Genomic DNA, 144,179 nt, shown 5'->3' with positions numbered 1-144,179 from the left:
AGAGTTAAAAAAAATTCTAAAATTCATATGGAACCAAAAAGGCCCGCATAGCCAAAGAAAGACTAAGCAAAATGAACAAATGTGGAGGCATCACACTACCTGATTGCAAACTATACCATAAGGGCATAGTCACCAAAACAGTATGGTACTGGTATAAAAATAGGCACATAGACCAATGTAACATAAGAGAGAACCCAGAAATAAACCCAAATACTTACAGCCAATTGATTTTCAACAAAGCAAACAAAAACAAAAGTGGGGAAAGGACACCCTTTTCAACAAATGGTGCTGGGATAATTGGCTAGCCACATGTAGGAGAATGACATTGGATCCTCATCTCTCACCTTATACAGAAATCAACTCAAGATGGATTAAAGAATTAAACCTAAGTCCTGAAACTATAAAAATTCTAGAAGATAACATTGGAAAAACCCTTCTAGACATTGGCTTAGGCAAGGATTTCATGACAAAGAACCCAAAAGCAAATGCAATAAAAACAAAGATAAATAGCTGGGACCTAATTAAACCAAAGAGCTTTTGCATGGCAAAAGGAATAGTCAGCAGAGTAAACAGACAACCCACAGAGTGGGAGAAAATCTTCACAATCTATACATCTGACAAAGGACTAATATCCAGAATCTACAACAAACTCAAACAAATTAGTAAGAAAAAAAACAAACAATCCCATCAAAAAGTGGCTTAAGGATATGAATAGACAATTCTCAAAAGAAGATGTACAAATGGCCAATAAACTTATGAAAAAGTTCTCAACATCACTAATGATCAGGGAAATGCAAATCAAAAAACCACAATGTAATCTACCTTACTCCTGCAACATTGGCCATTATCAAAAAGTCAAAACAAACAAACAAACAACAAAAAAAAAAAACAGTAGATGTTGGCCAGGATACAGTGAACAGGGAACACTTCTACACTGCTGGTGGGAATGTAAACTAGTACAGCCACTAATGGAAAACAGTGTGGAGATTCCTTAAAGAACTAAAAGTGCTACCATTTGATCCAGCAATCCCATTACTGGGTATCTACCCAGAGGAAAAGAAATCATTATTTGAAAAAGATACTTGCACACGCATGTTTATAGCAGCTCAATTCACAATTGCAAAATCATGGAACCAACCCAAATGCCTATCAATCAACTAGTGAATAAAGAAACTGTGATATATACATATATACACACACACACACACACACACACACACACACAATGGAATACTAAGCAGCCATAAAAAGGAATGAATTAACAGCATCTGCAGTGATGTGGATGAGACTGGACACTATTATTCTAAGTGAAGTAACTCAGGAATGGGAAACCAAACATCGTTTGTTCTTAGTGATATGTGGGAATTAAGCTATGAGGATGCAAAGGCATAAGAATGATACAACGGACTTTGGGGACTTGGGGGGAAGAGTGGAAAGAGGACAAGGGATAAAAGACTACAAATATGGTGCACTGTATACTGCTGAAGTGATGGGTTCTTTTGATGTTAAACTTCCATATTTAGCCTTTGGAAGCAATTTCATATTGTTCCTAAGTTAATTTTACATGGTCCCAAGGGCCTTTGATAGCTTCCTTGCTTTCTGATGCAATGAGATGTTCTAGTGAGATGCAATGAGACACATAACTCATCTTATGTGTTTTTTGTCCCACACTTATAATCAACCATTTCTCAAAGAAGCCCAAGCTCCTTAGTAAGAAATGATATTTGGAGACCACAATTTGGATGTCAAGGGTCCTCCTTGTTACTGGGTTGATCATTCTATCTAGACTTTTTCAGTGGACACAACTAATTTGTTTTTTTCTTACTGGAAGAAAATATATCAGGGTTTATTTTACTTATATCTTTCCTCTCTAATGAGTAAAAGCCTCAGTTCCTAATGATATTGGAATTATTTCTTATACTACATACACATATAAGTGGGTGTGTGTGCATATATCTATATCTGTATGACAAAGAAGGGACATAAGCATAGATTGTGTTTTTATGTCAGAGGGAAGTAGGACATCAGTAGGAGGGATACTTAAAGAGGAGCTTCTGAAGGAAGACAAGGAAATATGGAGGACAGAAAGTAAATTAAGGAGTGAGAGAGCCTTTACATGGAATACTTTCTGAATGCAAAATTGTAGTCTTGTGCACAAGATAAATATGTTTATATACCAGTAAAAAACTTGCTGAGAGTAAGAAACTCTAATACCATATACCTTGACCATCACCCAGAGTAATAGCAAACCTTTATATAGCATACCATATGCCAGGCATTGTCTAAGTAATTACTATATAAACTCATTCAATCATACAACACTAAGAGACATTATCATTATTATCTCCATTTTATGAAAGAAAAAATTGAAGTACAGAGACATTAAGCCACTTTCCCAAGGTGAAATCACTAGTGAATAGCAGTGCTAAGATCCAACCTGGACATTTTGACCTTAGAGTGCCTTCATTATGCAATATAACTCTCAAGATAGTGTATTAAAGACCATCACATGAACACATGCAAATATTCACACATACAAGCAAACACAAATGATTTGAGAAAGTGAAGTACTGGTAATCTCAAGTTATAAACGTCTCACTGTAAAATAGGATTTTGAAAACCCATGAGATTTCCACACAAATCAGCACAACTTGTAGAGCCAAAAGAGCATGTAGAAATTAGAATTAAAACTCAGAGACAGAGAGAGAGAGAGAGAGAGAGAGAGAGAGAGAGAGAGAAACAGATGAATGATTAGATAGATAGATAGATAGATAGATAGATAGATAGACATAGATGATAGACACATAGACAGATACTAGATAGATACATACATACACGTATGTATCTATCCATTTATTCATTCATTCTTCATTTCACAAATGAAGACGCTGAGAGAGTAAGGAAAGTTAAATAAGTAAGTCTGAAAAGTCAATGAATCCAGAATCCTGTGGTCCAAAGACTTTGCAATGCCTTTAGCGTTGAGGAACCCAGTGTGACAGAGGTGATGAGTGGCCAGTCTTGAACATGGGATCCAGGCTGTCTCAAGATGCAGCACTAGTGGTATCCATGAGGCTTTCCTTCTCAGCAGAGAATTCAATCCAACTACATCACTAAAATCAGCTAGAAATAGTCCATTTGTAAAAAGTCATCTCAGCATAATGGGTGAGAGGGGGAAATCCCTAATACAAGCCAGAGCAGGTGCAGGAAGCCATCCACCTCCTTCCTTCATCCCAAAGGGGCAATCATCACAGCTTCACTGCCAGGATGTGTGAGAAGCAGGGCTTACAGCTGGGCAGCCCTCATGCCAAAAGTGCATAAACCCAAAATGGAAGCTGGAGGGAAAAGAAAGGCAGGCTTAGCACATCAATCCTCCCACTTGCTCCCCATTGGAGTTGGAGCTGGGGAGAGCAGACGTAAAAACATCACCAGCTGGTGTGTTTCCTGGCAGGGACACCAGCCGTAGCCTTGCCCGCCCCCAGACATAATACTGCAGCAAACAACTTCCATCTGTAGCTCCATTTCCTTTATTTACTAGCACTACTAGGCAGGAGAGGAGAACAAACCAATGTTTTGGAGTCCCATCAGGACCTGGGCGTTGCCTCCAGCAGAACAGTGTTGATGGATGGTAGACAGTCAACAGACAAAGCCTCATTATACTTGTAAACCCAGATACAAAATAAATGATTCTTCTTTTGCATTACTGCTGCAGCGCCTGCTCTCAGCACCTGCCCTCATGCCTACCCTGTTCACACTTCTCTCTCTCAACAGCCCTAACAGTTCAGCTGAGCTGAAAGGATGAGGAGGAAGCCCTTGGCGATGGAACTTCTAGACAAGCCAAGGCCTGCCTGGCAGAGCTGGGAGCAGATTGAGGAAGACACCACTGCCCTTCCACCCACCCCGCCGCCGCCTTCATGTTGCCTTGATCTTCTATCCTCAGCTGACATTTTTGTCACTCATCTCTGATTGAAGAAACCTCAGTTTCTTATTTGATCTTTCCTGGACAACCGTTTAATAGGCAGCAAGAAAAAGAGATGAGAGAAAGTGATTTTTCATCCCTGACTTGACATGATATTTTCCTTTTAACAATTTATCCATACCTCTCCTCTCAGTTTCTCTCCTTTCATATACTCACATACTATCTGCCTCTCTGCATAGCAAAGCAACCTTTTGAACAGTTCTCTAAGAAGATTCTAAAAAGCAAGGAAAAAGCAGAATCACAATAGCTCCTTCCCCAGTTCAATTCAGCAAGCTTTTCCGAGCACCAGTCCAGATGCAAGGCACAATGAGAGGCAAGATGAAGAATGGGGGTTACTCCATCCTCATCGGACCAATTTAGAATCCAGTACGTGCACATACAGGAAAAATCCAATGTGTTCATCATCTGTGTGTTCCATAATCATTTACTGAGCACCTTTCATCAAAAAGAGAAACCATTTTTAAAGTAAACTGGATTCTCTATTATAACAACAGTGAAGTTTGGCAAAATGTTTTCCTCATGTGAAGGCTTGAATTTAAAGAATTTTAATTTATGTTCATTATGATTCAATCCAACATTTGTCTTTTTGTATGTATTAGATCTTGCGAGGGACACAAAGATAATCAAGTTGTGGATCTAGGTCTTAAGACGTATAAAATTGAGTGGGTCTATGTCTTCCAATACACAAAGTCAAGTGGAGAGACATAAATAACACTAACTTCAGTGCAATGTATACTAAAGGATATGGAATGACTTATTGAGCAGCTACTATGTGCCTGGTGCTTTACCCATATGATTAATAAAGCATCTTTTGGTGATATTTACTGTTCATGCAATCTATGGTCTAAGCCTGGTGACATGGTCTTGAGAGGGATACAAACATGTAATTACAATGTAACAGGAAGTAGTGACAGGGAAAGTATGAGAGAATAGCCAGGACATCTAATCTGATTTGGCAAATCAAAGAAGGCTTCCAGGAAGAAGTGACTTCTGAGCTGAGTCCTGAAGAATGAGTCAGCCAAATAAATCAGAGGAGGAGATTGTTTTTGGCAGCGAAAATAACATGTACAAAATCCCAAAGGCAGGGGGGAGACTTATGTTCCTCATCCAATAAGAGAGGAAGCTGAGGTTCAAATGAGTTATTTAACTTACCAAAGATCACACAGCTGGTGATTGACCGAAGTTGGATTTGGATCTGGCGTGAGTATCTTCCACCTATAAATGTTAATAACAGAGGAAGAGAGATAGATTTTGATTGATGACAATAGGGAAGCCTTTGTTAAATTGGGTTTTGAAGAACAAAGTAAAAATGGAAAGGGAAGAATTGACAGGAACCAAGAGAGTGTTGAGGGGCAGCAAATCCCAGTTTACTGGAATATAGAATGATGTCAGGGTTGGAAGGAGGTGCTTTGAAAAATTAAGTTGGAAAGATGGAAATGTTTTAGATGGAAAGACCCATCAATCAAGTAAAAGATACTTCATTCCCACCAGCAGGATTAAGTCAATAAGGCACTGGACACTTTAAGTGTCAGAGGAAAAGAGAAGACAAAATACTGAACACTGCAGTATAGCGACAGAGGAGCCCTGTAATGACAGGCACTCCTCTGACCTGAGGTGAATGAACACAGAATCTTCAATGTGTCCAAAGGAAGGGGACCCAGAGCTACTGGTAGACTATCACTCCCAGAATGCCTTTCAGTGATCCACTTTCTTAGCCCACACTTCCTTCTATTCTTCTTCCTTTTTTTCCTTTGTTCCTTCTTTCCTCCCTTACTATCAAAATCATATTTGAATCTATTGTTTCTTGGGATAGATATGTCTGCTTGAATAACAAAGAGGCTTTATAACAAAGTCACCAAGAGAACAAATTGCTTCAAAACCAGGTTTGATGGACTATCTTAATGTATGTTGGACTTCTCATGATTGTGTCTGGCTACCAAGCAAATAATAGTAAAAAAATTAAAACTCATTCCTCCCAATTCATGTTTTAAGAGCAAATTAATAATGAAAGATCTCTTTACATCACAAAAAAGAAAGGATTTTTTATTTACTGTTGTTTGTTGTCTAAGTCCAGCAAAACTGAAGTTCATGTGAAAGAATAGGTGCAAATGGCCCAAAATCTCCTAAAGGAAGGCAAGGGCCTGAGAGGTCAATGGCTGAACAGCACTTGCTAGCAATTACCAATCAACCCTCTTCAGGGCAGGATAATGGAAACCTACATGGTATAGCCTTTACAACCAGCAGACCTGTGGGCCCCACCAAGCTCTCTAAGCTTGGCAAATCACTTCTTTCTTGATCTCATTTGGAAGATGGGGACACTCCTTCACATCTTCTTACAAGATGGTTTTAAGTATTAAATAAGATGATGCATACCAATTCATAGCTCAGGGCTTGGAACATGAAGGTATTCAATAATAGATGCCTCCTCCATAGTCCCCCCACCCCCCACCAGCCATACTCATTTCCACTTCTCTCATAGGATTTTGTACATATTTCTATTTTACAGCACTTATAACAGTGCATTTTGGTTTTTAGATTACTGGTCTGTCTCTACTACTAGATATGAGCTATTCAAGAATATCAGCCATGGCTCATACATTTATCTTTGATAACCAATAAAGTGAATAGTAGTTGTTCAATTAACCATTTCTCACATGGTTGAGTTTAAAAGCTCTCAACTCTGTTAAGGATCTAAAACTGACATTTCAAAAAATGACCACAAGCCAGTGTATAACTTGGTGCTAAACCCTGTGGTACAACAGGCTTGTCAGAGGTGTTGAAGTTGAAGGCAGAAGGAAAAGATGGGACAGCATCAAGGGGCTTTCGTGGGGGAAGCAGAACCTCAGAGAGGCTAGAAGATTGGGCAGCCCTGAATGAAATGAGGACAGCCACTTGAGAAAGGGTGAAAATGGGCAAGAGTATGGAGGCAGAAATGAGCATGTCACATTCATGGCACAGGAAGAAGACTGTTATGATGTGCTCAGGACCAAGCACATCAGGACCAAGCAAGGGTGCTTGGAGTTAATGTCATAGAAATAGGGAACCACAGGGGTGTCAAAGGAGGGAGTAACTTGAGTTGCTGATGTTTAATCAAGGCCGATGGGCACAAAGTATGAAGTTTCTAAACATCTGGAGGAGGGATGTAACTTTGCCTGAAGTTGCTGGAGAAGGAAGTTCATGGAAAGGGAGTGGGAGCCTCAGAGCTTCCTACTCGAAGAGTTCATTGGTACTAGGGGGTCAGTTCTCATCATGCTGCAATTGTGTTCAAAACAGGAGGCCTGCCTCAAGATCAGCAAGTGCCAGCAGCTCAGCTCAGCATCCTAGTGGACCAAGCAGCCCAGGGACTCTGATGAGAGAGCATCGCTCCTCAACTCAAAGGCAACTTCAGAAGGATGCTGTCCTAAAACCAGCCCAGGCCTTGCAAGAAAAATGACAAAGAGCAAGTTGAAATGAGTTTTAGGAAGGAGCACTTTGTTGGAAATGAAGAATCCATTTAAAAAAAAAAAGCCATAAATGTGAAAAAGACACAATAATTAAGACAGTAGTGATCTATTTTGGGAGCGAAGTGCTTTCATATAGAGCATCACATTTCACTTCCTCAACAACCTGGTGAGACAGACCTTATTTCCATTTCACAGATGAAGTGAGGCTGGTGATGGTATGTGAATCTCCCAAGAGTGCCCAAGTATATAATGGAGCTGTCATCAGACTTCCAGTGTTGCATTTCCTAAATCCACTGTGTACTTCTTTGAACCAAGCTGCCTGCCTCCAGAGGAAAGGAAGTGTGCTGAGACCAAAACATAACTCAGAGAAGGAAAGGGGACAGAAAAGTAACCCCCACCACTGAAACCCATAGAAGCAATAGTGTGTAATTATTGGCTAATGACCAACTCACAGGTAAACTGTTCCTTAGCTCCCTTGGGTAAGAAAAGGAAGATGTGCCTTCCAGCACCTTCGCTGGCTGCAATTTTATGTGGGAGATGTTGATTGGAAGGCCTACAAAGATCCTCCTGTGTGGGGAGCTTTTTTCAAACAATGTTAAAGTATCATAATTGCTTGGATCTCCTGAGAATTGCCTGTCTCACAGTCTCATTTATTACAATTTCCAAATAACTGAAAAATGTTCCTTCCTTTGTGATAGTCTGAAAATTGAACGAACTAAAAGGACCCTCTTCTCCACCCATGACTGCAACCCACAACTAGGTTTTCTTACAAAGCACAAAGAAAGAAAGAAGAAAGAGCATCTTTCCTTTCCAACAGGGAAAAAAAATTGTGAGATGATATGAAATTACATTGTTACTATTTTAAGCCTCACTATAAATCCATGTATCTGCTGCATTAACTTAGAGTTGGTATACACGTGGTTCAGCTAATCTGAGAGTGTCTCATTATTCTACATACAAGCAAAAAGAACAGACTTAAGTCAGGCCTTTAACCAGCAGGGAGAGCTTGAGTGAGTAATGCAACCCTTGCTGGTCCCTGTCATGCCTGCTTCCCAGGCATGTTGACACATAAACAAGTGCTTTGAAATCTATAAACCATCACGTCAGTGTAAATTATTATTATCACTGTGGTTAAAAACAACAACAGCACTTATTTTAACTCCAATTTGTAATTTTATGCCATATTCAGTCTGGGGTCTATTCTGGTCTGCAGCTTTTGGAATCTTTGTGGTCGGTTACAGCAAAGCTAGAGGAAGTCTGACTCTAGGCAGGCAGGATCTGGAGGCTTCCCAATTATCATGGAGCCTTTACTTACATAATCGCACTGGTTAGGATTTTTACATCCAATTGCAATAGTAATTCCTGCAACCATAAAAACATACAGAAATAGAACAAGGTGATTATAGATTTTAGAGTCATACAGCCATGATTTAAATTATTTCTCTGCTACATAATAGCTAAATGATATAGGCTAGTTATGTATCCTTTCTGGATATCAGTTTTTTCACCTTAAAAAAAAACCAAGCAATTAAAAAGGATCCTCTTAACAGATGTATTTAAAGTACCCATACAATGGATGTCACATAGTAAATGCTAAAGACATGTTAATTCCCTACCATTTATGTATGTATATTTTTATATATGCTCTTTCCTCCATAATGTACCAAAATAGAAATTACATTATTCAGTCTACACATTCTCAAATTACCAGGGACTATTTCTTTCAGATGTTTATTGTATACCTTGTATGTGCTAGAAGTTGTGCTGGATCCTAGGCATACAAATGTGAATAAAATAATTTTCAAAGTATATAATATTAGATGAATGCAATCAAGCTGAGTCTACAATATTTAGTGAAGTATCAAAGCATACTCTATTGTGCAATGAAGGTTCCTATCGGGCTGCCTCAGAGAAAACAAGGTGATAACGTCCATGAAGTTAGAGCTGAGTCTGTCTTGGTGATTATCATATTTTTTAGCACCTAGCAGACAGGATAATGTTTGTCAAGCAAATCTGTTAGTAAATAGGAAAAACAGTAAGTAATTAACATAATACATGAGTGGCTACCTCTAATGTGTTGGATAACATCTTCCTCCTGCCAACTGAATCCCCTTTCACTCTATATCTTCAAGATGCAAGAATTCCTTAGGGAAGATCTTGTATTGCAGGTGATTGGAGAATTAAATGGAAATTACCAAATGCTGAGTCCAAACCTCTCCTTCTCCAGATCTTAACTAAAATCACACAGCTAGATGGTAAAGGAATCAATATCAACCCCAGAGAGTTGGCTCTCCCTATCCAGAGGTCTTTTTGTGATAGCTTTAAACATACATTTAACTAAATATCTACATAATTTCAGAAACTGAAATTTTCCCTCCCATAACTTCAGACAGCACACCCTAAAAGAAGAAATCACTTGAACACCAAACAAATTTTACACAAAACAAGACGTACTACCATGTTTCAAGAAGGTGACCTACCAAACAGGCAGCCAGCTTCAGAGAACCCACCATACTTTTTGATGGCCAGTTCCAAGAATCTGAGATATTCTGTTCAGCCTCACTTATTTGTAGTAACCAGCAAAAGGACAGTCTAAACCAGTGCCCTTCATTCTAATTTTAAGCCAATTTTGCCTTCTATGCAATGCCAGAAGAAGAAGGGAATTGTGAGTTTTTGGTTCCTTCTCCCATTATTCAGAATAGCTCTTGCACAGTAAGTATCTTCATTACCATCCCAGTACCACCATCCCCTCACAGAACCACCAGAAAATTGAGGGACTCAATGTGTACACTCTTGACTTCCTACCTACTCATACAAACCTATATGTTCTATGCAACATGACCTCATGCTCACTGAGCTCTGTGCTGAGTGTTTTATATGTATCATCTAGTTCTCGCAACAGTTCTACATGTGAGTAATGATATCATCTTACCAATGAAGAAACTACAGTTTAGTGGGTTCCATCACTTGTGGTGCTGTGAGGTATAGTTTTGTTTAGTGTGCCACCTCCTGGCTTGGGGCCAACCAACGTAAGCCATTACAGCAATTTATATAAAACAATAACCCACTTCAACAAAGGAGAAAACAATAGCTAATTCCATGGCCTATAACATCCTGGCTAACCAGAGATCCTGGGTCTGTCCACATGACAACTTCACTGCTAGCACAACCAGCATCCAAGAAAACCAGTGCACTAAACAAAACTACAACCAAGGACACTTACAGAGTCCACTTCATGCCCCTGATACTTCCGCCAGAGTACGTGCTGGTAGCCACGGCTGAGAAACCTGAAGACACATCACATCACAAGACTCTTTGCAGATACTCCCAAGCACCAGCCTAGAGCTGGGTAGCTCCACTGAGTGATTAGACCCAAAAGAGCAATAGCAGTCGCTGCAGTCTGGCTCTCAGGAAGCCCCATCTCTAGGGGAAAGGGAAAAGCACCACATTAAGAGAACACCCTGTGGGACAAATGAATCTGAACAGCAGTACTTGAGCCCTAGATCTTTCCTCTGACATAGTCTACCCAAATGAGAAGGCACCAAAAAACAATTCTGGTAATATGACAAAGGAAAGTTCTCTCGCCCCTAAAAGATCACACTAGCTCACCAGCAATGGATACAAACCAACAAGAAATCTCTGAATTTCCAGGAAAAGAATTCAGAAGGTTGATTATTAAACTACTGAAAGAGGCACCAGAGAAAGATGAAAACCAACTTAAAGAAATTTTTTAAATAAGGCAGGATATGGATGAAAAATCTCCAGAGTAATAGATAGCCTAAATAAAGAAAAATTACCATGTCTGGAAATGAAAGACACATTTAGAGAAATGTAAACTACACTGGAAAGTTTCAACAATAGCATTGAACAAGTAGAAAAAATAACCTCAGAGCTTGAGGACAAGGCTTTGGAATTAACCCAGTCTGACAAAGACAAAGAGAAAAGAATAGAAAACAAAATAAACGAAGCCTCCAAGAAGTTTGGGACTATGCTAAATGACCAAACCTAAAAATAATTGGCTTTTCCAAGGAAGAAGAGAAATCTAAAAGTTTGGAAAACTTATTTGAGGGAATAATCAAAGAACTCTTCCCTGGCCTTGCATACAAATGCAAGAAGCTCAAAGACTGCCTGAGAAATTTATTGCAAGAAAGATCATCGCCAAGGCACATAGTCATCAGGTTATCTAAGGTCAAGATGAATGAAAGAATCTTAAGAGCTGCGAGACAAAAGCATCAGGTTACTTATAAAGGAATACCTATCAGATTAACAGCAGATTTCTCAGCAGAAACCCTACAAGCCAGAGGGGATTGGGATCCTATCTTTCGCGTCTTTAAACAAAACTATTATCAGCCAAGAGTTTTGTATCCATCAAAACTAAGCTTTATAAATGAAGGAAAGATACAGTCATTTCCAGACCAACAAATGCTGAGAGAATTTGCCACTACCAAGCCAGCACTATAAGAACTGCTAAAAGGAGTTAATTATCTTGAAACAAAACCACAAAGTACACTAAAATATAACCTCCTTAAAGCATAAATCTCAGAGGGCCTGTAAAACAATAACACAATGGAAAAAAAAAAGGCATTCAGGCAACAACTAGCACAATGAATAGTAAAGGACCTCACATCTCAATACTAATGCTGAACGTAAATGGTCTAAATGCTCCAATTAAAATATACAGAATGGCAGAATGGATAAGAATTCACCAACCAAGTATTTGCTGTCTTTAAGAGACTCGCCTAACACATAAGGACTCACATAAACTGCAGGTAAAGGGGTGGAAAAAGATATTTCATGTAAATGGACACCAAAAGTGAGAGGAGATTCTTATATCAAACAAAAAAGACTTTAAAGAAACAACAGTAAAAAAAAGACAAAAAGGGACATTATGTAATGATAAAAGGACTAGCCTAATAGGAAAATATCACAGTTCTAAATACATATGCACCTAACACTGGAGCTCCCAAATTTATAAAACAATTACTACTAGACCTAAGAAATGAGAGAGACTGCAACACAATAATAGTGGGAGACTTCAATACTCCACTGAGAGCACGAGACAGGTAATCAAGACAGAAAGTGAATAAAGAAACAGTAGACTTAATGTCAATAAATGTGATATACCACCTAAAGAGAATTAAAAACAAAAATTACATGATAATCTCAGTAAACACAAAAAAAGCATTTGACAAAATCCAGCATCACTTTATGATTAAAACCTTCAGCAAAATGGGAATAAAAGAGACATACCCCAAGGTAATATAAGCCATCTGTGACAAACCTACAGCCAACATTATACTGAGTGGGGAAAAGCTGAAAGCATTCCCCTTAAGAACTGAAACAAGACAAGGAGGCCCACTTTCATCACTTCTATTCAACATGGTACTGGGTGTCCTAGCCAGAACAGTCAGACAAGAAAAAAATAAACGGCATCCAAATCAGTAAAGAGGAAATCAAGCTGTTGGTGTTTGCTAATGATATGATCATATACCTGGAAATCCCTAAAGACACATCTAAAAAGCTCCTAGATCTGATAAATGAATTCAGTAAAGTTTTAGGGTACAAAATTAATGTACACAAATTAGTAATACTGCTATATACCAACAGTGACCAAGCTGAGAATCAAATCAAGAACTCAAACCGTTTTACAATAGCTGCAAAAAAAAACAAAAACAAAAACAAAAACAAAAAACCTTAGGAACACCTACCCAAGAACGTGAAAGACCTCTCCAAGGAAAACTACAAAACTGCTGAAATAAATCATAAATGACACAAACAAATGGAAACACATCCCATGCTCATGGACAGGTAGAATCAATATTGTGAAAATGACCATACTGCCAAAAGTAATCTACAAATTCAACGCAACTCCCATTAAAATGCCATTATATTCTTCGCAGACCTACAAAAAAAATCCTGAAATTCATATGGAACCAAAAAAGAGCTCACATAGCCAAAGCAAGACTAAGCAGAAGAGCAAATCCAGAGGAATCACATTACCCGACTTGAAACTCTGCTATAGGGCATAGTCACCAAAACAGCATGGTACTGGTGTGAAAATATGTACCTAGACCAATGGAACAGAATAGAGAACCCAGAAATAAACCCAAACACTTAATAGCCAACTAATCTTTGACAAAGCAAACAAAAACATAAAGTGGCGAATAGATACCCTTTTCCAAAAATGTTGCTGGGATAATTGCAAAGCCACATGTAGAAGAATGAAATCGTCATCTCTCACCTTATACAAAAGTTAACTCAAGATGGAGCAAAGGCTTAAATCTAAGACCTGAAACCATAAAAAATTCTAGAAGATAACATTGGAAAAGCTGTTCTAGACATTAGCTTAGACAAAGACTTCATGACCAAGAACCCAAAAGCAAATGCAACAAAAATGAAGATAAATAGATGGGACTTAAACTAAAAATCTTCTGCAAAACAAAAGAAATAATCAGTAGATTAAATAGACAACCCACGGAACGGGAGAAAATCTTTGCAAACTCTGCATCTGCGTAAAGACTAATATTCAGAATCTACAAAGAACTCAAACAAATCAGCAAGAAAAAAACAAATAATTCCATCAAAAAGTGAGCAAAGAACATGAAGAGACAATTCTCAAAAGAAGATATATAAATGGCCAATAAACATATGAAAAAATGCTCAACATCACTAATATCAGGGAAATGCAAATCAAAACCACAATGTAATCCCACCTCACTTCTGCAACAATGGCCATAATCAAAACATCAAAAAACAGCAGATGTTGGCATGGATGCAGTGAACAGGGAACACTTCTAAACTGCAGGTGGGAATGTAAACTAGTACAGCCACTGTGAAAAACAGTGTGGAGATTCCTTAAAGAACTAAAAGTAGAACTACCATTTGATCCAGCAATCCCACTACTGGGTATCTACCCAGAGGAAAAAAAGTCATGATTCAAAAAAGATACTTGCACATGCATGTTTATAGCAGCACCATTCACAATTGCAAATTTGTGGAACCAATCCAAATGCCCATCAATCAATGAGTGGATAAAGAAACTGTGGTATAGATATATGATGGAATACTATGCAGCCATAAAAAGAAATGAATTAACAGCATTTGCAGTGACCTGGATGAGATTGGAGACTATTATTCTAAGTAAAGTAACTCAAGAATGGAAAACCAAGTATTGCATGCTCTCACTGATATGTGGGAGCTAAGCTATGAAGACATAAAGACATAAGAATAATACAATGGACTTTGGGAACCTGGGGGGAAGGATGGGAGGAGGGTAAGAGATAAAAGACTACACATTGCGTACAGTCTACACTGCTTGGGTGATGGGTGCACCAAAATCTCAGAAATCACCACTAAAGAACTTATTCATGTAACCAACCACCTGTTCCCTAAAAACCTATTGAAATTAAAATAATAATAGTAATAATGCACTTCTAAGAAATGTCATATATGTCAGAGTTAATATTGTAGATCACATGGGAAAATATGGATCATTTAATAAATGCTGCTGAAAGAACCATTATCTATCTTGGCAAATATAACATAGTACATGCCTATATCACAGTACACACATATGTTAATTCTAAATAGCTTTCATATTCAAATATAGAAGGCAAAACTTTAAAACTATTTAAAAATATTTAAAAGAGCATACTTTGCTGATGAAGGTTGAAGACTATTTCTCAAACATGAGGCATATTAAATACTATAAAAGGAATATATGAGCCATTGATATAGATCTATATAGTACATGTCGATTTTATATATCTTTATGCCTATGTGTAATATACATATGTGTGTTTTTATATACAAATGAGAATATATGAGAATAAGTATGTAAGAGAATATATTTGAAAAAAAAACCTACAAAGGATTAGTATTCAGAATATATGAACATTTGTATAAGTCAATTAGAAAAACACAAACAACCGAAACAGAAAAATAGGCCTACATCATGAACAGGTATGGCACACAAAATATAAATTGTCAAAAACATATAAGAAGATACTGAACCTCATTAGAAATTAAGGAAGTATGAATTAAGACCAAAATAAGATATCTTTTTATACCCACTCATTTGGCAAAAATTAAGAAGATAATACCAAGTGTTGGTAACGGATATAACTGTTTAAGAAGACACTTTGGCTTAAGTGGAACATGTTAATAATTCCAGGTGCTTAGATATGCTATGGACTCTGCTTAGAATGTGTATCCTCAAATTGTCTATCTAGAAAAGCTATTGCTTATGCTTCAAAAGCCTACTTTGACAGCATCTACTTACTGAGACCTCCTCAAATTGTCAGAAGCAAAATCAATAATTTCTTTCTCTGTGCTGCCTATACAAAGTTGTATTATCCCCATATTACACTGTACTATAATTTTGTATTTATGTCTCTCCCCAAGTTAGACTAGCGACTTTTATAATAGAAAGCAACGACGGTTTCATTTTGCTGCCCCAGGTCTCAATATATGGCAATAAAGGCACTGAAATGATGAGGACCCCCCAAGTCTTCTACATCTCTTTCCATAACTACCATGTCCCCGTTAATTCTGTGACAGCTGGAGGTTGTGGTCTGAGACTGCTTTCCGTGGAAGCACTGGGCTCCTGCATACTTTTCTGCTTCTCTCTCAGCTTCACATATTGCAGCACTCACGTTTCTGATGCATTTTCATAAGACTCAACCCACAAACCAAATCAATCAAGGAAACTTCTCCACATTTTGAATGGGATATCAATTTAAAATATCTCACTCGAGTTGACTTCAAACTCCAAAGCTAGTTTTTATTTTAAAAGGACATTAACTTCCTAATTGTATGAACGCCTGTGGGAGACATTTTACCATCCAGAACTTGGATGAAGGTGACTGCCTGCAACCAATTAAGATGTATATTTGGTGTTTGGCAGCTTCCTGACCCACACCTTCTGTATCTTCATCACCAGGGACCATGTATTGAGTGGCAGATGCGGACAAAGCAGCAGTGACTTGGTGGTGCTGCAGCCTGTGTCATTTGGCTCTGTTTACAGCCAGCCCAGCTGCAGCCAGTCAACAGCTATGACACTTGGGGAACAACAGTTGCTTTTCCAAATCAATATATGAGACTTCATGGCATAAATAGAAAGAACATTGTAGAAGAAGTTCTGAGGTGGATTTCCAGCTCCACTACTCTGAAGTTCTGTGACTCCTTCAAAAAATCTCCCTGGACCTCACTGTCCCTAACTGGAAAGCAATAACTATTCTGCCTACTTCCCTGAGGCAGAGAGAGATTTTAAGGACTAAATGTAACAATGAATTTAAGCTGTCAGGTGCCATTCAGATACTAATTTAGTCAACATTTTTAATGCTTTCTATGTGCTAGATGTGACTCTACGGGCTTTATATTTGTTGATTAATTTCAGCCTACTGGTAATCATATGAGCTAAATACTATTAGTCCCATTTCAAATATGAAAAAAACAAGACGCAAAACATTTGAGGAATTTGCTAAGATGACAGAGCCAGTAATGCAAGATCCAGGATCTGAGACCATGATGCCACATTGAACATCCTAGGAGTTGTTTTTCTGTTGCTTTAGATTTCCTTGTAATACTACCCATTACACCAAGAAATCAGTACCTTGCCCATGCCTCTACAAAACCATTTGCCATTTGGTAATAACTTAGTTTTTATATACCTCTCTTCTCCATTAGACTGTGAGCTCCTTACAGGTTGGAACTATATTGTAGTCTTTTGTAATAGTCCCAGCACTGCATCCTGGGTCTAATATACTGTAGGTAGGCACATTGCCCTCTAGAGATTTGTTGGCTGTATAGATGGAAGGAGGGAAGGAGTAAAGGTCAGGCGGGCAAAGTAGATGGATGGTTGGATGGATGGATGGATGGATGGATGGATGGATGGAAGGATGGATGAATGGATGGATGGATGGAAGCATAGGTGGGTGGGTAGGTGGATGAAAGGATGGTGAGCGGGTGTATGGATGGATGGATTTTTGCAAGGATTGGTGGGTGGATGGATATCTGAGTAGATGATTAGATTAATCATAAATTGCCAATTTTAGAGAGTAATAGCTCATCATTTTGAAACAGAATTGTGTGTTTTCTCCGTCCTCGCTGGGTTTGCCCATAATTTTAAATCATTTTCTATCTGAAGTCATACAGAACCCATTTACTATTGTCATAGCCTAAAACAAACCCATAATATTTGAAAAGGACAAAAACTGTGTCTGATTCAGCAAAGAAGAAAATACTGCTGCTACTTCTGGGAGCAGGGCTGATTCTAGAATTTTGCCTCATATTTTTTTTTTATGAAAAATGAATTTATTTTTATTTTTACTGAACTATAATTTGCATACAGTGAAATGCACTGATCTTAAGTGTAAAGTTTGATGAGTTTCTAAAAGTGTTCACAACTGTGTTACCCATACACTAGTCAAGATATAGACATTTTTGTACTTCAGTCCCCTTCATCTGCAGGGGAAATGCTCCAAGACCCCCAGCGAATGCCTGAACTTGTGAACAATACAAACCCTATATACACTATGTGCTTTCCTACACATGTATACCTATCATGAGGGTTAATTTATGACTTAGGTACAGTAAGAGTTTAACAACCATAACTAATGATAAAATAGAACAAATAACAATCAGCTGCAATAAGTGTTGTGTGAATATGACCTCTCTCTTCTCTCTCTCTCTGCCCCCTACTCTTTCTAAATATCATATTGTACTCTACTTACCCTTCTCCTTCTTTGTGATCTGTTGATCCAATAACTGAGATAGCTACTGAGGTGACTAAACGATAAATGTCATATATGCCACATGGATATGCTGGACAAAGGAATAATTTACATCTTGGGCAGGACAGAGCAATAAGATGCAAAATTTCATCACTTTACTCAAAACAACATGCAATTTGAAACTTATAAGTTGATTATTTCTGAAATTTTTCATTAAATGTTTTCAAACTGTGGTTGGCCATGGGTAACTGAAGCCCAGGAAAGTGAAATCATGGATAAGGGGAGACTACTGTTCTAGCCTTCTTTGAGCACTTGGAGAATGAGAAAGTGTCTTCACTTCTTAGAACACTCAGCACACCTGCTGCAAGGCAGAAGTAAACAAGCAATAAATTTGAGGTCAAACTAATGAGTCACCCAAGGCCCTGCCTCCCCTCTGTTTGTCCTCTTTTCTAGTTACAACCAGCAGGTATCTCCTTTGTCTCCTCTTTCCCTCCTTTTTAGGAAGGTTGTGTGCATTTATTCTGTTCCTTTCTGTTCCACACCAGGTAAAGCTCTTTACCTGGACAGTCGCAATTTTCAGTTGTCCCCTTACGCCCCAGCCTGCCATAACCCCCACACTTTCAACATTAGCCTTATTATGTTCTCTCAGAGACACTAGTACCAGCTGGACAGTGCCCTCTCCCAAGAAACCTGGGTCCTTAGCTTTTCCCCCAAGCTTCTAGGTTCTGATCTCACCCTCCTTCATTTTCCCAGTTAATATCCCTGTGTTACCTCAATGTTTCACTCTGCCTGTTGAGTCCTCCAACCCCTATTTAACCCATTCTCTACATTAAGTTGCCCCTATTAAAATATCAGTTAGAGCTTCTGCTTTCCTGAATGAAGAATCCTTACTGACTCAACTTACTATGTATCAGACACTATGCTAAGCCTTTAAACATATCATTATATTTGCTCTTTATGGAAACTCTATGGGTATATTGTCTTCTTTTTACAAGCAGGTAAACTGAGACACAGAGATAGTAAGGTTTTGACCAAGATCACACAAGCCTAAATTGCAGTAAGAGAAGCTTCTAAACTCAATGCAGTCCTGCCTAAAAGTAGCTATTTGCGTGAGACATATGGTTCCTACAGTGAATTCATGTCCTTGTTGCCAGGGTCCTTCTTAGAACCAAAAGTATATGCAAAGTTCCCTGAATAAAGGAGTGTGGTGTCCTTGCCATCCACCCACAGGTATCGATCGCACACAGATTTACCACCAACAGGTGGTTACAATATAGGACTCAGACAGGAGTGTTCCTGGGACTCTTAAGACTAACACAGCCATCCAAGGTTATTTCCCACCTACACAGCTAAAAACAAATCAAATTCCAATAAAAAATGATTATGTCTTTCCCTAGAGTTTCTGATGAAAAGAGCAAATAAACTTCATTGCATTGGCTGGGAGCCATCCCAGACCACAATGTTTTCTTGTCCTTCATGATAGGTAGCACCTACTCTCTACCCTAGGGTTAATATTTCTTCTCCTTTTGTGCTTCTCTCTAGCTCATAGTCTCCTTCAGCAGTTTTCATTCCTTCTATTTATTATTTTGTCTTCCCATCTCTCTGTGATATAAGTAAAATAAATTCTTGAAAGACAGCTTAAGCCTTTGAGGGAATGATTTGGGTGACTTTTTGAACTTTATACAAAAAAAATTCCCAATACTGACTTGTCTCATCAAAAAGTTACTCATAACTCAAAACCTCTGAAACACTAGTAATTCATGTGTGTGTGTGTGTGTGTGTGTGTGTGTGTGTGTGTGTGTGTGTGTCTGGGGGGGAGTTGGCAATTGAAAGATGTGTGCTGGGTGTGTAATGACAAAGTTACTCCTACTCAGGGCCACCTACCTTCAGAGATCTGTTGTGTTTTTCCTTTATACCAGAAACCATGATCAGCTATACTTTTATCTTTACATTCTATGCCATCTCCGACTATAAATAAATAAATAATGTGTCTCACATGTCTATCTCCATTCACTTACTCTTACATTGCTTTTTTTGGTTTTGATAATCATTTCTAATCAAGCTGGGACTCTTGACTTTGGCATTAAATAGCCATTTTTAATGGGGCCCACTGACATCTCAAAAAAAAGGAAATGGTATAATTTCTTGTTAGAAAGTGTATCACCAGACGTTGAAATTTGTCTTGGAAGGAGCCTAGAATAAGCTAGGCATTCTGTCATTCCTTAACAGTCACCTTCTTTTGGTTGACAGCTGTTTTCTGGGAGGATATTGGGGATGGCACCAGCAGCCACCTCAAATAGCACCCCATCATTGCAGATGCCATGAAAGGCCGCAGTTGAGGAGGCAGAGAGTGTAATGTAATGGGAGTAAGATCAGTCTGGATAGGAATTACAGATCTGTGCTTTGCTTAACCTCTCAGAGCCTCAGCTATTTCATATTATAAAATGTAAATAATTCCCACTCTCTGTAGTTAGCAAAAGGGAGTTAATAATAATATACATAATTATGTCACACACCATATTAGATACACATATGAGCACATTATTATTCATACAGAAATTCAAGTCAGGTATTAATCAGCATCTTTTATTTTACTTATTAAGAAACTGAGTCTCCAGTAGCTAATTAAGTTTATCAAGTCTCCAGAACCTGTAGGTGGTCAACCCAAGTTTAAAACAAATTATCTAAGCCCAGAGTTATAGCTTTCTTGCACACCATGCTGCCACCCATCAAAGAACAAACAGGTGTATAGGAGACAGGCAGAATGGTGACACATAGTAAGTTTTCTCCAGGGGTCTTTAAGTTACAAGATATACCCCCTTCAAGAACATGACATTCGTGGCAGGAAAAAGGATGTGGAAGAGAAGCAGAGAGAGAGAACAATGTCAACATCAGGGAGAAACTCTTAGACAGTAGGGAAGTTGGAGGATTTGGGTGGAAAAACCTGTGTTCACTTGCATCCATGAAGTGTGCCACCAGACTGCATCTTGGTCTAGTGCTATATATTTTGGGGGTTTGACTATGTCAAAATACCAAGTGATAGCTGATACTTTAACACAAGATTCTAGTTCCCAAATGAATCCAAATCTTTAGAGGAGAATATGTGGAGTAAATATCCTCCTCTAAAGATTTGGATTCATTTCGGAACTAGACCAAGCAACAAGACAGAGGGTAAAATCCAGTGCCTGCTTTTTTTACTGATAAAGCTGGATCGTAGATGTTTTTTGGACCCACAGCCAAAATGGGCTCTGGAACAACTGTCCTTTATTTTCTCCCACATTCTATTTCCAGAGGGAACTAAGTGATTAGGCTGTATACAAGAATCACTTTCAATTCTTTGACATGGACCCTTCTTTAAGAGGGGAGAAATACTGCTGGAATTGTCTAATTTTTGAGTCAAAATAGCTCCAAGGAAAAGGAGACACTTCTCTCTTTCCAATTATATTAACATAGTATTATAATAAACATACAGTCGTATTTATTAAGAAGAAATAATACTCTTTATCTTGGGTACATTATGATTAAGTAGCTTGTCTAGGAACCTAGCTTCCATATTGAACATTGTTTGTATGCAAAAATACATTCTACAACCTACACAACCCACTCACCAAAGATTGGAAACACAATCCATTTATCAGTATAAACATAGCAATACGTTCTCAAAGTACTCAATATTTCTTATGAGAGTATCAGCTCCAAACATCTCACTTTTAATTGAAAAAAAAAAAAACACTATGTTAAACTCTAGGGACCATGATAATGAAGAAAATCCAAATTCAACTGACTCTTTTCCCATTCATCTTCTCTGCACATAATACCTTCTGCTTATTTTCATCTTCTTTCCAAACATCCAATTATAGAGGAAACAAATATTTTTAAAGAGAAAAATGCTTGTAGATGTGATGTGAATTTATTCTGTTAGGGCTCTGGAAAGCTAAATGCTCTCAGGATACAGGGAGAGAGAATTTACCAAGAAATTCCCCCAAAGAACTAATTTGCTACTCTATTTTTAGAGATTACTACCCTCACTTTTGCTCACTTCAGAATAAGATTAATCTACTTCTGCCTTACCTGTGCACATAAGAAAGTAGTGTCAGATTGCAATTTGATTTTTATTGTGGAGCAACTCTTCATTGAACAAATATTCCCTGGGAATCTACAGTATTCCTGAAAGTATCCTAGTAAGTGGCAATACAGATAGTTTAAATTGATGATTTCAATATCCATATAGATGATCTATCCAAGACCCAGACTGCTTGATTCTTTGACTTCCTCCCCTATAGAAATTGTGTCCTCCATCCCACGTCAGCCACCCACTTTATTGGTATTTCCCAGACTACCACACTCTACTACTATTCCTCTAAATTATTAAGAATACCATACTTACTACCAGCTCCATATACAGCTTCTCCTGCTGTGTCCACATTGCAACAGTTCCTCCCACATAGATTAAAACTTATTTTTTTTGCACTGTCTTTCCTCACCTCTTCCTCCTACTCAACTTGAAATTTGTAGTCCATCAATACCCTACATACTCTCAGCATCTCTCCCTCTTCTTGCCCGGGAAGGGAGGGAGACCTAAACCATGTTCAAGGCCAATTTGCCACCCATTCTGTGCCTGCAAACATGGTTTAGGAAAACACACAACCACATGGATTGGTTCTGCTTTGAATTCATGAGCACTAACTTTCAGAAGGTCCTCACTGCTGGCCAGGAAACATACCACAGTGCCTTAGTCAAATGTCTCTCCTGCTCTCCTGGTTGTCTATTTCTCACCTTCTTGTCTCTCCTCAAAGTTCTCTCATCTGTCCCCATCTCCTGATTCTTAGCTGGCCTTGCATCTTGTTTAACTGAGACATCAGAGTAATCAGAAGATAATTTTCACATGTTCCAATACCACATCTACCATACTATCTACATCTGGACCATACGTACTGCATTCTTTTCTGTACAATGGTGACAGGATATGCTCTATCTAAAGCCACCCACTTCATGTGTCTGCTAGATCCTATCCCATTTCACTAAATCCCATTTCACCAACTCAAGAAAATTGCTGCAGCAAAGTCTCCCTCTATCTTCTCCATTACTGTTTCCTCTCTTCCAAATCGTCACCAGCAGCATACCAACAGGATATAATAACCCACATCAATCCCTTCCAGCTACGGTCTTGATATGGTTTGGCTGTGTCCCCACCCAAATCTCATCTTGAATTCCTACGTGTTGTGGGAGGGACCCGGTGGGAGGTAATTGAATCATGGGGGCAGGTCTTTCCCATGCTGTTCTCATGATAGTGAATAAGTCTCACGAGATCTGATGGTTTTAAAAGAGGAGTTCTAAGATTTTTAAAAATATATATTTTAGGTTCCGGCAAGATGGCCAAATAGGAACAGCTCTAGTCTGCAGCTCCCAGCAAGAACAACACAGAAGGTGGGTGATTTCTGCATTTCCAACTGAGGTACGCTGTTCATCTCATTAGGACTGGTTAGGCAGTGGGTGCCACAGAGGGTGAGCAGAAGCAGGGTGGGGCAACACCTCACCCGGGAAGTGCAAGGAGCAGGGGAGCCTCCCTTTCCCAGCCAAGCGAAGCCATGAGGGATTGTGCTATCCAGCCCAGTAGCTTTTCCCATGGTTTTTGCAATCAGCAGACCAGGAGATTCCCTCGTATACCTATACCACCAGGGCCCTGGGTTTCAAGCACAAAACTGGCCAGGTGTTTGGGCAGACGCTGAGCTAGCTGCAGGAGTGTCTTTTTTTTTTTTTTCGTACTCCAGTGGCACCTAGAACCCCAGTGAGACAGAACCATTCACTCCTCTGGAAAGGGGCTGAAGCCAGGGAGCCAAGTGGTCTTGATCAGAGGACCCCACTCCCACAGAACCCAGCAAACTAAGAACCACTGGCTTGAAATTCTCGCTGCCAGCACAGCAGTCTGAAGTCAACCTGGAACAATGGAGCTTGGTGTGGGGAGGGGCGTCCACCATTACTGAGCCTTGAGTAGGCGGTTTTCCTCTCACAGTGCTAAGAACTGGGCGGAACCCTACACAGTACAGCAAAGAGGCTGTAGCCAGACTGCCTCTCTAGATTCCTCTTCACTGGGCAGGGCATCTCTGAAAGAAAGGCAACAGCCCCAATCAGAAGCTTATAGATAAATCTCCCATCTCACTGGGATAGAGCACCTGGTTGTAGGGGCGGCTGTGAGCATAGCTTCAGCAGACTTAAACATTCCTACATGCCAGCTCTGAAGAAAGCAGTGAATCCTGACAAGGAGGGTTCTACCAGCACAGTGCATGAGCTCTGCTAAGGGACAGACTGGCTCCTCAAGTGGGTCCCTGACCCCCATCCTTCCTGACTAGGAGAGACCTCCCAACGGGGGTTGACAGACACCTCATACAGGAGAGCTCCGGCCGGCATTAGGTCAGTGCCTCTCTGGGGAGGAGCTTCCAGAGGAAGGAGTAGGAAGCAAACCTTGCTGTTCTGAAGCCTCTGAAGTGATATCCAGGTAAATAGGTTCTGGAGTGGACCTCTAGCAAACTGCAGCAGACCCGCAGAAGACAGGCCTGACTGTTAGAAGAAAAACTAACAAGCAGAAAGCAGTTAACACCAACATCCACATAAAGAACCCCCACACAGAAACCCCATCCGAAGATCATCAACCTCAAAGATCAAAGGTAGATAGATCCACAAAGATAAGGAATACCAGCATAAAAACACTGAAAACTCCAAAAACCAGAATGCCTCTTCTCCTGCAAATGATCACAACTCCTCTCCAGAAAGGGCACAAAACTGGACAGAGAATGAATTTAAGGAATTGACAGAAGTAGGCTTCAGAAGGTGGGTAATAACAAACTCCTCTGAGCTAAAGGAGCATGTTCTAACCCAATGCAAGGAAGCTGAGAAGATTGACAAAAGGTTACAGTAACTGCTAACTAGAATAACCAGTTTAGAGAAGAACGTAAATGAACTGATGGAGCCAAAAACACAGCACGAGAACTTCGTGAAGCATGCACAAGTATCAACAGCCAAATTGATCAAGCAAAAGAAAGGATATCAGAGATTGAAGATCAACTTACTGAAATGAGGCATGAAGACGAGATAAGAGAAAAAAGATTGAAAAGAAATGAACAAAGCCTCCAAGAAATATGGGACTATGTGAAAAGACTAAATCTACGATTGATTGGGGTCCCTGAAAGTGACAGGGAGAATGGAACCAAGTTGGAAAACACACTTCAGGATATTATCCAGGAGAACTTCCCCAACCTAGTAAAGCAGGCCAACATTCAAATTCAGGACACCACTAAGATACTCCTCAAGAAGAGAAACCCCAAGACACATAATGGTCAGATTCTCCAAGGTTGAAATGAAGGAAAAAATGTTAAGGGCAGCCAGAGAGAAAGGTCAGGTTACCTACAAAGGAAAGCCCATCAGACTAACACTGGATCTGTCTGCAGAAATCCTACAAGCCAGAAGAGAATGGGGGCCAATATTCAACATTATTAAAATAATTTTCAACCCAGAATTTCATATCCAGCCAATTTAAGTTACATAAGTGAAGAAGAAATAAAATCCTTTACAGGCAAGCAAATGCTGAGGGATTTTGTTACCACCAGTCCTGCCTCACAAGAACTCCTGAAGGAAGCACTAAATATGGAAAGGAAAGACCAGTACCAGCCACTGCAAAAACACACCAAAATATGAAGACCAATAACACTATAAAGAAACTGCATCAACTAATGTGGAAAATAACCAGCTAGCATCATGATGACAGGATCAAATTCACACATAACAATATAAACCTTAAGTGTAAATGGGCTAAATGCCCCAGTTAAAAGACAAAAACTGACAAATTGGATAAAGAGTCAAGACCCATCAGTGTGCTGTATTCAGGAGACCCATCTTACATGCAAAGACACACATAGACTCAAAATAAAGGGATAGAGGAATATTTACCAAGCAAGTGGAAAGCAAAAAAAGCAGGGGCTGTAATCCTAGTCTCTGATGAAACAGACTTTAAACCAACAAAGATCAAAAACGACAAAGAAGGGCATTACATAATGGTAAAGGGATCAATGCAACAAGAAAAGCTAACTATCATAAATATATATGCACCCAATACAGGAGCACCCAGATTCATAAAACAAGTTCTTAGAGATCTACGAAGAGACTTAGACTCCCACACAATAATAATGGGAGACTTTAACACCCCATTGTCAATATTAGATCAACAAGACAGAAAATTAACCAGGATATTCAGGACTTGAACCCAGCTCTGGACCAAGCAGACCTAATAGATATTACAGAACTCTTCATTCCTTCATTCCAAATTAACAGAATATACATTCTTCTCAGCACCACATAGCACTTATTCTAAAATCGACCACATAATTGGAAGTAAAACACTCCTCAGCAATTGCAAAAGAATGGAAATAATAAGAAACAGCCTCTCATACAATAGTGCAATCAAATTAGGCCTCAGGATTAAAAAACTCAAAACCACACAACTACATGGAAACTGAACAACCTGCTTCTGAATGACTACTGGGTAAATAACAAAATTAAGGCAGAAATAATGAAGTTCTTTGAAACCAATGACAACAAAGGGACAATGTAGCAGAATCTCTGGGACGCAGCTAAAGCAGTGTTTAGAGGGAAATTTATGGCACTAAATGCCTACATCAGAAAGTGGGAAAGATCTAAAATTAACAGCCTAACATCACAATTAAAAGAACTAGAGAAACAAGATCAAACAAATTCAAAAGCTAGCAGAAAACAAGAAATAACAGATCAGAGCAGAACTGAAAGAGATAGAGACACTAAAAGCCCTTCAAAAAAATCAATGAATCCAGGAGCTGCCTTTTTGAAAAGATTAACAAAATAGATACGCTGCTAGCCAGACTAATAAAAAAAGAGAGAAGAATCAAACAGACACAATATAAGATGATAAGGGGGATATCACCACTAAACCCACAGAAACACAAACTACCATCAGAAAATACTATAAATGCTTCTACGCAAATAAACTAGAAAATCTAGCAGAAATGGGTAAATTCCTGGGCACATACACCCTTCCAAGACTAAACCAGGAAGAAGTCGAATCCCTGAATAGAACAATAACAAGTTCTGAAATTGAGGCAGTAATTAATGGCCTACCAACCAAAAAAAAGCCCGGGACCAGATGGATTCACAGCCGAGTTCTACCAGAGGTACAAAGAGGATCTTATACCATTCCTTCTGAAACTATTCCAAACAATAGAAAAAGAGAGACTCCTCCCTAACTCATTTTATAAAGCCAGCATCATCCTGATTTTAAAACCCAACAAAGACATAATGAAAAAGGAAAATTTCAGGCCAGTATCACTGATGAACATTGATGTGAAAAGCCTCCATAAAATACTGGCTAACCAAATCCAGCAGCACATCAAAAAGCTTATCTACCACGATCAAGTTGGCTTCATCCCTGGGATGCAAGGCTAGTTAAACATACACAAATCAATTAACATAATCCATCACATAAACAGAACCAATGAAAAAAACATAAGATTATCTCAATAAATGCAGAAAAGGCCTTTGATAAAATTCGACATCTCTTCACGCTAAAAACTCTCAATAAACTAGGTATTGAAGGAACATATCTCAAAATAATAAGAGCTATTTATGACAAACCCACAGCCAATATTATACTGAATGGGCAAATGCTGGAAGCATTCCCTTTAAAAACTGGCACAAGACAGGGATGCCCACTCCTATTCAACATAGTATTGGAAGTAACAGCCAGAGCAATCAGGCAAGAGAAAGAAATAAAGGGTATTCAAATAGGAAGAGAGGAAGTTAAATTGTCTCTGTTTGCAGACCACATGATTGTATATTTAGAAAACCCCATTGCCTCAGCCCAAAATCTCCTTAAGCTGATAAACAACTTCAACAAAGTCTCAGGATACAAAATCAACGTGCAAAAATCACAAACATTCCTACACACCAATAATAGACAAGTGGAGACCCAAATCATAAGTGTACTCCCATTTGTAATTGCTACAAAGAAAATAAAATATCTAGGAATACAACTTCCAAGAGACGTGAAGGAACTGTTCAAGGAGAACTATAAACCACTGCTCAAGGGAATAAGAAAGGACACTAACAAACTGAAAAACATTCCAGCTCATGGATAGGAAGAATCAATATCATAAAAATGTCCATACTGCCCAAAGTAATTTACAGACTCAATGCTATTCTCATCAAGCTACCACTGACTTTCTTCACAGAACTGGAAAAAACTACTTTAAATTTCATATGGAACCAAAAAAGAGCCAGTATAGCCAAGAAAATCCTAAGCAAAAAGAACAAAGCAGGAGGCATCATGCTACGTCAAACTATACTACAAGGCTACAGTAACCAAAACAGCATGGTACTGGTATCAAAACAGATATATAGACCAATATAACAGAACAGAGGCCTCAGAAATAACACCATGGGGGTAGGAGCCAAGATGGCCGAATAGGAACAGCTCCGGTATACAGCTCCCAGCGTGAGCGACGCAGAAGATGGGTGATTTCTGCATTTCCATCTGAGGTACTGGGTTCATCTCACTAGGGAGTGCGAGACAGTGGGCACAGGCCAGTGGGTGCGCGCACCGTGCGCGAGCCAAAGCAGGGCAAGGCATTGCCTCACCTGGGAAGCGCAAGGGGTCAGGGAGTTCCCTTTCCGAGTCAAAGAAAGGGGTGACGGACGCACCTGGAAAATCGGGTCACTCCCACCAGAATACTGCGCTTTTCAGACCGGCTTAAAAAACGGCACACCACGAGATTATATCCCACACGTGGTTCTGAGGGTCCTACACCCACGGAATCTCGCTGATTGCTAGCACAGCAGTCTGAGATCAAACTGCAAGGTGGCAGCGAGGCTGGGGGAGGGGTGCCCGCCATTGCCCAGGCTTGCTTAGGTAAACAAAGCAGCCTGGAAGCTCGAACTGGGTGGAGCCCACCACAGCTCAAGGAGGCCTGCCTGTCTCTGTAGGCTCCACCTCTGGGGGCAGGGCACAGACAAACAAAAAGACAGCAGTAACCTCTGCAGACTTAAATGTCCCTGTCTGACAGCTTTGAAGAGAGCAGTGGTTCTCCCAGCACGCAGCTGGAGATCTGAGAATGGGCAGACTGCCTCCTCAAGTGGGTCCCTAACCCCTGACCCCCGAGCAGCCTAACTGGGAGGCACCCCCAGCAGGGGCACACTGACACCTCACACGGCAGGGTATTCCAACAGACCTGCAGCTGAGGGTCCTGTCTGTTAGAAGGAAAACTAACAAACAGAAAGGACATCCACACCAAAAACCCATCTGTACATCACCATCATCAAAGACCAAAAGTAGATAAAACCACAAAGATGGGGAAAAAACAGAACAGAAAAACTGGAAACTCTAAAATGCAGAGCGCCTCTCCTCCTCCAAAGGAACGCAGTTCCTCACCAGCAACGGAACAAAGCTGGATGGAGAATGATTTTGACGAGCTGAGAGAAGAAGGCTTCAGACGATCAAATTACTCCGAGCTACGGGAGGACATTCAAACCAAAGGCAAAGAAGTTGAAAACTTTGAAAAAAATTTAGAAGAATGTATAACTAGAATAACCAATACAGAGAAGTGCTTAAAGGAGCTGATGGAGCTGAAAACCAAGGCTCGAGAACTACGTGAAGAATGCAGAAGCCTCAGGAGCCGATGCAATCAACTGGAAGAAAGGGTATCAGCGATGGAAGATGAAATGAATAAAATGAAGTGAGAAGAAAAGTTTAGAGAAAAAAGAATAAAAAGAAATGAGCAAAGCCTCCAAGAAATATGGGACTATGTGAAAAGACCAAATCTACGTCTGATTGGTGTACCTGAAAGTGATGGGGAGAATGGAACCAAGTTGGAAAACACTCTGCAGGATATTATCCAGGACAACTTCCCCAATCTAGCAAGGGAGGCCAACGTTCAGATTCAGGAAATACAGAGAACGCCACAAAGATACTCCTCAAGAAGAGCAACTCCAAGACACATAATTGTCAGATTCACCAAAGTTGAAATGAAGGAAAAAATGTTAAGGGCAGCCAGAGAGAAAGGTCGGGTTACCCTCGAAGGGAAGCCCATCAGACTAACAGCAGATCTCTCGGCAGAAACCCTACAAGCCAGAAGAGAGTGGGGGCCAATATTCAACATTCTTAAAGAAAAGAATTGTCAACCCAGAATTTCATATCCAGCCAAACTAAGCTTCATAAGTGAAGGAGAAATAAAATACTTTACAGACAAGCAAATGCTGAGAGATTTTGTCACCACCAGGCCTGCCCTAAAAGAGCTCCTGAAGGAAGCACTAAACATGGAAAGGAACAACCAGTACCAGCCGCTGCAAAATCATGCCAAAATGTAAAGACCATCGAGACTAGGAAGAAACTGCATCGACTAACGAGCAAAATCACCAGCTAACATCATAATGACAGGATCAAATTCACACATAACAATATTAACTTTAAATGTAAATGGACTAAATTCTCCAATTAAAAGACACAGACTGGCAAGTTGGATAAAGAGTCAAGACCCATCAGTGTGCTGTATTCAGGAAACCCATCTCACGTGCAGAGACACACATAGGCTCAAAATAAAAGGATGGAGGAAGATCTACCAAGCAAATGGAAAACAAAAAAAGGCAGGGGTTGCAATCCTAGTCTCTGATAAAACAGACTTTAAACCAACAAAGATCAAAAGAGACAAAGAAGGCCATTACATAATGGTAAAGGGATCAATTCAACAAGAGGAGCTAACTATCCTAAATATATATGCACCCAATACAGGAGCACCCAGATTCATAAAGCAAGTCCTGAGTGACCTACAAAGAGACTTAGACTCCCACACATTAATAATGGGAGACTTTAACACCCCACTGTCAACATTAGACAGATCAACGAGACAGAAGGTCAACAAGGATACCCAGAAATTGAACTCAGCTCTGCACCAAGCGGACCTAATAGACATCTACAGAACTCTCCACCCCAAATCAACAGAATATACATTTTTTTCAGCACCACACCACACCTATTCCAAAACTGACCACATAGTTGGAAGTAAAGCTCTCCTCAGCAAATGTAAAAGAACAGAAATTATAACAAACTATCTCTCAGACCACAGTGCAATCAAACTAGAACTCAGGATTAAGAATCTCACTCAAAGCCACTCAACTACAAGGAAACTGAACAACCTGCTCCTGAATGACTACTGGGTACATAATGAAATGAAAGCAGAAATAAAGATGTTCTTTGAAACCAACGAGAACAAAGACACAACATACCAGAATCTCTGGAACGCATTCAAAGCAGTGTGTAGAGGGAAATTTATAGCACTAAATGCCCACGAGAGAAAGCAGGAAAGATCCAAAATTGACACCCTAACATCACAATTAAAAGAACTAGAAAAGCAAGAGCAAACACATTCAAAAGCTAGCAGAAGGCAAGAAATAACTAAAATCAGAGCAGAACTGAAAGAAATAGAGACACAAAAACCCTTCAAAAAATCAATGAATCCAGGAGCTGGTTTTTTGAAAGGATCAACAAAATTGATAGACAGCTAGCAAGACTAATAAAGAAAAAAAGAGAGAAGAATCAAATAGACACAATAAAAAATGATACAGGGGATATCACCACCAAGCCCACAGAAATACAAACTACCATCAGAGAATACTACAAACACCTCTACGCAAATAAACTAGAAAATCTAGAAGAAATGGATACATTCCTCGACACATACACTCTCCCAAGACTAAACCAGGAAGAAGTTGAATCTCTGAATAGACCAATAACAGGAGCTGAAATTGTGGCAAAAATCAATAGTTTACCAACCAAAAAGAGTCCAGGACCAGATGGATTCACAGCCGAATTCTACCAGAGGTACAAGGAGGAACTGGTACCACTCCTTCTGAAACTATTCCAATCAATAGAAAAAGAGGGAATCCTCCCTAACTCATTTTATGAGGCCAGCATCATTCTGATACCAAAGCCGGGCAGAGACACAACCAAAAAACAGAATTTTAGACCAATATCCTTGATGAACATTGATGCAAAAATCCTCAATAAAATACCGGCAAACCGAATCCAGCAGCACATCAAAAAGCTTATCCACCATGATCAAGTGGGCTTCATCCCTGGGATGCAAGGCTGGTTCAATATACGCAAATCAATAAATGTAATCCAGCATATAAACAGAGCCAAAGACAAAAACCACATGATTATCTCAATAGATGCAGAAAAAGCCTTTGACAAAATTCAACAACCCTTCATGCTAAAAACTCTCAATAAATTAGGTATTGATGGGACGTATCTCAAAATAATAAGAGCTATCTATGACAAACCCACAGCCAATATCATACTGAATGGGCAAAAACTGGAAGCATTCCCTTTGAAAACTGGCACAAGACAGGGATGCCCTCTCTCACCGCTCCTATTCAACATAGTGTTAGAGGTTCTGGCCAGGGCAATCAGGCAGGAGAAGGAAATAAAGGGTATTCAATTAGGAAAAGAGGAAGTCAAATTGTCCCTGTTTGCAGACGACATGATTGTGTATCTAGAAAACCCCATTGTCTCCGCCCAAAATCTCCTTAAGCTGATAAGCAACTTCAGCAAAGTCTCAGGATACAAAATCAATGTACAAAAATCATAAGCATTCTTATACACCAACAACAGACAAATAGAGAGCCAAATCATGAGTGAACTCCCATTCACAATTGCTTCAAAGAGAATAAAATACCTAGGAATCCAACTTACAAGGGATGTGAAGGACCTCTTCAAGGAGAACTACAAACCACTGCTCAAGGAAATAAAAGAGGATACAAACAAATGGAAGAACATTCCATGCTCATGGGTAGGAAGAATCAATATCGTGAAAATGACCATACTGCCCAAGGTAATTTACAGATTCAATGCCATCCCCATCAAGCTACCAATGACTTTCTTCACAGAATTGGAAAAAACTACTTTAAAGTTCATGTGGAACCACAAAAGAGCCCGCATCACCAAGTCAATCCTAAGCCAAAAGAACAAAGCTGGAGGCATCACACTACCTGACTTCAAACTATACTACAAGGCTACAGTAACCAAAACAGCATGGCACTGGTACCAAAACAGAGATATAGATCAATGGAACAGAACAGAGCCCTCAGAAATAACGCCGCATACCTACAACTATCTGATCTTTGACAAACCTGAGAAAAACAAGCAATGGGGAAAGGATTCCCTATTTAATAAATGGTGCTGGGAAAACTGGCTAGCCATACGTAGAAAGCTGAAACTGGATCCCTTCCTTACACCTTATACAAAAATCAATTCAAGATGGATTAAAGATTTAAACGTTAGACCTAAAACCATAAAAACCCTAGAAGAAAACCTAGGCATTACCATTCAGGACATAGGCATGGGCAAGGACTTCATGACTAAAACACCAAAAGCAATGGCAACAAAAGCCAAAATTGACAAATGGGATCTAATTAAACTAAAGAGCTTCTGCACAGCAAAAGAAACTACCATCAGAGTGAACAGGCAACCTACAAAATGGGAGAAAATTTTCGCAACCTACTCATCTGACAAAGGGCTAATGTCCAGAATCTACAATGAACTCAAACAAATTTACAAGAAAAAAACAAACAACCCCATCAAAAAGTGGGCGAAGGACATGAACAGACACTTCTCAAAAGAAGACATTTATGCAGCCAAAAAACACATGAAAAAATGCTCATCATCACTGGCCATCAGAGAAATGCAAATCAAAACCACTATGAGATATCATCTCACACCAGTTAGAATGGCAATCATTAAAAAGTCAGGAAACAACAGGTGCTGGAGAGGATGTGGAGAAATAGGAACACTTTTACACTGTTGGTGGGACTGTAAACTAGTTCAACCATTGTGGAAGTCAGTGTGATGATTCCTCAGGGATCTAGAACTAGAAATACCATTTGACCCAGCCATCCCATTACTGGGTATATACCCAAATGACTATAAATCATGCTGCTATAAAGACACATGCACACGTATGTTTATTGCGGCATTATTCACAATGGCAAAGACTTGGAACCAACCCAAATGTCCAACAATGATAGACTGGATTAAGAAAATGTGGCACATATACACCATGGAATACTATGCAGCCATAAAAAAGGATGAGTTCATGTCCTTTGTAGGGACATGGATGAAATTGGAAACCGTCATTCTCAGTAAACTATCGCAAGAACAAAAAACCAAACACCGCATATTCTCACTCATAGGTGGGAATTGAACAATGAGATCACATGGACACAGGAAGGGGAATATCACACTCTGGGGACTGTGGTGGGGTGGGGGGAGGAGGGAGGGATAGCATTGGGAGATATACCTAATGCTAGATGATGAGTTAGTGGGTGCAGCGCACCAGCATGGCACATGTATACATATGTAACTAACCTGCACAATGTGCACATGTACCCTAAAACTTAAAGTATAATAAAAAAAAAAAAGAGATGGGGCCTTTAGGAGGTGATTAGGATATGAGGGCAGAGCCCCTGTGAACGGGGTTAGTGCCCTTATAAAAGGGGCCTAAGGGAGCTTGTTTGTGCTATCCATCATGTGAGGACACAACAAGAAAGCACCATCTATGAACCAGAAGAGCAAACCCTCACTAGGGCACCAAACTAGACACCAAATCTGTTAGCCTCTTGATATGGAACTTCCTAAATGTGAACTGTGAGAAATAAATTTCTATTGTTTATAAGCCAAAAAAAAAAAAAAAGAAAAAAGAAATAACACCACACATCTACAACTATCTGAACTTTGACAAACTTGACAAACATAAGCAATGGGGAAAGGATTCCCTATTTAATAAACGAGGCTGGGAAAACTGACTAGCCATATGCAGAAAACAGTAACTGGACCCCTTCCTTACATCTTATACAAAAATTAACTCAAGGTGGATTAAAGACTTAAATGTAAGACCTAAAACTATAAAAAAAGAACCCTAGAAAAAAAAACATGGGCAATACCATTCAGGAAATAGGCATGGGCAAAGACTTCATGATAAAACACCAAAAGCAGTTGCAACAAATGCCAAAATTCACAAATGGAATCTAATTAAACTAAAGAGCTTCTGCTCAGCAAAAGAAACTATCATCAGAGTGAACAGGCAACCTACAGAATGGGAGAAAATTTTTGCAGTCTATCCATCTGACAAAGGGCTAATATCCAGAATCTACAAAGAACTTAAACAAATTTACAAGAAAAAATCAAATGATCCCATCAAAAAGTGGGTGAAGGATATGAACCGACACTTCTCAAAAGAAGACATTTATGTGGCCAACAAACAAAGCTCGTCATCACTGGTCATTAGAGAAATGCAAATCAAAACCACAATGAAATACTATCTCACCCCAGTTAAAATGGTGATCAATAAAATGTCTGGAAACAACAGATGCTGGCAAGGATGTGGAGAAATAGGAACACTTTTATACTGTTAGTGGGAGTGTAAATTTGTTCAACCATTGTGGAAGACAGTGTGGTGATTCCTCAAGGATCTAGAACCAGAAATACCACTTGACCCAGCAATCCCATTACTGGGTATATACCCAAAGGATTATAAATCATTCTACTATAAAGGCACATGCACACATATGTTTATTGCAGCACTATTTACAATAACAAAGACTTGGAACCAATACAAATGCCTATTGATGATAGACTGGCTAGGCCAGGCACGGTGGCTCACACCTGTAATCCCAGCACTTTGGGAGGCCAAGGCAGGTGGATCACAAGATCAGGAGATCGAGACCATCCTGGCTAACATGGTGAAACCCCATCTGTACTAAAAATACAAAAAGTTAGCCAGGCATGGTGGTGGATGCCTGTAGTCCCAGCTACTCCAGAGGCTGAGGCAGGAGAATGGCATGAACCCAGGAGGCGGAGCTTGCAGTGAGCCAAGATCACACCACTGCACTCTAACCTGGGTGACAGAGGAAGACTTTGTCTCAAAAAAAAAAAAAAAAGATAGACTGGATAAAGAAAATGTGGCTCATATACACCATGGAATACTATGTGAGTTCACGTCCTTTGCAGGAACACAAATGACACTGGAAACCATCATCCTCAGCAAACTAACACAGGAACAGAAAACCAAACACCACATGTTCTCATTCATAAGTGAGAGCTGAACAATGAGAACATATGGACAGAGGGAGGGGAACATCACACACCGGGGCCTGTCAGGGGTTAGGGGGAAAGGGGAGGGAGAGCATTAGAACAAATACCTAATGCATGGGGAGCTTAAAACCTAGATGACAGGTTGATAGGTGCAGCAAACCACCATGGCACATGTATACATACCTATGTAACAAACCTGCACATTCAGCACATGTATCTCAGAACTTAAAGAAAGAAAGACAGAGAGAAAGAGGAAAGAAAGAAAGAAAGAAAGAAAGAAAGAAAGAAAGAAAGAAAGAAAGAAAGAAAGAAAGAAAAAGTTCCACTGCACAAACTCTCTGTCTTCGCCTGCTGCCATCCATGTAAGATGTAACTTGCTCCTCCTTGCCTTCTGCCAAGGTCGTGAGGCCTCCTCAGCCATGTGGAACTGTAAGTCCATTAAACCTATTTTTCTTCCCAGTCTTGGGTATGTCTTTATCAGCAGCATGAACACTAACTAATACAGATCCCATTTCTTTTTTTTTCTCTCTCTCTCTCTCTCTCTGTCACCCAGGGGTGCAGTGGCACAATCTCAGCTCACTGCAACCTACACTTCCCACACGGCCCCATTTCTTTTAAAGAGCTCAAGCCAGTCCCTTTCTTCTATTCAGAAAACATATTTCCCTGTGCTCTAGGTAGCTGCTACAAAAACATGGACCATGGATAAGACCACAAGTTTGGTAGTCAGAGATGGGTTTGCTTCCCAACTCAGCCCCTTATTGACTGTGTGATCATGGTTAGTTACTTCACCTTTTTGAAATTCAGTTCTTTTATCTGTAAAGTAGGGATAACAATCATACCTACCTCATAAGGATGCTGAAAGGTTTACTTAAAGTAACATGTAAGAGCCTAATACCATGCCAGGCATGTAGGAAGGATTTAATAGATCAATTTTTTTATTTTTACTTTTCAGGGCTCTTCTCACTATGATATGTTGTCTCCACATAAATAACAATGATTTCTCATTCCACGTGCCCATTTGCAATATGACTTTGACAATCACTCCCCCTATCAAGAAGCAGAATCTATTTCTCACCCACCTCCTCGCTTGAATATTCTGGACTGGCCCTGTGACTTGCTTTCATCAATAAAATGCAGCAGAAGTGATGCTTTGTGACTTCAAGGCCTAGAACTTAAAAGCCTTGGAGCACCTGTTTTACTCTCTTAGAAGACAGCTGGCCTGGAAAAAAGCTGGGGCTAAGCCATTGAAGAGTGAAATATCACATGCAGAGAAAAGCCACTTAGAGAAAGACTGAGGCACTGCCGCCAGCAGCCACCAAGGCCCAGAGGTGTCCAGGAGCCATCTCAGATAGAAGAGTTGGATTATCATTGTCTGTCTAGTGTAGCCACATCTGAACATTTCCATACTAAAATATTACAGATATTACTTTCTCTTAAATTACTTTCCTTTTGTTATGTTAGGGAATTTTGTGGATTTGGTTTTGAAACTATATTATAGGTGGGTTGTATTACCTTTTCAGTAAAGTGAAGAAAGTGTTATGTAATATTTGTTATAAAAAGAGGGCATAAGATAGCAGATCACTGCCTTTAGACAACTTAAACTGGCTCACCCAGACCCAGAAGCCCCCTGACTAATGTTTGATTACCCATTTATAATCTGAATAAAAACTACGTATAATTTCTCACAAACTCGCTGATTCATTTCTTCTCTCACAGATCTCTTTGTCCAGGCCAGGGTTTCTCAACATTCGCTAATCCAGGACTTTTTGAGTAACATAAAAACAATTTCTCTCTCCCTCTCTCTCTTTCTCTCTCTGTGTGTGTGTGTGTGTGTGTATGTGTGTCTTTCTCTCACATGCACACACACACAGCAGATTTGCTGAGACAATCTCCTTCCTGTGTCTCCAGCGGAAGGCCCACCCCTTCCAATCACAGCACTAGATGATGAGAAGCTCCTCCAGGAACTGAACAGTCAGGTGCATCCCCAGGTACCATCTCTTTTCCCAAAGCACCTAGAACAGAACCCAGTACTTAATAAATATTTAGTTTATTTATTCTGTGTTGACTTCATAAAGTAAAAGAAAACGTTGCCTGAAATTAGTATCAACTCATTCAAAGTTCTGGCTCACTCCAATCTCCGAGGAAATATTTACCTCCAGGCTTCCCTCCACACATATGTGGAAATCAAAAGCCTGAAGAATTCTCCTACAATACCAATATCTTCACATTAAATGCAATTTTGCACAAAACGAAGTTAATTGCCTAGAAATATTCAGAGGGGTTGTATTAATTATTTTGTATAATAGAGTTTTATAAAGTATCTTCATTTGTGGAGAGAACTAACATTTATTGTATCAGGTACTTTATAATAATATAAATTGTATACTTTACCTCAATGCTCACAACATAGCTAGTGCAATTCCCATTTCACAGATGAGGAAATCAATGGACAATGAGTATGAAGTATCTTGAAGGTCAAGGTCATACACTGCCAACTGGCAGAGCCCAGGTCTCTGAAGGCTAAGTCTCATGTGCTTTTTGCTCCATCTCAACTGTTAACAGCTATAGAAAGGTCACATGGCCTGGAGCAATTACTTAATCTCTTTGGTCTTCACTTTTCTATCTGTAAAATGGGGAAGATAATATCACCAACATAACAGAGCTTTGCAGATCACATGAGTTGCTACAAGTAAACTGCTTAGGCCAGCATCTGGCATATAGTAAGAACAAAAACACAATTTGGTAATCATTATTTCTTGGCCTCTGGTGTTTTCCACAGAAGGAATTTCTGTGTGTTCAGGACGCTAAGGAGAGACCTCATGGGTTCATGGGAGATTGAGCTCTGATAAGGATGGGAAAACAGGAAGTAAACAGGCTGTACCAGGTGTCTCCTATTACAGCCTGTTTTGTTTTTCCCATGAAAAGGGCTTTCAACACTTGGTATATCATCAATGCCTATTTCCATGATTCATTTATTTTTTCTGACTTCTCAATGTGTGTTCCCAGCACCTGGAGGTATAAAAACCCACATAGTGAAACCCCAACATTGAGACATCACAGAAACAATACTTTTCAATCAGGACTCACAACCTGGATTTTTTGGGAAATGCAGAATGGAAGAGATCTTAGTGATGGTATTGCAATACCACCCCCTATTTTACTGAAGAGGAAACTGAGGCATGGAGAGGAAAAGCGGCTGTTTTCTCAAGCTCTTCCTCAATAGTTTGGTGAAGTGATCACCCTCCTTATTTTACATGTCTCACTGCTCCCCAGTGCACAGCTTATACTCCAGCCATTGCAAACTGTGCAAGCCCCCAGATAGACCATGTCCTCAACCCCAGGCCCATCTGCCTTGCACATGCGGTTCTTCAGCCCCCCAGAATCTCTGTCTGTATTGTTCACCTAGCTATTTGCAGCTTGTCCATCCAGCTCAGCTCAAACCCCCATGACACTCAACTGGCTTCTGTCAACAGACTCTTCCTCCTGCCAGGACTGCCTTCCGACTTTCCTAGTTTTATTTGCTTAATATAGTTCAGATCACAACACCGTCCTGCTTAAAAGTCTGTGGCATATAGTAAGAACAAAATGGGCCAGGCGCGGTGGCTCACACCTGTAATCCCAGCACTTTGGGAGGCCGAGGCAGGCGGATTAGGAGGTCAGGAGAGCGAGACCATCCTGGCTAACACGGTGAAACCCTGTCTCTACTAAAAATACAAAATAAATAGCCGGGCGTGGTGGCGGATGCCTGTAGTCCCAGCTACTCGGGACGCTAAGGCAGGAGAATGGCGTTGAACCCGGGAGGCGGAGCTTGCAGTGAGCCGAGATCGGGCCACTGCACTCCAGCCTGGGCGACAGAACGAGACTCTGTCTCAAAAAAAAAAAAAAAAGAACAAAATGGCTTCTAGACACGATTAAGGTCTAATCCAAACAAGATCCCCTAGGGGCATGTCCTGCCAACCTCTCTGACCTTACGTCTACCATCTCCCTGACACTGTGCTCCTTCCATAAGGTCTTTTCTTCTGCTCCCCAAACACCAAGAGTCTTGCGAGGGGCCTCAGGGCTTGTGCACCTGCTTTCTCTTCTCCCTGAAACCCTTGACCTCAGACTCACCTCACAGAAGTAACCCCTTGTCATTCTGATCTCAAGCCAAATGTCCCTGTCTCAGATTCCTCCCATCACCACATGGTTATTCTAACTTCCCACCCCTCTGGGTATTTTTCTGTAAAACATTTGCAACTCTGCAAATTTATTGTGTGTGTGCATTTACTGCCTGTCTCTCCCACTAGATTTTCTACTCTGTAAGAGAAGGAATATGGTCTTGTTTGCTGATCATCTTCAGAGCCTAGCACAGTGTCTGGTACAGAGCTGGTGCTCAAAAAGTCTGACCAGATGGATGGATGAATTCATACCTAACCCTGCCAGACTACCCCTAAAGGCTGGTGTTTTCAAAAAACTACAAATGACAGCTAATAAATTATCTGGTATCTACTGTCAATCAGCTAGGGTTTCCCAGAATAGTCTCAAAATATTGGTCTCATCATTGAAATGTTATGCATTGTTTTTCTTGAAACAATTCATTGTTCTCTCCACTCATCCTTATCTGAGAATTCTATTTTGATCTTCTCACCACATTTGGGTTTAAATTCCAAAAAATGGACAGATGAAGCATCTTCCTTTTGGTAAAAGATGCTAGAGATTCAGCGTCAATGTGCCTACTGCATTGACACAGAAGAGCCGCTGACCCAGGGATGCCCTGGGTCGGAGGGAAACAGACCCCCATGGAAGGGAGTCAAGGATCACAGGTTCTTTCTCCCTCCGAGGTGTGACTAATAATTATTCAATGTCTCATTCTCTTTATATTCTAAAGTACATTGGATGTTCTCTGAGGCCTCTTCCCAGGCTAAAGTTAATTAACATTCATTCACTCAACAAAGACAGACACATATATATATGCCATGTGTTTGTGCCAAGCACTGTCAAGATGCAGTAAATACAGCTGTGGAAGAACAGCCAAGAATATATCTACCTTCAAGGAGTTTATGGGATTCTCTGGAGCAAAATCTGCTATTGAATTCTCAAAAGGTTTTATCTTACTTATGGAATATTTTAATTCCAAGAGAGTGAGTTTCTTACACACTGCCACCCTGGAATGAGACGTTTAATCTTTGCCTTCCAGCCTCATCCTCTGCTTCCTACCATGAGTGACAGAAACCCCACCCCCTGCCTCTTCTCTTATCTCTGCTGGGTGTTTTGTCCAGCCAGTGCTTAGGCTTTCCCACTGTATTAGTAGGGGTTCTCTAAAGGGACAGAACTAATAGGATAGATGTATATACGAAGGGGAGTTTATTAGAAGACTTGACTCACACAATCACAGGTGAAGTCCCACAATAGGCCATCTACAAGCTGAGGAGCAAGGAAGCCAGTCTAAGTCCCAAAATCTCAAAAGTAGGGAAGCTGACAGTGCAACCTCCAGTCTGTGACCAAAGGCCTGAAAGTCCCCAGCAAGCCACTGGTGTAAGTCTAAAAATCCAAAAGCTGAAGAACTTGGAGTCTGATGTTTGAGGGCAGGAAGTATCCAGCAAGGGAGAAAGATGTAGGCTGGAGGACTCAGCAGTCTAGTCCTTCCACATTCTTCTGCCTGCTTTATTCTAGCCACACTGCCAGATGATCAGATGGGGCCCACCTAGATTGAGGGTGGGTCTGCCTCTCCTAGTCCACTGACTCAAATGTTAATCTCCCTTGGCAACACCCTCACAGACACACCCGGGAATAATACTTTGCATCCTGCAATCCAATCAAGTTGACACTCAATATTAACCATCACACCCACCAAACACCACAGATCAGATGGGGAGGGGGACTTAGCTGCACAAGGGAAGCTGCAGTGTATGCAAAGAGAGAATATGGGTTAGGATCCAGGAGTTGGGCATTAATCCCCACTCTGCCACTCACTTGGAGTCTCTTGAGAATGTCTCTTATCCTCTCTGGCTCTCAGTTTCCTTACCTATAAATAGGGTGTGGTGGCCATGAGAATGCACCTCTGAGAACTCCCACTACATGAAGCAGAATTGACCAAGAGTCCCAGCCTTACTGTGTGAGATCAGTTACCACATAGGCACCACCAGCAGCTCCCAGCTAAAGTCCGTGTGTGGCAGGGACACTTCTGAAAGAGGTAGGTGCATTTCTAGGAAACAGAGAACTCCTCTGATCAGCAACTCTGACCCAACTCTCCACCAGCTTTGCTAAAACTTTCTTCACACTGCATGGCAATCTAGTACTTTCCCCACTCAAACTTCTTGCCTCTCTGCTCCCCATGAATAAGACCTATATCATGGTCTGATGGCTCCCCCAGTCTCCGTGTTCCTTCACTGTTTCCCCTCGAGAGTGGTTTTTCTAATCAATCCCTTGCATACTTAATACCATCCTAACTCCTGCTTCTTGAACCAACACACTGGGAAAACAACACCATATTTTCCCTCACATGTTGTTATGAAGATGGTGTCAGTGAAAATGTCTTATAAAGTATATAAGGTTTACAAAATACAAAGCATCCTGTGAAAGAGACAGTATCATTCATTCATTTATTCCACAGTTTGGTACTGATCAGCCCACCATGAGCTGGGCCCTGGGCAAAGGATCTTGAAGTAAGGAATAATGTCCTTTCTTGACCAGATCAAAGGCTAGAGGAGACCCCCAGATTCAGCACGGCCTTGTTTTAGAAACTAATATCTTAGGCCAGGTACAGTAGCTCATGCCTGTAATCCCAGCGCTTTGGGAGGCCAGGGCTGGGGGATTGCTTGAGCCCAGGAATTTGAGACCTGGACAACATAGTGGAAGCTTGTCTCTAAAAAAAAAAAAAAAAAAAAAAAAAAAAAAAAAAAAAAAATTCAAAAAATTAGCCAGGTGTGGTGGCACATGCCTGTGGTCCAGCTTCTCAGGAGGCTGAGGTCAGAGGGAGGATCACTTGAGCCCAGGAGGCAGAGACTGCAGTGAACCATGATCACACCACTGCACTCCAGCCTGGGTGACAGAGCAAGACCCTGCCTCAAAAAAAAAAAAATTAAAACAAAAATAAAGAAAAGAGAAGGACAGGAAAATTCTTGTTTTATAATTTCAATTTTTATCTTAGATTCAGGGGTACATGTGCACATTTATTACATGGGTATATTGTGTGATGCTGAGATTCGGGGTATGATTGATCCCATCACCCAGGTGGTAAGCATAGTACCCAATAGTTAGTCCTCCAAACCTTTCTCCTTCCTGCCCTCCCTTCTACCTCTAGTAGTCTTCAGTGTCTATTGTTGCCATCTTTATGTGCATAAGTACTCAATGTTTAGCTCCCACTTATAAGTAGGAATATGTGGTATTTGGTTTCCTGTTTCTGCATTAATTCACTTAGGATAATGGCCTCCAGCTGCATCCATGTTGCTGAAAAGGACATGATTTCATTCCTTTGGATGGCCGCATAGTATTCCATGGTTTATATGTACCACATTTTCCTTATCTAATCCACCACTGATGGGCATGAAGGTTGATTCCATGTCTTTGCTATTATGAATACTGCTGGGATGAACATATGAGTGCACGTATCTTTTTGGAAAAATGATTTATCTTCTTCTAGATATACACCCAGCGATGCAGTTGCTGGGTCAAAAATAATATCTTAGATAATAATTTTTGGTAGGGAAATGGGGAAAATAAAACAGTAAGAGAAAAGATGAAGGAAAGAGGGAAGAAAGAGGTAGCCATTACACCAAGGAACTGTGAGTGTTAGTGGCTACCTAAGTGAGAGTTTTTAAAATTGCACTCAAATGCAATTCGATGCTCTACTCCTGCCAGAGTCTTGCAGCACCAGCGTGACTTGTTGGGATGCAATGGTTGTAACACTTCTGCGGGGAAACTTCCACTGTTGTTACCATTTCATGGTCCAGAATATTCAGCTAGACAAAAGACCTCCAGGAGAATATGTTCTGTGTTGTAATTTTCCAAAGGCGATATGATTATAAAACCCAAGCAGATGGAAAGACGATTGCAGTGGATGGGGAAAGCTGTTAGCAGTTTCCATTTGTAGACAAAACCATTATTTTTGAACAGATCGCTGCCAGAATTTAATGAATCTTGTACTCTTTGCACCCTCTGCTTTGCAGAAAGCCCTGTAGCTCTGTCAGACTTTGCAAACAGTTGTGGGATGCTATTTTTTGTACATTTGTTTATGTCAAAGGCATTGACTCATAGAGTTTCACATTTAGCTTGCTGTTAATCTCCAATCTGCCATTAATGTATAGTTCCCAACTCTGAAAATTGGACTTCAAAATAAATGGCGACCTGATCATACTTTATTTAAAATATTACTGCACCCCATCATTCTATGTCAAGGCTTAGCTTGTTTATGGGAGAGCTTGATTACATAATTACATATTAGAAATCATTTGTAAGGAAAATTGATTAGTGTATTTTACAGCAAGGATTTCACCAGAAATAACCCTGTCTCTCGCTGCAGGAGCAGAGGACCAGGTTGAAAATGGCACAACTTCAGGAGCTTGTCACTATCCTGTTTATTTCTTGTCACAGGAAGGAGTAATTGCCCATAGAGCAATGAGAAACAAAACTGTCGGCTTCGAACACTGTGATCCACAAATCAAGTTTTAGGCAATATGATGGGGTTATGGAAAGAGTGCTCAGCAGGAACTCATATGTCCCTAGTTCTCGTTGCAAGCCTGGGGGTAAATTGCAGGCAAATTGCTCACCCTCTCGAAACCTTCACTCCTTCATCAATAAATGGGAATGCAACAGTGGATTGCCAAGGGTAAGAGGTAGACAGTGTCCACACACAGATGCATGGGAGTTGAGCAGAAGCTCAAGGCAGAGATGAGCATCACTTCAGACTGGAAGATTAATGGAGGATGGGTGGATGACCATCATTTGGTGGTCCTTCCTCTTCAGTGTCAGGAGCACTAAGACAGTGCCCACTCAGCTTCCACACAGCCCCAGGATTCCCAGGTCAAGTCTCTCCATTTCTGTCTATCATGCTTTCCTGTCTGCATGTTCTCACTCCTGTCTGTGGCCTCGTTTTTGTTTTTCATGATCTCTGGGAACAGAAAAATTTGTTTTGAAAAAAAGAAGTCTGAATCTTTCTGTTCTCATGTTTGCAGCCTTTGTTTCTAGTTCTGCAGAAGATGATTTGCGTCTTTTTTTATGAGGTGAGAGTAAAGAAAGCACACTAATTAAAACCTCAAAATAATACCAGTCCATAGAAATATAATAATAACAACAACAAAGCTAGTAATAAGATCTGACCTTCCAATAGCATGGACTTTTATGAGGAACAATGGAATAAATGGTGAATTGTCACAAATATGAAAGTGCTTATTTAGATTAAAGAATTTTTAAATTAACTTTTACTTTGTTTTTTTCTCGTTTGTGAAGTCAGATTCATCATAAAAAAGGAAATGCGCATGAACAAATTAAAAGAAGAAGAGAAAAAAGAGGAGTGAAAAACGGAAGAAAGACAGGACAGAAATTATCATTCATAATCTCTCTTTCTAATTCCTTCATCCAAAGGAAAAAATTGTTAACATTTTAGGGCATCTTCTTACACTGTTTTCTGTGAATGTACAATATAAATTTACCAGAATAGAGTCACACCATACGTACTTGTACTATTACCTGCATCTTTAACTCAACTATATATCATAAGTAATTTTCCATGTTATAGTATATTTATTTGATCGCGCCATTTGAAACAGCTGTATTTTATCTCATTGCACATATTCACCATAATCCAGAAAAAAACACCCTGGAAACTTCTTTGTTACCATATCTTTGCACTTGTCATTATTTATCTCCAGTTCCCTAGCATTGTTTTGAAAATGTTTCTGCCATTATGAGAGCAAAATATAACAACTAGGACCAGCCCAAAGATTGTCTTAGAAACCAGGCATGTTGAATGGGTTGCAAACGAGACCTTTTCTTAGAAACTTGCTCATCTCTTCTATAAGGCTATGGCTTAAGCCCTTTCAGGCTGCTGCTTCCACTTGATGTGATACTTTTGCGCTTCCTGAGGGTAGCAATGTTTTATTCATCTCCTTAACACCAATGTCCATCTCAGGGTCCAGCCCATAGTAGGTCTCAACAAATAATTGTCCAACTGAACCAAACTAAACCCTTTTCTACTTGTGAGTAAATGCCTACTCATGCTGCAGGAAGTCCTAACTCAAAAATCACCTCCTTTTTTCTGTGAGCACGTAGTTTTTGTCTCCATCCACAATAATTTCAGATAATTTTATCCATATTCTTTATGGATAAAGATTTTCCAATAGATTTTCTGTGTCTGTGTATCTTCCTCACATATCAGACATGTTTATTCCCAGCACTTAGCAGAGTCTGGCATGAAATAAACTGAATGAACATTCAGAAGTTGGGGATTTTTTGAAGCTAGCACAGTCATACACAATGTTGGTACTTAATAAATGCTTGTTGAATTGAACTGAACTGAACTGAATTGGTGCTAGGATTTCCAGCAGTGAAATTGGATAAATTGCTACTTCTTTACCTCTCGTTTTACCCTTAATGATCTTACTGATGTCCAGTGATGGATGAGCACAACACAAACTGTTTCCCCTTTATCACCTCCCAAAACTGAAAATGCTGACACTTTTCATGCCCTGTTGATTCTTTTCCTTCTTACAAACGATAAGGTCGGACACGGTTTACTTGCAGTCATTGTATCGATCTTCATTCTGGAGATGCAATTGGATCTTTCCCTCACAGGCAAGTTGTCACTGACTTTTACTTGGAGAGACAGATACTGACCATGGGATGCACTGGGAGAAGCCAAGACTCAGTATTCAATTGTGACTGGCCCAGTGAGCTGGAATTTTTAACCAGACAGAGCTAACTTTTATTATCTTGTTGGATGGTCTCTTCCATGTTGCTTCCAGAAGAGCCTTATACAAACACAGATTTGTACTGTGAGAAAAGGGACATTAAATTATTTAAACTTTTAAATTAAATAAAATTTGCATCCTTTTTAAACTCACTGTTGTTTTAAGTCATATATCGGGTACACCAAAGAATAGTGAAGACAAAATCTATCTGAGTGAGCAGATTCAGATGAAGTAAGAGTATAGCTCTTTACCTTGGATAGGTCTGCCCAGTTTAAAAAACACATTCATAAGCATTGACTCAGTTGTCCTTGAGAAAACCCTTGCAAGAACAAAATACTTATTCTCAGAAGGAGAAACCAAGGCTCATAGAGAATAAGGAATAAATTGAATGTAGCACAGCTGCTAAGAGGTCAAATAGTCAAAGTCTTTGTTCTACTATATCTTGCCATTATTGGCTTTTGTGAAGTAAAACTGTTCCTAAACACTTTCCTATGCAATATCTCATTGGGTACTGACAATAACCCAGTGAAAATATTTTGTGATCCCGCTGCAGGGTAAAAATTTGTGTATCAGTAAGTGATTATTTTTAATGTAAAATTGAGCTAGATCTAACAACCATGCATAGGATTTGCATGTTAAAAACTACCAATGCTGATTGTTTAAAAATCAAATAAGGTCTAAATGAATGGAGAGACATACTGTGTTCAGGGATTGGAAGGCTTGACATAGTAAAAATGTCAGTTCTCCCCAAATTAATATGCAGATTTAATCACAATGCTCATCAGTATCTCAGCAAGAGTTTTTGTAGATACAGACAAGAGTATTCTAAAGTGTATGTGGAAACGCAAAGAAACTGTAATGGCTAAACAATATTGAAAATGAATTAAGTGAAAAAATTAGCCTACCCACTTTCAAGACTTATTTTACAGCTACATTATCAAGATTGTGTAGGAATGGCAAAAGAATAGACACATGAATCAACGGACCCAAATACAGAACCCAGAAATAGACCCACACTAATATGGCCAACTGATTTTTGACAAAGCTGCAAAAGTAATTCAATGGAGAAAAAATAGCCTTCTCAAGAAATGGTCTTGGGCCAATGGAACATCCATAGACAAGAAAAAAAAAAAGAATCTAAACCCAAATCTCATACCTTACTTGCCTTATTCAAAAATTAACTCAAAAACGATCATGGATTTTAGGTAAACAAAAAATTACATAATAAAAAAATCTTTAGATCTAGACCTAAGCAAAGGGTTCTCAGGCTTGACACCAAAAGCACAACCCTTAAAAGAAAAAAAAGGATAAATTTAACTTCATCCAAATAAAAACATTGCTCTGTAATAGACTGTTAAGAAATGAAAAGATGAGATTGGGTGCATTCAGGGTGGTACGGCCATAGACAGCATGGACAGAACTGGAGATCATTATGTTAAGTGAAATAAGCCAGGCACAGAAAGACAAACATCACATATTCTCACTTATTTCTGGGATCTAAAAGTCAAAATAACTGAACTCGTGGACATAGAGAGTAGACGTTACCAGAGGCTGGGAAGGGTAGTGGGAGGGTGCGGGGTTGGTAGTGGGGATGGTTACTGGGTACAAAAAAATATTTAGAAAGAATGAATAAGACCTACAATTTGAAAGCATAACAGAGTAACTATAGTCACTTAATCGTACATTTTAAAGTAACTTAAAGAGTATAACTGGATTGTCTGTTACTCAAAGGATAAATGCTTGAGGGGATGGTTAACTCATTCTTCATGATATGCTTTTTTCACATTGCACACCTGTATCAAAACATCTCATGTACCCCATAAAAATATATACCTATTATGTACCCACAAAAATTAAAAATTAAAAATGTTTTTAAAAACAAACAAGAAACGAAAGGAGAAGTTACAGAATGGAGGAAAATATTTGCAAACCACACGTCCAACAAAGAACTAGTACCTAAAATGTGTAAAAAAAAAAAAAAAACTCTCAAAATTCAACAGTAAGAAACTGTATAAAATGGATATAAGACATAAAGAGATATTTCTTCAAAGAGAATACAGAGTTAGAAAATAAGCACAAGAAAATATGTTCAACATCATTAGGCATTAGGAAAATGAAAATTAAAACTACAATGCGATAATACTACACACATATTAGAATGGCCAAAGTAAAAATAGCAACACCGCCATTGCTAGCAAGGATGCAGGGAAACTGCATTTTCATACATTGCTGATAGTGATATAAAATGGTAGAGTCACTCTGAAAAACAGTTCGACTGTTTTTTAAAATACTAAATATACAGCCACCATACGGTATGGAAGTAGCACTCCTGGGCATTTATTCCAGAGAAATAAAGACTTATGTTCACACAAAAATCTGTAAACAAATGTTTACAGCAGCTGTGTTCATAATAACCAAAAACTGGAAACAACCCAAATGTCCTTCAGTGGTTAAACAAACTGGTACATTCATACCATGGAATACAAAGCAATGAAAAGGAATTAATAATTAGCAATAAAAGGGAATGAATTATTGTTATACACAACAGCCTAGATGAATCTCCAGAGCATTATGCTAAGTAGAAAAGTCAATCCCAAAAGGTTTCATACTATATTATTCCATTTATATAACATTCTTGAACGAAAAATTTATCTAAATGGAGAAGAGACTAGTGGTTCCCAGGGTTTATGGAAGGGACAAGGGTAGGGGAAACTGGCCGTGGCTACTAAAGGGTAACACAAGGAATCCTTATGGTGATGGAATATTCTGCATCTTGACTCTGTCAATGATAATCTTAGTTGTGGTATTGTACTATTGTTTTGTAGGATATTATTACTGGGGGAAGGTGAATAAATGGAACACAGGAATTTCTTACAACTCCATGTGAATCTACAATTATCTCAAAATAAGATGCTTAATTTAAAAAATAGAAGTGGGGAAAAACGCCTAAAAAATAAAACAATATTCAGGAGGATGTCAGAGTTTGGGTTTCTACTAATAGTATAGACCACTTCTTGTGACCTCTTTTGCATTGGTTTTTCTCTAAATAAGATATCTGGATGAGACAATCACCCTTTTGACCACTTAACCACACCCAGAAAGTCATGGATTTATACTTACTGATTCTTCTGCCCAGATTGTACCTTCACTCACATTCTTCCATCAAGCTTCGCCTTGTGATTAAAGACACAGCTTATGTAACTGATGTATTACACACAGCAAGCACAGTAAATCATTAGCTCCTTTGTGCTACTACTCTATCTTTTATATACTTCTAGCTGCCACACTGTCTTTTGATGGTGTCTTGAAATTATCTCTATGTTCTTCTACCTTAGTAATTCCTTACTTATCCTATAAGAAAGTTTTGAGCATCAACTAATACAATGACTTTAAAGAGGCCGTGGGTGCGATCTGCACACTGCTCAGATCCTCCTGATCAACAGAAGCACTCATTTTTCCTCCCCTGCCCAGCTTCTGTGAGTAGTGGCTGCTGATGTCTCATAGCTGAATCCTTCTCCATACCCCTTGGCAGAGCTGAGCAGCCTTACCCCATGTTATACTTCTTTCTTAGGGACATCAGGTGATGTGAGGGTGCTGTTTTAGTTCTTCTGTTGCTATAATAGAATAACGCAGACTGGGTAATTTATTAAGAAAATTAATTTATTTCTCATAGTTCTGGAAGCTGGGAAGTCCAAGAGTATGGCACCAGTAGCTAGCAAAGGTCTTTCCATGGTAGAAGGGCAAAAGGCAAAAGCAAGAAGGCAAGACAGAGAGACGAAAGTGGGCCAAACTCACTTTTATAACAGGTCTCACAGTAACTAACCCACACCAGTGATAACAGCATTAATCCATTCATGACAGTAGAGCCCTCATAACCTCACTTCTTAGAGGCCCCACCTCTTAATACTGTTACAATGGCAGTTAAATTCAACATGAGTTTTAGAGGAAGCATTCAAACCACGGCAAGTACAAAGATCAACCCCACCTAGATTTGGCACAATTCTGAAGGGCCATCCCAGCTCCAAACTCCATGGAATCATCTAAAACCTCTATTGCAAGTGCACTAACTTCTCCGTCTGACCAATTATGTTTTCCTTATTCCCTATTAAGTGTTGTTGCAAAAACTACTCCTCAGTAAACTCCCTACACATACATCTTGATCTCAGAGCATTTCCCAAGGAACCCAGAGATAGTTAGTGCTAGAAGTAGTCTAAAGAATAGATTTTTTTTTTTAATTTTTGTTTTAAGTTCCGGAGTACATGTACAGGATGTATAGGTTTGTTATACAGGTAAATGTGTGCCATGGTGGTTTGCTGCACCTATCAACCCATCACCTAGGTATTAGGTATGCATTAGCCAGCATGCATTAGCTATTTTTTCCTAATACTATCCCTCCCCACACCCCACCCCTCAGACAGGCCCCAGTGTGTGTTGTTCCCCTCCCTGTGTCCATGTGTTCTCATTGTAAAGAACAGATTTTTAAATGGGATTTTGGAGCTATATCACCTGCCAGCTGGTTGACACTATGGACTTCATCACAAGTGATAGATGAAGTGCTAATAGCCCTCAGTATACTATAGCTGCAATTGTTACAGTTTTCACTAGTGTAAAACTGAGATGGAATATTGGTGGATGAAAAAAAGCAAATAGGGGCAATATCTCAAGTGTTGCAGATGTTCAGAAAACGCAATAATTTCAAGGATTATAAAAGTAAGTGGATTTTGCAGGTTGGGGGTGGGGGATATTGATGCACTAAAGAAATACAATGAAAGGCTAAGATGATCAATCACAAATGTAAGACAGAGTACCAAAGACAAAAGGCCCCCCTGGCAGCATGTAAGGAGACTCTCCTACTTCTATAGATAGACGACAGAAAAAAACTAGGGCTCAGACCCAGCATTTAAGCACAGTGGTAACGGAGTTCCCGAGAAGACTGAATTCTCAACCCCGGCAAGTCTGCTCCTCTTAGGTGAGAGCTCTGATTAGAAAGGAGATGTGGGATAAAAAGACTCGTGTCAATACACTCAGAAATCTTGAACTTCCAGATTCTCCTGACTACTCCAGGCCTGGAGAAGCATCTTATTCCTCCATATTCCCAGTTCTCCTCCCCTTGATTAAAAATGATGCAGAAGCCTCTGTCTTGCATCATTTCCAACATATCTAAGTCTGTGCTAATGAGGGGACTCTTGCTGAGCCCCTAGAGAGCTTCAAGATCAGGTCTGGTTGCCAGAGGAGCCAACCATGTGATTAAAATGTTAGAACTTTCAGTCCCACTCCCCAACTTCCAGTGAGGAGAGAGGGGCTGAAGATTAAGTTAATTACCAATGGCCACTGATTTTACCAATCATGCTTATAGAAATGGAACCTCCATTAAAAGTCTAAAAATTAAAGTTTAGAGAGCTTCCCAATTGGTGAAGACGTGGAGGTGCTAGAAGGGTGGTGTGCCCAGAGAGGGCATGGAAGCTCTGCACTTCTTCCCCTATGCCTTACCCTATGCATCTCTTCCATTTGATGATTCCTGAGTTGTACCCTTTGTAATAAACTGAGAGGAACAAGTAAAGTCCTTTCCCGAGTTCTGTGAGCCATTTTAGTAAACTATCAAACATGGGAACCACCAACTTTGTTTTTTTGCATAAATGCACACACAAAAAGTTTCTGGTAGGCCGGGCGCGGTGGCTCACGCTTGTAATCCCAGCACTTTGGGAGGCCGAGGCGGGCGGATCACGAGGTCAGGAGATCGAGACCATCCTGGCTAACACGGTGAAACCCCGTCTCTACTAAAAATACAAAAAAATTAGCCGGGCGTGAGGGCGGGCGCCTGTAGTCCCAGCTACTTGGGAGGCTGAGGCAGGAGAATGGCATGAACCCGGGAGGCGGAGCTTGCAGTGAGCCGAGATTGCGCCACTGCACTCCCGCCTGGGCCACAGAGCGAGACTCCGTCTCAAAAAAAAAAAAAAAAAAAAAAAAAAAAAGTTTCTGGTAGAATACAAAATAAACTTCTAATATTTAGCTCTTCTCTGGGGGCCACGGGTAGGGGGGAAATGCACTTCTCAAATATAAAGAAGATTCATATTTTAGCTTTCAGAATTTTGTACCATTTGGGGCCGGGCACAGTGGCTCATGCCTGTAATCCCAGCACTCTCAGAGGCTGAGGCGGATGGCTCACTTGAGCTCAGGAGTTCAAGACCAGCCTGGGCAACATAGGGAAACCCAGTCTCTACTAAAAATACAAAAATTAGCCAGACATGGTGGCACATGCCTGTAGTCCCAGCTACCAGGGAGGTTGACACCAGCCTAGGCAAAGTGGCGAAACCTGGTCTCTACTAAAAACACAAAAATTAGCCAGGAGTGGTGGCATGCACCTGTAGTCTCAGCTACCTGGAAGGCTGAGGTGGAAGGATCACTTGAGCCTAGGAGGTGGAGGTTGCAGTGAGCCGAGATCGCACCACTGCACTCCAGCCTGGGTGACAGAGCAAGACTCTGTCTCAAAAAGAAGAAAAGAAAAAGAAATTTGGACTATTTAAATGTTTCACCCTATTCATTTATTTGATTATTTTTAAATAATAGAAAAGATTATGTTTTGTAAAGAAAAAAGCCAAGAAATCTGAACTAATTTTAAATAAGAAAATAAAATATTGACTAGCATAGGGAAGTAATACCCATGGCTGAGCAAATTGGCCCTGAAATTCAAACTCATCACAAGGAACCAACTAAGCAGTAGTCACTAGCCTTGACAGATGGACATTGCCCATAGAGAGCATTGGTCCTCAGCCTGATCACTGGGAAAGAGAATGAAACAAGAGATCATTTTGGCCATATCCCCATGACACTCAAGTGTCTGATGAAAACCAAAGCATTCAGGTAAAAAGATCTAGTTACTCTGCCCACCTGACATATTGTCTCAATCTCGAGACACTGTGGACTATTAACTGGTTTTTAAGTTTCCACGTGGACACCTAGAATAGGGAAACATAGTCTTTATTTGCAAAAAGAGAGATGACATTGGCGATTGTTAAAATTCTCAAGTGGGGTCAATGCTTAGGGGTGAATGCCATTTTCTTTCACATTCTTGATTGCAATAAAAATGGAATTTGAAGAGGTTTACTATTCCCCAGAACCAACAGGATTCACCTGTACCATGTGTACTGCTTAATTCTCCAAACAGGATCAGCATAATGTAGTAGAAATGCCAACAAATGTGGGATCAGGAGAGCTAGGTTCAAACCTCAGGTGTGCTAAATAACATTTGGTTAAGTCACTTAAATAGTAGGCCTTGATTTTTTCATTTACTGAAAAGAGAACTACAACATTTCACAAGTAACTTATGTATTGTTTAGAAAGAAAAGGAATCCAATATTCACACATTGTCAACAATTGAAACAGGAAAACCTTAGCCTACCTAAGGAATATTAAACAATGAGTGCTCTTTCAACACTTTGATACTTCACTTAAATAGCTGTGTTAGGGGATATTTAGCACTCTATCCATTTTTTAATGAAATATCCCTATCAGCCACAGGATAATTACTAAGCAATACAATGCTTTTTATTTTCTCTTACATTGCTTTCAGATGAAATTAAGCTTCACAGAATAACATCTATCACATTCAGATCACGTTTTTGCACGTCTAACTTGATTTTTTCTCCTGAGTTTTACTAAGTGATATTGATATTAATCAGTTTCAATTTTGAAACAAAAATAAATTCACATTGCCTCTTAATTCTTAACTTAATATGGTGCCATACTTTTCTTCATGCCATGCTGTCTGCTCCCAATGCCCTGCCTTCACCTGACCCTACATACACTCTGCTACCTGCCAAATTTTTAACCAGTTAAATTAAGCCAGAACGCAAAACCTCATAAGGACACCTCTTTTTCGGAGTCCCCTGCCTATAGTAAAAATAACTCCCCTCCTTTTTCCATTGAGTTGGGAAAGTAATTTTGATCAATCATGAATGATGCTCATGGGCAGGGGGAGATCAAGAGTTTTGTTTCCAACATGCCAAAGGCAACTATAGAGTTGGAGCTCTCATCAGCCATCCCAGGGTACTGGTCTAACCCTGGGATGTCAAGGGTGAAACAGCCTGCTCTTTGCTCACAGAGGGCCATGCAGCTCTGGCATATCCATCCTCGCCTTTCTCTCCAAAAAGGAGGGACAAAAGATGCTCCACATACCCCATCTCAATTTATCAAGGGTAAGAGAGTAAGATCAAGGAGAGAGATTAAGGGGAGGCTTCCATGTAAGCAACACTCACACAATGTAGCTTACAGAGACACATAGCTCTCTCTCATCTGCCCTTCCATCAGGAGAAAAGCTTTTGCTGCATGAATCCTCTTTCTCCCCAGTTTTCTCCTGTATATGAGAAAGGGACAAGGCACCTGAAGTGCCAGTGGACTAACCAGAACACTGCATCCAAAAGTAACCAAAAGATGACATTCACCTGTGGCTGATTGTCTCTCCCCCTGACAAAGTTGCATGGGGCCAGATATGGTCCATGAAGCCCCAACTCTTACACACCATGCATCCTCACCATTGTGCCAAACTTCTAGCCCATTTCTTAGTTCTTAGTTCAAGCATCCACTTCCCAAACGTATTTCCTCAGACATCCCTTTCCTCCAGTTGGGTTTGGTGCTCTTTTCCTGGGCTTGCCCTTTGGGCTCCCTTTGCTTCTTATTCATGCCATGATTACAATTCTTTTCACATTATATTGCAATTTTGTCCATTTCCCCTAAGGACTGTGAGCTTGGTTCTGATTCCCAGTTAAGAAAATAGATAAATTTAGCTGAATACTCACACTGTGCCAGGCATCATGCTAAGTTCTGCACATACTGCTCATTGACTTCTCCCACTATGCACACAACTCAGTACTACCTCCCATTTCTCAGATTGGGAAAAGTCAAAGCATTTGCACAAAGTTATGCAACTAATCAAGATTTGAACTTAAGCATCCTGATGCCCAGCCCATATGTTTAACCACTATATTATATCTCAGTCCTTCAAGATACAGAATTCTGAAGGATGAAGAATAGCCCACGGGGTGGACAATGGCGAATGGGCATTCTTTGTCTAATAACCTACAGATGTAAAGACTCCAAAGTACAAAATAAAATGATGCATAAGAGATGGAGGAGGGAAGAGTGGCTGGTGAGTCAGAGAACTAGGTGAAAACAAAACCTCCAAAGAATTGTTTTGCCAAAATAAAGGATTTAGAACTTGGACTTTATCCTTGAGCTAGTTGGGATCAGAAAGAGTTTTAAGTAGAAATAGAACAAGATTATATGTTTATTTTAGAAATATATTTCTGTTGGCAGTATAGAAAGTGGCTTAAAGGAGTAAGGTTGAAAGTTAAACTGGGCAATATAATTGAATGACTATAAGGTGTCAAGCATTGCACCAGGTTTTAAAGTGGGAGGTGTGAGGTAGGGAGAGTACAGTAATAAAGACTGAGAGTCCCTACCTAACTTCAAGACTTCTACAATGTGGCAATGGTCTACCAATATCCTACAAGAAAGTAAAAGGTGGAATGAAGAAATAGGCACTGTGATAGAAATCTGGAGAATCAATAAGATGAATGGTAGATTGTTATGGGAACCATGTGGCACCACGCCTCAATCCAAACCCACAGCAGACATCATACATTGATCATGGCCTTTTTGCTGTGGATTCCAGATGTAACCTCAGACATCTTCTCAACAAAGCATCACAGGTCCCACTACCACTTGATCAGTTTGGCTTCCAAGTTAAGAACTATTTGCCCTCTCAAGAGGGCTAGATCTTGAATGCAATTGTGTTGAAGGACGGCTACATTGGGAGGAGTAAGAAGGTAGATTTTCCCTCTTCTCTTTATCTTGGCATTACTATAGGTGGCCACACATTAGAAAGTAATTGAGAAATACCTGTTAGTCGGGAATTAGAAAAATGAATATTCCTTCTCTATCCCAGGCAGGATGGCCAAGCAGATGTTCATATGTAACTGTATGGTGGCAAAAAGTGACCTCGTCATGATGAATTAAACCCAAGACCTAACAGCTCATACATCTGTATGATTATCTGAGAGCAAGTGTGTACAAGAATAAAACAGAAAAATAATCTTAGGATTGAAGAGCATTCAAACAAAGCCACTTTCAAAGTCCTTTTTGCCCTGTTGCACCTTCTAGGAGTATAATACACAGGGTGCATTGACGATGGGCTCTCCCTAGCTAATGCCTCTTCTAAAAATCTGCAGGAACATTCTCCCAGAGCAATGGAATGAACTTCATTTATTAGGACATCCAGGAGCTTGCATGTTCCATCTTCCCACCAGCTCTATAAAGTTAGCAGGAACATCTCCATTTAACAGATGAGAGGAACCAAGGGAAAGATTTGTTCAGTAACTTTCCCAGGGATGTCCAGCTCTGCGGCAAGACCAGGATGTGAACCCAGTTTTGTCCACTCCAATGTGCAATCCAGCCACTGACCTCACACACCTTTGGTGGTCTCTGTTAGGAAGGCCTGTCTAGAATGCTGGGCAAGAAAAATAAGATAAGCAGGAGAATTTCCCACAGGTGGTTACTTTGTGAGAGAAAAAAAGGGAAAATCCAAGACTTCGCCCTTGGGAATGAGCGTTTGGCAGCCTCCTGGGACTGGAGAAGACCAGGTCTCCCTTTCTCAACAATCCCATCCACTTTCTTTCCCAGAAGACCCACATTCTGCTTTGCTGTGTTTCTAACCAGCTGAGTCTAACATTGGCTTTCTTTTACATTACTGCCCCAGACAACACTCTGTGGCAGAAATGAAGCTGCAGCAAGAATAAATCCTGTTTGGTTAATAGGATTTATTAACTGGGTTAGCAAGGTCTGCCTGAAACAGCTGATGACTGTCCAGCCAAATGCAACCCAGTGCCATAACATCCATTCATTTATAATTGTTTAACTAAAATAAAATGAAATAAACAGAGAAATTTCCTCATTTACCTTATCATCCATCCCCCTGTCCAAAACAGCCTTTAGTCCTATTAGATAAAGGATGGCCTCAGCTGGAAAAGCAAGAGAAATAACAGTTTATGTGGCAGCTTTTATTTATAGAGGGCCCAGGTAATCTAAGTATAATTTAAGGAATGGTTTCCCCATGTTTTTCTCCCAAGGGTAATTTTAACTATAAATGATTTTCACTTTATAAGCGAATTCTAGAATCTTTAACTCTTTTCTACGCATACGTTCATTCCTGTGTAGGATTAGACTCTACTCTTACCTAGGCAAAAGGACAAAGAGAAGTTGGGTGGATTTGAGAGCTCTCCAGATGCAGATTTTAGGACTTGGTAATGGATGAGATGCCACAAGGAAGAGGAAAAAATTCCAGGATGACTCCCAGGTTCCACTTTTGGCAACTGGGCATGTCCATGAACTTCCTCATCTTCCCAATGCTTAGCACGTCAGGAACAAGCAATCGCTCTAAATCTGCAGAGGAAACCAGCCTCAAAAAGGTTCCATTTGTCCTTGATGATCCAGAGGATAAAATAGTACACACCTACATATAATTAACTAAAAGAAGAGTAATATAAATATGAACATAGGATTGTAGCAGAAAAGTTACAGACACCTAACTTGAACCAGATGAACCTACACAAGAAAACCCACTGTAATTTCAGGCTATTTAAATACCATGCATTTCTTAGTTAGAAAGCCTTGTCTAGATAAAGGTAAAGTTTTCATATTTGCACTGGGTTTAATTTCTTCTTGCCTTGATATGCCCGAAGTGTCTGCAAGTTTGAGAATCATCAAGCACTTCTTACTATGCACACCCCCCTAGCACTCCTGAAAACACCCTCCCTATATAAGTTTTCTTTGTTTATAAACACACGGGCCAAGGTGCAGACCCAAAGAAATGCATCACTTTTTTTGGACTTTCACTCTCACAAAAGAACTACCAAATGTCTAATGAGTGCCTAAATATGCAGGCTTAGGGCAAGGGACATATCTTAGAAATGATGGGAATATTGTCCAGTTCTTTACAAGCCTTTTCCTTCAGTGATTCTCCAACTTTCCAGCAGTGGAGACGGCCATGAGAGCACATGAAAGTGGCTGTGTACTGCTGGGAAATGCTAAAAGCCTGAAGTGAATGCCACAAAAGAAAAACTTTCATAATCTCATGTTTTAGATTAGCATTCAGGAAAGTTGTATATTATACTTCGAAACATGTGTTTGTTTTTGTATTATGATGATAGAAGAAGATGCCCCACCCTTGTGCTATAGGTTCATATAACTCCTGTCAATCACCATGTGTCCAGATGTAGCCATATCTTAGTGTAAGGAACAATAACTTCAAGTTTATGTAAAGATGTCACTCTGCCACACAGCTGGCACAACACAGACACGGGGCTTCACCCATCCCATACTGATATCAGCCATATTCCCAGTCTCTTCATCCGGACCCATCTTACTCTCTGCTTGCCAGTCTATCCACAATTTAATCCATTTCTAATCCACCATTTCTCTTCCTTTCATGACTTCACTTTAAACCAGTTCTGGGCACTGTTTTCTAACTTTGACCTTTAGCTTGCCCCTTCATCCTCATTTTGGAGACTCCATCTGGCTATATTGTTTTTGATATGCCTTGGTTTCTCTTAGACTCTGTTTCTGCCTTTGCCAAGACCTTCATGTCTCCCTGGATCCACATTCTCCCTAGAACCACAAGTGAATCCCAGAAAACCAAAGAAGTTAATATTTGTTTCCTAAAGAATTAAGAAAGCAAAACCTGGCTTAAGTAAATATTCAATATATCCATACCCTTGGGCTGTCATAACAAATTTCCACAAACTGGGTGGCTTGAAATAATACAAATTTATTCTCTCACAGTTCTGGAGGCTAGAAGTCCCAATTCAAGATGTCAGCAGGTCCAAGCTCCCTCCAAAAGCTCTAGAGAAGAATCCTTCCTTGCCTCTTCCAGCTTCTGGTGGTTGCCAATAATCTGCTTATAGCTGCATGACTCCAATCCCTGCCTGCATCTTCACATATGTTCTCTTGTATGTCTTCTCGGTTTTCTCTTCGTAAAAGGACACCATCATAGGATTAGAGCCCATCCTAATCAAATATGACTTTGTATTAAATTATTACATCTCCAAGGACCTTATTTCCAAGTAAGGTCATTTTTGAGGTTCCAGGTAGACATGAATTTTAGGGGGACAATATTTGACCCAATATTCCAAGAAGTGTTGATTCCTTTCTTTATAATGGCAGGAAAGGGAGAGATGATGGGCTACATGATGTGTATTAGAATCTAATTTGTCAAATACTGTTTTATAGGTCTGATGAAGTTCTTCAGCTCCAGCGTCCTCTCTGAGACACCTTCTTGTCACCAGACACCGCATATGCTTTAAGGTACCTGAGTTAATCACCCCAATTTGTAATGTCTCATTAATAATTCTGGTAGCATTTCACCTTGCATTTGTTGTGGAAATGTGGACTATGCCAGGCACACACCACAGTTCTAAGATGAATCAAATCCCAAATATTCTTGGTTACTTCGTTTGCCTTAACAAGACTTTAACTACCTCAATGGAAGATACACTAGCTAATCAATGACTGATGTTTATATCCTTCATAGCAAGTGTTCACTAAGTGCTTTTGAATTAAATAATACCAATAACAACATGCTAACAGTCACTGAGAGTTTGCTATGTTCTAGGTCAACATTGCCCAGTAGAAATAAAATGCGAGCCACATCTGTTATTTTCAAATATTTTGGTAGCCTCATTTGTAAAACAGTAAAAAGAAACCAATAAAGCTAATGTTAACAATATATTTTATTTAACCTAATATTCCTAAAATATTATTTCAATACAATATAGTCAAATTATAATTTTAATATTTTAAAATTATTAATAAGACATTTTGCATTTTTATCCTAAGATTTAAAAATTCAGTGTGGATTTTATATTTATAGCACATCCCAATTCAGACTAGCCACATTTTAAGTGCCCAGCAGCCACACACAACTAGCGACTACTGTATTAGACAGTGCAGTTCTAGATGCTATGTTAAATACTTTACAAGCATAATTTATTTAAACATCATAATAACCTGCAAGGGGATATTATGTGTGTTCCCAAATTTCAGATGATGAAACTGAGGTTGAAAGAGGTTACATAATTTGCCCAACATGACAGAACCATTCTATGCTTTTAACGGCTGTGGCTGTGCCACATTGCCACCAACCTGGATAGATGGATGAGTGGATGAATATAAAGTTCTTTTTTAGGTTATTCCTTGGATTCTGAGGTTTTTTATTCCCTTTCTCCATGATTCTTTCTCTCCATCGAGAGAGTACACACACACACACACACACTCATACACTGGACCAATATTTTTCCATCTTCCTCAAATTAATCACCACCTGTGTCAAAATCGCCTGAATTCCCCGGTTTCCCAGGCCCTACTCCTAGATTATTCTCATCCAACAGGTCAAAGAGAGCTTAGAAATCTGTGCTACTAATTTCCAGGATTAGGATTCTGATGCCTGTTAATGCAATGTTCACAATTTTGGCTCATCTTAGGTCACCTGGAGCTCATGCCTGAGCTCCGTCCACAAAAATTTTCATATAAATAGTCTGGGATGAGACGTGAGCATCAGTTTCTTTTAAACGGACAGCTGGGGTTGAAAATCCTACACTGACATTGGAGTTCCACTCTCAGCCATGCTTCTCTGCTCCTTGCCAGTCTGGATAATTATGCATGATAATGTTTAGAAGAACCCAGAGGGATGAATTTAAAAATTGTCTAGTTGCCAGGTGTCCAGGTGGTCAATTAGGACAATGAGCCAAACTGAAAGTAACAACTAAGCATTTATTCACTTACTACAACAATGCAAGCAAGATGCAAAAAGAGGTGCTGGCTCCCCTGTGGTCCGTTTTTCCCTACAGAACGGCACTGGGCAACAGTCGAGTGGATGCAGCACAGATGGGTGAGGTTGTCTCACAACTGAGGAGCGCTGAACAAAAGCCTCCTTCCTCTTATGAACATGTCAGCTAGGAGAAGAAGGGCTAGGAGTAGAAAGACACTGAATCAACGTGGAGAAAAGTGCCTTAGTCAAGGCTTTCAGCAAAGAGGCTTCTGAATGGATGTACCTGTCTAGAAATGCAGATATTCAGGTGAGCGTGGCTGGCCCAAGGGGGGCTAAGTTCTTTACTATTTATTTATTTATTTATTTATTTATTTATTTTGAGACCGAGTTTCACTCTTTCACCTGGGCTAGAGTGCAGTGGCGCGATCTTGGCTCACTGCAACCTCCGCCTCCAGGGTGCAAATGATTCTCCTGCCTCAGCCTCGCGAGTAGCTGGGACTACATGTGCGTGCCACTACACCCGGCTAATATTTTGTATTTTTAGTAGAGATGGTGTTTCACCGTGTTATACAGGATGGTCTCAATCTCCTGTCCTTGTGATCTGCCCGCCTCGGCCTCCCAAAATGCTGGGATTACAGGCGAGAGCCACCGCGCCCGGCCTGAGTTCTTGACTGCATCTCCCTCCAGAGAACTGCAATGCACTGTCTGTGCACCAAGTCTGGTGTGGGGAGGGTAGCTTTCCCGCCATGAGGCCTGCCGGACAAAGCCTTGTAACGGCCTCGAGTTGGGCCTGAAAGATCACACATAAGATTTTGGCCTGGAACCAGTCTCCCCAAAAAGTCCACAGTCCAGCTGTGTTGGATGAGCATCAAGAATCAATCTGTATGCCCTGAATTCTCTCTGCAAGTCTGTTTTGAAAAGAAAGCCAGATCCTGACCATGGAGATCTGGCAGAGCTGATCATCAGGGACCCACTTTAACACCTCGCCGGCTTTCTATACAGACCCCTTAGACTATATGCTTCCTAACAAGCCCAGAACAACTGACTCCTCCACCCACTCCAAGTACCCACTAGGCTTGCACCATAACTAGCTTGCACCATAACGGAAGTTCTTATCCTAAGGAAGTAATCAGTCAGACCAAAGAGCTGAATTTAAGAATGGTCAGATAGATACAGAGGTTGAAATATGTCAAGAAAAATCTCTCTTTCTAATGTTTCTTTCCATTTTCCAACATGGGGGTTTCATCCTCAAGAGGCTCTTTCAGCATGGCATCAAAGACAGCCACCAGCAGCCCAGGCTCAACCTTACCCACAGGCAGCAATCTCAGAGAATAGTGTTGCTCTTTACCCACCAGTGACCAAAGCAAACTCAAAGACTGTGATTGGCTCCTCTAGAATCACATGTCCATCCTTCAGCCAATCGCTTGGCAAGAAAGGCAGAGCCACATCATTTTCAACCCCACCAGAAATACACCGAGAGGGAAGAGAGTTCCCAGAAGGAAGGAATGTTGAGTATACAAAAAAAATGGAACAACTGATAGAGCTTGATGTGAGGACATAACTTGGAAAACTTGTTTTAAAAAATCTATTATGTTTGCTAATCCTGTCTTCTTTTTTTTTTTTTTTTTTTTTTTTTTAGGCCTGTTAAATAAGAACATATATTACTTTTTTAAAAAAATGGGTTTTGACCTTTGACCAGGTGTGGTGACTCATGCCTGAAATCCCAGCACTTTGGGAGGCCAAGGTGGATGGATCACTTGAGGTCAGGGGTTCAAGACCAGCCCGGCCAACGTGAAATTAAAAATACAAAAATTAGGCAGGTGTGGTGGCACACCCCTGTAATCCCAGCTACCTGGGAAGCTGAGGCATGAGAATTAGTTGAACCCGGGAATTCGGGGCTGCAGTGAGCTGAGATCTTGCCAGAGCACTCCAGCCTGGGTGACAGAGTGAGACTCTGTCTCAAAAAACAAAACAAAAGAAATCGTTTTATCCCAGAATATTTTAACAGGAATCAAGTCACTAACTCAAAAGAGAGGTGAGAAGAAAGAGGAATTTCTCATCTGAGACTAGAAAAGACCCAGGTATTAGGTCTGGGATTTTACTGAGATCATTTCATTGAAGACTTAGAAGGCAAGATGGGAAAACTGAAGCTCAATAAGATAAGGCACTTGCTCAAGAACCCAAAACTAGCAAGTAGCAGAACAGCTTTTGCACCCCAAGTCTATTCTCTCATGAAACACAATGTTGGTTTCTTACTATGACTGGTTGACTGTGTTTCCACAATATAATCACATACGTTTTCTCATTTGTCCTCACAACAGAAAATGAGGAATTTAAGGCAGCACTATTATAGCTATTTGAAAATACTTCCTACAGGTTAGTCTCTAGAGCTATCACTGTGGGCCCAGCCACCAGGGAAAAAGACTTAAGAGTATCCACAAGGAATTCTTGGCATCTCTGAACATCACACCATCCATTCGAGAGAGAAGGCAATGTCATTCCTGGCTCCTCCAATTTTCTAGTGGTGTCTTTTACAAAGAAACAATGTATTTCCTACACAGCTTTCTTCATTCCCCACTCACTTCCCATGGAAGTTCCCTGGAAGGCACTAGGAGAATGATCCCAGCCCGATGCTATTCACATCCTAAGATCATAGTTTAGGGAAGTTCTGTTATGTGTACACATCAAAATTGAGTGTGTTCCCATATGTTCTCACTCATAGGTGGGAATTGAACAAAGATCACTTGGACACAGCGTGGGGAACATCACACACCAGGGCTGGGGCCTGTCGGGGGGTGGAGGACTGGGGGAGGGATAGCATTAGGAGAACTACCTAATGTAAATGATGAGTTGATGGGTGCAGCAAACCAACATGGCACATGTATACCTATGTATCAAACCTGCACGTTGTGCAAATGTACCCTAGAACTTAAAGTATAATAAAAAAGAATTGAGTGCGTTCAAGTTGCCTATAAAACCAAACTAATTTAATCTATTTTATGTAATGGCCCTTGGTATTCACCATTTGCTTCCAGTCATTAAGGAAGAAATATCGGGCAATGTAAAGAATTTCATCCTCAGAAGCAAATACATTGTGGTTTGAATCCTGACTAGTATATCCAGCACATAGTAGGTATACATGTTACATTATTTTCTTTCTCCATCTGGACAGTTTGATTCAAATGTAATATAGTAAAAGAAAACTTAAACTAGAAGCCAGAATATTTGTATCCATTCCTTCCTCTGCCACTAATTTACTCTGTGACCTTGTTAAGGTGATGTAGCCTCAATGTTCCTTGGCTTCCTCATCCTTCAAATGAGAATAATAATGCCAGTCTAGCTTATCTCCAGACTATCAGGGGGAATTCAATAAATGAATGTTCATGAATTCATTGTGAAAACTATAAAGAGCTACAGAAATACTAGGAATCACAATGGGCCATACTCCTCATCAATAATCTCTGGGGCAGCCTTTGGAGAGCATGCACACTGGCAGAAAGAAATACAAAGTGGCTATTTCACTTTGCAAGGTCACTGCTGTGCTATAAACATTGACAAGCCTGAAGAACATGGAGGTCAAATACCAGGGAAATCCTTCATGGAACAGAAGATTTTGTCAGCAAAACTGAGCAGAATACCAAGTCACAGACGGTTCCCTAAAAGCACACTTAACTCCCTGGTCAACATTTCGAAGCAATTTAGAAAAGTCTTCACAAACCATAGACTCCTAGATATTTAAACTTGGAAGAGAACCTCAGAAGTCATAAGTCCAAATGCTTCATTTTCCACTTGAGGAAACTGAGGCCTAGATTCACACAGCTAATTTAGTTTTTTTTTACTTATTTATTTATATTGTTTGAAATGGAGTCTCGCTCTGTCGCCCAGGCTGGAGTGCAGTGGCGCAATCTCAGCCCACTGCAAGCTCTGCCTCCTGGGTTCACACCATTCTCCTGCCTCAGCCTCCCAAGTAGCTGGGACTACAGGCGCCCGCCACATGCCCAGCTAATTTTTTGTATTTTTAGTAGCGACATTGTTTCACTGTGCTAGCCAGGATGGTCTCAATCTTCTGACCTCATGATCCCCCCATCTTGGCCTCCCAAAGTGCTAGGATTACAGGTGTGGGCCACCGCGACCGGCCTCACACAGCTAATTTTAAATCCACAGTTCTTTCTATGATGCCAAGTATCTCCTTGAAACACAAATAAGGAATGGAAAATTCTCAAAATCCCAATACACCTTGTTTAAGTAGAATTGCTACCACACCGAGCCTCAACCTGTACTCCAGAGGTGGTTGTGCCTCTGTAGGATTTGGAAATTGGGAAGAACAGTGGGCAGGATGCAGAAGCCCCACAGACAGCATAATTTATCAAATTAGTGTGGCATTTGAGGTACTTCAGATGAAAGTCACCACAGAAATGCTCATCTTTTCATGAAATAACTAAAAGAAATACTGTTTCACATTATAGTACACCTCACAAGATTTCTATTAAATTTCAAAGCTGCTCTGTTTAGTTAAAAGAGTTCAGCCTTTTCTGAAATGACTGATGCCAGGGTTTTAACTTTCCTGTGGTACTTTTAATATGACTGTAATTTTTTTCCCTCCAGGCTGGAAACAAGAGTTTTGTCATGGATGAGGTGTTACAGGAATGAAGGAACCATAGAATACAAGCCTTGACTCAGCAAGGAGAAAGAAGTCTTCTTTTTCTTTATTTGTTGGAACACTATAATCTCATAAAAATAAGAAAAGAGTTTTGTTCACCCAAACGATTGTAGCTCACAGACGACATGTTCAAAAAACACGTGTGCACACCACTAGCTTGAGTTCAGAGCTCAGCCACCCTCTTCCTACCTACAAAGGAAACAAAACAGCTCCCAACCAGTCTCAGACCTGAAAAATAATTAGGAATAATGCCCCAGCTTTCATAAATAAGGTATGCTTGGATATGTTTTGTTATCATTTGAATCATGTCCCCCTAAAAGAGGTGAAAATCCTCAGCCCCCAGTACCTTGTAATGTGACCTTATTTGGAAATAGGCTCATTGCAGATGGAATTAGTTAAGATTAGGTCAAAGTGGGGTAGAGTGGGCCCTTAATCCAGTATGACTGATGTTTTTATAAGGAGAAGACACACAGAGACAGACACCTGGGAGAATGACATGTCTCAATGCCATGTGATGACAGAGGCAGAGAATGAAGCAAAGCAGCTGCAAGCCAAGGCATGCTGAGAATTGCTGGCAACACCAGAAGCTAAAAAAGGAAAAAAAAAAAAAAAAAGCATGGAACAGATTCTCCTCTAGACCCTTCAAAGAGAGCAGAGCCCTGCCAACACCATGATTTCAGACCTCTAGCTTCCAGACTATGAAAGAAGGCATTTCTATTGTGTTAAGCCACCCCCTTTGTGGTACTTTGTTACAGCAGCCTTCAGAAAATAATACACTTTCCGGGGACAAAATACCAGGACCAGGACAAGGACATGCAAAGGGAAAAGGGTGCAAAGCAACTCAGCCTGAATATTCAGTGCCTTCCTCTCCTGGCAGGCTGGGCACTCAAACTCAGGTTTGAAAAATAGTCTCTTCCATCACGTGGCTCTGGAGAAAGAGCGAAGCAGGAAGGCCACCTTTACTGCTGACCTGGCATCATAAAAATAATTAGCGAATTGCCACAAGGTGCTTCCGGAAGGTGATTCAGACACTGCTGCTGTTCAGCCTGAAAGAACAGCAGGAATCGGCCAGCCAAGCTGCTAATGCATTACTTTCTGAGGAAACGACTGCGTTTATGAGCAAATATTACTCCAAATTGTTCTCACAGCAAAGAACATCTATTCTGTGCCAGGTACATCCATATTTGGCTCACAGAGAACAGCCTCAAGTGTGGAACAAAGGTCATGTGGGTCCCAGTAAGTGGATGTGACAGCTCCAATCCGGTTCCAAAGCCAGAGGGCAGCCAGTCTGCCTGCCTGGAACCAGGAAGCTCAATCATGCAGCTTCGCAGAAACAGACCATTATCCAGGAAGTTCAGTGCATGGAACCCAGACCCTTAAAGTTGGTCACTGTAGAATTTCACAAGGCTATAAGCATTGAGAAAGTGAAAAATTAAGTACCTTGCTTTAAATAAGTCTATTAAGATGCTCTTAAACTTGATCTCCAACTTCTCAACAAGTTCTAAACATCAAAAGCTCTCATTTTTTAATTTAAAACTCTCATTTTTAATTTAAACGAAGTATGTTTATTTTACACAAACATACAAACACGTGTGTGTGTGTGTGTGTGTGTGTATATGTAAGGGATCATTCTTTGGCTATCACTTCAATTTTCATTTTCTATTATTCACTGAAAAGATAAAACATTGACCTTGAATGTAAGAACACCAGGGCAAGACAAATAGGATAAATGATGTTCCTTGCTACCATTTGTTTACTACTTTGACATTCCAGACACCATGCTGAACTCTTCAGGTAGACTATGTCTTTCAATCCTTGCCCAGGCCTATGAGTTAGGGCCCTTTATTATTCCCAAATACAGATGAAGAATGAGGCTCAGATGATTTACATGAATGGTCTAACCAAAGTCCCACAGCAAGTTCAGACAAAGCTGAGATTCAAGCACAGGTCTGCTTGTCATCAAAGTCTGCCCTCTTATCCACTGCACTAGCTATACTGCCTCATCTTCAAAATGGAAAAGAATTCCAAACACTGGGTGTAATTTGTAATTCCAACACCTCAGAGACATCTCTATCTACCTTTCCCAGAGCAGGTAAGGATTTGCAAACCGTGAAATACTATGCTCCAACAATAAACACGTTTCTCTTGAGCCTTCTCTGTCTACGCTTGGCATGTGCCCAGCAGGAACTTTCTCTGCTGCAAGAGGATGTTGATAAAGGATGGTCACTCTAGTTCATAATAATCTATTACACACTTGAAAATTGCTGAGAGAGTAGATCATAAATGTTCTTACCACTAAAAAAAAATAATAACAATGCTAGGTGATGGATGTGTTCATTAGGTTGTTTGCATAAACATTTCACAATATATACAGACATCAAAATATCATATTGTACGCCATAAATATACAGAATTTTTATTTGTCAATTATATCGCAGGAAAGCTGAGAAAAGAGAGAGAGAGAAGAAAGGGAAGAAAAAAATGAAAGGAGGGAAGGAGGGAAGGAAAAGAGAAAGGAGGGGGAAAGAAGGAGTTAACAAAACTAAAAACAAAAAAGGAGAAGTATTTTGAGCAAAGCCAGTGGGGTGGGTGATCCACATAAGGCAGGCAGCATGAGCAGCCACTGGTTCTTAAGATGAAGACTGGTTGCAAGAGGAGGAAGCACAGAATGAAGTGGACTCTGTACCCAATCAATGTGGGAACATAAGAGCAACGGAAGTCACTAGACAATGATGGTAATGAAAGCAGCACATTTAGAGTGCAAAAGCATCCTTTTTCTCCCTTGTGAGGGTCTATAAACCATGGGAAGGAAAAACAATGGGAAGAAAAATTGAAAGCTATGAAGGAAAAGCAACTCATTCAGAATTGTTGGAGTTCTCTCCCCTCTCCTTTGGGACGTATGAAGTGTCTCGCTCATCTGCTTTTAAATCAAAAACAGAGAACATTATTCAATAAGTGCCACAAGTAGTTAAACAGATCATGCAGCAGCCATAGATTGAAATAGTATGCCTCCATCAAAAGTCATATTTTTAAGAATATTCACTGCCATGATGAAGCAGCTATGTTGTCTGGGGTATATACCCTGGGGTACATTGTCATGTGCCAGGAAAATTTTGGACACGGACATACACGAGCAGTTTAGGAGTGGAGGTTTAATAGGCACAAGAGAAGAGAAAAAGAAAAAAAAAAAAAGACAACAACAACAAAAAAACAGCTATCTCTATAGAGAGAGGGGTCTCCGAGTGGAAAAGACTGGCCAGGGCCAGGCGCGGTGGCTCATGCCTGTAATTCCAGCACTTTGGAAGGCCGAGGTGGGCGGATCACGAGGTCAGGAGATCAAGACCATCCTGGCTAGCACAGTGAAACCATGTCTGTACTAAAAATACAAAAAATTAGCCGGATGTGGTGGTGGGCGCCAGCAGTCCCAGCTGCTCGGGAGGCTCAAAAGAACTCCGTCTCAAAAGAAAAAAGAAAAAAAGAAAATGTGGCACATATACACCATGGAATACTATGCAGCCATAAAAAATGATGAGTTCATATCCTTTGTAGGGACATGGATGAAATTGGAAACCATCATTCTCAGTAAACTATCGCAAGAACAAAAAAACAAACACCACATATTCTCACTCACAGGTGGGAATTGAACAATGAGATCACATGGACACAGGAAGGGGAATATCACACTCTGGGGACTGTGGTGGGGAGGGGGGAGGGGGGAGGGATAGCATTGGCAGATACACCTAATGCTAGATGACGAGTTAGTGGGTGCAGCGCACCAGCATGGCACATGTATACATATGTAACTAACCTGCACAATGTGCACATGTACCCTAAAACTTAAAGTATAATTAAAAAAAAAGAAAGAAAGAAAATAAATAAATAAATAAATAATAAATAAATAAATAAATAAATAAAAAGAAAAAAACAGACTGACTGGCCGGACGTGCTGGATTTTATAGTCGGGTTTGAGGAGGCAGTGTCTGATTTACGTAGGGCTTACAGATTGGTTGGATCACGTATGACATTTACACAGTGTGTGGGGAAGGCTGGTGGCCCCATCCTAATCTTATTATGCAAATGAATTATCCTTGGCCGGCCCATCTTGTCTGCTCCTTACTGTTCATGTGGCTGGCGGACAAAGATGGAGCTGCCGTCTTAAACATGTCCAGTCCCTAGTTCCTGCTGGCATTCACCTGTGCAAGCTCCCAGCTTGCTTGTTTATGTCTGCAGCTCAATTTTACAGGCTGCTCTTTGTTAGAAAATAATTTGGGGCTGCTTTTCCTTAAAAAGAAAAGCCTTACCGAGAACTTCCATACCCTCACATCTGCCCAATGATTTCTTTTTAACTCCTGTATCAATGAGACAATGCTAAAAAGAAAAAAGTAAGCATAAAAAAACAGGATCAAATGTGCCCTTACAGTAGAATCCTATTTCTTTAAAATAAATGTAATATCTGCTCATATGAATGGAAAAGAGACTGAAAGGAAATATACCCAAATTGTTAATAGTGGTTATCTCTGGGTGAAGACATAGTAAGTGATTTTTATTTTTTCTTTACAGTCTCTGTATTTTTGAACATCTTTTACGATGGCCATGAAATATTTTATAATATGACAAAAAAATAATATTTTTAAATACTTTTGGTAAATGCTAAATAAAAATATTCGGTTGGTGAATCCAAAGAGCCAAGTTTCCATTCTGACTGCTTCAAACCCCTTTTCCAACCTGTGCCTCAGTTTCCTCATCTGCAAAACCCAGGGTTTGCTCTTAATATCTAGGGTTTGGTGCTTCCATTATTCACTGTGACCAATTAGAGAATGCAAGTGAGAGGAAGAAATGTGGGAAAAAAATTGAAGGGAGAGGGGATGGGAAGGATTCCAACAGAGAAAAGAAAGGGAATGCTAAGAAAAGAGGTGTGAACTCAGAAGTTTTTGAGGTGAATGCTGATTGTAAGAGACTGCATGCTGTTCATCAGGGCTCTGTGTTTAAAACTCCTGGTACTTTGAACCTTCGATTAGTTACAGATCTTCATCCGCTTTAATTATTAAACCTTCAGACATCTTGTGGAATAGTTTTTTCATACAAGTCCACCAGGATAAAAATTAATCTCTAGGCTAAAGCAGAAGTGACTGTAAGAATGTGATGAAATCAAACTGAAATCTGGATCAAGTGCCCCAGGTCAGAAATGACTCACCTTTGAAATAAAGCAATTATTTGTGTTATCTGCCCAATTCACCTTTAGCCCTTGGTTTATGTGGAAAACAACTCAGTTAAAGATGGTACTGATTAACTCTAGTTTACCAAACACTCAGAGGTCTCTTCTTTCCACATCCCTAGGCACTACATAGTGACTTGTGGACAAAACTTTCCTCTTGTCTAAACTGATGACTACCAAGGCCTCAATATTCCCAGAGGCACAATGTGGGAAACCGTAATTTTCACTCTACTGATAAAATTAGGATCTCCATATTCTGTCTCTCTTATGACCCTTACAGCATTCAACTGTTTGAAACATAGAATACATTCAGTAAATATCTTAACTCTAGGATAATTATGATATTTCAAGCCTAGAGAACCTCATGGAAAATAAGAACGCCATCAAAATTAGGGAACATGGTATGGCAGATCTTTAGTTAGAAGCCATGAAATGACTGGACCATTGTAGTATCTGAAAAAAAGTATTTTCAATTTCGTATTTGTACAGACTGCTTTAGAGTTTACAATTATATATAACTTTGGAGTAGGCAGTAATGCATTAATTTCCCAAATTTACAGGGGCCATGCAAATTTCAATATAGATTCAGGGAGGTTTAAGGCTGAATTCCCTCCTTGTAAGATTTTGCTTATTTCTGTGATAGGCACTGAGTGAAGTGTTGAGAAAGCAGGTTCTGGGGCCAGATTAAAATTATGACTCTGGGTTAAAATTCTGATTCTGTCATGTACCAATTATTTAACTTCTATGTGCCTCAATTTTCTCATGTGTTAAATAGGGGGTGATGGTGGTACTACATAGGGTCATCATGAAAATAAAATAAACATAGATAAGGCACTAGCGAGACTAATAAAGAAGAAAAGAGAGAAGATCCAAATAAACACAGTTAGAACTGGCAAAGGTGATGTTACCACTGACACCCCGGAAATAAAAATAACCATCAGACACCATTATATACACAAACACGTACACAAACTGGAAAACCTAGAAGAGATAGATGAATTCCTGGACACATACGCCCTCCCAAGACTGAACCAGGAAGAAAATGATTCCCTGAACAGACCAATAATGAGCTCCAAAATTGAATCAGTACTAAATAACCTACCAACCAAAAAAAAGCCCAGGGCCGGATAGAATCCTAGCCAAATTCTACCATATGTACAAAGAAGAGCTGGTACCATTCCTGCTGAAACTATTCCAAAAAACTGAGGAGGAAGGACTCTTCCCTAACTCATTATATGAGACCATCATCATCTTGATTCAAAACCTGGCAGAGACACAAACAAAATAAAACTTCAAGCCAATATCCTTGATGAACACTGATGAAAGAATCCTCAACAAAATACTTGCAAACTGAATTCAGCAGCACATCAAAAAGCTAATTCGCCGTGATCAAGTAGGCATCATTCCTGGGAGGGAAGGCTGCTTCAACATATGCAAACCAATAAATGTGATTCATCACATAAACAGAACTAAAGACAAAAACCACATGATAATCTCAATAGATGCAGAAAAGCCCTTAATAAAATTTAACATCTCTTCATAGTGAAAACCCTCAATAAACTAGGTATTGAAGGAACATACTTTAAAATAATAAGCACCAGCTATGACAAACCCACAGCCAACGCCATGCTAAATGGGCAAAAGCTGGAAGCATTCCCCTTGAAAACCAGCACATGACAAGGATGCACTCTCTTATCACTCCTATTCAACATAGTATTGGAAGTCCTGGCAAGGCAATCAGGCGAGAGAAAGAAATAAAGTGCATCCAAATAGGAAGAGACAAGTCAAACTGTCCCTGTTTGCCAACAACATGACTCTATGTCTAGAAAACTCCATAGTCTCGACCCAAAAGCTCCTTCAGGCAATAAACAACTTCAGCAAAGTTTCAAAATACAAAATCAACGTACAAAGGTCACTAGCATTACTATACATCAACAACAGCCAAGCTGAGAGCCAAATCAGGAATGCAATCCCATTTACAATTGCCACAAATAGAATAAAATACCTAGCAATACAGCTAACCAGGGAGGTGAAAGATCTCTATAATGAGAACTATAAAACACTGCTCAAAGAAATCAGAGATGACACAAATAAATGGAAAAACATTCCATGCTCATGAATAGGAAAAATCAATATCCTTAAAATGGCCATACTGCCCAAAACAATTTACAGATTTAATGATATTTCTATCAAACTACCAGTGACATACTTCACAGAACTAGAAGAAAAAAAACTATTCTGATATTCAAGTGGAACCAAAGCAGAGGCCAAATAGCCAAGGCAATCTTAAGCAAAAAGAACAAAGCTGGAGACATCATGTCACCCAAGTTCAAACTATAGTACAGGGATATAGTAACCAAAACAGCATGATACTAGTACAAAAACAGACACATAGACCAATGGAATAGAATAGACAGCCCAGAAATAAGGCCACACACCTACAGCCATCTATCTTCAACAAAGCTGACAAAATAAGCAATGGGGAAAGGACTCCCTGTTCCATAAGCAGTGCTGAGACAACAGGCTAGCCATATGCAGAAAATTGAAACTGGACCTTTTTCTTATACCATAAGCAAAAATTAACTCAAGATGAATAAAGATTTAAATGTAAAACCCAAAACTATAAAAACCCTGCAGGACAACCTAGGCAATGCCGTTCCAGATGTAGAAATAGAAAAATATATCATGTTGAATATGACAAAAGCAATCATGACAAAAGCAAAAAATGATAAATGGGATTTAATTAAACGAGAACTTCTGTGCAGTAAAAGAAACTATCAATAGAGTAAATAGACAACCTATAGAACAGGAGAAAAATTTTGTAAACTAGGCATCTGACAAAGGTCTAATATCCAGCATCTATAAAGAACTTAAGCAAATTTACAAACAGAAAATAACCCCATTAAAAAGTGGACAAAAAACATCAACAGACACTTTTCAAAAGAAGACATACATGTGGCCAGCAAGCATATGAAGAAAAGCTCAATATCACTGATATTAGAAAGGCAAATAAAAACCACAATGATATACCATCTCACACTAGTCAGAATGGCTATTATACAAAAGTCAAAAAATAACATACTGGCGAGGTTGCAGAAAAAAAGGAACACTTATACACTGTGGATGGGAGTGTAAATTAATTCAACCATTGTAGAAAGCAGTGTGGCAATTCCTCAAAGAGCTGAAAACAGAACTACCATTCAACTCAGCAATCTCATTACTGGCTATATAACCCAAAGGAAGATAAGTCATTCTACCATGAAGATACATGCACGCAAAAGTTCATTGCAGCACTATTCACAATAGCAAAGACATGGAATCAACCTAAATGCCCAACAAAGACAGATTGGATAAAGAAAATGTGTTAAATATACACTATGGAATACTATGCAGCTATAAGAAAAAGAATGATATCCTGTCCTTTGCAGGAACATGAATGGAGCTTGAGGACGTTATCCTTAGCCAACCAGCACAGAAACAGAAAACCAAATACCGCATGTTCTCACTTGTAAGTGAGAGCTAAATGATGAGTACTCATGGGAACAAAGAGGGGAACAACTGACACTGGGACCTATCTGAGGGTGGAGAGTAGGAGGAGGGAGAGGATCAGAAAAAATAACTATTGGCTTAGTACCTGGATGATGAAATAATCTGTACAACAAACCCTTACAACATAAGTTTACCTATCTAACAAACCTGTACATGTACCCCTGAACCTAAAATAAAAGTTAAAAAGAAGAAAATCAAACAATTAAGTTCTTTTTCTAGTCCCTGGCATAGTCCCTGAAATTGTTTTATGGAAATGGAGTAATCACCAACACCTATTTGATTACAGACACGTGCTATAGTCTGAATGTTTGTCTCCCCTCAAAATTCATGTATTGAAATCCTAACTGCCAACCTGATAGTATTAGGAGTTGTGGCCTTTAGGGAGGTGATTAGGTCATGAAAGCAGAACCATCAATAATGAGATTAGTGCCCTCATAAAACAAGCCCAAGGAAGAACATTCATCCCTTTTACCATGTGAGGACACAGCAAGAAGTTGGCAGTCTGCAATCCAGAAGAGGGTTTTCACCAGAATCCGAACATACTGGCACCCTGATCTTGGACTTCTTAGCTTCCAGAACTGTAAGTAATAAATTTTCATTGTTTATAATCTACCCAGTTTATGTTATGGCAGCTTAAATGGGCTAAGACAACATGCTTGTAATTTATCCCTCCACCTAGATCCTAAAAATTTGAGAAGACTAACAATAAACGCAGGTATACTTAGCAGGCAGGTCAGTGTGATTATTATTCATATCAAAAGGTAGCTGAACCAAAATGCCTTTCAACAGGACAATAGACAAATTAAAGTATATTCATACAGTGGAATATTATTCAACAATTGAAAAGAATACTGCTGCTATATATAACAGTAGGGCTGAACACACAGAAATACAGTGTTACATAACAGAAGCCAGATGCAAAAGAGTACATAAAGTCTGACTCCGTTAAATGAAGTTCAAAACCAGGCAAGATTAACCAATGATGATTAAGGTCAGAATTGTGAGGACTGGGATGTCCCAGTGTTTTGCCCAGAACTTTCCCAGTTTTAGCACTGAAAGTCCCACATTCCAGGAAACCCCTCAATCCTAGGCAACTCATGTCTCAGGCAAACTGTGATAACTGTTCCCCCTAGTATTTCCCCAGAAGTGGAGGTTAGAGACTGAGAAGGATCACAGGGGAAACTTCTGGTGGAGAGTGGTGTGGTTAGAAATGTAGAATTTGATTTAGGAAGTGGTTTGCATGCTGTATACATGTGTCAAATTCATCGTGGATAAAAGTGCTCATCAAAGATTAGAGCACTTTACTCACTTTACAGTATGTATGATACTGCTCATTTGAAAATAAGAAAGGACCTGAGCCTTAAAAGGGTGAGCAGTTGCAGGAATGAGAGGGCCAACAGTGGATGAAATGGGCACCACAAAGGGGCATTTTCTCAGGCTGTCAGTGGATCCTTTCATCTCTACCTTCTTTGACTTTCTCTCACATCTGACCACTGAACTCCAGCATCTGGCACCAGACCTGTTCCCAAGGAAGGAAGACTAGTTAAAGGATCTGGAATTCAAAAATCCATGGCCTTGGATTCGTGATCCAATCCAGTTGTGCACCCTGACAGCAGCACCCCACCCACAAAGCCTCTGGAGCTAAACCCCATCCAGTCAGGGAATCCAGGGCCACCTCGTATACTAGCCAACACTCACTTCCTCTGCCCCCATTTTCTCTGGCTTCAGTCATCTTTTCACAGGCCTGGCTTCCACCTCTGCCAAGCCCCTTCAGACTGATGCTTCAGTCAAGCTGTTTGGTTCTTTTAAGCTGGCTTCACTCCTGGAAGCTTCTGGAAGAAAAGGAATATGATCTCCAAATCCAGTATACCTAAACATGACCAGCACCACCATAGTCACTAAATAAATTTCCTTGTGGTCTTGAGCATCCAGCCCCCATCCTCCTCCTTCCTTCAAAAAACTGGGCCAGGAGTGCTTAGTAAATACTTGGCGTACATGTCTCCAATCCACCTGCCACCCCTAACAGACATCACTAATCAATGCTGACTCTTCCATTTGAGCATGGGTTGAGGTCTTTATCCTCATGTACGCAAGGCTTCCTGTGTGATTCATGAATGAGAGAAGATGAGACCTATTTGTTATCACCACACTGGGTTGCAAATTTACAGTGACTTTCTTGGTTTTATGCCAAAGGCATAGATGATATCTCTACTCTAGCCAGTCTATCTGCTACTCAGAGATGACCTGGACACCCCCCACCCAGCTGCACTAAATGAATTTGGCCATTCCTCCAAGCAGTAGGTCTGGTCCTGACAACTCCAGATCTGATCTGCTCTACTACCTAGTGGATGTTAATTTGTCATTGAAATAGTGGCAAAGAGAAGAATAATCTTCCTCTTCTTCTTTGCTTTTTTACTATTAATATTATTTTTATTGAGGTACTGATATCAACAATATGCACTGATCTTAGGTGTTCAGTTGGATGAGTTTTGACAATTGTATACTGTCATGTACCTACCACCCAAAACAAGACAGAACATTTTTCATCGCCTCAGAATTTCCATTGCTGGTGGAACATTTCTTATCACAGTGAAAAGCCAACGAAAAGTTATCCTTCCATTTCCTTTATGTGGATGGGTTCAGATTCCTAGATGCTTGTTAAATTTCACTCCTGCAAGGGACTACTCCAACTCCAGCTATAATCTCAAACAGCACCTTGTAATTTTCTGTCTAAAACAAAGAAAACTCCATTCCACTTCTGTTCCTGAACTATTGTGTTTTATCTCCCCAGGCTTTGTTGACCTTCTAAAAGTTTTTATATGTTTTCTTATATCCTGGCTCCTCCACTCATCTTATTTATTGAAGTACCAGTTTTTCAGAATAGACTGTGTAAGACCTTTTATAGCACTGCACAGCAATCTTGTATATTAGGTATCTTGTGGGAGGGCTGTAAACTCAGGAGATTGTGTTAGATATAGTCTTGTGGCTGCTGTAATATTTTTCTTGTGTCTTCTTCTCCATAATATTATACATTATTAGAGTCTATGACTTAAAATCCATTCTTGTCAACTTAAAAGATGTGTGATACACTCCACATAACCGTTTTTTACTACTCCAAATTTGTATCAACTTCATCAGCCCAGAGAAAGGAGAAGTGTTTATTATGAATTTTTAAAATTAAGGTAAAATTAACATATAATAAAGTACAAGGATTTTAAATGTATGGTTCAATGAACTTTGGTAAATGTATATACATACCTATGTCGCCACCATTCCAATAAGGGCATAGATCATCGTACCATTCCAGAAAACTCCACCTCTCCCATTCCAGTCAGTCGTACCCTAAAGAAGCAACCATTGTCCTAATCTCTATTACCACAGCTTTTTAGCCCATTCTAGAACTATGCATAAATGGAATCATATAGTATGTCCTTTTTTCTGTCTAGTATCTTTCCATGAACTTCATGTTTTTGAGATTCACCTATGTTGTTTTGTTTATCAGTATTTTGTTCCTTTATATTGCTGAATAGGATTCAGTGATACAGAATCTACAGCAATGTGTTTATTCTTCTGTGGAAGGATATTTAGGCTGTTTTCCAGTTTGGGCTATTATTAATAAAGCTGTTATAACAATTTTGTAAAAATGTGCATTATAATATTATTTATAATAGCTAAAAACCAGAAATGACTTGAATATTCAGCAATAAGGGGTTAGTTAAAACAGTATACAGTAATACAAAAAACTGAAATCATTAAAAATTACATTACTAAAAATTCTTTGTGGAATGAAAAATATAATAGAAGGTTTAAGGGGAAAAATAGAATGCAAAATAGTTTTTGCAGTATATTCTCAACTCTGTTAAATATATATGTATATATCCATAAATATATATATATATATTATGACAATATAGCAAAATATTAATGAAAAAATTAAATGTGGCAAAGAATTATGAACTGCCTCCCATTTATTAATAGTGGGAGGCAGTTCATAATTCTTTGCCACATTTCACCAGATGATGTAGAATGTGCCAGGTTCTGTTCGTCAATCTCTGTGCCAAAGCACGTTAAAAATAAATCATTTCCAGGTATTCTCATGTGCTTGCCAGCAGTGACCTTGACAGCATAAATGTGAAAGATATCTAACTTGACTTATCCAGAAGGAGACACACATAGGCAAGAGTGTGAAGGAAATAGTTATGAAAACCTGTCCCTGCCATTTCTCCAGTCTCAATGCAGTGGCTTTGTTTGGACCCTCATTACTTCTCACCTGGATTATTTCAATTGACTTCTACCTACTCCCCTGCCACTGATCTCCCCCTACCTCTATCCTTCATACCGCTGACAATGTGATCTTTCTAAATTATTCTCTGATCAAAGAACTTCCTTTGTAATTCTGCAATGGCTTCCCCATGTCTGCAGAATGATGGCCACACTCCACATGCTGTTAAAGGCTCTCCATGGAGCAGCACCTACCTCTTTGTCACTTCTAATTCTATACCCAAGTGTTTCCTCTTGTCATTCTTCAGACCATGCCCAAGACCAGCAGGTCCAGATTACATGGGGTCAGTTAGAAACCAAAAACAGAGGTGGGGTTCAAAAGACCAGAATGCAGACCTAAGTAGTTGCTTTGCATTCTGGCCAACAAAGGCACCATACCGAGATACTAACCGACACCATAACGCTGCAAGAAACATGGTCCACAAGTCTTCCAGGTTTGTCCTAGCCAGCTTCCCCACAAAGCCTGGGGTGCTCTTTTTAACTTTTCCCCTGTCAAGAGGCAACCGCTGGTCAGCAACTACCCACAGAAGAAGCATCTGTCCCTTCCCAATCCTAGCAGTGGAGAGGTGATCCAATTAACTCCTGGTGTTTGCATTAAGTCTTCCTCATTAAGGGAGGTCTATCTACATCTGGAAGAAAAATGATAAAACCTATCATAACAAAAACAAAGGAAAATATAAAACACGCTAGTAGGTCGGACACACAATTTAGAAAGAGAAAGAAGCCAAATGTTAGTACTACAGAAAACCACCAAACTGCAATGAAACCTAATAAGAGAGAAATAAAGGAACAAAGCGTATTCAAAACAACAAGAAAGTCACCAAACTGTGGTGGTAGATTATAACAGAGAAAGAAAGGAACAAATGATAATCAAAACAACCAGAAAACAATTCACAAAATGACAGAAACAAGTCATCACCTACCAATAATAACCTTGAATGTAAATGAATTACAATCCCATTTAAGAGATGTAAACTACCACAGTCCCCAGAGTGTGATATTCCCCTTCCTGTGTCCATGTGATCTCATTGTTCAATTCCCACCTAAAACTTAAAGTATAATAAAATAAATAAATTAATAAATTAATTAAAAAAGAAAATATAAAAAAAGAGATGTAAACTAAATGAATTTTAAAAATTATCCAAGTATATGCTGACTACAAGAAACTTACTTCACCTGTAAAGACAGATACAGACTGATAATAAAGGAATGGAAAAAGATATCACACAAGTAGAAGCCAAAAGCTAGCAGAAGTAGCTATACTTATATCAGGTAAAATTGAATTAAGTCAAAAGCAGTTAAAAAAAAAAAAAGACAAGGAAGGTCATATTATAATGATAAAGGGTTCAATTAAGCAATACAATACAACAATTCTCAATATATATGCACCCAACACTTAAGCACCCAGATATATATAGCAAACATTATTAGATCTAAAGGGAGAGATACACTCCAATGCAATAATATTTGGGAACCTTAACACCCCACTGTCAGCATTAGACAGATTATCTAGACAGAAGATCAACAAAGAAACACTAGATTTAAAGTGCGATTTAGACCAAATGGACCTAACAGACATTTACAGAATGTTTTAAACAACAGCTGCAGAATACACATTCTTCTCATCAACACATAGAACATTCTCCAAGATAGACCGTATGTTAGGCCACAAAACGAGTCTCAACAAATTTAAAAATTTGAAATTATATCAAATATCTTCTCAGACGACAGTGAAATAAAACTAAAAATCAATAACAAGAAGAACCTAGAAATTATATAAACACATGGAAATTAAACAATTTGCTCCTAAATGACTACTGGGTCAGTGAAGAAATTAAAAAGTAGAATTTTAAATTTCTTGAAAAAAATATTAAAAGACAACATACCAAAACCTATGGGAAAGGGCAAAAGCCATGCTTAGATGGAAGTTTAAAGCAATAAACACCCACATCAAAAAAGCAGAAAGATTTCAAACAAACTAATGGTGCACCTCAATGAACTAGAAAAGAAAGAACAAGTCAAACTCAAAATTTAAAAGAAAACAATAATAAAGGTCACAGTAGAACAAAACAAAATAGACACTAAAAAAATACAAAGGATCAACAAAATAAAAGTTGGTTTTTTTGTAAAGATAAACAAAATCAATAAACTGCTAGCTAGACTAACCAAGAAAAGAGAGAAGACCAAAATAAAATCAGAAATGGAAAAAAAGATGCATTGCAACTGATACCACAGAAATACAGAGGATCATTATAACTACTATAAACAACTATACACTAACAAATTGGAAAACCTAGAGGAAATGGGTGACATACAAACTACCAAGATTTAACCATGAAAAAGTCAAAAATCTGAACAAACCAGCGATGAGTAATAAGACTGAATAAAATGTTTCCCAAAAAAGAAAAGCCCAAGATAGCTTTACTACTGAATTCTACCAAACTTACAAAGAAGAATTAACACCAGTTATCAAATTATTCCAAAAAATTGAAGAGGAGGGAATTCTTTCTAAATCATTCTATGAGACCAGCATTACCCTGATACCAAAATCAGACAAGGACACAAGAAAAAGAGAAAACTACAGGCCAATATCTCTGATGAACATAGGTTCTAAAATTTCAGCAAAATACTAGCAAATCAAACCCCACATACATCAAAAAGAAAATAGGCTATGATCAAGTGGGATTTATCCCAGAGATGCAAGGATGGTTCAACATATGCAAATTAACAAATGTGATACATCATATCAAAAGAATGAAGTAGAAAACCAATAAGATGGTATCAATAGATGCAGAAAAAATATTTGATAAATTCAATATCCTTTCATGACAAAATTATTGACAAATGAGGTATTAAAGGAACATACCTCGATATAATGAAGGCCGTGTATGACAAACCCACAGGTAACATCATACTGAATGGGGAAAAGCTGAAAGCCTTTCCTTGAAGAACTGGAACAAGACAAAGATACTTATTTTCACCACTCCTATTTAATGTTGCAGTAGAAGTCCTAGCCAAAGCAATCAGACAAGAGAAAGAAATATAAATTGGAAAAAAAAAGGAAGTCGGTGTGTCCCTATTTGTGGATGACATGATGTTATAGAGAGAGAAACCTAAAAATTCCAACATAAAAACTCTTAGAACTGATAAAAGAATTCAGAAAAGTTGCAGGATACAGAATCAACATAAAAAATCAGTAGTCTTTTCCTACACTCATAATGAACTAGCTGAAAAAGAAATTTAAAGAGCAATTCATTTACAGTAACAACAACAACAACAAAAAATACCTAGGAATAAAGGTAACCAAAGAGGTGAAAGACCTCTACGAGGAAAGCTATGAAACACTATTGAATGAAATTGAAGACCCAACAAATGAAAAGACATCCCATGCTCACAGAACAGATGAATTAATATTGTTAAAATGTGCAAACTACCAAAAGCAATCAACAGATTCAATGTAATCCCTATCACAATACCAATGACATTCTTCACAGAAATTTAAAAAATAATAATAATTCTAAAGTGTGTATCAAACCATAAAAGAGCCCAAATAGTCAAAGCAATCCTAAGCAAAAATAACAAAGCTGGAGACATTGCACTACCTGACTTCGAAATAAACTACAAAACTATACTAACCAAAAACAGCATGGCACTGGCTTAAAAGCAGACACAAAACCAATGGAACACATTAGAGAACCTAGAAATAAATCTACAGATGTACAGCCAACTGATTTTCAACAGAGGCACCAAGAACATGCATTGGCAAAATAACATCCTTTTCAATAAATGCTGCTGAGAAAAATGGATATCCATATGCAAAAGAATGAAACTAGATGCCTATCTCTCACCACATACAAAAAAATCAACTGACCTGAGGTCACCAGTTCAAGACCAGCCTGGCCAACATGGTGAAACCCCGTCTCTAATAAAAATACAAAAAATTAACTGGGCATGGTGGTGGGCACCTGTAATCCCAGCTACTCAGGAGGCTGAGGCAGGAGAATCACTTGAGCCCAGGAGGCAGAGGTTGCAGTGAGCCGAGATCCTGCCAGTGCACTCCAGCCTGGGCGACAAAAGCGAAACTCCATCTCAAAAAAAAAAAAAAAAAAAAAATCAACTCAAAATTGATTAATGGCTTAAGCATAAAGCCCAAAACTATAAAATTACTAAAAGAAAGCGTAGCAACAATGCTCTAGGACAGGAGTTTCCAACCCCTAGGCCATGAATCAATACCAGTCCTTCGCCTGTCACAAACCAGGTGGGCAGCAGGCAAGTGAGCATTACTGCCGGAGCTCCACTTCCCATCAGAGCAGCTGCAGCGTTAGGTTCTCATAACAGCATGAACCCTATTGTGAACTGTGCATGTGAGGTATCTAGATTGCACACTCCTTATGATAATCTAATGCACCCTCCCACCCCCTGCCACTGCCGGTCTGTGGAAACATTGCCTTCCATGAAACTGGTCCCTGGTGCCAAAAAGGTTGAGACTGCTGCTCTAGGACATTGATCAGGGCAAAAATTTTATGGCTAAGACCTCAAAAGTGCAAGAAATAAAAAACAAAAATAGACAAATGGGGCTATATTAAACTAACTTCTGCACAGCAAAGGAAACAATCAACAGAATAAAGGGATAACCTTTTGAATAGGAGAAAATATTTCCAAACTATGTACCTGACAAGGGACTACTTTCTGGAATATGAAAGAAACTCAACTCAACAAGAAAAAATAATAATATTCTCATTAAAATGTGAGCAAAGGGTCTGAATAGACATTTCTCAAAAGAAGACATACAAATGGGCAACTCACATTTTAAAATGCTTAACTTCAATAATCATAAGGGAAATGCAAATCAAAGCCATGATGCGATATCCCCAGTTAGAATGGCTATTATCTGTCAATTATTAAAAAGTCAGAAAATAACAGATGCTGGTGAGGTTGTAAAGAAAAAGGAATGCTTATACACTGTTGGTTGGAGTTTAAGTTAGTTCTGCCATTGTGGAAGACAGTGTGCTGATTACGCAAGGATCTAAAGACACAAATACCATTCGGCTCAGCAATCCCATTACTCAGTATATAACCAAAGTAATATAAAGTGTTCTATTATAAAGATACAGGAAAGTGTAAGTTCATTGCAGCACTATTTGCAATGGCAAAGGCATGGAATCAACCTAAATTCCCATCAATAATAGACTGGATAAAGAAAATATGATTCTTACACAACACAGAATACTATGCAGCCATAAAAAAGAATAAGGTCATGTTCTTTGCAGGGACATGGATGGAGCTGGAGGCCATTATCCTTAGCAAACTAACACAGGAACAGAAAAGCAAATACTACATGTTCTCACTTATAAGCAGGAGCTTAATGATGAGAACATGGACACATAGAGGGGATCAACACACACTAGGGCCTATTAGAGGGTGGAGGGTAGGAAGAGGGAGAGAATCAGGAAAAATAACTAATGAGTACTGGCTTAATACCTAAGTGTTAAGTAATAATCTATAAAACAAACCCCCATAACATGAGTTTACCTTTGTAACAACCCTGCACATGTACCCTGAACTTAAAATAAATGTTACATAAAAATAATCGCTATTATTAAAAAGACAAAAAGTAACAAATGCTGGTAATAATGCAGAGAAATGGAAACTCTTCTACACTGTTGGTGGAAATGTAAATTAGTATAGCCATTAAATAAAATAATATGGAGGCTCCTCAAATAACTAAAAATAGAGCAACTACCTGATCCAACAATGCCACTACTGGGTATTTATCCAAAAGAAAGGAAATAAGTATATCAAAGGGATACTTGCACCCCCATGTTTATTGCAGCACTATTCACAATAGTTAAGATATAGAATCAACTTAAGTATCTATCAATGAGTGTATGGATAAAGAAAGTGTGGTGTATATATATATACACAATGAAGTACTGTTAAGATATAAAAGAGAATGAAATTCTGTCATTTGCAGAAACATGGTTAGAACTGGGGGTCATTGTATTATGTCAAATAATCCAGGCACCAAAAGACAAATACCAAGTTTTCACTCATATGTAGGAGCTAAAAATGTTGACCTCATAGAGGTAGAGAGTAGACTGAGAGTTACCAGAGGCTAGGAATGATGTGAGGTGGTGACAAAAAGAGGTCAATAATGAGTACAAGCACATAGGTAGAAAGAATAAGTTCTAGTGTTCAAAACACAATAGGGTGATTATCATTAACAATAATAGATTGTATATTTCAAAATAGCTAGTAGAGAAGAAATGTTCTCAACACAAAAAAAGGATGAATGTTTGATATGGTGGGTAGGTAAACTAAATACTATGGTTTGAAAATTACACATTGTATGCATGTATCAAAATATCACATAAACCCTCATAAAAATGTACCCATATTATGTATCAGCTAATAAACAAAGTCTTCCCCAGACTAGGAGGCAACAACAGGTTAGTGATTACCCACAGAGGGAGCATCTGGTCTCACCCAACCCAAGTTGCTAAGTAATGACCAGCAATCCATGGTGCTCTGCTTATGCCTACCCTAGGCTGGGAGGCAAGCCCAAGTCTACATATAAACTGTGGAGCATAGCCTTTGGCCCTGCCCACTCTGTGTGGTTGAGCATCAATCCCAGAGACCTCACCCAGCCTTACAGCCAAGCACATAACCCTGTCCAACTACAGATTCCAAATAACAGCACTGCCCAGCCAGGAAGACAACCTGCCCAATATGCAACCCTGTCCCAGCAGAGATTATTACAAAGCCCAGGCAATAGTTCCACCTTACTACAGAGTCCGGCCAGTGTTCTCACCAGACCATGGAACACAATAAACAGTATCAATCAACTTTAGAACACAGAAAGCAACCAAGCCCAACTAGAGAGCTTGACACCAAGGTCTGCTTTCCTTAATTGCTACTAGTGGCCCATCCAGAATTTCAGGCTAGGCTAAACAGTAAAGGTCTATTACCACCAAATAATACCTGCAAAGGCCAAAAGTGGTGGTCACCTCTTCAAATGACCAGACATCAATGAATGTACACAAAGATTATGAAAAAATCAGAGAAATATAACGCCACCAGAAGAAACATAAATCTGCAGAGAATATGGAGATCTAGGAAATGATTAACAAAGAATTCAGAATAATTATTTTAAGGAAGTTCAGAAAATGCCAAGAAAATATGGATAGAAAATTAAATAAAATTTGGAAAATTATTCATGAGAAGCTTGACAAGGAAATAGAAATAACAATAAAACAAATAGAAATCCTAGAAATAAAGAATACAATAACTGAATTTAAAAATTCATTGGAAGCTTCAATAGTAGAATTGATCAAGCAGAAGGAAGAATCAGTGAGCTTAAAAATAAGCTATTTGAAATTATTCAATCTGAAGAGCAGAAAAAAATAGAATGAAAAAAAGTCTATAGGAATTATAGAATATCAGGTGAACAAATATTTACAGGTTTCTGAAGTAAAAAAGAAAAAAGCCTAGAAAGCACATTTAAGGAAATAATGATTGAAAATTTTCCAAATCTTAGGAAATATGACAATATCCAGGTACAGGAAGCTCAGATGTTGCCAATCAAATTCAGTTCAGAGTTTACCAAGATACATCATAATCAAATTAGCAAAAATCAAAGACAAAAAAAAAGAGAATTCTAAAAGCAGCAAGGGATAAGAAACATTACATTTAGGGGGATCTCAATCAGTCTTTTAGTGGATTTCTAAGCCAAAATTCTTTAGGAGAATAGAGAGTGGAAAAATAAATTCAAAGTGCTAAAGAAAAAAATACTGCCAACCAAGAATATTTTATTGGGCAGATCTGTCCTTCAGAAATAAAAGAAAAATAAAAATTTTCTTAGAAAAACAAAACTTAAGGGAGTTTATTACTACTAAGCCTGTTTTACAGGAATTGCTAAAGGGAGTTCTTTAGGCTGAAAAAAAAAAGGCTGCTAATTAATAACAAAGAAAATGAAGGTAAAAAGACTTAATGGTATAAGTAGCACATCATCATCCTCAGAATTCTCTAATACTATAAATGTGGTGTGGAAAGCAATTTTATCCCTAGTAGTAGAGTTAAAAGATTAAAATATTAAAAACAACTACTGCTACATAAATTGTTAAAGAATATAAATTATAAAAGCAAATGTAAATTTGACATCAAAATCATAAATGGTGGAGGGGAAGGGAGGGAAAATATCACTTTTGTATGTGATTAAAGGCAAGTTATTATCAGCTTAAAGTAGCTTGTTATAAGGATAAGGTATTTCATGTAAGCCTCAGGGTAACCACAGAGCAAAAAATTATCGTAGTTGCATAATATAAAAAGAAAGGATTAAAAGGATATCATCATAAAAATCATGAAACTACAGAGGAAGTCAGCAAGAGAGGAAGAAGCAAGAAACCTACAAAACAATCAGAAAACAAATTACAAAGTATCAGTAGCACATCCTTGGCTATTAATATTTACCTTGAATGTAAATAGATTTAATTATCTAATAAAATTATATACAGTGAATAAATGAAACAAACAAACAAAATTCAATGTATGCTGCCCACAAGACACCCTCTTTACTTGTATGGACACACACAGACTGAATGTAAAGGGATGAAACAAGGCATTCCATGCAAATGGAAACCACAAGAGAGCAGAGGTGGCTATACTTACATCACACAAAAATACACCTTAAGTCAAAAACTATAATGAGAGACAAATAATGTCATTATGTAATAATAAAGGGGTTAATTCACTAAGAAGATATAACAATTATAAATACATATGCACCCAACACCAGAGCATCTAAAGCCATTATTAAATAATTTAAATTATTAAATAATTTAAAGGGAGAGATAGACTGCATTATTATAATAGCAGACACCTTCAATACCCCATTTTCAGCAATGGATATATTATAAGACAGAAAATCAATACAGAAACATTGGACTTGAATTAGACCAAATAGACCTGACAGACATATATAGGACATTCCATCCAGTAGTAGTAGAATACACATGCTTCTCAAGTGTAAATGGAACATTTTTTAGAATAGATCTTCTCTTAGGCCCCAAAACAAATCTTAACAAATTTAGGAGGACTGAAATCATATCAAGTACATTTTTGGATCACAGTGGCATGAAAGTAGAAATCAGTAACAGAAGGAATCTTAGAAAATACACAAATACGTAAAACTTAAACATGATCCTAAACAACCAACAGGCAACAGAAGAAAGCAAAAAGAAAATTAAAAAAAAAAAAAAACTTAGCGTGTAATCCCAGCACTTTGGAAGGCTAAGGCAGGCAGATCACCTGAGGTTGGGAGTTCAAGTTCAGCCTGACCAACATGGAGAAACCCTGTCTCTATTTAAAAAATACAAAATTAGCCAAGCATGGTGGTGCATGCCTGTAATCCCAGCTACTCGGGAGGCTGAGGCAGGAGAATGCTTGAACCCAGGAGGAGGAGGTTGCAGTGAGCCGAGATTGCACCATTGCACTCCAGCCTGGGCAACAAGAGCAAAACTCCACCTCAAAAAAAAAAAAAAAAAAAAAAAAAAAACCTTAAAACAAACAAAAACTGGAATACAACATACCAAAACTTGTGACATGCCACAAAAGCCGTCCCATGAGGGAAATTTGCAGTAATAAATGCCTGTATCAAACAAGAAGACTACAGATAACATTACACTTAAGGAACTAAAAGAGGAAGAATAAACTAAGCCCAAAGTTAACAGAAGAAAGGAAGTAACAAAGATCAGAGCAGAAATAAAGAAACTAGAAAAAAATAGAAAAGTCAACAAAACTAAAGATTGGTTTTTTGAAGACATAAACAAAAATGACAAATCCTTTGCTAGACCAACCTGGAAAAAAAGAGTTTAAAATTATATATAACCTTGGAATTGATGGAAAAACATTGATTTTCCAAATTTATAAAGGCCATGCACACTCTTTTCAACCTTTGAACATACAATGGGGAAACAATTTTTGACCTTTACACCATATACAGAAATCAAATCAAAATGTATTAAACACTTAAATATAAAATCTGAAATTCTAAAACTACTAGAAGAAAATATAGGAATAAGCTCCATGGCATTGCTCTGGGCAATGCTTTTTTTGGTATCACCCCAAAAGTGCAAGCAGCAAAAGCAAAAATAGACAAATGGTATGGCATCAAACTAAAAAGCTTCTAGAAAGCAAAGAAAACAATGAACAAAGTGAAGACAACCCAAAGAATCATGGAAAATATTTACAACCATACATCTGATAAGGGGTTAATATTTAAAATATGTAAGGAAGTTGTATTAGTTCATTTTCATGCTGCTGATAAAGACATACCCAAGACTGGGTAATTAATAAAGAAAAAGAGGTTTAGTAGATTCACAGTTCCACGTGGCTGGGGAGGCCTCACAATCATGGCAGAAGGCAAAAGACACATCTTACATGGCAGCAGGCAAAAGAGAGAATGAGAGCCAAGTGAAAGCAGAAACCCCTTATAAAACTATTAGACCTCATGAGACTTTCTACCATGAGAAGAATATAGGGGAACAGCCCCTATGATTCAGTTATCTTTTGTCAGGTCCCTCCCACAACATGTGGGAATTATGGGAGCTACAGTTCAAGATCAGATCTGGGTGGGGACACAGCCAAACCGTAATAGAATTCAAACAACTCAGTAGTAAGAAAAAAAAAAAACCTGATTGAAAAATGGGCAAAGGACTTGAATAGACATTTCTCAAAAGAAGACATACAAGTGGCCAATAAGTACATGAAAAAATGCTCAGCATCACTAATAATTAGGGAAATGCAAACTAAAACCACAGTAAGATGTCACTTTACACCTTTTAGAACGGCTTTTATAAAAAGATACGTGTTTGAGAAGATGCAAAGAAAAGGTGCTATTTTACGTTGTTGGGTAAATTAGTATAGCCATCATAAAAAACAGTATGGAAGTTCTTCAAAAAACTAAAAACAGAACTAAATTATGTTCTAGTAATCCTACTTCTAGGTATATAGCCAAAAAAATGAAATCAATATGTTCAAGGTATATCTGTACTCCCATGTTCATTGCAGCAATATTCGCAGTAGCCAATATATGGCATAAACCTAAGTATCCGACAATTGAACAGACTTTTTAAAATGCAGTATATATACAGAATGGAATTCTATTTAGCATTAAATGGGGAGGGGGGAAATCCTGCCATTTCTAACATCATGGATGAATGTGGAGGACAGTATGCTAAGTGAAATAAGTCAAGAAGAGAAAGAAAAATATCACATGATCTCACTTATATGTGAAATGTAATAAAGTTCAACTCATAGAAGTAGAGAGTAGAATGAGAGTTACCAGGGGTTAGAGGACAAGAGAGGGAGGGAATGAGGAGCTGTTGATCAATAAGCACAAAGTTTAAAGTAAACAGAAGGAATATGTTTTGAGACCTATTACACAGTAGGGTAATAGATCAATAATAATAATGTATTGTATATTTCAGACTAACTAAGAGCAAATTTTAAATGTCTCACCATAAAAAAGACAGGGAGGTAATACATATCTTAACTAGCTTGACGTAATCATTCCACATTGTATACATATATCAAAACTTCACATTGTGCCCCAGAAATGTATACATTTATGATTTGCCAATTGAAAATAACATAATAAATTAAAAGAAAAATTTTAAAAAGAATCTATGAGCTAGTTTTGTTGATACTATTATTACACATTTTCTATAGGCCTGAGATCAGAGTTGCTAACAAAAACCCTGGAAGAACTAGTCATATAAATGCCCATTTTAAAGCCTCTAATCAACAGACACAATCTTTTTGACAGGGAGTATTCCTTTTTTTTCTTTTTTTTTTCTTTTTAATTATACTTTAAGTTCTGGGATACATGTGCAGAACGTGCAGGTTTGTTACATAGGTATACATGTGCCATGGTGGTTTGCTGCACCCATCAACCCGTCATCTATATTAGGTATTTCTCCTAATGCTATCCCTCCTCTAGCCCCCCACCCCCCTGGACAGGCCCCGGTGTGTGATGTTCCCCAACACGGAGTATTCTTAACAGTGTATTAAATTGCAGTCTTTCTTAGGTTTAGCATTGCATATTCTCAGTTTATTTCCAGAGACATAAGGATGGTAAAGTTTCTCAAAATTATATATTAACAACAGATGGGTCAGTGTAGCGAGAATGGGAAGAGCAGAGTATAAAGAGGCTTTGGTTTTATTTCTGAATGTAAATGAGCTTCATTCTCTGTTCTCAACCTTGGTTCTGCAGCCACCTTGAATCTGCAGCTTCCTGGGACAGCTCATAGCCCTAATGAATCAATCTGCCTGACTAAATTTTTCTTCATTTAAGAAATAAATAAACTTTCTCTTTTGAAACCTCTGATGGCCAAGTGAAATAATCTATCTCTTGCTTTGGAGTTCACAGACTCCTAAGTCATTATAGATGGCTAAGATGTCTGCCTGTAGTTCTTTGTTCAAATTTCAGACCATATTCAGTTCTTAATCTTTCATCATAAATTAGCATGTCAGGCCTCTTCATCACTCTTGTGTGTTGTGTTCTGAACTGGTTCCAGAATAATAAATCAATTAGTAAATGTTTATAAAGTGCTTTACAAGATGAAAACTGTGGATAAGAGTAGCAGGTTATGGAAACAGAAAAGTGCACTTAAAAGTGAATCTGGTGTTCTAGGTGTGGCCCTTGTAGGCATGCAGCCTTGTTTCTCAGAAACTTCTCAGTAATCTCACTGAGGTGGATTGATTCATTTCCCCATTGATATCTCCCTTATTTCTTAGAAGCAAAGCACATCATATTTCTTTGCAATACTTGTTTGAGTTGAAGGACAAGGACGGCCCCATTTTTACAGCAAGAGAGCTTATACTTGGATACTAAAACTTTCTGATGGCCAAAAAAATGGGAACAAAGGAATAATCAGCAAATGAGACTGTGGAGTTTCTATTAATGGAGATCCTCAGGAAAATAAACAAACATGCAAAATAAAAAAGAGTACTCTTGAATTAAGACTATGGATGGCAAATAATCTTCAATGTAAGTGCCAATTTTGAACAATTGGTATTAGCTGCCTATAAAAAATGGTTTTAAAATAACATGAAGGCCATGTAAAGGAAAGTATCACAATCAATTAATAATGTTTGCCCTGCATTTGGAGGAAGCCATTTGCCAGTAAACAACTTGAAGGCAAGACATTGATGATGGTCTTACACAGGACAGGTCTTCTCCTGCTCTAAAAGATTTCAGATTTTGATGAAAACAACCTTACAGTATGCTCTACATTCCTTACAAGACATAGGACCTATCAGTGAACATCAGCTTCATACCTGTTCTATATAGAGATTTACGCTAAGCTCTTGGAGGTGAGCAGAACAGAATATATTTAATTTGTATCATGCCCTAAGTTTACAAAGATTTGCATCTATGTCCTCTTATTTTACACTCTTTCATTTTTCAACAGGTATTTACTGTGTTTATTACATGCCAGGTAGTATACTATGAGTTAGATATAATTGGTAAATTAATAAATAAAATAAATATTGACTCTACCTCTCTGGGGTTTACGTTCTCATGGAAGATAAGAAATAAGAGTTAGGTATGGACTCCCTTTTGAAGATGAGAAAATTCATGCTCAAATAACACATAAGTCACCCATGAAGAAAAATGACACTTGTAGGGATCAATACTGCAGCCAAAAGCTCCCACTATAATTTCTCTCTTCCACTTAGTTATCCTGAGCTCCTATTCCATTGTCTCATGTGGCCCCTGATCTCAGACTGACAGCTTCTGGATTGCACTACTCTGGTATCTTTTGGACAATATTAACTTTTGGGGGCTTTACATGGTATTATGAGGTCTCTCCAATGATGCCCCCCATTCCACAGGTCCTGCAGCTCCTTCAGAGAATGGTCCTCCTGGTATGAAATAGGGAAAGGGGGTTTATAAATAATCTTGAATCAAGCCAGACTTCCAACAGTTACATTATAGGTGACTAAGATGTCTGCCTATAGTTCTTTGTTCACATTTCAGATCATACTTGGTTCTTAATCTTTAATCATAAATTAGTACATCAGGCCTTATCATCACTCCTGTTTTGTGTTGTGTTCTGAACTAGTTCAGATCCAAGATGGAGAAGAGGGGGAAAGGCATTGCAGGTGGAGAGAGTCGCAGACTAGAAAGAAAAAAAATGATATAAGCTACATGTGAAGATAGAAAATCACAAAATGAGTGAGTTCAGGGAAAAATGAGTAGACAGCTTTGGTTAACCCACAGGAAAAATGAAAATATTATTTAGTGCATATGTACCAGGTGCTTTTAGAAAAATGATTTCATTCATTAATCTTCATAACAACTGCATGAGCTAGAAAGGCAGACATCTTTTCTCTGTATATGCAGGGTAACTAATATTCATTGTGGTCAAGTAACTTGTCCAAGGTCATAACCTAGTAAGTGTCAGAGCCAGGATTCATGCCCATGGCCTTTCCATCTCCATATCCAGAGCTCCCTCCACTCAAAACATTCACAGTGGGGTGTACAAGGTACTCAATGCACAATAGGGTGAGATTTATGGAAAGAGTAAAAGTAGACATCAAATTTGGGCTGGAGAGAAGAGAGACAATATTTGCCAATTTGACAATGTTGCTCTTACCTGCTCTTGCATGACATAATGTGTTGAGAGGAAGGTGGGAGTCAACTCTTTATCAACAGAGCCAGGCCTTCCATCTGCCACAAAAAGGATATCCTTGATTGTTTCTACTTTGAAAAATGTTTAAAAGCCTGAAGACAGACTCTTCATAAATCCTCTTCTTTCTCCTGCTCCCTTTTCTCTCCCTACCCCTTTGCCTGTTGCTGAAGATACCACTGGTTGGCTTCTCAATATCAACCCTCTCTTCCTCAACCTTCCTAAAGAATCTCAAATTCATTCATTCACATCTACCCTCCCCTGTAAAACTATGTACATCAGAGAAGACAGGATGCATCCCCAGCCTCAGCAGGTGACTTCTGCTTAATCTAAGCCAATCACGGTGATTCCATTACCCTTGGCAGTGTTGACATAGGTGTGAGTAGGTAATGCAATTGGCTAAATGAGACATGAGGATGAGTCTGTTGCGAAGCTTCTGGGAGAGAGCTCTTCACTCTTAAGGAGATACAAGCAAGAAATGGCCTCTACTTTCTCTGGATACTATTTTTTCTCCTTGTGACTCCTGGAACTATGGCAGCCATATTGTACACACAAGGGTTCAAGGCTAAGGACAGACCACCTTTGCCAATTTGACAAGGTTACTCTTGCCTGCCATGTGATGTGTTGAGGGAATGATGATTCCTTGTGCATGGCAGAGGCTTTCTTTGGGGGTTTTAGCAACTAGAGGATCTTAATTGGGAATATGGGCTATAAATGGGAGTATGGGCTATAGAGAAATGAGACAGAAGGAAACTATGATGAGAAGTATTGCTTTAGTAATTAAATGAGTGCTAATACCTTTTGAGAGGAGGGGAAAAATAATATTTTTAAAAATTTTTGGTTGTTGAACTATGTTTTTTTAATATGATGCCACTTTGAAACTAGACTACAATGATCACAGCTTCAATAGCATTAAGACAGACCAAAAGGGAATGAATCACAACATAGGAGGAGAGAGTTGCTATTTGCACATTTGTTGATTTTGTGCAAATTCTTCAGTCCAGAACAGGGGTCAGTGAACTGGGGCCCTAGGGTCAAATAAAGCCTGCTGCTTGTTTTTGAAAATAAAGTTTTATTGAAAGATGGCCAAATCCATTTGTTTACCTATTGTCTACTGCTGCTTTTGTGCTTAAGTGACAGAGTTTAGTAATTGCAGCTGAGATTGTAAGGCTCGCAAAGCTGAAAATACTTTTTTTTAATCTAGCTCTTTACAGAAAGTTTGCTGGCTCCTGATCTAGAAGGAAGAGAATTGAACTGACAGAATATGCAATCAATGGCCAGACTGTAGATAAAATGAGTCCTAAGAGCCCATATGAACTCTGACGCACAATCTGCAGCAACCAGCTCAGGAAATCACACATTATCTCTAGTAACCAGCCCAGGAAGCCAGCCTGCTGTCTATGAGTCACACTTACAGGAAGTCAGACAGTTATTAGATTGGTACAAAAGTAACTGCGGTTTTTTGCCAGTACTTTCAATAGCAAAAACCGTGATTACTTTTGCACCAATCTAATATCTCTACCAACCAGTCCTGGAAGCCAAATAATAACCCCTGTAACAATTGGCCCAAAACAACTAGGACTTGATTAATAACTGACAGCTTCTCTAATTTTTATTCCTGCTTCCAACTTAGGACCAACCAAAGAAGTCAAATACATACCCCTAACCAATCTCATAGGATGCTCACTTCTGGTTAGCCACTTCCAGCTTTTCTGGGCCAACAGTCTCCAGCCAGGGCATATCTGAAGTCTTCCCTTTTTTCCACTATTAAACTTTCTCATTACTCTGCCTGTTTTTAACAAGTGACAATGGTTGTTGACGCCCTTGCTATTGCGAGCTCTGAATAAATAGCCTTTGCTTATTCTCATTTGGGGGGTCTTCATTTATTTCCACAGAACTTTGAGTCAAAGGATCTGAGTCCTAATCCTGGGTCTGCCACAGATTCCATATGTGACATGAATAATTCACCTTGCCTGTTAAAACAAAAAATTAAAGATGTAGTATCCCTGCCCGTAAGTTGCTCATTGGCCATATACACTTTCAGGGTGAGATTACAGCCATACCTGAAGTATATGCAAAGGACAGAGGCAGCTCTAAGGAAAGAATGACAGATTGTATCTGGGTCATTTATCTAGTAAATGCCTGGCATTGATTAATCAATTATTATCTTTGACCGCTATTAATATATTCATCAAGAAAATATCTTTCCCCTAAATTCACAAATCTCTTCTTTTCTAAGGAAAATCTTAAGCCACTTATTTTAAAATGTGGACTAGCCATTTTGCTTGAAATCTAATTTCACAAATGGCTCATTTGTTAAAGAAATATTTTAATGGGTCCTGATTCAAACAGAGTCCTTGACTCAAACTGTCTTTTCTACGGTTTCCTTTAGTGGAATAATTTGAGTTTGCCTAAAGCACTGTCTAGTTTGGTTCGTAGATGGTTGCAGACTTCAACAAATGATACAGTTTAAATGTTTTGAATTCCTTTGATCTTTTATAGAACACTTACATGATTTATGATGTGCAAAACAAAGCTAATTGTACAGAACTTTCACTTGAGGTCCCATCAAGTGCCATTAAATTGTAATGTCTCAGCTTTATTGTTCATAAGCATTCTATAAATGTCCTTATACAGGCCCTAAAAATGTTCATTGTTAAAATACCCTCTTAAAACTACAGATTTCCATTTGTTAACAATGCAGTAGACAAATATTTGTTTAGATTTTTCAGCTTTATTCAAATGTTCTGTGATGTATTAGTAAAGCTCATCTTGTAAAGTTCATAATATTCCAAGTTTTCTTTCTATATGTAAGTTGAAAAAGACACGTACAGTGTTGGGCATCCTGGCTTCTAGTCTGTAATCTTCCCCTGACTGTGTAAGCTCCAGAAAGTAACCTCACATCTTTGGATCTCTATTTCTTCTCTTGTGGCCTATCACTAAGTTTCATTTCAAGACTAAAAATGTATGATCAGATCTGCACTTGTATATTCATCACAGCACCATTCACAATAGCAAAGATACGGAATCAACCTAAATTTCCATCAATGAGGATTAGATAAAGAAAATATAGGGTGTGTTTGTGTGTGTATGCCTGTGTGTATACAGTATATATATATGTGTGTGTATATATATGCAAGTTCAGTATGTGCATATATGTGTGTATATACGTACAGTGTGTATATGTGTGTACATGTGTGTGCATATGTACCATGTTATATATGCAGTGTGTACATATGTGTGCACATATGTATGGTATGTACATATATGCGTGTAAATATGTGCAGTGTGTATATATGTGTGCACATATGTATGGTATGTACATATATGTGTGTAAATATGTGCAGTGTGTATATATGTGTACATACACATATATACATGTACACTGTACATGTCCTTTTCAGCTTGCATATAGAAAAAAACAGAATATTATGAATTTTACAATGTGGGCTTTACTAATATGTCATATATTTGAATTAAAGCTGAAAAATCTAAACAAATACTCATCTGTTGCTTTGTTAACAAGTGGAAACTGTACTTTTAAAAGGTTATTTTAACAATGAACATTTTTAGGACATACATAAGGATATTTATAGCATGTTCATATATACATATATATATATACACACACACACACCATGGAATACTACTCAGCCATTAAAAAGAATAAACTTATGTATTTTGCAGCAACATGGATGGAACTGGAGACCATTATCCTGAGATAACTCAGAAACAGAAAGTCAAATACTGCATGTTCTCACTTATAAGTGGAAGCTAAGTAATGGGTGCACATGGATATACAGAGTGAAATAATACACATTGGAGACTACAAAAAGGTGAGAGGGTGGGAAGAAGGTGAGGGTTGAAAAATTACCTATTGGGTCCAATGTTCACTCTTTGGGTGATGGGTTCACAAAAAGCCCAGACTTCACCACTGCAAAATACATGCATACATGAAACCTTCCCTTGTACCTCCTACATTTTTAAAAAGTCTATGACCAGGGAGCTCCTGATAAACACAAGTGGAAAATGGTATTTTCCAGGTGCACAGCTGGATGGCTTCTGTTCTAGAGGCAGCCTAAGGTCCTGGAATTTCAACAAAGTATACTTCAAGCAAGAAGCATTGGATTCAAAGTGGAATCTAGAAAGACTTCCAACCAGGTGGTGTTCCCAGATGGAACAATGCTTTATTAGCATCATTAACAAAAATACCATGATTGAAAAGGTAAATAAGGGGATGAGATTGACAGCCATTCATTCATTGAGCAAGGGTTGAGCTTAGTGTTGAAAACTGGGGTAAGACACATCCCCTCCAGATGCCCACAGAAAGTAGGGAGAGAAATGGTTTGCAAATGAATAGAGACCATTCACTTGGCCATCACTTTCAACTTATTGTATGACGCCTTTGGAAAAGAAAGGGGTGTGCTGTTGTTATTATCAGAGGCAGTATACTAGTTACCAGTAAGATGCCTACAAGCAGGCTTCCTGGGTCCAAATACCCAATCTGCCACTTACTAACTGTGATTTTGAGAGTTAACCTAAATGCCCTGTGCCTTGGGCTTTTCTTATTTATAAAATTACCATTATCTACAACTATTAACTACCATTAGAGATAACAGTAGTACTTACCTTATGTGGCTTTCTGAGGATTAGTCAACGTATGCGAAACACTTCATATAGTGCCTAGACAATTATAAGCACTCTTTAACTAGTAGTAATTATTAGCTATTTATTGAACATTTTCTACACTGCATATGCATGATGTCATTTAACCCTCACTAAAATAGGTCCTATTATTCCCATTTTAGTGACAAAAGAGGTGAGGTTTAAATAGCTTAGGTAGGATCAACATTCACACTTGTTAATCTGCTTCTGGTGTTAGCAACAAAATGTGTACAGCACAATATTTAAGGATGGTGAAGATGATGTATTCCTTTGCTTTAACCATAGCAGCTTGCTACTTCACATTCTAATTTATGGTAATATATATAATAATGTATAGTTATTGGAGGACTATAGTTTCAAAATATAAACGACAAAAATCTTTTCATTTCCCATAATAAAAGTAACAAACCACTATAAAATTTTGCTAACAATGTACAACAATCTAAATTAACATTGATGAAACAAACAAGCTGCCATTTATCTCTAACAAGCATGATAGCAGCATGTGACAAGCACAACCATCTACCCTTGATATATAGCAAATAAGAGTTCACCCAGTGGGAGTGCCACCACCTGGATGCAGCCATGCGCAGAAGCTTCATGAGGCTGCCTGACTTTTGGCTGAGCACCAATTTCATTTTTCCTCAAATGCCAGTCCTGGCAAATCTCAACTTTTAAATGCTAAAGTTTAATATTCCTTGATGATTCACTTGAAAGTAGAAGTATGTGAGAGGAAGGGAGTGAGGGAAAGAAAGCCTATGGAATCTGACATTATCCACCAATAAGAAGTAAAGATAAGGATGCTCTCTGAAAATTTTTTAAACCTTTCTTTCCAAAGTCTAGGGTGCAATCCTGACTAAGTTTATCTTATCTTCTCATTAGTGCTCAAAGATTCAGTAAGGTCATATCACCCCAAATGAAATCCCATCTGGCTCTCTTAAGATTCCTGTCACCTCCACTTCACCAACCAATTAACAGCTCATAATTAAGTCCAGAGTAGAAATTTATTTTGCCATTGGCCATTGTGAAATGAAATTATCAGTAAAGAAAGAAAAAAAGTCGTGTCACACTTTCCCACTTTCGGTCAGATAAAACGTGTAGCAGATATCTGGACAGTTAACATGGTTTCCATTACTACAAAATCTTACTTTTGAGCCAGCTTGTGATACAGGAAACAAAGACATCAGTTCATTCCAAGGTTCACATGGCTTTTTATTATACCTTTAAGAACATCACTTCAATGCATCTTTATTTATATCCTCACCCTAAGCTTTGCTGGCCTGATTCCCCTCTCAGGCCCTCTGATTTCCATAAATCTGTCTTTTGTTCTTGTTAACACAATTTCCTCCCGATGTAATAGGTATATTCTTGTTTCCGTTTATACCAAATAGTAATTTCCAGCCCACTTTTTGGTGACTTTGAAATATCACACCTACCACCTTTTGTCATTACTTTATTTTATATATTATGCCCCAGGCAATTGTGTGAAGATTCTAAGACCAGAATTTCTATCTTCCTCTAAATGTCTTCTTTCCTGTAAGTTCCCAGACACATCCTGCACCTCTGTTCTTCGCTCTGAGTCATATTTATTATCATCCAAAGCAATTATTTCCATCAATACTTCTCCCTTCCCATCTGTACTAGTTTCCCAAGGCTGTTGTAACAAAGGTCCACAAACTTGGTGACCTAAAATTACAAAAATGTATTATTTCACAGTTCTGAAAGCCAGAAGTACAAAATCAAGATATCAGCAAGCTTGTTTCCTTATGCAGGCTCTGAGGGACAATCTGTTCCGTGCCTCTCTCCTGGCTTCTGGTGTTTGCTGGTAATCCTTGGTGTTCCTTGGCATGTATTACCATTGAAAGTAATGGCAAAAAACACAATTACTTTTGTATCAAACTAATAGATGCATCACCCCAATTTTTGCCTCCATCTTCATGTAGTGCTCTCCCTGTGTGTCTCTGTTTTTACATGGCCTTCTTATAAAGACACAAGTTATTGGACTTACAGCTTCACTAACTCTGTATAATCTCTTCTTAACTAATTACATCTATGAAGGCCCTATTTCCAAATAAAGTCACATTCACAGGTTCCAGGGTTAGGACTACAACATATTATCTTGGGGGACACAATTCCTCCTACAATACCATCCGTATTTATTTCATATCCTTGAGTGTTTGGTCAGCTAGACTTCAGGGGGAAAAGTGTATTCTTCATCTTCAGTGATGTAGCCAGCCCAAGAAGCCATCACCATCTCCTCCTTTGCTCAGGATGTCAAATCCTATTGTTCAACCCCATCGGCGCAGCCAGCCCTTCTCCTCCCAGACCTGTATCTCCATTCCAAGATCAAAGTTCCTGTCAGAAAAATAAAAATAAAAACCCACGTGTGCTCCCAACTTCTCTAGCCTTCTGGATCCCTTTCCCTGATGGCGCTGCTTTTCCATATACTATTAGGAGGAGCTGATAATAAAGTGCAACAGGCTCTTAGCTGCACCCAAATATACCTATCATGAAGGCAGCCATGTTTCATTTGGCCAGTTTGGGTGGCAAGAATGAAGACTCTTCATGGATGATCTATTTAATGCTGTCAGTGGTGTATTGAAGTCCTCCACTATTATTGTGCGGCTAAGTCTTTTTTTTTTAGGTCTAGTAGTAATTGCTTTATAAATCCAGTTGCTCCAGTATTGGTGCATATATATTTAGGATGATTAAACATTGTTGAATTGGAACCTTTATCATTGTGAAATTTCCTTCTTTTTTTCTTCTTTACTGTTAATGGTTTAAAGTCTGTTTTGTCTGATACAAGAATAGCAACCCCTGCTCTTTTCTGTTTTTTACTTGCATAATACATCTCTCTCCACCCCTTGACTTTGAGCCTATGGCTGTCATTACATGTGAGCTGGGTCTCTTAAAGATAGCAGATGGTTGAGCCTTGGTTTTCATCCAATTTTTCACTCTATGTCTTTTAAGTGGAGCATTCAGGCTACTTACATTCAAAGTTAACGTTGATATGTGAAGTTTTGTTCCTGACATGGTGTTGTTAGCTAATTGCTGTGTAGTCTTGATTGTGTAGTTGCTTTATGAGGTCTGTGGGTAATGCACTTACATGTATTTTTGTGGTAGGAAGTATCATTTTTTTGTTTCTATGTTTAGAACTCCCTTAAACATCTCTTGTAAAGCCAGTCTGATGGTGACAAATTCCCTTAGAGATTACTTGTCTGGGAAAGACTATAATTTCTCTTTTGTTTATGAAGTTTAGTTTGGCAGAATATGAAATTATTGGTTGGAATTCTTTTTCTTTTAAAATGCTAAAAATAGGCCCCCAATTTCTTCTTGCTTATAAGGTGTCTGCTAAGAAGTCCACTGTTAGTCTGATGTAATTTCTTTTATAGGTAATATGGCCTTTTTCTGTAGTTGCCCTTAAGATTTTTTCTTTGGTGTTGACTTTGGAAAATCTGATGAGTACAAGCCTTTGGAATGGTCGTCTTGTATCTTTCAGGAGTTCTCTGGATTTCCTGTATCTGCATGTCAACCCATCTAGTGAGATTGGAGACATTTTCCTGGATTATACCCTCGAATATGTTTTCCAAGATGCATACTTTCTCTTCTTTCTAAAAAGTGCCAATGAATCATAGGTTTGGTCACTTTGCATAATTCCGTATTTCTCATGGTTTTATTCATTTTTCTAAATTCTTTTTTCTTTATTGTTGCCTGACTAGGTTGATTCAAAAGACCAGTCTTCAGGCTCTGAAATTCATTCCTCTGCTTTGTCTAGTCTGTTATCAAGGCTTCCAATTATATTTTAAATTTTCTGGAGTGAATTTTGCAAAGGAATGAAGACTCCTATCAGACAAAACTGTGTATAAATAAATTCTGGCTCTGCATTACCAGTTGTATGACCTTAAAGAAGATACCTGATCTCTTTTTGCCGCAAATTTTATATCTGTAAAATACATTTACTGATAGTACTAATCATTAAATTATGAAAATTTAAACTTGTTATATAAAATATATAGCTTGATGTCTTTATAGGCTGGATTGTGCCTCTCCATCAAATTCATATGTTGACAGCTTAGCCCCAGTACCTCAGAATGTGACTGTATTTGCAGACAGCCTTTAAAGAAGTGGCTAAGTTAAAACACGGCTGTCAGACTGGGCTCTAATCCAATCTGATTGGTGTCCTTATAAAAAGAAACTTGGACACACAGAAAGAAACCAGGGATGTGCTTACACAGAGGGCAGACCATATGAGGACACAATGAGACTCAAGTAGCCATCTGCAAGCCAAGAAGAGAAGCCTCAGGAAAAATCAAACCTGACAACACCTTCATTTTGGTTTTGTCACCTCCAGAGCTTTGAGCAAATGAATTTCTGTTGTTGAAACCACCTCCTCTGTGGTCTTTTGTTATGGCAGCACTAGCAAACTAATAAAAGTTCCAACACCTAATAAATGTTTGATCACAGTTAGCAAATGTTGTTATCATGGCGATGATGACTAAAGCTTCCTGTAAACCTGTGATATCCAGGAAGGCAACAACTGCTCACATGTGTGTATTGAGTACTCAAAACATGGTTAGGCCAAACTGTGATGTACTTTATGCATAAAATGAACATAGGATTTCAAAGATTTGCTACAAAAATATAAATATTTCCACTAATAACTTTTTTAGTATTGATTGCTGTTAAAATGATATTTTACATATATTGAGTTAAATCAAATATATGATTAAAGCAAACTCCACATGTTTCTTCTTCCTTTTTTAATGGGGCTAATAGTAAATTTAAAATTGCCTATGTGGCTGGAATCATATTTTAGAGCAGTGCTGCTCTAAAGCCTTCAATGGGAACTGACCACCACAGCTCCAAGCTTGCCTTCTAAGGCCAACAGCAGTGTTCTTTCCACTGCCAATTCCTAGAAAATCTCCTTCTAGTACCAAAGTGTAGTGAAAGAAGCAGAAGGTTTAGAGTCCAACACACCTGGAGTTGAAAGCCTACTTCACCCCTTACTTGGCCTGTGACCTGGAACTTCTCTGAACCTACTGGCTTCTCCCCTGCAAAATGGGAATAATCAACACTAGCTCAAAGGCAATACACATATAAAGTGCTTACCATTGTCCCTAGCACACAGAAAGTGCATGCTATAAACTGAATATTTGTGTCCCCAAAATCATATGTTGAAATTCTCACCCCAATCTGATGGTACTTGGAGGTGGGGCATTTGGGAGATGATTAAGTCATGAGGCAAGGCCTTTAAAAATGAGCTCACTGCCCTTATAAAAAGCCCTGGAGAGCTCCCTTGTCCCTTCTGTCACATGAGGTTACACAAAATGGTACCATCTGTGAACCAGGGAGTGGGCCTTTTCCAGACTCCAAATCTGCTGGTGCTTTAGCTTGGACTTCCCAGCCCCCACAGCTGTGAGAAATAAATTTCTGTTGTTTATTAGCCACCCAGACCATGGTGTTTTTGTTATAGAAGCCTAAACGGGCTAAGACAGTGAACAATAAACGTTGGCTTTTACTGTTAACTTCGTGAGACATGAAGGGTCTCTTCACCCTCTGAGGAGATGTGACAGGTAAAGGTTTCCAACGGGCCGGGCATGGTGGCTCACGCCTGTAATCCCAGCACTTTGGGAGGCCAAGGCGGGTGGATCACGAGGGCAGGAGATCGAGACTATCCTGGCTAACATGGTGAAACCCCGTCTCTACTGAAAATACAAAAAAAATTAGCCGGGCGTGGTGGCGGGGACCTGTAGTCCCAGCTACTCAGGAGGCTGAGGCAGGAGAATGGGGTGAACCCGGGAGGCAGAGCTTGCAGTGAGCCGAGATCGCACCACTGCACTCCAGCCTGGGCGACAGAGTGAGACTCCGTCTCAAAAAATAAAATAAAATAAAATAAGGTTTCCAATGGTGAGATTGAGTGGAAAGCCCCTGCTGAGGCTACCCTATCTTCAGAGAAGAGCATCCAAAAATTTAAAGAGTCACCATTTTCCTCTGCTGCAAACAGAAATCTTAAGCTTATCTGAAATGTCCTCTGCCTCCTTCAGCTCATCTTGACCTTTCTCACCTCCATGCCTAGGCTCAGGTGGTTCTGGATTTCTGAGCTATACTTCCTTCTCCTTCTATCAAAATCCAAGCATCTTTCAAGTCATGGGTAAAATATTACCTCATTCATGAAAGAATTATCTGCCATATCCCAGAGACTTGAATATAGAGTCTGAATCCCCTTCAGTTTGCTTTCTCTATGTTACTGGGCACAGAGCCTGACAGATAAAATCTTTGTGGAATAAAGCAAAGTGAACAAAAAGTTGCAGCCTGGACTAGAGAAGAGGGAATGCCAAGACATTATCTACTTAGGGAATAGCTTTACATTTGAAATTTTCACAAAATGCAAAATAGAAAACCCCTATGATTTAAATTTCAAATCCAGTTGTGCTCATGAGGATGGAATTCTAGGAACTCTTTGAAAACGCATCCATCACTCAGGCACCATGAGTAAAAAATCCTCCTCCTCCAAGATCCCAGATCCTCAGACCTTCCTAAATGAGAAAGACATGAATTGGTTCTAGGGCGGAATCACAACTGGAAATCCAAAGCTAAAATGACTTAAAATAGAAATTTGAATAAAAAAGAAAGAACCTCTAAGTATTGCCAGAAACAAGTTGCAAAAGACTAAAACTCAGCATGTACTGCCCACAAACACACACTGAGACAACCCAACCATTACACAGGTAGGCAAAGTACATCATGGATAAGAGCTAAACCACATAACCACATGGCCTGTATTCAGATCTTAGGGCCATTGTTTACCAACTGTGCAACTTTGTACAGGATACTTAACCTTTGTGGGCCTCAGTTTTTCCTTATCCAAAAATAGAGTCATTTAAGTTAACATTAATTAAATTATTACCATATGCTAGATACTGCCAAATTATTTCTACACAGCATGCAATAGGATTAAATGGGTTAATATATATGAATCTCTTGATTCAGAATCAGGCTGCTATGGTCTGAACGTTTTTGTCCCATCAAATTTCATATGTTGAAATTTTAAACCCCTAAGGTTATGGTATTAAGTGGTGGGGCCTTTGGGAGGTAATTAGATCACAAGAACATAGCCCTCATAAGTGGGGTTGGTGTCCGTGTCCTTATGAAAAAAAGAGACCTGAGAGAGACCCCTCACTCCTTCCACCATGTGGAGACACAGCAAGAAAGCACTATGAACCAGAGAGCAAGCCTTTACCAGACATCAAGTCTGCCAGCACCTTGACCTTGGACTTACCAGACTCCTGAACTGTAACAAATAGATTAATGTGCTTTACAAAGCTACCCAACTTGTAGTATTTTGTTATAACAGCTCAAATTCACAAAGAAGATTGGAATCAAGAATTGGGGGTGCTACTGTAACAAAGATCTAAAAATATGGAAGCAGATTTGAAATGGGATCATGGGTAGACGCTAGAAAAGTTTTGAGGGGTAGGCTAAAACATAGCCTACATTGCCAGGTGGACTGTTAAGGGTGACCCTTGTGAGGGTCAGGATGAAAAGAAGAAAGCTGTATAAAGAGCCTCAATCTTCTAAGGAAATACTTAAGTGGTCATGAACAGAATGTTTGTAGAAATATGGATGGTAAAGGCCATCCTGGTAAGGTTTCAGATAGAAATAAGGAACATGTCATTGGAAACTGGAAGAAAGGTTATCCTTGTTACAAAGTGGCATAGAACTTGGCTGAATTGCTGTGTCTTGGCGTTTTGTGAAAGGTAGAATTTGCACACAAAGAATAGGATATTTGAGGAAATTTCTAAGCAAAGTGTTGAAGGTATGGCTTGGCTCCTCTTGAATATTTATAGTCAAATATAAGAAAAGAAAAATGATTTAAAGACAGAATTTTTAATCAAAAGGGAAACAGAACTTAAAGGTTAAGAAATTTCACAGCCTACCCGTATTAAAAGTATCAGAAAGTATATTCAGGAATAGGGTGTGGCCAAGCAACCTTTTGATAAGAAGATTAGTATGGATCATCCAGGACCTATTGTCTGAGACAAGGGAAAAGTAACCCCAAAAGCATTTCAAAGATCATCAAGGCTGCCTTTATCTTCTCAGGCCCAGAGTTCAGAGCCTGGAGGACAGAACAATTTTAAAGAAAGAGCCTCAGACACCTGTGGGCCCTCAGCACTGGCTGCCTGGCACTCTCTTAGGCTCTACTCTCTACTTTCCAGTGGCAATTCCTGGGTGGCAATTCTCAGCCACCCAGGTGTGGCTCCAGTGAGGCCAGGTGTGTGATGACTGCCATGGTTACTACTTGAGACCATCATTACAGCACTTACTACTGTTACTGCTTGAGACTGTCATTATGACTTAATGAAGGGACGAACGTAGAAATGATAACAAAAAACAAAAGTAACTATTTTAAGGAAAGGCTAGGATGGGGAAGAGGAAGAGAGAAGAAGAGAAGAGGATAAGGGCTCCCTGCTTCTAGAGAGCAAAGGCAGCTGCGCAAGCTTCCACAGCCCTTCTTATTTATTGGGTAGAATGAGCAGGAAGGAGGAGGTAATGACTGGTCAGCTGCTTAATTGATCACAGGTTCATATTGTTACTAACAGGCTTCAATTATGCCTAATCATAAGAAACACTTGTGCCTGGGTCATGACTGCCTTCAGCAGTCCTTCTGGGTAGCAGATGCAGTTTGTCAGTTTGCCAAAATTCTGCATTTATGAGCAACAGTTTGCTGCTTACTCATATAGCCTCCAGTGGTATACTGAGTTGATCACGACCCTCACTCTTTCAGCCTCCAACAAGGTGTGGTGCAAGTCACTGTGGCTGTCCTTCTGGAAGGCACAAATAATAAATCTTGGCAGCATCCACAAGGTACCATATCTGCCAATAACAAAGTGCATGAGCCATGGGTGTATGGCCGCCTCTACCCAGATTTAGAAAGATGGAGCTGCTCAGAGCCTCAGGCTCATGACTCATGAGAGGTGCCATAGGGTACAGCCACCACAGGGAGCCCCGACTAGAGCAATGCTCAATAGAGCCATGGGATCAGGGTCACCATCCCAGTAAGACTGGAGGACAGAGCCTGGAGTCAAAGAAAATCATTCTCAAGCCTTGAGGTTTTAGACTAGCCCAGGACCTGTCACTCATTTTTTCTTTTCTATTTCTCTCTTTTGGAATGGGAATGTCTTGCTGTGCCTGTTCCACCACTGCATTTTGGAAGCATATAACTTGTTTGGTTTCATAGTCTCACAGCTAGAAGAGAATCTGTCTCATAATGAATCATATCTTGAGTCTCACCCACATCTGATATCTAAATATCATATTTAGATGAGACATTGGACTTAGACTTTAAAGTCAGTGCTGGCACAAGTTAAGACTTTTGAAGCTATTGGAATGGAATAAATGTATTTTGCATGTAGGAAAGACATGAATTTTGGGGGAAGCCAGAATACAATGCTATGGATTGAATATTTATGTCTCCCCAGAATTCATAAGTTGAAATTCTAGCCTCCCAAGGTAATGGTTTTTAAAGGTGGAGCCTTTGGGAGGTGATTAGGTGATGGGTTTAAAGCCCTTATGAGTGGGGATTAGTGCCCTTATGAAAAAGGTACCAGAGAGACCTCTCACTCCTTCTATCATGTGAGGGCATGGTGAGAAGGTGCCATCTATGAACCAGAGAACAGGCCCTCACCAGACATTGAATCTGCCAACACCTTGATCTTGGATTTCTCAGCCTCCAGAACTGTGAGAAATAAATTTCTATTGTTTATAAGCCACCCAGTCTATAATATTTTGTTATAGCAGCAAGAATTAAGACACTGGCACAGGGTAAATATGTATAGCAACAAGTAGTAGTAATTGTGGTGGTGGTCGTAGTTGGCTTTGCTTTTAAGAAAGACACTATGGGGTGGGGGGAGCCAAGATAGTCGAATAGGAACAGCTCCGGTCTACAGCTCCCAGAGTGAGCGATGCAGAAGACAGGTGATTTCTGCATTTCCATCTGAGGTACCGGGTTCACCTCTCTAGGGAGTGCCAGACAGTGGGCGCAGGTCAGTGGGTGCGTGCACTGTGCGCGAGCCGAAGCAGGGTGAGGCATTGCCTCACTCAGGAAGCACAAGGAGTCAGGGAGTTCCCTTTCCTAGTCAAAGAAAGGGGTGACAGACAGCACCTGGAAAATTGGGTCACTCCCACCCAAATACTGCGCTTTTCCGACAGGCTTAAAAAACAGCGCACCACGAGATTATATACGGCACCTGGCTTGGAGGGTCCTATGCCCAGGGAGTCTCGCTGATTGCTAGCACAGCAGGGTGAGATCAAACTGCAAGGCGGCAGCGAGGCTGGGGGAGGGGCACCCACCATTGCCCAGGCTTGCTTAGGTAAACAAAGCAGCCGGGAAGCTCGAACTGGGTGGAGCCCACCACAGCTCAAGGAGGCCTGCCTGCCTCTGTAGGCTCCACCTCTAGGGGCAGGGCACAGACAAACAAAAAGACAGCAGTAACCTCTGCAGACTTAAATGTCCCTGTCTGACAGCTTTGAAGAGAACAGTGGTTCTCCCAGTACCCAGTGGGAGATCTGAGAATGGGCAGACTGCCTCCTCAAGTGGGTCCCTGACCCCGACCCCTGAGCAGCCAAACTGGGAGGCACCCCACAGCAGGGGCACACTGACACCTCACACGGCAGGGTACTCCAACAGACCTGCAGCTGAGGGTCCTTTCTGTTAGAAGGAAAACTAACAAACAGAAAGGACATCCACACCAAAAACCCATCTGTACATCACCATCATCAAAGACCAAAAGTAGATAAAACCACAAAGATGGGGAAAAAACAGAACAGAAAAATTGGAAACTTTAAAAAGCAGAGCGCCTCTCCTCCTCCAAAGGAACGCAGTTCCTCACCAGCAACGGAACAAAGCTGGACGGAGAATGACTTTGACGAGCTGAGAGAAGAAGGCTTCAGACAATCAAATTACCCTGAGCTACGGGAGGACATTCAAACCAAAGGCAAAGAAGTTGAAAACTTTGAAAAAATTTAGAAGAATGTATAACTAGAATAACCAATACAGAGAAGTGCTTAAAGGAGCTGATGGAGCTGAAAACCAAGGCTCGAGAACTACGTGAAGAATGCAGAAGCCTCAGGAGCCGATGCGATCAACTGGAAGAAAGGGTATCAGCGATGGAAGATGAAATGAATGAAATGAAGTGAGAAGAGAAGTTTAGAGAAAAAAGAATAAAAAGAAATGAGCAAAGCCTCCAAGAAATATGGGACTATGTGAAAAGACCAAATCTATGTCTGATTGGTATACCTGAAAGTGATGGGGAGAATGGAACCAAGTTGGAAAACACTCTGCAGGATATTATCCAGGACAACTTCCTCAATCTAGCAAGGCAGGCCAAGGTTCAGATTCAGTAAATACAGAGAACGCCACAAAGATACTCCTCGAGAAGAGCAACTCCAAGACACATAATTGTCAGATTCACCAAAGTTGAAATGAAGGAAAAAATGTTAAAGGCAGCCAGAGAGAAAGGTCGGGTTACCCTCAAAGGTAAGCCCATCAGACTAACAGCGGATCTCTCGGCAGAAACCCTACAAGCCAGAAGAGAGTGGGGGCCAATATTCAACATTCTTAAAGAAAAGAATTGTCAACCCAGAATTTCATATCCAGCCAAACTAAGCTTCATAAGTGAAGGAGAAATAAAATACTTCACAGACAAGCAAATGCTGAGAGATTTTGTCACCACCAGGCCTGCCCTAAAAGAGCTCCTGAAGGAAGCGCTAAACATGGAAAGGAACAACCAGTACCAGCCGCTGCAAAATCATGCCAAAATGTAAAGACCATCGAGACTAGGAAGAAACTGCATCAACTAATGAGCAAAATAACCAGTAGCATCATAATGACAGGATCAAATTCACACATAACAATATTAACTTTAAATGTAAATGGACTAAATGCTCCAATTAAAAGACACAGACTGACAAATTGGATAAAGAGTCAAGACCCATCAGTGTGCTGTATTCAGGAAACCCATCTCATGTGCAGAGACACACATAGGCTCAAAATAAAAGGATGGAGGAAGATCTACCAAGCAAATGGAAAACAAAAAAAGGCAGGGGTTGCAATCCTAGTCTCTGATAAAACAGACTTTAAACCAACAAAGATCAGAAGAGACAAAGAAGGCCATTACATAATGGTAAAGGGATCAATTCAACAAGAAGAGCTAACTATCCTAAATATATATGCACCCAATACAGGAGCACCCAGATTCATAAAGCAAGTCCTGAGTGACCTACAAAGAGACTTAGACTCCCACACATTAATAATGGCAGACTTTAACACCGCACTGTCAACATTAGACAGATCAACGAGACAGAAAGTCAACAAGGATACCCAGGAATTGAACTCAGCTCTGCACCAAGCGGACCTAATAGACATCTACAGAACTCTCCACCCCAAATCAACAGAATATACATTTTTTTCAGCACCACACCACACCTATTCCAAAATTGACCACATACTTGGAAGTAAAGCTCTCCTCAGCAAATGTAAAAGAACAGAAATTATAACAAACTATCTCTCAGACCACAGTACAATCAAACTAGAACTCAGGATTAAGAATCTCACTCAAAACCGCTCAACTACATGGAAACTGAAAAACCTGCTCCTGAATGACTACTGGGTACATAACGAAATGAAAGCAGAAATAAAGATGTTCTTTGAAACCAACGAGAACAAAGACACAACATACCAGAATCTCTGGGACGCATTCAAAGCAGTGTGTAGAGGGAAATTTATAGCACTAAATGCCCACAAGAGAAAGCAGGGAAGATCCAAAATTGACACCCTAACATCACAATTAAAAGAACTAGAAAAGCAAGAGCAAACACATTCAAAAGCTAGCAGAAGGCAAGAAATAACTAAAATCAGAGCAGAACTGAAGGAAATAGAGACACAAAAAACCCTTCAAAAAATTAATGAATCCAGGAGGTGGTTTTTTGAAAGGATCAACAAAATAGATAGACTGCTAGCAAGACTAATAAAGAAAAAAAGAAGAATCAAATAGACGCAATAAAAAATGATAAAGGGGATATCACCACCAATCCCACAGAAATACAAACTACCATCAGAGAATACTACAAACACCTCTATGCAAATAAACTAGAAAATCTAGAAGAAATGGATAAATTCCTCGACACATACACTCTTCCAAGACTAAACCAGGAAGAAGTTGAATCTCTGAATAGACCAATAACAGGATCTGAAATTGTGGCAATAATCAATAGCTTACCAACCAAAAAGAGTCCAGGACCAGATGGATTCACAGCCGATTTCTACCAGAGGTACAAGGAGGAACTGGTACCATTCCTTCTGAAACTATTCCAATCAATAGAAAAAGAGGGAATCCTCCCTAACTCATTTTATGAGGCCAGCATCATTCTGATACCAAAGCCGGGCAGAGACACAACCAAAAAAGAGAATTTTAGACCAATATCCTTGATGAACATTGATGCAAAAAATCCTCAATAAAATACTGGCAAAACGAATCCAGCAGCACATCAAAAAGCTTATCCACCATGATCAAGTGGGCTTCATCCCTGGGATGCAAGGCTCATTCAACATACGCAAATCAATAAATGTAATCCAGCATATAAACAGAACCAAAGACAAAAACCACATGATTATCTCAATAGATGCAGAAAAGGCCTTTGACAAAATTCAACAACCCTTCATGCTAAACACTCTCAATAAATTAGGTATTGATGGGACGTATTTCAAAATAATAAGAGCTATCTATGACAAACCCACAGCCAATATCATACTGAATGGGCAAAAACTGGAAGCATTCCCTTTGAAAACTGGCACAAGACAGTGATGCCCTCTCTCACCACTCCTATTCAACATAGTGTTGGAAGTTCTGGCCAGGGCAATTAGGCAGGAGAAGGAAATAAAGGGTATTCAATTAGGAAAAGAGGAAGTCAAATTGTCCCTGTTTGCAGACGACATGATTGTATATCTAGAAAACCCCATTGTCTCAGCCCAAAATCTCCTTAAGCTGATAAGCAACTTCAGCAAAGTCTCAGGATACAAAATCAATGTACAAAAATCACAAGCATTCTTATACACCAATAACAGACAAACAGAGAGTCAAATCATGGGTGAACTCCCATTCACAATTGCTTCAAAGAGAATAAAATACCTAGGAATCCAACTTACAAGGGATGTGAAGGACCTCTTCAAGGAGAACTACAAACCACTGCTCAAGGAAATAAAAGAGGATACAAACAAATGGAAAAACATTCCACGTTCATGGGTAGGAAGATTCAATATCGTGAAAATGACCATACTGCCCAAGGTAATTTACAGATTCAATGCCATCCCCATCAAGCTATCAATGCCTTTCTTCACAGAATTGGAAAAAACTACTTTAAAGTTCATATGGAACCACAAAAGAGCCTGCATCGCCAAGTCAATCCTAAGCCAAAAGAAGAAAGCTGGAAGCATCACACTACCTGACTTCAAACTATACTACAAGGCTACAGTAACCAAAACAGCATGGTCCTGGTACCAAAACAGAGATATAGATCAATGGAACAGAACAGAGCCCTCAGAAATAACGCCGCATATCTACAACTATCTGATCTTTGACAAACCTGAGAAAAACAAGCAATGGAGAAAGGATTCCCTATTGAATAAATGGTGCTGGGAAAACTGGCTAGCCATATGGAGAAAGCTGAAACTGGATCCCTTCCTTACACCTTATACAAAAATCAATTCAAGACGGATTAAAGACTTAAACGTTAGACCTAAAACCATAAAAACCCTAGAAGAAAACCTAGGCATTACCATTCAGGACATAGGCATGGGCAAGGACTTCATGGCTAAAACACCAAAAGCAATGGCAACAAAAGACAAAATTGACAAATGGGATATAATTAAACTAAAGAACTTCTGCACAGCAAAATAAACTACCATCAGAGTGAACAGGCAACCTACAAAATGGGAGAAAATTTTCACAACCTACTCATCTGACAAAGGGCTAATATCCAGAATCTACAATGAACTCAAACAAATTTACAAGAAAAAAACAAACAACCCCATCAAAAAGTGGGCGAAGGACATGAACAGACACTTCTCAAAAGAAGACATTTATGCAGCCAAAAAAACATGAAAAAATTGCTCATCATCACTGGCCATCAGAGAAATGCAAATCAAAACCACAATGAGATACCATCTCACACCAGTTAGAATGGCAATCATTAAAAAGTCAGGAAACAACAGGTGCTGGAGAGGATGTGGAGAAATAGGAACACTTTTACACTGTTGGTGGAACTGTAAACTAGTTCAACCATTGTGGAAGTCAGTGTGGCGATTCCTCAGGGATCTAGAACTAGAAATACCATATGACCCAGCCACCCCATTATTGGGTATATACCCAAAGGACTATAAATCATGCTGTTATAAAGACACATGCACACGTATGTTTATTGCGGCACTATTCACAATAGCAAAGACTTAGAACCAACCCAAATGTCCAACAATGATAGACTGGATTAAGAAAATGTGGCACATATACACCATGGAATACTATGCAGCCATAAAAAATGATGAGTTCATATCCTTTGTAGGGACACGGATGAAATTGTAAATCATCATTCTCAGTAAACGATCGCAAGAACCAAAAACCAAACACCATATATTCTCACTCATAGGTGGGAATTGAACAATGAGAACACATGGACACAGGAAGGGGAACATCACACTCTGGGGACTGTTGTGGGGTGGGGGGAGGGGGGAGGGATAGCATTGGGAGATATACCTAATGCTAGATGACGAGTTAGTGGGTGCAGCACACCAGCATGGCACATGTATACATATGTAACTAACCTGCACTATGTGCACATGTACCCTAAAACTTAAAGTATAATAATAATAATAATAATAATAAAAAGAAAGACACTGTCTTTATAGGCTATGGTCAGGTGAATAAACAGGTTCTTTATTTATGAAAAAGCTCAAGCACTAGCCGTATGGCTTTGGCTAAACTTATGAAGCATCTCAGCCTTTGTTTCTCTGATCTCCCAAACATGCAACATGCATAGCAATCAGTTTTACAAGGTTGTTGGGAGACCCAGGTGGGATATTGGAGGTGAAAAGCTGTGGAACTTATCCTTTGTTGATGTTATTCTTGCTTCTGCCTCCACCACTGGGTCATTTTCTGCCCCATTCCCACAGTAAATGGCATAACTTAATGTTTAAAAGACAAACTCCCAGCTTCCCCCTGGGTGAATATATGGTAGTGAGTCATTACTCCATGTCATGTTATCCCAGAGTCTGAACCATGTAGTCTTCAAATTCAGGGAACATCAGTAAGCCACATCCTAGAAAGGTCAGCAGAGAAGTAAATGGACCAAATGCATATAGCCAACCTGTCTGCACCTCCAGTCACTCTCACACCATTCTGGCTGCTAGAAGGGCATCCAGTTAGAAGGTAGTTGCAATGACAATGAGCAATATGGTGGTTTTCACCAAACAATCGTGGTGCAGGGGTGGGGTGAGTGGAAAGAGGAACATGGATCTTAGAGATACATGAGAAATGAACACTTCCAGCCCTGCTTATCTGTCACCTCCCACGGAAGTCTTTCTTGGCCACACTGTCAAAAATGCCAACTGCTCCCCATTGCTTTCCAGCTCTTTATAAAATGTAATAATAACTTTATTATTTTTTGAAAGAATAGGGTGTTGATAAGGATTAAATGCGTAATACAGGTAAAGGTTTAAAACAGTGTGTGGCTTATAGTATTTAATAAATGTTAGCTTTTATCATTATTATTACCATTAGTATTTTTATCTAATTACTATTTCATTCTAGCATGTATGATATTCTAAAAGTTTTATTTTGGTTATCTATTTATTCACATAATTGTTATCTGACTTCCCCACTACTAACCTCTATATAGAGGTGTCTATGTTACATCCCTGCTAAGTACTTAACAAATAGCAGTTGGTTGGATGAATGATTTAATGAGTGAATGAATAGGCAACTATCACACTCAGCAGACTCATTTTGTCCCATATCCCAATAACCTATTTGTAAGAAACAATTTCTTATCTGAATTTTAGGCATGAAGAAATAATGACACTGAAAACATCGAGTGACTTATTCATACAGGATGAGGATGAGCAGGAGATGAACCCTTATCAAATTCTGGCTCTACACCAAGCACTGTGAGAGACCCATTGATTTATCCAGGCTTCTGGTCATTCATTCCACAAAAACATATTAAGTTTCCACTCTGGGCCATGCATTTGGCCCCTAGCCCCATCTGAAAAGAGGAGCTTTAATCCTGGATTACATCTCACTTTTGTAATCTCAATAGGAAAGCAGGTCTCAGAGCAGACCTCACGGTGAGGAGGAGGCAGGGGCACCCCCTCCCCAGAAGCACAGGCCCTGAAGCGTCGTTGGGTCCTTTCTCCCTTTGACATCTGATTTCCTCATAGATGACTGTCATAGCCATAATTCAATTGTCCCAGGACCAGCACATGTGGGTCCAGTTTTGTCAGCCTGCAAGGACATTGTGCAGCTTTGTTTGTTCCAGTGTGGGGGAGGGAGGTGTTGATAAGCATCATCATAATCAGGATCTGCTGTCCATGACTTACCATTCATTTCCTAATCAGTCATCACATTTTGTTCAAGCTTAATGCTGACCTACTGAATTTAACGCCACATTCTGCAGCAAAAAGCCACTGCTGTGTTTACTGGGGAAATTAGCCAGCTCTTACCCTTGTTGCTGTAGCACGCACAGGAAACTTGGATTTTCAGGATATTCCCCCACCCCCGTGTTATCTAGGAGTTCTCATTTTGTTCAAAGAATGTCCCCTCTGTCTTCCCTCTTTCCCTCCCTGGTGCCAAGACAACCTGAATTACATTAAAGCCAAGGCGGCTCGATATTTAGGCTGCTTTCCTCCTCTCTCCCTTACCCCATTCCCATCAACACACATGCACACATACACCTGTGTGCACACACCCATGCACACACACAAATGGGATGTGAGCCAACAGAACACTGTGTGACCTTGAACCAGTCACATCTTTCTAAGCTTCCATTTCATCAGCTGTAAAATGAGGAGGGCAGACTCAGTTATCCCTTTCTTTTCTAATATTGTATGATTCTAATCTTCCTCATAATCTTCCTGGGGTCCTTGGGCAGGCAGTGTGGCCCATCTCAAATGATGGAATTAGAATTATAAAATGTCTGAAATGGAAGACATGCTGAAAACTAATCCACTAATGAAATAATATCCCCATATTTCAATTCTTCCTTATTTTTTGAGACAGCGTCTCACTCTGTCTCCCAAGCTGGAGTGCAGTGACACAATCTTGGCTCACTGAAGCCTCAACCTCCTGGGCTCAAATGCTCTTCCCATCTCAGCCTCCCAAGTACCTGGGACTACATGTGCTCACCACTACACTAGGCTAATTTTGTTCATTTTTTTTGTACAGAGAAGGTCTCACTTTGTTGCCCAGGCTGGTCTCGAACTTCTGGGCTCAAGTGATTCAACCACCTCGGCCTCCCAAAGGGCTGGGCCTACAGGTGTGAACTGCTGCACCCAGCCCACATATTTGAATTATTTTAGTGACACTTTCATCCTTTTTTTCACATCTCCACATTACTGTCATTCACTTAACTGGTTTTTCTTTAAATTAACTTTTTTTTTTTTTTTTGAGACAGAGTCTCGCTCTGCCGCCCAGGCTGGAGTGCAGTGGCATGATCTCAGCTCACTGCAAGCTCTGCCTCCCGGGTTCACGCCATTCTCCTGCCTCAGCCTCCCAAGTATCTGGGACTACAAGTGCTCGCCACCACGCCCGGATAATTTTTTCTATTTTTAGTAGAGATGGGGTTTCACCGTGTTAGCCAGGATGGTCTCGATCTCCTGACCTCGTGATCTGCCCACCTCGGCCTCCCAAAGTGCTGGGTAAATTAACCTTTTTACTTAAATACATATATTTAAAAGGCATCCCTTATCACTATCACAAATAGAAAACCATAATCATTTGCTATACATGTAATCATAATTAAAGGAAAATAAAGCAATCTAAGAAAATTTTGGCTGGGCCACACTGCCTGCCCAAGGACCCCAGGCTACTGCTTGTCTCTCTCTGTGGAAATGGCAGCATAGTATATGTTTAAAGGCACTAAGGTCATGTTGGCATCAAAGGAGACTCTTTTTGCCTTAATCAGAATAGAAAAGAGCCACATTCTCTCCCAAGGGATATCCATTTTATCTAATACAGAGGCTAGGTGCCACCCAAGATCTCTCTCAAGAACTTCACTTTGGATAAAATGGTCTCACCACTGTTCCTTAGGTTAACGTTGTAATTAGTTCATCTAATGCTCCAAATTGCCAATATCTGCATCTTCTTCACCATGACCTTCACCTGCTACCATTGCCAGGCAGCTCCTGTGAGAAAACAGATACGCTCAGAAACACACACACGCACAAGCACATGCTCCAAAACAATTTTTTAAACAACACAATGCTTCCCTGGCACTTCCCCAAGTCCACAGCTCTAGGAATTGCTGACCTTGGGCAGGTCTACGTCACTACTTTTTCTAAAGAAATCGCTGCCCATGTACAACAAAGAGCAACTTCCATTGAGCATTTGGGGAGCTCTTGAAGCGACTTCCTTTTTTCCTTTTCTCTCTTTATAGACGCGATGTGGAGTAGGGAGCAGGTGGTACACCCTTGTGAGAAAACAGGTATAGAGACTGTGGGGGGCAGACAGGGACAAAAGAGAGAGAGACACTGCCTTCTGCTTATTTTGTGTGGTATAGGAAGAAAATATTTAAACGTTTCTACTTTAGATACAGTCTGGCTTCCAATTCCAGTTCTATTATTTTCTAGCAACATAAATTTGGGCAAGTTGCTCAGCCCCTCTGAGCTTTAATCTCCTCCTTAGCAAAATGGCTCTAGTGACACACCCTTCCTTGCGTTGTGAGTGTGTAAGGCAGGTATGGTACCAGGCGCCGAGATAAACATTCATCTAACAGTCCCTTCCTCTTTTACCTTTTGTTTGTTTGTTTGTTTTTACTTTGGCACCATTTATGAAGGTCCAAAATAAATCCCTTTTTTATTTGTTTGGTTGGTTGTTTGTTTTGCCTTCTAAATCCTGAGTCTCATCTACAAAGTGGAAAAAAAAAAAAAGGCTGTGAATTTCCATAATGTAAGTTTCGTTTTCTATGACTCGATTATGGCAAGTGATGTATAAAGGCTGAGTGGAGTGACAAGGAGGGGCACAGAGAAGAGGGAGGACAAACTTTACACCAGCAAATCCAACAATCGGCCCCTTTTGAAAAATCATTAGTAGCCTGCTGGAAGCTCCAAGTCTCCCAGATTTGGGATATGAGAGAGTAACAACATGAATCTAGAAAATGTGGTGCCTTTCGTGCATAGATTTGAATTAGAGAATTCTTGGTCAGTTTTGCATATGAAGTTGGGGAGAAGGCGTGGGCGGCGCAAAGAAAAACAGAGAAACACCTCCCCCTGCTGCCTGGATGGCGAATAGCAGCAAAGATGCAAAAAAAAAAAATTCCATGGTCATATAAAAACCCTTAGCCTATTCCGAGGGTTTGCAAAGGATTCACTATGTGCAGGCAGCTGAATTTTATGGAATGCATTTTCCTATCCTAAGTTACCTTCAAAGGTCATAAAAAATGATCTTAGGACATTATTACAATGATGATGCTTTCCACTGGGCATGTTGTTATTTGTTTCTTGAACAGGAAATATATTAGCGTAACTTTTAAATTAAAATGATATAAAAGTTATAATTGAAAAGTCTTGTTTCTGACTGCCTTACGTATACCTAGCTACTTTTATTAGCTTTTCATATAAATATAAGTAAATGTGACTAATGTAGTCTTCTTTTTTTCCTTCTTACAGAATAATTAGCTGTTTGACACTCTTCCGGATATTGTTTTTGTCACTTAACAACATAACTTGGTGATCCTCCCAGAGCAGAAAAGCTCTCCCAGATATGTTTCAGGGCAGCGTAACCTTCCTTGTTCTTCCTTCACTGAGCATGTTATATGTGGAAAGAACACATCCCCACTTGGGGAAACCAGATAAATTGTTTAAATTATTGCAAATGTGAATGATTTTAATGTAGAAATAACCTTTTTCATTCCACATTAATCACAAATACTGTTCACAACCCTTCGTAATAAACTTGTCTCTGCTTTTTTTTTTTTTTTTTTTTCTGGTATTCCTTGTGATTAGAATCTCTCGCCTTGGTATCCGCTGTGTTCAAGAGCAGAACAGAGCTTTGAACTTTACAGGCTAGTGCTCAGAATTAAAAGTGCTTAATGCCACCAAGATTTCTATTAAAAAACCCAGGGTAAAGGAAAAAGCCTTTTGCTTCAGCTGAAATGTTCTTGTAAAGGGCAAAATGGAAAATACAAACACCACTGCCGTTTGCTGGTTGGATACCACAGCCATCGGCACCTCCTGGAAATGGCAAGCCCATGAGTTCCTGATGGAAGCCAGGTTAGTCTTATTGCATTTGAGAGAGTTAGAAAAGTGTCTTTCAGTGTGGACAGAGAGCCAGCAAGATTGTGAAGGTCAAAGAAAAATCCAATTATCCATAGCAAACACTGACCATACAATTAAATTACACCAGTCAGGAAAGCATCTGATCTTCTGCAATGGACTTCTTCCAGCAAATTTACCCTTGAATCAGTCTGGGCCATTCATTGGCAGCCAGCTGATCAGTTTCCTTCTGCTGCCCTGCATCCTGCAACATGTCTGTAGCAGACGTATCACTGCCCACCTACATCCCCTTGGCCCACCCCAGAGGTCACCTGCAGCTGCAGTGGTCAACTCCCAAGCACGCAGACATCTCAGCATCAAGAACCTGCTTCTCTCTGCCCAAGGGCTTTTTCTGGCCACAGAAGTATCCCCTGCACAGTCCAGATATGCAGGCTGGACAGAAGTTCCAGGGAGCTACCATTCCCAAGAGCAAGCCTCAAGCAATGCCTGGGAGATAAACACCCAGCTCCCTTGCTTGCCCCTTGCCTTGCTGGGGCAATGCCAAAGTGTGTGGTGCCCATACTCTCAGAGGGACACCAGTACGACTGAGCCCCAGGTGGGACCTACTCATTAACATGCTGTTTATTGGCTTTTCTCTCTTCCCTACTGTCTCATCATTTTTCTGGGATTGACTCCTGTGAGAGCCTTGATCCAGTCAAGAGACAGAAACTACACAGTAAGTTCAACAGGACAAGTGTAACACAGAGTCATTAACTACAATGAAGAGTATAGATATAAGGAAACTCTACAAAGCACCCTAGAGCTACGAGGGAGAACTTAGGAAAAGACGAACTTGAGAAGGATTCAGACCTCTTGGGAAACGGTGAGGTTCAGCCCACGAGACAGCAGAGAAGTTAGCTGCTTTGGCTAGGCTGGAGCCGGCCTGGAACTGCTGGGAACCTCCAGGTGCAGCCAGCCTCCGTTGTGCACGCAGGGGGCGCCAATCAGCAACTGATGGCGAGGGATGGAGCCCGGGAGCTGGCGGGGGCTGCAGGAGGCTGCAGAAGGAGCGGAGCGGCTACTCAACGCCTGACCCTGCCAGCTAAGTGCAGCTGCACACAGGCCGAGCAGAAGCTTGCAAAGGGAGGCTGAGTCCCGGACCCAAGTGTAGCAAGCAGGGAAAGGGAGGGTAGGGCACCGGTAAGCGCAGGAGCCCTTCGGAGCGCTCACTCTGTGCTGGGGAGCTCTGCTTTCCATGTCAAGAAGCCTGCACAAAAATTATCACCAAGCCGGGGCTGCAAAGTCACAGAAGGACCAGTTCCACCCGCTGTCCTCGTCCACCCACACTACTGAGCCGCGGTCCCCGCACAACCGGCGGAAACCCTCCTCCAGCTGCGGTGTCCTCCGGCGCCCTCTACTGAGGAAGCCTAGCATCGCGCGCACTTAAAGGAGACGGGCTCAAAGGCACGCCTTTGTTAGTCCCAGAGCATAAGGGTCCATTCAGAGCTGAGAGGCACAAAAAAAAATTTTTTTAAAGATAAATACACCTCCAAAGTCCCACTTGCACTCAAACCCTTGTCTCAGGATCTGCTTTTGAAAGAACCCAAATCACGACAATGTCAGACAGAGATGTGATTTTTGTTGACAAAAAGAGTCAGACTCTAAAATATTTAAAGAGATTTATTCTGAGCCAAATATGAGTCACTAATGGCCCATGACATAACCTTCAGGACATCCTGAGAACATGACCCCAAGGTGATTGGGGCGTCACCTAGATGTATACATTTTAGGGAGACATGAGACTTCAATTTAAGACCTACATTGTTTCAGTCAAGAAAAGGGAAAGTGGGGAGGTCTGCTTCCAGTTGTAGGTAGATTTAAAATTTGTCTTGATTTGACAATTGGTTGAAAGAGTTACTATCTCTAGAAAGAAATGTCTCGGTTACAATAAGAAGTTGTAGAAACCAAGGTTTTATCACGCAGATGAAGCCTCCAGGTAGCAGGCTTCAGAGAGAATAGAATGTAAATGTTTCTTATCAGACTTAAGGTCTGTGTTGATGTTAAATGATGGTCACGTTTCCTGGATTCCTAAAGAGAGTAGGGTGTAACAAGACATGTCTGACACCCCTTCCCGTCATGGCCTGAACCAGTTTTTCAGGTTAACTTTGGAGTGCCCTGGCCAAGAAGGGGTCCAGTTAGATGTTTGGAGGGGCTCTAGAATTTTATTTTTTGTTAATATTTTAATCTTGGCTCTGTATGACCTCAAGAAAGGGTTTTATCAGCTTAGAGTCTCCACTTTCTCATCTGCAAGATGGAGGTGATAATAAACAGTCCACCTCACAGGGACTATTCTTGAGAGAATGAAACAAAATAGACCACCTGCTATGCACTTGGTACAAAATAAGTGCTCAAAATAAGTGCTCAATATCACCTCCCTTCCTCCTTTTCAAACCAAATCAAAGCCCCAAAGTTTCTTCTTCCTTTCTTTAAGTAAGAGTCAAGGTATGAGAATGCTCCGAGCTACTCTGCTCAAGACATTTTTCCCTTAAATTTGGCCCAGGCCATCTTGGAGGAAAATGGAGAGATTAGAAGGAGGCCTTGACCTGAAAAGGAATGATTTGAAGTATTGGAAACAAATGATAAACAAGTATTTCTCTACAGAGGAAAAAGTTCCAGTATAGAAGTTCTCTAGGATATGACAATTTCTGTTGGCACTTAAATGAATGAGCTTTAAAGGGAGGAATAGCAGTGTGATAATTGCTACCATTAATTAAGAGTTCACTATGTGCCAAGAATTCAAAGTCATAACCTCTCTTAGTCCTCATAACAATTCTTTAAGGTAAATGCTATTTTTAATCTCATTTATGCAAATGACGAAACAGAGGCTCAAAAAGATGAAGCAGTTTTCCCAAGGTCAGAGCCAGGATTTGATCCCAAGCCTACTTGACTCTAATCCTTGGCTTCAATTGCTATGGTGGATACAACTGGGATTTAGCCTAAGAAGTCAGAAGTCTGTGGTCCTGGTCCAGGCTTTATGTTTAAATCCCTATGTTTTCCAGAGAGTAATTCTTCCCTCCCCAAAGGGATGATTCCTTCATCTGTAAAATGAGAGCCCTGAGTTAGAATCAGGGTTTTTTTAGGGGTGGCACCACACCCAAGGATATTTTGGAAAAGTGTGGGGATAGTTGGTGCTATGATGAGAGGGCACTCAATGGTATTTCATGGTTGAGGACCAAGGTGAGTAAATGCCCTACATGTCCCAGAAAATATCTGTGTAGTTGAAAAAGTTATGTGAATGTAGAACCTTGCTCCATTTTACATCTAAAAACAAAACACTCTTATACCATTTTAATATCCAATGAATTTTCCAGAGTCAATTGAAGAAAGATTGTACTTTATTTTATGATAAATTTTACCAGGAGTTGGTCACTATTTGGTAAATCATATCACCAACAACAGTGCAAAACATGATATGCATTAGCAGAACATCGCCTCTCACTTTGCATTTGTACTGATTATCGATATAGTCGCAAATGTCTGTGTATTTCATGAGGCCTTTGAGTGTAGTATTCCCCAGTTATCTGTATATTGAAACACTCATTACCTTATTATAAATTATTTTCTTTAGAGTTTTCTTTTGTAGAATGGTTAGGATACCATATTGATTAAAAATAAAATACATGTGTAAACAGGTTGTATTATCTGTGAACTTCACTTCAAGATATTTAAGGAGGTATTATAAGATACTTGTTTCAAAAGAGGAATTCTGGGTGCAAGGAGGAATTCTGGGTGCAAGGAGAGAGGTTCTAACTTCTCTATTCACTGAAACAAAAGTCCTAATACAAAGCCAAGAATCAGGATGCCCAAGATACAGATATATTAATTTAATCAAGAATGACCTATTAGCACTGACTTTGAGCCAGGTACTGCTGTGGATTCTGGGGACACAGCAGAGAATAAGACGACCTGAGTCTCTGACCTTGTGAAGCATTCCCTGTAAAAAGCAAATGTCTATGTCTTAGTCTCTTGCTTGTGTTATAACAAAATACCATAGATTTGTTCATTTATAACAACAGAAATGTAGTGCTCGTAGCTCTGGAGGCTGAGAGGTCCAAGATAAAGCACCAGCAGATTTGGTGTCTGGTGAGGGCCCGTTCCTTATAGATGGCACCTTCTGTGTGTCCTCACACACTCAAATAGGCAAAAGGACTCCCTCAAATCTCTTTACTAAGGGCATTAATCCCATTTGTGAGGGCTCCACCCTTATCTTATAACCTTACCATCTTAAAAAGGCCCCACCTCTTAATACTATCACACTGATGATTAAGTTTCAGTATATGAATTTCATTAGGACACCAACATTTAGACCATAGCAGCTCATATCTACTAAAGTTAAATATCCACCTAAACTATGGCAGTTTCACTACTAGGTATATGCTAAAGAGAAATAAGGTCACATGCCCACCCAAAGACATTATAAGCAAGTTCATAGAGGCTTTGTTCATAATAACCAAAAACTGCAGAACCCAAATGTCACTCAAGAGGAGAAGGGATAAATAAATCATGGTGTATTCATAAAATGGAGTACTACAAAGTGATTTCTAAAAACAACTACTAACATGACAACATGGATGAATCTCATAGACATTATGTTGAAGAAAGAAATCAGACACAAAAATGAAAATACTATATAATTCCACTTGTATGAAATTGAAGAAAAGTCAAAATTAATTGATGGTGGTAAGTATCAGAATAGTAGCACACCTCCTGGAGACATTTTTGACCAGGAAGGTACCCAAGAGAAGCTTCTGGAAAGGTAAGAAAGTTCTATGTCATGGTATGAGTGATGGTTACACAAGTATATACAACTAATTAAAAGTTCATCAAGCTAGACTGGGCATAGTGGCTCACGCCTGTAATCCCAGCACTTTGGGAGGCCGAGGTGGGTAGATCATCTGAGGTCAGGAGTTCATGACCTGCCTGGCCAACATAGTGAAACTCCATCTCTACTAAAAATACAAAAAATTAGCTGTGTGTGGTGGTGCACGCCTGTAGTCTCAGCTACTCGGGAAGCGGAGGCAGGGGAATTGCTTGAACCCAGGAGGCAGAGGTTGCAGTGAGCCAAGATCATGCCATTGCACTCCAGCCTGGGCAATAAGAGCAAAACTCCATCTCAAAGAAAAAGAAAGAGTTCATCAAGCTGAGCACTTAAGATTAGTGCACTTGGACACACCTTAAAGTACCGACATTTTACCTGTTTGTTTTTTTTAAGACTCCATTTGAACACCCGAGTTTAAATAGTCACAAACAAAAGGCTTCTGGAATCAGGCATCTGGGTCCAAATCTCAGATTCTTCTTACCACTTCTTACTTTGTAAGATCTTGAGAAAATGACTTACCTTGTCTATGATTCCATTTTCTTTCATACAGCATGAGAATAATGGGAAGCAGATCACTATGCACTGGTTGCCAACTTGTCTGGGTGCAGTGAGACAGAACACATTCACACACAAGTTAAATGAAGCCGATTTATTACTTATAGATAGGAAGCAAGGATAACAGAAGCCTGGGATTCATTGTAAGTGGGCCCCCAAGGCTCAGAAAAGCTTCCTAAGGCAGATGATGCTTCGTCTGCCTGTGCTCTAGTTGCACCGCAGCTAACGAACCAGAGAAAGCAGCCCACCCTGGGTTGTATTCCCTATGGTCACATGACATGCTGGGCTAAAGCACTGAAGGACACCCTGTTTCTTTCTCTTTTTTTTTATACTTTTAAGTTCTGGGGTACATGTGCAGAACATGCAGGTTTGTAACATAGGTATACACGTGCCATGGTGGTTTGCTGTACCAATCAACCCATCATTTACATTAGGTATTTCTCCTAATGCTATCCCTCCCCTAGTCTCCCACCCCCGACAGGCCCCGGTGTGTGATGTTCTCCTCCCTGTGTCCATGTTCTCATTGTTCAATTCCAACTCCCACTTATGAGTGAGAACATGCAGAGGACACCCTTTTTCTTTAGGAGGTCGGGGCAGGACTGGAACAGAACTCAGGCTGTTCCAGCCATCTCCCTCTTTATCTCAGATGCTACATTCCTGGCACATTCTACAGTTATTCTCGAGAACTACAAGTGGAAAAGGAGTAAAATCTGGGTTGGTCCAAGGCCACCTGGAGCACTGTCCTGCAAAGAGTAATTCATCCCTCTCTAGTTTGTTGAGTGCATTCAAGACATAACATGTGTAGACATAACACGTGTAAAAGTGTCTACCACTCTCCTTATTTTCAATAGCTATTTGTTTCTTCTAGACAAATTTCAGACTCCATTAGCTCCGACTTCCCAAAACAAAGCTGTGTCAGTGATGGCAAATTTGTGACATTTGTGTTCCTCAATGCCCCCTCCTGAGCCTTGAAGGATATGGCTAATCTACTATGTCACTCTTCCCTGCTGACCCTTAAAATCCATCTCAACACAGTACTCCCTGAGGCTGCACCACTTCATGAGAGCTGGGCATGAAAGAAAACTTATTTGCCATCCTGGCCTATGTCATATTCATCTTTGCGTTGGCTGTAGTATCTGGTACAAGCACTTGTCAAGCTTGTGAGAAATGAAAAAAGAGCTGATATTTATTTCACATCTAAACTCAACACACTGAAGCTAGAGATTTTTTTACACGTCGTCTCTTAAATCCACACACAAAAAATTCTGTGGGGGCTCATGCCTGTAATCCCAGCACTTTGGGAGGCCCAGGCAGGCAGATCACAAGGTCAGGAGATCGAGACCATCCTGGCTAATACAGTGAAACCCCATCTCTACTAAAAATACAAAAAAAATTAGCCAGGCATGGTGGCGGGCGCCTGTAGTCCCAGCTACTCAGGAGGCTGAGGCAGGAGAATGGCATGAACCCGGGAGGTGGAGCTTGTAGTGAGCCGAGATCGCAGCACTGCCCTCCAGCCTGGGCAACAGAGAGAGACTCCATCTCAAAAAAAAAAAAAAAAAAAAATTCTGTGGGGGGAAGAAAAGCATAATTCTTGTTAAGAAATAAAAAAATCAAGCTTATTTAAATAAGAAATGCCTGTCCACAGATGACAGACGGTTAAGCCAAGTTTAAATCCAGGTTTGCCTGCCCCAGATGCCCAAGGTCTGTCCACCATGGCATGCCACACTTCATCAACTGTGGACACCCAGTGCAAGTCCAACATTAAGAAAGTAGATATGTTCTCTCTTCCTTGGCACTGCCTATGGAGGCGGCAGCCATCTCCTCCTCAGCATCATGGCCACCTTCATACCCCTTGTGAAGCCCAAAATAGTCAAAAAGACAACCAAGAAATTCATCGGGCACCGGTCAGACTGATATATCAAAATTAAGCGTGACTGGCAGAAACCCAGAGGTATTGACAACAGGGTTCATAGAAGGTTCAAGCTCTAGATCTTGATGCCCAACATTGCCTATGGGAGCAACAAAAAAACAAAGTATATGCTGCCCAGTGGCTTCCAGAAGTTCCTGGTCCACAAGGTCAAGGAGCAGGAAGTGCTGCTGATGTGCAACAAATCTTACTGTGCTGAGATTGCTCACAATGTTTCCTCCAACCACCCTGGCCAGCTTTCTTTGGAGCAGTTATCTATTGGACAGATTCGGGTCCATTAAAATTCTAAAGTATTTCCACTGATAAAAAACAAGCCTAGAATCCAATGAACTATCAGTCTTTCCCAAGGTGTGATGCAGGTCCCACTAGGGAGATACGAGCTTATATGTGATACATGCATGAACATTTTAAGTTTTCATAGTTATATTTATTTTAAAGTCTATTAGGAAAAAATATATAACCATCACATCAAATATGTGATTTCATTGATATTATTGATTAAGATGAGGCTACATTTAATTGAACCGCAAAGCCATCATGGAAAGGGCCACCCAGCTGGCCATCAGAGTCACCAACCCCAATGCCAGGCTGTGCAGTGAAGAAAATGAGTAAGCAGCTCATGTGCATGTTTTGTGTTTAAATAAAACTGTAAACACACACACACACACACACACACAAAACAGAAAAAAGAAAGTAGATATGCAATATCTACTGTCTTCCCTCAACAATAAAATCATCCAGAATTCAGAATGAGAAAAATAGATGTGTTATCCTATTAGAAGTGAGTTAAAAAGAGGATATAGGAAATTATTTCATGCCAAAAAGTAAATAAAAATAAGTGAGTTCTGATGGTTAAAAAAGAGCAAGACAGAATCAACAGCCTGCAAGACTAACAATTCACTGGCTGCTAATTCTGCAGACTGGCTTTTCAAATACAAGCACATTAGGGATTCTGCTAATGGAGCCAAAAGCATCTTCTCTAATTCCAAGTGAAGTGCAGATAGCCGCTCTCTGCCGAGCCTTGTTTTTCTTGCTTTCACTTTGGTTTGCTTCCTGTGGGTTTCATGTGCCTCATCAGAAACTGAAGGTGGGAAAACAGAGCTTCCCCCTGACCAAAGTAAAGCTCTTGTAGGGAGGGCCAAGGGGACACACCGAGCGCAGACCTCATGCATGTCAAGGCCACTGTTTTGAATCTGAAAGTACACATTGTAATGCCCTCTCTGCTGAGGAGGACATGACCACAGAGAGGAAACAAGAGAAAAGATGGGGAGGAGGAGGAATGCTAGAATGTCAGAGCCAGGAGTGCCTGTGGAGGTCACTTTGCCCATTTTCCCAAATGTCAATCATGTTGGCCATAATCCTATACCACCTGTACTATTACTTACTTATTCTCTTCCTTCAAGTAAGCTCACTTATTCAATTAAATGTAGCCTCATCTTAATCAATAATATCAATGAAATCACATATTTGATGTGATGATTATATTTTTTTCCTAATAGACTTTAAAATAAATATAACTATGAAAACTTAAAATGTTCATCCATGTATCACATATAAGCTTGTATCTCCCTAGTGGGACCTGTGCCACACCTTGAGAAAGACTGATAGTCCATTGGATTCTAGGCTTGTTTTTTAGCAGTGGAAATACTTTGGGGTTTTAATGGACCCCAATCTGTCTAATAGATAACTGCTCTGAAGAAAGCAGGCCAGAGCGGCTGGGAAATCTGGCCTCTTAGCATCTACATTGTTGACCACCTTGCTCAAGACCCCAGAGGTCACTTGGCTCAAGGCTCAAGAAGAAGCATTTGAGGCTAGGCACAGTGGCTCACACCTGTAATCCCTGCACTTTAGGAGGCCAAGGTGGGCAGATCGCCTGAGGTCAGGAGTTCGAGACCAGCCTGACCAACATGGCGAAACCCTGTCCCTACTAAAAATACAAAAAATTAGCCGGGTGTGGTGGCATGTGCCTGTAGTCCCAGCTACTCGGGAGGCTGAGGCAGGAGAATCACTTGAATCCAGGAGGCAGAAGTTGCAGGGAGCTGAGATTGTGCCACTGTACTCCAGCCTGGCAAAAGAGCAAGACTCTGTCTCAAAAAAAAAAAAAAATTTGAAACTCTGTTCCAGCTCCAGCTCTTGTTTTACAGAAAAGTAAATTAAAGCATGAAGAAGAGAAATGATGACAAGAGGTTGCACAGAAAGTTACTGCACAATGGATCTGAAAGCCAAAGTCCTTAATGCACATCTAGAGATCACGGCACTACCCTGTACCCTGGAAAATCTTCAACATGGGCCAAAAAGATGGCACATAATCTTCCTCCACCTCTCTCCCTCCACACCTACTGGTTTGAAGAAACATTTGAGCTGAGAGGAGAGGAAATCTGTGGCTAGGTAGAAAGGCAATGAGGTAGAATTTGGACAATTAATTGCTAGGGTGCTACTCGGGCTGAAAGTTGTTTGGACTGAGAATAGAAGACCAATGCATGGGAGCATCAAGCTGACAGACAGAACCCAAATGCACCTGCATCATGTGGACACCTTTTTTCCCCAGTTTTCTTCAACTGGCTGAAGCATCTAGAAATGCACCCAAATGTCCAAATCCTACCTGAGAAGCTTTGAAGAATAATTTGATACAAATTCTACACCTTGACTCCTTTCTCACCTGCAGCTCCTCCCTCACCCACCGCTGTCCAGCCATGCCCCTCTAGCATCTTTGTGGGGTCTTTATGTCTAGGGACATCCAGCATCTCCATGTAGAGCAAATTTGCCATTGAAGCATCTTCAGGTCTCCTCCCCATCCATCGTGCTGATCCACACAACAAAAGCAGTGCAGCCCATTCTGCTGGTGATGAAGTCTTCCTCCTTCAAAGGCTGGAGAGGGGGTCATAAATAATAACACTTTAATAGTTTTTCTCATCCACCACAGCCTAGTTCAAAATAAGAAATCATTTTCCAACAGCCAGAACTTCCCCCAAAAAGCTGAGTTGACCACTACACACAATGATGTGCCTCCACCACTAGGGGATTGCTTGAAGGGGCACCACTGGGAGATTCTGGCCTCATATGAGGAATTGCACTGAATGACCACTAATATCCCCTTCCAACCCTGTGTTCTCTGGTTCTACAAGGGTTTTGTGGCCTTTGGGTCACAGTGAGGGGGATTATGAAATATACGGCAATTTGGGGGAGTATTTTTGATTGAGAAGCATCTTTGACTCTGGAACAGGAATCAGGAAACCTTTTTCATAAAGAGCCAGAGGGTACAAATAAGTTCTTATTGCAATTATTCAATTCTGTCATTGTAGCATGAAAGCAGCCATGGACAATATGTAAACAAGTAAGAGTTGTAATATTCCAATAAAACTTTATTTATAACACAAGTGGCAGCTGCGTCTTAAATCATTTCAAAATAAAAAGGTAATAAATGCTGACAGCAGGTGAGATTTGACCTGTTGGCTGAGGTCAGCCAACTCTTGCTCCGGAGGAAACCTGTCTACCTGGATAGCTCCCCTCTTCCTTCCTGCTTCACCCAGTCAATGATTGAGTGAGCCTAGTCAGTACCACCTCTTGAATATTATGCGACCACCCATAAGAGAGATAAGCCAGTTTCCTTAGGTAATCAAACCCACAATATCCATGAGGGAGGATCCCAAACTGACCTCCCCTTTTAGAGACATGCACACATTTCTTAAAATGTCAATGATCCAGCCTGGGCAACTTGGCAAAACCCTGTCTGTATGAAAAATACAAAAATTAGCTGGGTGTGGTGACACATGCCTATAGTCCCAGCAACTTAGGAGGCTAAGTTAGGAGGATAGCTTGAGCCTGGGAAGCAGAGGTTGTAGTGAGCCAAGATGGCACCACCAGTGCACTCCAGCATGGGTGACACAGTGATGCCCTGTCTCCAAAAAAAAAAAAAAAAAAAAAAAAATCAATGGTCAGTAAAACTCCAGGTTGGAAGTGTTTTAGTCTTTCAATCAGGAGAACTATTGTCTATTTAGAAATGCTAAGTACAACCCTCTTCCCTTCCAGATTCCTAACTGAGGGCAGAGGCAAGGAGCTCCATGAAAATCAAGAGACAGTACTACACTTCCGTTAGGGAAGCCAAGTACAGAATAACTCCAGTACTTAGTGTTTTGGCTTTACTCTGTTGGAGAACATGGATGAATACAGACCTTCTCCAGTATTCTCCTCAACCCCTGAAGACCTTTAGGCCAATCCAGAGGAAAACCAAAGCTCAGGAACCAACCCGAAGTCTACCTGAGCAAGAGCCGCTTTCTTGAATTTCTCTCATAACCAAAGCAGGAGACAGCAAGAGAGCAAGTACCACTGATCCCACAGCCCTGCATTTCAATGCAGAGGCCCCATCACCTTGGTTACTGTGACCATAATCTTAGTGGTGATGTGGTGAGAACCTGGAATCCACTGGATTGTATTGACCAGAGGTCAGGGCCACTACACTGGCTACAAGAAGGGGGCAGGAGGAGCAGGAGGAGGGACGTTCACTGCCCACAGGGGCAATTCTAATGAGATGCTGATTAGCTTAACCAATTAGCAACAGTGTCGGTAATAAAATATTGCAAATTGATCTATCTACATCTTATCTCATGTATTATTCTCAGCAACCCTGGGAGATCAACATTCATATCAATGGCATTTACATATAATGAGTTGACTAGCAGAGAATGAATCCTAAAACTGGTTGAAACTAAGAAAACCTGGGTGTTTTATATGTTCATGGTGAAAACTTGAACTTACCTTTGGAGTCGTCCCATTGTTCTGGAAATAATCACTCAGTGATCCCTTTGAGTTACACCTGGGTAAAGTAATTTCATTCCTACCCACTGGTTTTGGAATAGGGACTTTTTACTATTGGATATGCAGCTTGGAAACAGCATGGGTTTAGAAGAAGCTGATAAGTAAATTGATGAAAGATCCTTTTTCATACTTTTTTTACATATATGAATCTACACATATATGTAGAAGGAACCAAGGACGCTTCCGGAAGAAGAGAGTTTAGTATTTAACTATTTATTAGAACACATCTGATGGACAAGAGTGGACCCACCTGGGGCCAGGTGGTGGGAAGAAATGAAAGAAAATCACCAAGAGGAAGAGGGAGTGTGGTCTGGGCAACCCAGACCTATGTTTCTGGAACAAAATGCTGGTTCTAGGCAGTAAGTGGATGGTGCTGTAACTCATTGCAATGTGGCTCCGCAGGTGCTGAGCTGTGCCTTAGGAAGCCTGGCTTCACTTAGGTGAAGTGGAAGACCTGACCTCTTATGGTCAGGTCTTATGGTCAGGTCAGGTTACCTCTTATGACATTGATCAACTTACCATTTCTAAGCTTCTGTTTCCTTGTCTGTAAAATGATGATATTAATGATACTGTCAAAGCCGTTTCTCAGATGAATACTCTCTTCCCTGGCAACCCAGGCCAATTGGGGAGAGTATTCTCGACCAAGGATTACCCAGAGAAAGACCAGCATCCACTGTTCTCAGATGAACCACTGCAAAAGCTGGCATTTCTCCAGACCACGAGGCCTTCCAGCTTCAGCAAGGGAACAAGGATCTCAGTAGCTATTTTTCTCATCTGCAGAGCACCAACAGGGGTTCTTGGGCATTCCATGAAAGGGCTCCTGAAGACAAGAAGTTAGAGATGACTGCACTGCCTGCCAATCCGAGCAGGTGGAGGGTTGGAGTTACAAAGTGACTGTTAGCAGTGGTTAGCAGTGAATTGTTTTGTATTTTGTATTTACATAAGCTGTTGTGGTCCAGGGACATCCAGGTAATGAGCATGGGGGCCAGATGGGGTCCAGAGAGGCTTAATAAGAGAAGCTCAGCAGTTCTTAACACTGACTACACATAGTATTTCACAGAGAGTTTCTAAAATAGATGGATGTTTGTGCTGAAACCTAGTCCAATTGAATCAGTCTTTTGGAGCAGAGCCCAGGAATTAACTATTTTTGAAAAGCTCCCCAAGTAAATATAATGTGTAGCCAGGTTGTGAAGTACAGAGCTAACCCAAGACAGATAAAGAGAGAGAGAGAGAAAGAGAAAAAAAGAGAGATGCATTTTGTAGATCAGGAAGCTAAAGATTAGACATTCAAATGAATGACCATCACAAGGTCATTCAGCTGATAAGTAGCAGAATCACATGTCATATTCAGGTCTGTCTGATTGCTGACCACATACTGATTTAACTCTAACATGGTCTCTTGGGGATTCTGGAGAATGAGGAGAGAAACTGACAGACAAAAGGGAGGAGAAAAGCACACCTTCTCCAACCTCAGCTTTCTCCTAGAACTGAAAAAAACATCCTTGCAGTAAATAAAGGGGGAATCTTGCATACAGACACAAAATACTACTTCTGCATGTCAATGAAAAGCCATCCAGCCTAAATCAACATATTTCAAGAAAAGTCTCTTCTCACACCCACCCCTTCCCCCCACCACCACTTATTTATAGCTGAAAAAGTTGTCAAGCTCAATACACTTGGGGCATCACTGGAAGGCAGGCACTGAAAGGAATGGAGAAAGTATGTGCCCGGTGTGACTTGGAATGTACTGGAACCACACCTGTAATGGGGCTCCCAGCCCACATAGAGCACAGGCAGAGAGAGAGCGAGATATTGAGAGAGAGAGAGACCTCAGTGGGAAAATGCTGCAGATCAGACTGGTTCAGAGGCATCAGACATTACCAGAAAGGCCTTTATGAAATAGTCGTTTACAAGTGCCCTCTGTTAAATCAAGTTTAGCATAAAGCTGCCTCCTTACATATTTTAAGTTCAGCCTAAGGATTTCTCTGTACATCATGAACTATAACAAGTGGAGGTGTAGACGACCATAACCTACGCTTGTGCCAGTCACGAGTTTTGGTCAAGCAAATGTACAACTGTTCAAACCATGTTCAAATAAAGCAAACACCAAGCTGTAGCCAAACCAATTCTGTAACTCACTTCTGTTTTCTGCACCTCACTTCCATTTTCTGGGCATCAATTTCCTTTTTCTGTCCATAAATCTTTTTCCACCACGTGGCTGTGCTGGAGTCTCCGAGCCTACTCTGGCTGGGAAGGCTGCCCGATTCGCAAGTTGTTCATTGCTCAATTAAACTCCTTTAAATTTAATTTGGATGAAGTTTTTCTTTTATTACCTCTGAGCATGTGTGAGAACTTACTGAATAATATAATTAGAGCTATTATTTATGGACAGCCAATGCACCAAGTCTTCAGCAAAGACTTTAACGGGAAACATATCATTTACCACCCCATCCCATCCCCAACACCCCCCACCCCGCAGCCCACACACAGATACATCTACACACAATGAGGTTGGTGGTATTATTCTTATTGTAATGATGATGAAACTGAGCCCTAGAGATGTAAGTAAACTGATCAGCCCAAGTCCCAAAGCAAGTAGTTATGGAGCTGGTATTCAACCCTAGGGGGAAAAATGATAGCAAACCTCATTTGTTACTAGGAGTGTGGGGTCGATTTGACTACAGAACTTCTGGCAGTTTCTGATGGCAGTAAAAATGCAGGCAAGAAGCCAAAAAAAAAAAAAAAAAAAGCCTATTGGCAGCCTCCCCTCTTTCCCTATCTTCTCCTTGTCCTATAACTAGGAAAAAAACAAGGAGAACCTGCAAGGCACTTGCACTGGTGTACTGCTATAAGCAGATTGAGAAGGTCTCCAGAGACTATAGGAACTCAACCGGCTTTACCAAAGCACCTGCTTTACAGCTCCCTCTCTTAACAGCCTGTTTGTTTCAGGCCCTGTGTGGAATGCAGTCCCCTAGTCAGTTGAAACCAGTTTCTGACAGACCCTAGCAACTTACAGATGAACCCAAGTGAACTTTCCTCATTACCATGCTAATATCTCCCGCCCAGAAGGAGCTATAAAGCAGAGGACCTATGTGCTGGCATGATGACTCACTGCATCTGCGCCACTGGGACCCCTTCCCTGCATGAGATGACGCACTCTCTCCCCCTCCATCGCCCCATAAAACTCTCCTGTCACTTTTCCTCAGGGAGACACTGCTTTGGAGAACACTCCCAGTGCTCTCCTTACTTGTGATGAGTAATAACACTCCTATGGATCGAAACCTGTGTTCTCGTGGAGAGTTGTTGGTTGCTTGCCAGGAAAATTAACCCTAGTTTTGTTTGGGTAACATTGCTAAGTGTTTAAAAACAGACTCTATGGGGAAAGAAAGCCCTGATCTGTGGCATTTGCCAGTTTTTGTGGCATAAATACAGCCACCATGGCCATTTTAAAGCTACAAAGTTGTCATGAACTATTTCACAAATTTCCTGAAAATGTAACAGGAGTTGATTGAACTGACTCCAGTACACCATGGAATTGATTTCATTCTAAGAATATAATGCTTGTTAGTTAGAAAAGGGATCCCCCATCCTCCAGTCCAAAAGCATCCAGATTGTTTTAGCATCCCTCAGTGATCTCATTCAAGGTTCTTCTCACAAGAACCAATGAGTAATTTACTTCAGCTCAGCAGACCCACACAATCTGGTTGAGTTGATTGCCATAAGCCATATACACTAATGAATTAAAGCTCCAGACTTGATGGGCTGAAGATCCAAGGAAGTGGCACTCTAGACCATAAAAATAGATTAAATGGCTCTTGATAAACTGGAGAAAAGTTTCACCCAAGTCAAGATTGGGTTCAGTTACTGAAAGAGCAAATTAGAACTTTTAAAAGTTAGAAAGCAGAGTGAGAATGAACTGCACACATACATCTTGGGGGCAAAAAGAAGGCCCCAATGAATCACAGACTACCAGTCTCTACAAATCAATATGAAATAAAACAGATAATAATGGGATTCCAGTAAAAGAAATGAGTGCTTCTTTTTTTTTTACTGGAGACTGAGGCCTCTCGGGTTCAAATTTGCTTTGTTGCTTCCTAGAATGCTGGGTTAATTTGTTCTTCCTGGGGGAAAGTACGATGGAGTGCTTAAATGCACAGGCTATGGTTTTCTTGTCTGTAAAATAGTGATATTAATAATACTGTCAAAGCAGTTTCTCAGATAAATTCAATGGAACATTGACAAACGTTTTATTTCAAACTTGGTGGAAGGGAAGAGACTTCAAAAAAAAACTAGTTCAAAAATTTACTTTTGGGAGGAAAAAATGACTTAATAAATATTATTCAACTGGCGTTTGAAAAGAGGAATATCTGGTTTAAAGATTATTAGGACAGCATAAGGCTTAAAGAGTGTTGTTCCCTTAAATGTCTGATTAAAGGTTACTGAACACATCTAAAAAATAACAGCAGAGTGGTGCCAATCTAGCTGCCCAGAAGGACTCTAAATCTCATTAAAATCTATCAGAAAGGCCAGGCATGGTGGCTCAAGCCCGTAATCCTACAACTTTGGGAGGCCAAGGTGGGCGAATCATGAGGTCAGGAGTTCGAGACCAGCCTGGCCAACATAGCAAAACCCCTTCTCTACTAAAAATACAAAAAATTAGCTGGGCATGGTGGTGGGCGCCTGTAATCCCAGCTACTCGGGAGGCTGAGGCAGGAGAATCGCTTGAACCTGGGAGGCAGAGGTTGCAGTGAGCTGAGCTCGCGCCACTGTGCTCCAGCCCAGGTGACAGCGCGAGACTCCATCTCAAAAAAAAAAAAAAAAAACTATCAGAAAAATACTACAGTGCTTTATCAGGAATGCTAGATCCTTCCCAAAGAGGCTGAAAATCCTATTAGCCTACAAAGTTCTGCTCCAGCTCAGGTTTGGGATAATTTCCTTTCATAGTAACCATTACATAGGGCTGGTGTGAGGATTAAATGAAATGGCAACAGCTAACATACACTTGGGTGTTTCTCTTGTGCCAAGACTGGCAATGAGCTCCTTACATCTGTTATGAAGTCATGCCACTCCCCACTTTAAAATTTTTTAGGGGCTTTGCATTGCACTTAGTACAAAACACACTTCCTTATCCTTGTTTTCAAAGCCCTACATGATCTAATTTCATCCACTACCACTCTGCCTCTTGCCCATTAACCTCAGCTGCAATGACCTTATTTATGTTCTTCAAATACATTAAGCTGATTCCTGCCCCAGGACCTCAGCATCAGCTCTTCTCCCTGCCAGGGCTGCCCCTCCTTATTTTCTCATGGCTGATTTCAATGTGACGTTCGGAGGTGAGAAAGGCCTACGCTAACCTGTAAGTTGCTATCCAGTCACCCTTTATCATATCACTCCACTTAATCTTCTACAGAGTACTTATCTCTATCTGATATTTTAGTTGTGCATTTCTTCTCTGACTAGCAATTCCAGTAGAATGGAAGCACCTTTAGGGAAAGGGCTTTGTCTGTTCTGCTCAACTGCTTCCTCTCCCATTCCTAGTACAACGCCTGGCACATAATAGGAGCCCAAAACATATTTGTTGAATGAAAAAGTGGTCTCAATCAACCGTCCCTAAAACCCTATGGCAAGGTCTGTTATTGTTACAATTTCACAAGAAAAACGGCACAGAGGGGTTGAGCAATTTGCTCATGGTCATAAGCTAGAAAATAACAAAGCTGAAATGCAAAGCTGAAATTCAAAGACCCCAGGCTTCACCTCTTCATCCTTACGCCTGTAAAAATAAACTTCTTCACCGATTCTTCCTGTTTTATATTAATATATTTCACATTTAGTCTAAGAAATGAAATACGTCTGCCTTTGCTTTAGATTTCATTTAAATTAGTTCCTCTACCATTCATTAATCAAAGAGCTAATGTTTTCTGTAAATTAAGAAAACGGAATATACCTATGAATGTCTGAATATATATTTTCTTATGACTGATCTTAAAAATTAAGCTGCTTACGACTTGTTCCTGTCTTCTCCCCATATGTGGTTCAAGGCCATTTTCTCCAGAGTGCTTCATTGGTTAGCTTACCCCATCTCAGCCACCCTTCTATTAGGTTGGTGCAAAAGTTATTGCGGTTTTTTTCCATTGAAAGTAATGGCAAAAAAACACAATTACTTTCGCACCAATACATAAATGCACATCATTTTCTACCACTTTGTCCTCATTTCTACTTAACCAACTACTCCTGTTGTATTTTTTATATGTATTGTGTATATAAGAAGCATGTTTTATACTTACAATTAGCACATTGGCTCCCAGAGACTGGGGCGCATGCCCACTGGGCTTCCTATCCTAAGCACATCTACATGGGCACCAACAAGATGGTAAGAATCCCTGTACAGTTGCCTAAAAACAGAAAATGTGAATATATAAATAAAGTACATCTCCTTCTCCCTTCTCTGTTGAAATGCTTTAATGAAAAATTGTTTAACCACCATTATAATTTGTTCAACATATTTGCCACATCAAAGTGCATTTCTAATAACTTAAAAGAGTAGAAATTTAAATTTGTGTCCAATCAAGAATCATAGCTATCACTCAGTCTTTTTGTAATGATTATTTGAATCTCACCTTTCAATCATCGTCTCTTATTCTTGTCACAGAAAAAGGGATTCATTTAATCACAATCATTTCACTTAAATATAAAAATGTACAATTGTCAATTTAGTATTCATTATCTAAAATAATCACTGATGAGTATTTTTATTCACTTTTCTTTCAAGAAATAGGCATATCTTCTTTTCTTTTATTATTTATTTATTATCTTAAAAAATGAACAGTCTAATTCCAACTTTTGAGGCATATGGTTAAACTCCATAGAAATCATTCCTGAATCAAATCTTTCTACCAAGACAGTTCTTGTTTTAAAAGACTTGTCCCCATCCAATCCATGGCCTCTCTAGAGCAACTGAGGCACCAATATGAAAAGAACAATCCACCTGGCTTGAAGAATATCAGACTTCTATTGATGTTTTGATGCACGCCAGTACTGGTGTGTCAAGCCAATGTTCAGTTTGCTTATAAAGGGGTAAATGATGCTGGTAAATGTTGACATTCACTAGATGCCTATCCACACTGCACAATTCCTCACAATCCCTTCCTGTGTTAGTTTCCACCCATTACCATAATAATGCATATTTCCTATTAAAAATAGGACTTTTATTAGTTGTGAATTTGTTTCACATAATCAAATGACGGTAGAAACAAGCATACCTGGCCCTCAGGAATATGTGGACCGCAGGCAGGGTGTTCGTTGTCCATCCTCATCTGTGCTTCGCTCTGTGGATTAGTGGATTTTTTTTTTCTTGGCAGATTGGCTTGATACACATGACAGAGGATCTGGTTATTACCGACTCCAGACACCTGCTTACAATGTAGGTGAGAGGGATACCAATTACCTTCAAAAATCCCAAGGAAGGGTTCTAATTTGTCCATCTTGGGTCAGGTCCTCATCTCCAACCTATTCCCTGTTGTCAATAGACTTCTTTGTCTTTTCCTAGTTTTCTACAAGAAAAACTTTCTTTTCCTAGTTTACTAGTAGTCTACTCGTTCTCTACAATTTAAGTTGTAATCAAGACAACTTATATTTAAAATATGGCCAATAAAATTAGATGTTAGGTAAGCTGGTCACCCTGACTGGACCCCCACAGCAACACTTCAATTTGTTGACCATAGTGTGCGGTCCAGCCTTCAGTCTTGCAAGGTAAGAGGTGACTATCAGTACAAAAAGAATAGATCTGAATCCTGGGTGGTTTCAAAATTCGCCAAGCTCTTAGGGTTTTATGCATAAAAATCATTCATGGGGAGAGATATAACTACCAAGTAGACAGCTTCCTATATTTACTACTCAGCACTTTTTCTTCCTATGGGCAAATCCAAATGTGAAGCCAAATGTGATCCAAAAGTTACTTAACAATCACAGAATCAGAGTAGAAATGAATGAGATCATCTTAATGGCTGGCACCCAATAGCAAATGCATGCTCTCCAGAGACAGTGCCAATTCTAGACACTTTGAATTCCTTCCTTTCATACATGCATGCCAACCACCTCTTACTCTTAAAACACAAAACAAAACAAACAAACAAAAAAACTGTTTCCTCAAATGTAGAATACAATCTTTATTTAGGTATACAAATTTTTATTTATATTTAAATAAATCCCTCCCAGAATTTCTACCCAGATGACCTGGATTAGATTTGAGGTATTCAGATAATACTACATCATTTCTAGAGACCTCCCTCCAATTTCTACTTTTCCTAATTTTATTCCTGGAGGTGTGACTTTCAATTTTCAGAATACCATGTACCATCTAGAATATTCAGGAAACACACACACACACAGACACACACATGTTAAGGCTATTTTTAAAATAAGAACAATTTTCACAAAGCCTAAATGGAAAATGCTAAATGCAAAGCTTCTTTCCATCTTTATAAGCATATAAAAGATACCTTGCATTTCAAGCCATCTGCAATATTGACATCTCAATTTTCAAAATAGCCAGCAATTCAGTAGCATTAATAGGCACAGGCTACCTAACTTCATAATAAATCTTACTTTTATAAATGTGATTGCTATCACTACCAGGAGTTTAAACCTTATGAGCAAAGAAATGTATAAAAATTAATGGTACTTGCATAAAAGGAGTATCATCTTACAAAAAAAAATGTTCAAACTAGAAAGTATGGTTTCAATAAAACTTTGTTTATAAAAACAGGTAGACTGGATTAGGCCTGTGAGCCGTGATTTGTCTAGTCCAGTGTTTCTCATATAGTGTTCTATCAGCATTTGTTAAATGCATTTGTTAACAATGGAAACTCTCAGGCTCTGTCCCAGACCTATCAAATCAGGGACTCAGGATGGCGTGCCTAGTACTCTATTTTAACAAGTCCTCTAGGAGATTTTGGTGTAGGCTAAAATTTGAGAACCACTATTAGTCTTCCAGATTACCCACAGAGGAATCTCCCATCCCATAAAGTATTAATAACTAATGTGACTGATAGGTCCAACTTCACCAAATACCCCCCACCATTCTATTTCCCTCCTCTTCTGAAGTTCCTACTCCAATATCCCAGGAGCTTATGTATCCCAATCCTCGTCTCAGTTGACATTACTCCTGTCTTGCTGCCCCAGACACATCCTCCTTTTTCCCACCAACTAGAACTTGGCCACTCTCTTGAATTGTGCAGCTCCTCAAGGTAATATATTCTCACAAAGCCACCATTTCCAAAGCACCCCTACCCTACAACACTCCCAGACTGGCAGGGAGCTGAAGTTTCCAGTCTCTGCCAAATATCCCAGAATCACCCTTCGTCCTCTGTGCCTTACTGTCCCCCTGTACCACTCCACTTCCATGCCCTGACCCTAGGGCAAGTGACAATTCTTTCAAGGGAAAAATCAGTACCCGCTTTTCACATTAACATTGTATAACACTCTGCAGCCCCACCATCATGGTAGTCCTGCCTTATTTGAGGTTTTGCTTTCTGCAGTTTCAGTTACTCATGGTCAACTGTGGTCTGAAAATATTAAATGGAAAATTCCAGAAACAATGAATACATTTTAAGTGTTGCACCATTCTGACAAACATGCTGAAATCTTGCACCATACCATGCCATCCCTTTGTCCAGCATATCCACTCTGTGTATGTTAGCTGCCTGTTAAGTCACTTAGCAGCCATCTTGGTTATCAGATCAGAAAAAAACATAATATACACAGTATAGACTTTTGGGGTTTTTGTTGTTGTTTTTGTTTTTGAGATGGAGTCTGACTCTATCACCCAGGCTGGAGTGCAGTGGCACGATCTCGGCTCACTGCAACCGCCGGCTTCCGGATTCAAGCAATTCTCCTGCCTTAGCCTCCCAAGTAGCTGGGATTATAGGCACGTGACACCATACCCAGTTAACTTTGTATTTTTAGTAGAGATGAGTTTCACCATGTTGCCCAGGCTGGTCTTGAACTCCTGCCTTCAGGTGATCCACCTGCCTCACCCTCCCAAAGCGCTGGGATTACAGGTATGAACCACTGAGCCCAGCCCATGGTATAGTTTGGTCCTCCATGGTTTCAAGCATCCTCTAGGGGTCTTGGAACATATCCCCCATGGATAACAGGGCACTACTATACTGCAACAAAAATAGAATATGTGTGACCATGCAGCTTGCATTGGAAAGACAAATAATATTAACACATGTCCTCTCCCCCTCCTCCTATGTTTTCCGTTATCACTGAAAAACGAACTTTCAAAGTTTCTGCTAAGCTTTGGGTTGATGGAGATTTAGGAAATATTGATTTCCCTTTGATTATGAAAAGCCTAGTCGGGAATGGAGATGCCAAAGAGTGGGGATCCCATGGGGGTACAAGGGGAAGAAAATAAGGAAACAACTCTGACGAATAATCAGATGGGATCCCTGGGGTTAGGAGATCAATGTTTGACTTTCACTGGACAAGCTCACAGAAGCAGTCTGGAGGATTGGGTAGGGGTGGGGGACAGGCTGGACTGTAGAAAGGAGAAGAAATTCCTGACAAAAACCATTTGTCAGGAATCTGGTGCCTAACCATACACATGGCACCAGTAACAGGGGCCATCATCACCTATTGTTGCTTCCCTAATTCGCAAACTATAAACTCTGTCACCTTGACATCAGACTTGGGGAACAGAATGAGAGTCAATCCTGTTAAGAGAGAAAGTACCTGACCTTTGTTGGAATGTTCTGAACACAGACAGGCATAGAGTAGGAGAATGATGGCAGTTTCTTTTGTGAAGATCTCACCTCTTCTATGCCCTAACTACTGCTAGAAATTATATACTCTTTTCCTTTCAGCCGGAACCGCTGTCTTCCAGTAATTCGCCAAAATGACGAACACAAAGGGAAAGAGGAGAGGCACCCGATAGATGTCCTCTAGGCCTTTTAGAAAACATGGAGTTGTTCCTTTGGCCATGTATATATGAATCTATAAGAAAGGTGAGGCCAGGCTTGGTGGCTCACACCTGTAATTCTAGCACTTTGGGAGGCCGAGGTGGGCGGATTGCCTGGGCTCAGGAGTTCAAAACCAGCATGGGCAACACAGTGAAACCCCATCTTGACTAAAAATACAAAAAATTAGCCAGGCATGGCAGGGCACGCCTGTAGTCCCAGCTACTCAGGAGGCTGAGGCAGGAGAATTGCTTGAACCCAGGAGGCGGAAGTTGCAGTGAGCCAAGAGAGCGCCACGGCACTATGGCCTGGACGACAGAGTGAGACTCTCTCTCCTGTCTCAAAAAAAAAAAAAGGTGATATTGTAGACATCAAGAGAATGGCTACTGTTCAAAAAGGAATGCCCCACAAGTGTTACCATGGCACAACTAGAAGAGTCTACAATG

At 39.9% G+C, this 144,179-nt stretch overlaps 3 long non-coding RNA genes across 6 annotated transcripts; 1 reads left to right on the top strand and 2 right to left on the bottom strand.

Annotated features, from left to right (window-relative positions):
* Positions 1 to 38,136: 38,136 nt before the first annotated feature.
* Positions 38,137 to 121,981, bottom strand: LOC134809867 (uncharacterized). Its single transcript, XR_010156480.1, has 3 exons — positions 121,470 to 121,981; positions 118,425 to 118,532; positions 38,137 to 38,938 (listed from the first exon to the last, which is right to left on the bottom strand). It is a non-coding gene; the product is annotated as an uncharacterized LOC134809867 (long non-coding RNA).
* On the top strand, positions 75,644 to 120,321 carry LOC104005991 (uncharacterized). Of its 4 annotated transcripts, XR_679502.3 has the most exons (5): positions 75,644 to 76,023; positions 98,105 to 98,253; positions 98,461 to 98,642; positions 116,193 to 116,297; positions 120,015 to 120,321. It is a non-coding gene; the product is annotated as an uncharacterized LOC104005991 (long non-coding RNA). The 4 variants fall into 4 exon arrangements; XR_008547443.2 differs by lacking the exons at positions 116,193 to 116,297; positions 120,015 to 120,321 and adding an exon at positions 102,582 to 104,838 and having other exon boundaries at positions 75,645 to 76,023; XR_008547442.2 differs by lacking the exon at positions 98,461 to 98,642 and having other exon boundaries at positions 75,646 to 76,023.
* A 5,600-nt stretch (positions 121,982 to 127,581) lies between the features above and the next one.
* On the bottom strand, positions 127,582 to 140,384 carry LOC104005989 (uncharacterized). The gene is made up of 3 exons (XR_679499.4): positions 140,035 to 140,384; positions 139,060 to 139,167; positions 127,582 to 130,828 (listed from the first exon to the last, which is right to left on the bottom strand). It is a non-coding gene; the product is annotated as an uncharacterized LOC104005989 (long non-coding RNA).
* Between the last annotated feature and the right edge of the window lie 3,795 nt (positions 140,385 to 144,179).

This window comes from Pan troglodytes, chromosome 3, assembly GCF_028858775.2.
Source record: "Pan troglodytes isolate AG18354 chromosome 3, NHGRI_mPanTro3-v2.0_pri, whole genome shotgun sequence".
Taxonomy (NCBI): Eukaryota; Metazoa; Chordata; class Mammalia; order Primates; family Hominidae; genus Pan; species Pan troglodytes.
This window is presented reverse-complemented; position numbering and strand designations above follow the sequence as displayed.